The sequence below is a fragment of the Xiphophorus maculatus genome, chromosome 16 (genome assembly GCF_002775205.1).
Source record: "Xiphophorus maculatus strain JP 163 A chromosome 16, X_maculatus-5.0-male, whole genome shotgun sequence".
Taxonomy (NCBI): domain Eukaryota; kingdom Metazoa; phylum Chordata; class Actinopteri; order Cyprinodontiformes; family Poeciliidae; genus Xiphophorus; species Xiphophorus maculatus.
The window spans coordinates 18,994,942-19,120,382 of record NC_036458.1 but is presented as its reverse complement, the minus strand read 5'-3'; the positions used below and the strand labels follow the sequence as shown (position 1 = coordinate 19,120,382).

The 125,441-nt window shown below is 41.6% G+C and overlaps 3 protein-coding genes and 1 long non-coding RNA gene across 6 annotated transcripts; 1 reads left to right on the top strand and 3 right to left on the bottom strand.

The window, feature by feature from the left end:
• Window positions 1–7,386: 7,386 nt before the first annotated feature.
• On the bottom strand, window positions 7,387–14,356 carry LOC111611693. Its single transcript, XR_002754166.1, has 3 exons — window positions 14,193–14,356; window positions 9,645–9,736; window positions 7,387–7,609 (listed from the first exon to the last, which is right to left on the bottom strand). It is a non-coding gene; the product is annotated as an uncharacterized LOC111611693 (long non-coding RNA).
• On the top strand, window positions 13,531–32,519 carry slc29a4 (solute carrier family 29 member 4). Its single transcript, XM_023349417.1, has 11 exons — window positions 13,531–13,781; window positions 16,170–16,549; window positions 21,402–21,533; window positions 21,626–21,739; window positions 22,805–22,933; window positions 25,694–25,768; window positions 25,840–26,108; window positions 28,656–28,776; window positions 28,929–29,116; window positions 30,111–30,351; window positions 31,859–32,519. The coding sequence occupies exons 2-11, from the start codon at window positions 16,294–16,296 to the stop codon at window positions 31,993–31,995; spliced, it is 1,662 nt and encodes a 553-aa protein (XP_023205185.1). The 5' UTR covers window positions 13,531–13,781; window positions 16,170–16,293; the 3' UTR covers window positions 31,996–32,519.
• A 9,538-nt stretch (window positions 32,520–42,057) lies between these two features.
• On the bottom strand, window positions 42,058–106,417 carry tnrc18 (trinucleotide repeat containing 18). Of its 3 annotated transcripts, none has more exons than XM_014471422.2 (30): window positions 106,110–106,417; window positions 103,998–104,357; window positions 83,806–83,946; window positions 80,761–80,865; window positions 78,930–80,597; window positions 74,086–74,173; window positions 72,303–72,532; window positions 70,813–70,959; window positions 69,572–69,759; window positions 69,060–69,459; window positions 67,114–68,022; window positions 66,023–66,168; window positions 65,810–65,937; window positions 65,598–65,711; window positions 65,344–65,515; window positions 64,958–65,270; window positions 64,145–64,360; window positions 60,688–60,885; window positions 58,628–59,076; window positions 57,322–57,450; window positions 56,665–56,806; window positions 56,462–56,579; window positions 55,415–55,490; window positions 55,182–55,290; window positions 54,927–55,043; window positions 54,009–54,152; window positions 50,200–51,917; window positions 49,870–50,106; window positions 49,671–49,745; window positions 42,058–47,186 (listed from the first exon to the last, which is right to left on the bottom strand). In XM_014471422.2, exons 2-30 carry the CDS (start codon window positions 104,203–104,205, stop codon window positions 46,980–46,982), a joined length of 8,892 nt encoding a protein of 2,963 aa, XP_014326908.2. In that variant the 5' UTR covers window positions 104,206–104,357; window positions 106,110–106,417; the 3' UTR covers window positions 42,058–46,979. The 3 variants fall into 3 exon arrangements, with proteins under 3 accessions (XP_014326908.2, XP_023204693.1, XP_023204695.1); XM_023348925.1 differs by having other exon boundaries at window positions 106,157–106,396; XM_023348927.1 differs by having other exon boundaries at window positions 69,572–69,756; window positions 106,157–106,396.
• Window positions 106,418–115,284: 8,867 nt separating this feature from the next.
• actb (actin beta) lies at window positions 115,285–119,171 on the bottom strand. The gene is made up of 6 exons (XM_005806049.2): window positions 119,065–119,171; window positions 117,571–117,700; window positions 117,212–117,451; window positions 116,422–116,860; window positions 116,156–116,337; window positions 115,285–116,066 (listed from the first exon to the last, which is right to left on the bottom strand). The coding sequence occupies exons 2-6, from the start codon at window positions 117,691–117,693 to the stop codon at window positions 115,923–115,925; spliced, it is 1,128 nt and encodes a 375-aa protein (XP_005806106.1). The 5' UTR covers window positions 117,694–117,700; window positions 119,065–119,171; the 3' UTR covers window positions 115,285–115,922.
• Window positions 119,172–125,441: the final 6,270 nt, after the last annotated feature.

Sequence of the window (125,441 nt, the reverse complement as noted above, 5' to 3'; positions counted from 1 at the left end):
AGTTTGAATCAAGGGCATTCATTGGTTTAGGGGTTTTTTTTTTTGTTTTTTTTCAAAACAAAATTGCATTCACAAATTCACTGCAAACAGAGACTGGGATTTACAGGATTTATACGGGACATAGAGCAGCCTAAACAGGCAACAAAACATAGTTTAGTGCTTTGCTCCATTTTCTTTATCACCCTTACTGCAGGAACCCCTTCCCCTCTAAATAACATCATGTTTGATGATAAGTATTTTTACAATAACGACCTGAAGGGTTTACAATGTTGGTGTCTCCTGAGGCTCAATCAGAAGAATAATTTTTCTTATGGCAAAAAAAAAAAACAATCAATGTGGAGCTCAACAGCCTGCAGCACTGATACAAAATGTTCCCTAAGATATAGCTGTGCAGACTGGGGCCTGTTTGCGTGTGTGTATGTGTGTGTGTGTGACAGAGAGAGAGAAAGAGAGAGCAGCAGAGGTAGTGCGGAGCTCCTGTCCCAGCTCAATGCAACCGCTAATCAATAACCTCAGTCCACCCACACACACACGCCCACAGTGAATAGGTGTGTGTGTGTGTGTGAGTCTGAAACGGGCCCTCGTCCAAGAATCACCACTAACCTCTTTGCTTTATTAGACTGGTTTTTCCTGCTTCCCTTTAACGACTTCCATCAGATGGATGGACCCAAGTTCAGGATGAGATAAAGACAGAAAAGGAGCCAAGAACCCCCCCCCCCCCCCACACACACACACACACAAATTAACGATGCTCTGTTTCAATTGTAAATAAAGATTCTAAAATCGTTATTTTATTAATTTTGCATTTCAGATATGTCTTCATAAGCAAAACATGGATTTTATGCATTTAAAGATCCAGACAAATATGTTGGCACCTCTGGCAATGACGCAGCACAATCTCACTCTCAAAAAAATGAGAAAAATCTATCCCTCATTTTTTCCTAAACTTTTCCTTTAACTAATCAATTGTTTTTTTAAATTACAATTAATTGCATCTATTATTGTTACTCCTAAAATATACACATTTTTAATTGTATTTAAATTATCATTTTTCACTTATACAATGCTTTTTTAAGTTGACCTTTGAGGAACCTTTAATTTGTAAATCACAAGTTCCTGTTTCCCAGGGGAAGACATATGATGTGACTCAGAAAATGACCCATGTGTCTGTTGGTGTAATGCACAATCAACAGGATAGTAAATAAATAAATAAAATCACAGCAACACGTGGGCTTCTGGAGTAACTAAGTCTCCATGACGACCATTAGATGCTACTGTTTTCATGCCACCTGGTTGTTTTCTCCTCTCATTACAAACATAAACGTGGCATTGTGTTTCCTATGCTGGGATTTTTACTGGAAACAATGTGGTTAGATGTGACATTCCCCGTGGGTTGACTCTGAAACAGAGGATGAATAATGTGGGGAAAGTACCTAGTTTCTGCTGCTGTAAAGTACGGCTGAGGATCTATGATGCTGCGGGCCTGTTTCCTTTCCAGAGACCCTGGAAATCTGTTTGGTGAATTTGCTGGAAATCATTTAAATACGACGACTTTAAAAACAGAAATTCTGGCGACATCTAACTAAAAACGAGTCACATCAGAGCAGAAGTGGTTCAAGCAAAACAAATCTACGTCCTTTCAACGTCGTCTCAGCCTCCACACCTAAATCCTGCAGAAAACACATAAGAGACAAGATCCATAGAGATTAGATGAAGATGATTAGTCAGAGATCCCTCCCTCTGAAGGCCAACCTTATGAAATATTATAGTAGAAGAAGAGATGCCGTACTTACAAAATGTGGCTGTATAAAGATTTAGAAGCAGAAACCGAACCAGCAGAGATTCAGTTAAAACAATTCCTTTTTATTTCCAGCATGTAACATTTATAAAAATATGTTTTTTTTACTTATTTGGTCAAATTATTATTATGTTATGACAGTAAAAAAAAAGACGCTGCCTTCTCCCAATGCTAACTAGAAACAGCATTCAGTCAGAAGCAACCAATCAGAGGCAGGAGGAGGGTCTTAGCGCTGTCAATCATCCTCATACACTTCCCCTTTCCTCCTGCTACACTACAGCTGGTCCACCACAACATATCCAGCCACGAATGCTAAGGCTAGTTAGCATGGCTACCAATGAGAGCGGATGAACAGTTTTCCTGGAACAGTAAACTTGTTTCTCCATTGGTACATTTAGCAGCGCGAACATGAGCATCATTAACAGCGCTGAGACCGTCCTCCTGGCTCTGATTGGGTGTTTTTGGTCGGCAACAGTCGCTCACGGAGGAGGTGGAGAAAGCCGTTCTTTTCACAGATGATCCGTCTCATGCTAAGCTGTCACAACACGGGGACGGCTTTAAGGAATATGTGAAAATTAGATTTTTGTGAAAGTTACACATTGCAGCTGTAACATCAAATTGTCCTCAAACTGAAGGGTAGATTCATCTCACAGCGCTCTGATTTACCCACAATCCAATCTATTCCCACACCATGAATACACCCCCAACAGCATCCACCCTCCTGGACTCACCCACCCTAACCCGACACAAACGCAGAGAAGAATCCGGCTGGCTGCAAACCCCGACCCGATCCGCCCCGCAGCACAGACTCTAATGAAAAATCCATAAAGGTCAGCAGAGACTCAGTGACACGACCTCGTCCAGTACAGGAACGAGTTCACCTGCACGTTTATTGGTTTTACTTGCCGGAGCGCTCCCATAACGCTCCACTGGACTGCAGAGGAGGCTCAGCTGCAAACCTAACACGCTCAGAAAAGAAAAAAGAAAAAAAAAACAGGAAAGGAAAAGAAAAAGGGCGACGAAGGATTGCTTCTTTTTCTTTCTTTCCATCTCAAGAGGCAGACGCCCTCGAGGTCTGCCACTGAGACGGCTCTTTGAAGCTGATGGAGAGGGACAGAGGGAGAGCGAAACGAGATGGGTGGAAGGGTTTGTGCGGAGATAGAGTCGGTGAAAAGAGAAGACGGGGATGAAAGACGCTGGCAGGAGAGACAAAATGATGGACACTGATTAGGGACAAATGAGAGAAAAGAGGAGTGAATAGAGACGATATCTGCACACTGCTCTCTAATCTGCATTCATCCTTTGTATATTCCCCTTTTCAACAGCCTTTTGTTCTCTTCATTTACCGATTGTGGCCACGAAAATGTCCTTTTCAAATCACCGTCCTTCCCATCCTGTGGTTTGTGCTTCTGTCTGGCGGAAAGACAGGCTTTCAAGGAGACCGGACCGGGCAGGAGGGACGGTTTCTGGGCTGGACACTGGAGGATTTTCTTCATATTGTCAGAGACATGAGGATCAATAGAACAGATACAGGAGCTCGGCAGTCTGCAGAGAGTCCCGGAGGAAACCCAGTATCAGAGCACTGATAACCCCCGTTTCCTGCCCTGACAGAAACTCTGCATCGTGACTCAAACACACAACTCGCTGCTTTTAGGACTCAGCCGCACACACTGAATATCCTTTGCTCTCTTTGTTTGTTTCTCATTAAATGAAGCAGGAGCTGGTTTGGTCCTCTGTGCCAGACTTTCTGTGAGAGGAAAGTTTTCTGTGTAAACAAAGGAAAACTATGGCTGAATATGGAATCGAGTCAAGCAGCAAACCTGAGCTTGAAAGAAGGAAAGAGTGTGAATTTAAGTCAAGTTTATTTGTATAGTACAATTCAGCAACAAGCGAGTTCAAAGTAATGGAAACAGAGCCAGCAAGGCCTGGTGGTGTAGAAGAAACTCAGTAAACATCCATCCATCCGTCAGTCCATCCATCCGTCCGTCCGTCCATCCATCCGTCTGTTCATCCATCCATCCGTCCGTCCGTCCCAGCTATTTCTGTGTTTCAGACATAAATAATAAATTCAGGCTGAGTCTTTTCCTTGCTGCCCAGAACAGATCAGAGCCAAACAAAACAACAGTGTGTATTTACAGTGAGTCTTTTCCAAAAGCTCAGGGCACTCTTCAGCTTTTATGGTCTCTTAGAGCGGCTGTGTGTGTGTGTGTGTGTGTGTGTGTACAAGTATCCCTGTGCTCTCTGCGTTTGTTTCATTAATATTATCATCGTCGTAGTTTCTCAGCGATCATAAAATATTCAGATATAATTTGAACAGATGCATTCGTTTAATTGGGTACACGCAGCAGAACAGATCTTTCTGCTTTGCATCGTCAAAGTGTGTTTGTAGTTACAAAACTGTGTGTTTCCTTCCCTCCTATCAGAGGAGATCCACAACAAAACACTGATTTGACATTTTATTTTGCCCACAATCTAAATGACAATGACAATAACTTCCTCACCTTGATGGACTGTCTGACCCGCCCTACAGTCAAATACTGAATGCTAAATGTAAATAAAGGACAAAGCAGCATCTTGTTATGTGAAGAATTTGTCTGTGGAGCATTTAGTGTGTTTGCTTTCTCTCTGCATGCCTCCCACTCTACCCTATTTACCTCTGTGTTTCTGAAGGCTTTGGGTAAATCTCATTTCTCCCCTTGGTGCCTCCACTCACCTTTACACCTACATTTCGTGGATCCACATCAAAGCTGCACAAACGCTTTGACACCCTTTGAACTTCTTCACATTGGGAATACAGATTTAAATGTGTGTTTTTTGGGCAGGGGATTTAATGTGATAGAATCACAGAAAGGAGTGCATAATAATTTATTGTGCATAAGTGTTTTGCACATTTATATTTTCGTGTACAGCGGGAAATTCCTCTGGGCGTGTTTCAACAAGCTCTACACACAATATTTTGTCTACTTTTCTCGGCAGAAGGCCTCAAACGGTTTGATTGTGATGTCCTATAAAAAGCAAACAAAGGTCGCCTTGTGTCCCCTCTGCGACTTACAGCCAGCTGCAAACAGGATTATAGAAGTCTTCCTTTCTACAACAACTTTCCTCTTGTCCATCTTCTGTAAATACCAGCATTCTGGAGATCATTATTACCAGCTGTGGTGTCAAAAGCTCCTTCCACCTGAGCTGCGAATCTCTGCAGCTCCTCCAAAGTTGAGCTCTGTAGAGGTTTGTCGGAGAACATTGTCATTCTGTTGTTGTCCTGGTTTGATAGTTTGTGCAGCTCGTTGTTAACGCGCCGTCTGAGCAGAACTTGTTTTTTCTTGCATGATGCTCACAGCGCCTATTTACAGTTTACAGTTGCACTTATAGTTTTATTTAGGGACAGCAGGTTAAAGGGGGCTGAATAAACATGCACGCCACACCTTTTAGGTTTCCTTTTGCGCAATTTATATTTGTAATAATAATAAAAAAAAAAATTCATCCAACTTTCCAATTGTGAACCACCTTGTATTACTTTCTCACATGTAATCCCAATAAAACACAATAAAATAATACTTTTGTCTAATATAAAAAAAATAACGTAAAGAGTCAGAATTGACTTTTGATGGTGACCAGCTTAGTTGAATCAGGTTGGGTTAATAAATATTACATATTTGAACCACTACCATCGTGGTTTGAAAATAACAGTTTGAATAACAAGAAACTTTGTGGTAATAGCAAAAATAAAAAAATTAAAATCTCATAAACTATGAAAGCAAATATGTGAAACCAGGATTTGGATTAAAAATGACCCTGAAATGTTAATGTTGTATATTTGTGCTCGCTTTGTCACTGTTGTTAAAATATATCCAGAATGCATTTTTAACCTAAAGAAATGTAATTGTCATTATTTCTACATGGTAGAAATGTCGTTTGTTGTTTTGACGTCAAGCTAAAAACTCGCACCACTATGTCACTGGCTGTTTTTCACTTTAACTTAAAACCCAACTGTTCAAATTGCAGCGATGAACTCTCTGCACTTCTGCGTCACAGTGAGCGTCTGAAGCGGGTTTTTGCCCTGAGCCGGTGTTCAGAGGCTCTGAATCAGGTTTCACTTCTACTTCACCCTGACGTTTCGATCCAATGAGAATGCACGACAATGCACTTTTGAAGTTGGGAGGTCACAGTTTGTAACGAAACGCAGGATTAAACTTGACAACGGCAAGCAGGGAATCAGAGCCCGGCTCTGACAAAGTCCACAACGCTGCTCCGCATTTTCTCTGACAGCCTGTTGGAGTTTTTTTTTTTTTTTTTCTCTCCTCCTTTCCTTTGCTGAAGTACTTTTGCAGAATCTCTCCTGCCTCCTCCATATTTCATATTTCTTCAAATAAAAACTGGGCTGCTGCTTTTCCACCCAGAACAAGCTCTTGTGTTTCCATCCAGTTTGGCACAAACTCCACCTGCTACCTGCAGATGTTTTCCCATCTCCGGCTGATCTCAGCTGGTTTGAACTCTCCGCCTCCTCCTCAAGCTTCACTTCTCTGTTTTCAGCCTTCTCTCCCCATCTGTCTCCATCCCTTCATCCCCCCCACCGCCTCCTCTGCCTCTGTGTTTACACCTGCCTCTTTCCTTTCATCTCTGCCTCTCCTTCCCCCATCCAGTTCCCTATTTCTCTCTCTCTCTGTTTCCTCCTGCATCCCTGTTACAGGGTTAAGCCTGCATTTGTCCCATCTTCTCTTTATTGCTCTAATTTAGTCTTCCTTTCCTAACGCATCTCCCTCTCCAGAGGTGAGCTGTAGTACTATCAGCATGCAGAGTCATGGCGATGTGGCTCTGGCGTCATTGATTGAACCGGGAGCTAAATATAGACACTGTTCAGGCTCAGCATCTTTTTTTTTTTTCTCATACCAGATTCAAAGGAGGGATGGAGGGATATACGTACATTTGCATACAGCTGGGAGCCAGCCAGTGTGATAAAAGAGCAGAATAAATACCGGCTGCTGATCAGTGCTGCAGCCGCAGGGTGTTGCAAAAGGAAAAGAAAAAAAATTGTATAGATAACTCCGTTCGAGGGAAGGAGGCGCAGCAAGGCCTGACCTTTTTACACATTCATATCAGAGAGCGGCTGAGGAAAATATTTATAGGACACACTCTGCTGCACACGGTGCACATCTGCCCGCTCACCCCGGCGAAAATCGGCAGGAACTCGCTCTTTTCTAGACAAACCGCCCCGGGGGCAAAACAGCTACACCACAAACCATCGCTATTCAACAAGGAGCAGAAATCCAGAGCTGGGGCCTTTCTCACTGAGCAGATGCAGACAGGCGACGGGTCAAGAGGAAGAAAGCAAGAAGAAGACAAAGCTGTTTTTGTAATTTAGAGATTGTTTCAAATGGTCAATCAAGAATTGGCTTCTTGAGTAGCATCTGAAACAAACACCTGGTGTACCGTTACGGGGTTTTCAGTCTTTTTACAGACATTGCTGTCATGCTAAAACTTGATGTTCCATTCATGCATGTTTCACCAATGATGTGGTGTTTGGCTTTGCCTTGTCATTTACATGTTAGTATGAACTACTTTGGCTACAGTTCATTTTACCCCCTTTTCAACAGCCTTTTGTTCTCTTCATTTACCGATTGTGGCCACGAAAATGTCCTTTTCACATCACCGTCCTTCCCATCCCGTGGTTTGTGCTTCTGTCTGGCAGAAAGGCAGGATTTCAAGCAGACCGGACCGGGCAGGAGGGACGGTTTCTGGGCTGGACACTGGAGGATTTTCTTCATATTGTCAGAGACATGAGGCTCAATAGAACAGATGCAGGAGCTCGGCAGTCTGCAGAGAGTCCCAGAGGAAACATGCATACTTTCTGATCTGACAACTGTTCATTTAACCTCCTGTACAAAAAAACAAAACAAAACAAAAACCTTCAGATTCAGCTCACGAAATTCCCAACTTTTAATAATCCTGGTTATTCTTTCCTCTTTTCCTGAGTCTTTTGCCTCCAACAAGTTTTCTTCAAGGATTCTTCTAAATGTATTTCCACCCATCTTTCCATCCGTTTTAATCACCTTCCCTGGTTCTTCTTGAGAGAAGCATTCCCACAGCACAGTACAGAGCTGCCACCACAATGTTCTTGGTGAGAATTTTGACTTCTTACCCTCAAACAGGGCATGTTGTTCACAATATGTAAATACTTCACTTCAAGTTAACACATAAAAAATGTGCTTGTTGTGTGTAATTAATTTACTCTAGTAAGGATGACATGATTTTGCCACATGTGAACCGAACGAAATCGTTTCGTTTTGTGCGAACATAACACAATTTAGCTAAGTGAATTAGCACACCGATACCGCTCTTGGCCATAAGGGGGCAGTAATGCAACAATAAAACTGCACGAAAAGAAGAACCAGTTTAAACCGGAACTAATCCGGTTATGTCGCGAGCCTGACACTTTCCGAGTTTAAGAACTGATTGTTCACTAACAATTTATAAGAAAGTTCTACGTAGTATCCCTAATGTCCTCATTCAGTCAGTCAAAAACAATTTACCTAATTTCTTTACTCCAAGACTCCATAAAATTCAAATTGAGCATGTGGACATTAGAGATAATAAATGCAATAACAAGTTTTTGAATCAGTATTCTATAAATATTATGTACCCAGGAAGAACAAAAAGGACAGTTCTCTTACAAAATTTTAAGAAATCTATGATAGTCAAAATTAGGACAAATTATTTGAAATTCCCAATTCCTCCTAAATATAAGGAATTACATTTTAAAATAATACATAACATATATCCTTCAAATGAGTTCTTAAGAGAGAGATTTAAGTTTAATGTTGAGAATTGTGGTTTTTGTAAAACTCAATTGGAAACAACTAAACATTTGTTTTACGAATGTAAAGAAGTATTAAACTTGTGGGATCAACTTCGAAACTTTCTGTCTTCTAAAACAATAAGTGTTGATTTTATTTCCTTACAAAACATTAAATCTGGTTTATCTATCAAAGAAAAAAAAAATAGGAATTTTTAGTCAATGTTCTAATGATTATAACCAAATATTATATCCATAAATGTCGCTATGCAAAATGCTCCCTCTCATTCTCTGCTCTAAAAAATGATCTTTCCTTTTTTAAAAGATGTCTGAGAAAGATGCAGACTTTAAACGCAATTAAAATGTTTGAGTTAATGGAAGAATTTCAGTTAGTAGTCCCCTCTGAATAAGTTATTTTATTATTATTATTATTATTATTATTATTATTATTTTTTATTATTATTATTTTATCTAATTTTATTTTATTTTTTATTTTTTTTTCATTATTTTAATACTTGTTTTAGCCTTGCATCTAATTGGTTTTGTTAGCAGCAGGAGTTGTGACATTAGTTTTTTTCTGTAATGTCTGTTATTGACATGTTGTTTGAGGTTGTTATTGTTATTTTTGCAATAAAAAAAAAACAAAAAACTTTCCGAGTTTAAAAGACCCTTCCGAAGTAAATTTACGTTGTATATCCCAATTTTCTCAAAGTTTTATCGGATCTTTTTTTCTTCCTTTCTTTGTTCCATCTTGTGTATTTTTCCAATTCATTTTCACCTTCCTCTGCTAAACACAGTTGCACACCACATTTTCAGATTTTTTGTTTGTAAAAGCCTTTTGAAACAAACATATTATTTGAAAGTGTGAGTAAGGCCACTCCTCAGCTGCACAGTCTTCATTAAACATCGGCACTTCCTGCCTAAAACAACCAAGATGGCCGACCCGCGCCACAGCTAAACATCTTTTATAGCAGGAAGCAGCGGGTGACAGTTCTGCTCCATCTTCCTCTTACATAAAATCCATCTGAACATTACTTATTCAACTCCTCCACTTACCACAGAATCCAGCCAGTAAAGTAGATGAGGTTTATTAAATCGCCACCGGCTGTTGATTCATTACTATGCCAGCAAGCCTCTCATGTTACTCCCTGCAAATAAATAAAAGAAATAAAAGACGGTTCAGATCCTGAGCTTTAGGAGGCAACATATCAGATACATTTTCTGTTGGAGCGCGTCTGCGATATTTACATTAATAATGCAGAAATGCTGGAACAGTGCCTTGAACCCTCTGGGAGCACATTTGGTTTTGCACAAATTTACGATGGGCAATAAATAAATGATAATTCAGGATTTCTAAATAAAGGAAATAAAGGAAGTCCAGTTCTCTTTTATGCGACGCTGTGTCAGGCAGCGGCCGTAACATCAGCTTTACTGCGACTTTAGCAGATTAAATGTGTCCACAGAACACCTGCTAGCATTTTTATTTGTTTGAAATATACATTTTTTTAATTACTGTTCTTTAGGCATTTGATCACTTCTGCAATACTAAGCCTAGTATCTGAGATATGTAATTGCCATACAATAATTTATGGCCTCTTGGAAACGACAGTAGTTTGTTGCTATAGTTGATGCTGTGATAGACGCCTTGTGTTGTTTGCCACACATATTAAACTTTTAAAACTTTGCAGAAAGTCTTAATCCTCTGGGGGAAACTGACATGTGATAAGCTATTTGAACATCCTGTAAGTGTATTATAATGAATTACTGTATTGAGTTTTCTCCAACACATATTACAAAAATAAAAAATTATGCATTGCCTAGAAATGTGGAGTCTACAATGGGTGATATGGCTCACCACCCAGGGAGTCATTTCACAAAAGGGCGGCAGAACAATTCAGCAGCAGAAATTTTTTTAGGTTTTTTAACACTTATATGAAGCCTGTAACTCATTAAAAGCTTTAGATTCAAGACCAAATGAATGGATTATTAAGTTGTTTTTCTAAATGATTTGTGAATCTTTGATAACCTTTAGTTCAGAAACTGAAATACTCAGGTTACTGAAACCTGACTATGGGTTCAGTTGAAAAATACCAAACACAGATTATTTGAAACACATTTGGAGATTTATGAAACTTTTAGCTTCTGTACCACCTTAGATTCAGATGAAAAAATAAATCTTACTAGAATCGGATCAATCGTTTCTGTAAACCCGGCTGCGTTTTTCATGCTGTTGGTCTCGCAAACTTTCTACTCAAACCACCTTGAAATAAATATGTAACTGAACCACCTCCAATAATCCCGTTATGTACAAGTTGTATTTTTTAAGTAGCATTTCAAACATTAAAGCTGTTCGAAGAAAGTGAATGATGTTTTGGCGCAAACTAACTGCACTCTGCAACTAAGGTCCTGGCAGCAAACAATATAAACCAATCTGGATACACAAGATAGAATCCAATAAATACCTTTTGCATAATTTTCAATTCATTTGTAGTCTGCAAAATCTCTTTATGGTTTGGTTTTATTCTAGTTTGCAAAGCACAGCACATGACAAGAATGAAGAACTATTAACAGAATCCTACACTAGCAAAAACAATCATTTCTGCACAAACACACGCAAACGATCTTTTCAAAAGATCAGCCGCTGTCCGGGTCATTTCTCAGAAGAGCGAATTCAGCACTTTGACTAAACCTGCTCCGTTTCTCCAGAGCCTCGGACTTGTCGCTGTATGCACGGGTGCAGATCTGCTGCGCTTTGCAGACAGCACACGTACACCTGACAAGACAGCCAAGCAGCCATTTAGCTAATTCCCGTCAGGCTTGGCTCCTCTGTGGCAACAGCGGTGGGTGGGAAATATAATGGAAGCCCTGCCAACAACAAAGCATTAGCATATTGAACTGAACTGATAAAACTGTCAGTCACACGGCGGTGACGGTGCCAGCATTGTGTTGGTGAGGCTGGCAGCACAGCGCTTGTAACTCATAACTAAAAAAAAAAAAATGGCGACAGAAAACCGATGAAATGGCCAGACAAGAAAACGAGGCGAAATCCTACAACACTGCAACTAATGGCTTGAGCTTCTGAGAGTTAGGTGTGATTTTTTGTTTAAGATGGTACACTGTAAACTAAAAACAACAACAAAACAAAACAAAACAAAAACCATCCCTAATTTACGGTAAAATACCGTCAGCTGCGGTTGCCAGAATCTTACCGTCAAATCCGATATTTTACCGTAAATTAGAGTGTAGAGTACATGAGAAAAATTTAGATTTGTTGAGAACTTTTTTTTTTAATTGACCGAGATGACGACATGACATTTTCAAAACACCAGTGTTGAACCTCAACTATGCCGACCCATATGTGAGCAAATGTAAAGTAGAACTAACTTGAAACAATTAAATTAATTTGTAATTGTGAATTGAAATAAAAATAAACCTTTATGTATGTCAAACAGGTAAAATAACAAAGAAAAGACCAAAAAATAAATAAGAAAACGAAAAGACCATCCAGCATAAAAACAAAATTTTCATATCCAGTTTGAGGAGGAGTAGGAAGAAGTCAAAGCTTATTAAATCCTTTATGCCCAAATATGTCCCACATTTTGTTTTTAATTTTTTTTCCATATATGTGTAATACTGCATATGTTGTCAATATCACGTTTTACTATTTTAAATTATTGACTATTTTCCAAGTTAAAGGTTTTTAAGTTAGTATAACATTGACAAAACATAAGCAACATGTCAATATCCCTTTGAGATCCTCCCCAAAGTTAAAAAAAGAAGAAATCCAGGAGAGCAGAAGCGTCACATTGAAACCAAAACAACTTGAATTCTGTGTCTCTTCTCTCTTCTTTCAGATTCTGGAAACTTGATGGAAATTTTTTTTCAATATAAAAAGAAGGTTTTGACCCAAATCACAACCTGGTCCAGTCATTTCGCTCTTAACTCAGGTAAGACTCTGAATGATGACATAATGAATGTCTCTGTGTGTTTTCACTGACTCCAGCTGCACACCCTTTTCTACCAAAGTTTTTCCTTCCACTCAACTTTCCATTACGATGCACCAGGTGCATAGTAATGCACAAAGGGGAACCAGCTTGGTTTTCCCTTTGTGGCTTACACGTGATCATGTAGGTAATAACATGTATAGTTGTAGCGTTTCAGGAAACTGAATTGTGGCTTTTCCTCAACTCTCTGCAGGGCCGGATTAGAAGGATACGTGGCCCTGGGCTAGAACCAGTTTTTGTGTCCTGTCCCAAAAAATAAAAAGAAAAGAGAATATTACTCATGCAAATTTAAAACTTCCTATGTGAGATGACTAAACAGATGTACTACGACTGCAGAAATTTCAAATGTGTGATTATTGTTTACATTTGTAAAAATGTAACCATGTTAAAACTCCACACTTCTTTGGGATAATCATGAGTTTTATATTTAAAATTAAGGTGTGATGTTTTATATAAAGCATGCCTTCATGACAAAAAACATCCTGAGTCTTTGGTCACCCCGCTTAGCTTTTTCTCAAGTCTGGCAGACTGTAAAAAATAAATAAATAAACAATCAAAATGAACAGAATGAACCCGATCTGTATGAAGTTAATTCATGTAAACTTCAGTTCTGGAATGAAGTTAGTGATAACAATCCGCTTTTCATTAAATGCTCTACCGACACGCGGCTGTCCTGTATGTTTTAGTTTAAGCAGACGGCTCCAGGCAGGAGGGATTTTGTGAGTCTCTCACATTCAAAGCCCAAATAAACCGGATTGCAGTGAGCATGAAACAACTTGTTAGACATGAATTAGGATGTATTCATCTCCGACTCCAACAGCGCTCTCCTAAAGATTACAAAAACACGAACAGCCAGAGGAGACTCACCCCCTCCTTCCTCTTCCTCCTCTTCCTCCTCCTCCTCCTCCTCCTCCTCCTCCTCTCCCTCCCTTCCCTCATCCTTCCATCCATCCGCGCTTCCTTTCTTTCTCCTCTCCCGCTGGATGGTGCGTTAGGAGCGCGTGTAGGAAGGCACCGGGACTCTCCTTTCTTCTTCTTCTTCTCGGATGGAGACGGGCTGAGCTGAGCAGGGTCCAGGTCCAGTTCCCCGACCGGCGCAGTCCACCTCCAGCATCCCGCTGGAAGCTCCTCTCTCCGTGGAAAAGCCGCTGCTGAGAGCCGGGGGGAAGCAGCAGGAAGGGGAGACGCGGTAGGTTTAGGGGGCCCCGCTAATGATAATAACCTGTTGTTGGTGTTTTTGTTTTCTGTGCGCGAGAGAAAAAACGCGGCGCAAATACAGAGAGAGGCACATAAAAGCGACCCGGACACTGTAGTGGGCTTGGTTTTTATGTTTTTTTTTAAATTATCATTATTACAGGAAGAAGTTAATTTTATCCGCTGGGTGATATATATCATCTAGTATTGTGTTCCTCCTACCCTTTTTGGTTAATTGTAAATTCAATTTATCTTTTTTTTTTTTACGCACGAGAAAAACGCGCGAGCCGCTGTGAAAGTCCACATATTTCATCTCAAAGCACATCCCAGTTTATACAGAATCAGATTATTACCCCCCCTGTTTACATCCACAACAGAGGCTGCAGCATAAATAGCATTGACTTACTGCAATTCAATTACGGACGCAGGCTGGAGGCTTTTGATTCAGCCGTGAGGGGGTCGCGAGCGCCGCCCTTCGTCCGGACACGGTAACTGTGCAGAACATGGCTTTGACACACCGGGGTTCGCTGGCTGGGCTTTTGTTTTTGTCACCCATCAGCTGCATCAGCTGCGCTCTCTCGCCCGCAGCCAGGTGGCGTGTCTACGGAGATCATCACCTACTGACGTCATCCCACGTTCTTTTCTTTCTTTGAGGTTTAAAATAGGATTCGGGACAAATGAATCCTACTTGTTTCACGGTGAGAAGCGGAAGTGAAATCACACCTGCAGGGTCATGCCAGGTGAGCCGGCGGGTGGTGATGTGAGAAGAATTAGGCTCTGCAAGCTAATTCTTGTTAGCTCCAGCATTTTTCAATTTTTTTTTTTGCAATGTAAGGAAAGCGGCTGGTTTAGCTTTGAGCAATAAGATAATCCTTCAAAATGTCCGGTTAACCTGAGAGAGTGAAGCTTCACCTGCTGTCAGGGAGGTTTTAAATGTGGCTTTCTGCTCAGGGGGGCAAACCACAGGGGGTTACCATGACAATTACCTGTCACCTCCACACATAGTAAACTTTTAGTTTTCTATTTTCTATTTACCTATTTTACCCAGTCACGAATGCACACCTCCTTTGTTGCGTACAACAAAAAATGATCTCAGAAAAGCAAGAGCGGCTGGCGGCGCTGACGTTAGCATCTGAAGGAATTATTTGGTTATTTCTGTCTTTTTAAGGAGTCTTAGCTAAATTGGACCATACCAGCTGAAAGTTGTATACATTTACACTGGAGGAGACCACAACTGAATTATTCTACACTGAAGGTTGTTTAAAACACAATTTGATGCTTGTGGAGTCTAGTTATGAAAACATGCATATCACATTTTAATGCTTTCATGTCACCAGGTCCATTTTGGAGTGAAATAATCTCAAAAAGCAGAATGTGTGAAGTCCTCATACACATAGTTATATAATAAAATATGTTTTACTGTTTGTGTTTGAAACATATTGTGATATGTCTTCAACTGGAAAGTGTCCAATCACTCAAGTCCCACCACTGCCTCCTGAAATGAATAAAAGTACTACATTTAAGCAATAATTGGTGAGCTGTATGTTACAGTTGAAATGTTTTTTAATAAGAAATGACAATGCTGCAAAAATTACAATTAAAAAAATTGATAATTATTAAATTGATCATTCTGGATTTGGACAGAAACCTTCATCAGTTATCATGAAGGTGAATGAAATAAAAATACAAATGCAATACTTCATATTTAAAGGACTACAAGTCATTTTGCAAGGCGTTATATTAAATATTGAAATATTTCACTTCCTGAACAATTTGAAAGAAGGTTTGTTTTTTTAGTTTGACCAAGGTAGTCAACCTGTTGTTTTTGTCAGTTTCAGTTTCTTTATTATTTATTTTACGTTGTCTGTTCAACTCCTAAATGCACCGACTGAACAAATTAGAGGTGTTTTTGCACGTTTGACCAAGCTTGTGAAGATATTGGTGTATTTAATTGTGCTGTACTGGTGCAGAGTTATCAAATACAATTTGTGATTTATTACATTTATGTCTGCTATTAACAAAAAGAAACATTTTAAGTAAATTCAGCTCAATACTGAACCTCTGATATCTGTATCGGTATCGGAAGTGGATCGGTGCATCCCTCGGTTAAACTGAGATGAACTAAATCATTAGTTTATTTATTCTCTTTCGTTTACTGTTTCATTTCCCGCCTCACCTTCCCAGTCTTCCTGCCACCCGTTCACTGTCACGTTCTCATTGAGCATGCCTCTCACGCATCAACACACACAGAAGCAAACTGTGTTTTTAATGATTCACTCAAGTTATTTTCAGCAAAGCTCTGACAGATCATTCGTTCCAGCCTGCCTCCTCGTTCCTCCTTGTTTTCCTATTTTGACCCTCCTGTTGCTTCTTCTCCCTGCAGATCCTCCATCATCCAAAGGCCTCCTGCGTCTCTTCCAGGGGCGTGTCGCTGGGGATCGTGTTCGCGCCATGCTGGTGTAGACCGCTCGGTGCCGGAGGAGTCTTCTGTAGCGCGCCGCATCTCCATGCATTCTTCAAGGCTGGAGCCGGGCTCGGCGGGAGCGGAGCGCCGCAGGCCCGCGCCGGCCCAGACGCCCGACGACTGGGACGGGTGGAGGGATCGAGGGATCGCCGGGTGGAGGGACGCGGGGAGGGAAGGGTGGCGGGAGGGCAGGGAGAGCGGCGTGGTGCAGAGCTACAGCTTCGATTCGTACCAGCTGGAGGAGGAGGAGATCAGTAAGGATGCCCCAGAGCGAGGAGTGCTGGCTCTGTCTGAGCCTGGTGAGCACTTCTGTCTCTCTTTCTCTCTCTCTCTGTGTGTGTGTGTGTGTGTGTGTGTGTGTTCTGTACTATTTATAAAAAGACAGCAGAGGAACAAAGTGGATTTAATGTAGTAGTATATCAGGAGTTGGAGGTGCAGGATATTAGAAATGTGAAAGAACAGCGTGTAACTCACTGCTGAAGGCGCTGCTGTAAATCGTGGACTGGACGGCTTTAATTATGACCATTTCTTGGAGATTACATCCCCATTGATCTGGTACCGAAATGAAAACACATCCACTGGGGCTCCCATATTTGAGCTGTAGGTATTCCCTTGCTGTAATAACAGATCATTTCCTCCTCGTTGCATGAAATTACATCAGGAAGTTAGTTTTTGAAAGGTCTTTTTTCTTATTCTTGTCTGAAATAAGTCAGCAGGTCCAGGTAGCGGTGAAGGAGAACATCTTGGAGAGCAGCATGTTTTGTGTAAAACAAGCAGGGCAGTCCTGTTAACACATAATTGCTTTGTTGCTCGGTTACACAGGTTACAAAGGCCATGCTAATTAGATCATGAGTGAACAAGGGCACACACATCGAGGGCGGTGGGTGGATCTGCTTCTTGTTTCCTGTGTCTGTACAACACAGCTTTAAAAATGGAAAACTATGCAATGATTAGAATTAAAAATATATATAAATATTCTCTGGTAAATACATTTTTGAACTACAAAATTTTAGACTGGCTAATAATAACACTGGTTGGATAGTGATGAAAGGATTTCCACAGTTTAAAGAAAAAACACACTTAGGTAAAATATTGTTAATTCAGGTTTTGTTTGGGTCGATGACATCACAAGAGGCTGAGGAATCAAGCTAATGAGCTTGGAATCAGGTGGACGAGCAACTTTTGACGGATCCTGACAAATATGATCTGCATTTGAGTTGTATGGGGTTTAGTCTGTTTCCATGGTTTTTTTGGGAGCAGGTTTCGCTTGCAAATATGATGCAAAAGTTTATCTGCAGCATTTTTAAAAAGAGACGACATGAAATTAAAGAGGAAAACTTTTAATTTCCTCTTAGCTGGAATAACCTTTTTATCCCTTCATGTCACCAGGTGCATATGCATGTTGATGGCTTTTTTTTAAAAATAAAGTAATTTTTATCCAAATTATAAAACAAGTTACAAAAAAATAACAAAGCAAATAGAAAACCTGACCATGACAAGATGTTCTAAGTTTGACTGACTGTGCCAAAGTAGAAGCTTTAAAAACTTTACATCCTAATTTTTATTCTACACAAAAGTGGAGGAAATGTTCAGTGAGCACATTCATTTTCGCACTGTTTCAACAATCTGACGCCAAACGGCCTCCTACATGCATGGCTCTCCAGTTAGAAAGTCCCAGAAAGCTTGAATAGCTAATTGGCAAGGCACCAATTCAAAATGTTATTGAGCTGTCAGACTTTAAACACGAGTGCATCCGTTTTTATGATTAATTGCGACTGGGGATGTTTCAAAGGTGACGAGGTGAGCGTCACGGCGGAGGACTGAGAGTTTCAACCAGCCAGTGTTTCTTTCAGGAATAATTGGTTCTGGATGGTTTTTATTGGCGGTAGGTGTAAGAGTGAGGAGTGATAAAACCTGTCTGTGTTTAGTAGCCATTGAGAATCACTTCAGCCTACTTTGAGAATCTAAACCATCAAACTTAAGATAGATGTTGCTCTGACATTTTTGTAGTCTTGTCCTGCAGCTCAATAAATCGTTGTAAATAGAAACATTCAAAACCCTCGAATCACTTTAGTAAATGGGCATAATTCTACATCCTGTGTGTGGTTTCCCATTTCTCCCAAGGACCATGTCGCCAGGGCATTTTATATGAGCCGTTGTTGGAAAAACATCTACAGTGAAAGGAAGCAGCTAAAAGTCTCTCTCTTCTACTTGTAATCTATCCAAGTTTTACTTGCGCTACAAAAACATAGGTTTTTAAATGTTCTATAATTAGTCACACCCTTCAAACTACAGATGTTTCTCACAACAAAATGGTTGGTTGTAAAAAGACACTGCCAGTTAATCTTGCTCGTGTCGTAGATGGAAGGGAAGAAAAATATCAATATACAGAACAATCCATCATTCATTTAGCTAGTACACTTGGAAAAAACAACTTGAAACTGCCGCTAAGCCCATGCAGGGGAAATGTTTGGACAGATTGGTTATAATAATGTAATTTGAGGACCTCAGTAGATAGATCTAATGGACAGACAAGCATAAAAAAAAAATTAAAGTATACGCTGGGAACTTGTATGCGCTTAAACAACACTTGAGTTGCCTTAAAAGGTCTGTCTGCTGACTTGTTTGTTGTCTTTCACTGCATTCTGGTCTCATTTCTCAGAATCTGGGAGAAGAAAGTTTTGAGCTGAGATGGTTTTTGATGGGTGAGGAGAAATGCATTTTCATGAATCTCTTGTTTTCCGCAGAGGATCTTCCGGAAAAAGTACGCATTCAGCTCACTCTTCTCTTTTTTCTTATTGCCACAAAGCTGCAACGCATTCAATAGATTCCTGGTTTTTCACTTTACAACATTTCAGAGTTGTGAGTTACAGGTCCAGATGGGCCTTCATTACCTATGTATGGCATCATGGCATTTCTGTTTTGGAGAGATGTAACTCCTAAGGCTCTTTTTATGTTAGCTGTCAAAATGACATATTTGCACTGAAAAACAATGGAAAGGCTGATTATATTTTAAGATTTTAACGGTTTCTGGCTCCAAAATACAAAGAAGTTGTCTACAAAATAAATTCAGGCATAAAAGGTGTCAAATATTGTGGATCTGAGAGAAAGTTATCCTCCATCATCAGATCAATGGCTGTTACCTCGTCCCGGAGTCGTCTCTTTCAAAAGTGAGAACTCCTTTCCCTCCTCAGCCTGTTGTTAAATCTACTCCCTTCCAAATCATTCAAAGCTGGTTAAAGTGAGCTTACAGGATTAGAGAAGGATTATGAGCACTTCCATAAAGATCCTGCACATCACACGTTATCCACGAAACCGATTCTGCTGCAAAACAGTCTTCAAATGAACCCACTCGGACAGCTGGTTCCCGATCAACAACACCCCCAACTCCACCCCCGATCCGTCTCTTATCAATAACAGGAGCACAGATTTCCTGTGCAACAGTTGCTCCGTCTGCGGCAGCAACATCCTTCATCCTCATTAGCTCCTCTGAACGTTGCCTTCATTGGCTCCAGTCCTAATTTGCAGTGGCTCTCAGTAGTGTGCACAGCCCTGATATAATGGCTGTGATAAATCATCCTAAAAACTTTTTCCATCTCATAATATCTCATTTTTCCTGTGTCCGTTTGGAAACTAACAAAATAAAAAGTGCTCTTTCTTAGACTTTGTTTAGTTGGTACCAAGATTAAGGGAAATAAAATCTGCTTTATTTCATTTCCCAACTGTGCCATCAAACAAACAGCCAAAGAAAAAAAAATTATCTGAGGAAAAATGACCCCAGATTATGATACTGTCACCACTATGCTCCACCATGGGGGAATGGTGGTACTCTGATGATGTGCATTTTTGCTTCTGTAACCAAAAAGCTAAACTTTGCTCTTACTAAATCCATAGCACATCCTCTTATGAGGCAACCAGTGCTTGGCAGAAATCCCTGCAACTCCTTCAGGGTTCCCTAAACACATACTCTGATAACTTTCTGTTTTGTCTTTTCATTCTTCTTGGAGAAATGTCAAGTTTTTGTCCCATATTTTTTTCCAGGAAATGATGGCTTCACTGTGCCATTGTTTATATGTGGATTTTTTTTACCCTGTTCCTGACTGACGTCTTTGTACGAGGAAATCCTGTAATCCTGCATTATGTAACAATGTGAAATAATTGGGCTTCAAAATGCAATAAATAAAGCATCTCAAAACTGCGTTACATAATAACCTTTGCAAAATGTAATAAAATCCTCGACGGCATTTTGTAATACTGTTTACCGCATTATGTAATAACCTTAGTACAAAATGATTTGGTAGTTCTTTTGTAGACATGATAATGTAATAGTGTGACTGCAAAAACACAAAATCCTTTTTAATCTAGTACTAATACTATAACGCTAATACTAAATACTAATACTAGTGCAAATATGTTCATACACTTGAAATTAGACAAAACTAACAAGTAACTTTTCAGACAGATATAGGAGCTTGTTTTACATCAACAATTCTTGAATATTGATGAAAAGTACTAGCTATTTCACTTATAATAAGACATTCCCCCAAGTTATAAGTGAAAAAAATCTACCAGTAGAACTAGTTTTAAAAAAAAAATCAATATTCAAGACTTATTTACTCAAAAGAAGCTCCTGTATCTGCCTGAAAAGTTACTTGCTAGTTTTGTCTTATTTCAAGTGCAATGAGACATTTGCGCTAGAAACTAAACCAAAAAAACTTTGTAAGGTTTTGTGGTTTTTTGCAGTGCAACCCCTGTTTGTGTTCATCCTAGTCCATAATAACTTATAATGAAGATCCTATGCACTTAAATCTGTGAAACTTTGTAAATGCCGACCTTTTGGTCATTTAGTAGCTTTTTCAGACTCAGAACCAGAAACTTTGATTTTAAGGCATGTAAATATATCTTTTGTTGTTACTGTTAGCATTAAAAAAGATAAGTAAATGATCTCTTTAATGCAAATTGAACAGATCCAAAAACATTTCCAAGACTTAAATATCCACACAGCAAAAAAACCATCCAGGCGTGGTTTGGTCTCTAGCTAAAGATGATTTGTTAGTTCAATGTCTTTTGAACAAAAATCTAAATTTTCAGCACCATGGAGAGAGTAGCCTTAATTTTCTAACCCTTGACTCTCCTGTTTTCCCTCGTCAGACTTTGAGCAGCCGATCCCCGATGACCGTTACCATGGCATCTACTTTGCAATGCTGCTGGCTGGAGTGGGTTTCCTGCTGCCATACAACAGCTTCATCACCGACGTCGACTACCTGCATCACAAGTTTCAGGGTATTAATGTGCATGAGGCAGTGCGTGCAAATGCACAAACAAGCCCTCTGCACCCCCACCCTCAGGAGCTCCACCTTTTTCGTGTGTTTCAGGAACGTCCATAGTGTTTGACATGAGTCTGACGTACATAGTGGTCGCTCTGCTGGCTGTGATCCTCAACAATGTGCTGGTGGAGAGGCTCAGCATGCACACCAGGATTACTGTGGGTAAGTCCAAACCTGATCCAGGACTGAAGAACTTATCACGACATAAGTGTTTCATATCAGTCCATGTCAATAATTATTAATTAGTTTTTTGTTTTAAATATCTGAAATGCTGCCAAACTGGTGACCTTTTCTGTTTTATCCACAATTTTCACTTTGCACTGTTGTTTAATTGTAATTAGTTATCAGACACTGTGGAGAAACATGAAACTGCTGCTGCGCAAATTACTCAAGCAGGTCGTTGCTAGGTAACCAGAGAGTGAGTGAGTTAGTTGATGCCACCAACTTTGCTTAGCTCGCTGCGCCGTTTAGGTTGAATGGCTCTCTTCTTCTGCCTATGTCTCCCAGAATGCTGTGTGGTTCTCGATCAGAGTTCAGTAAATATGCTATATGCCGAATATTGAATATTCTGTTGATATTGATCATGTGTCTATTGCTATATGTGTTGTTATTGAATTATTGTGCAGCCCAACCTTTAACTGAGAGTAGCTCTAAAAATATAATAATGTTTGCTATCTTTCCAAGCATTTAAAATCCTAACTAGCAAAGTGCTATCTCAAATACAGCTCCCTTAAAATTTTAAAAAGTATGCAAAAGTAACCATTGAAATGTCTTTAAAACAACTCCATATTTATGATGTGCGTAGGTTCAATTTATGACTGTGATTTTGGAGATAAGCACAGCAATGTAAAGGCTCCTCAGTAGCAGAAATGAAAGGAAAAGCATCCTTTCAGCAGGAATGAAAAAAGTAAAGTTCTTTAAAAAAAAAAATATCTCTGAGGAGGATTTTGGTCTCTCTGCTGTTTTTCACTGTGTGAGTGCGAGAGTTCACCGCTGCACTCTCTGTACCTTAAAATAGCTCTGCCTGCACCCCGGGGGAACAACTTTTGAAATGTTTCGTCTGCTCAGGAGATTTTCTGTGTGGTTAATAAATTCGTAGCTCTGCTATTAGACTTTACATCGAGCAAAGGCGATAATGTTCCTCAAGATGTCCTTGTCATATATACTGTATGTGTATATCTACATGTCACAGACCAGATGAATTAAATTATCACTGTAACTCTGCAGGATACATCTTGGCGTTGGGGCCGCTCATCTTTGTCAGCGTGTTTGATGTCTGGTTGGAAAAATTCACCACCAAGCAGGCTTACGTCATCAACCTGTTGTCAGTGGGAGTGGTGGCCTTCGGATGCACAGGTAAGCTATTTCTAACTTTAAACAGCTGCTAAACTGACCTAACTGAAAAGCACAGATGGTACAAATTTAATGCAGTTTCACTAAGACAAATGTAAGGATGGTTGAAAATGTAAAAAACAAGTGTTTCCAACGAAGGCACTAAAAAAAGCGAGTCACGAGGAAGCAAATAAAAAGAGCAAACAGGAGAATCCGACAAGGATCGAAAGGCAACATTGTAACGTAAATACTTAGGGAAGCAAAGACAAACACAATACAGCTCCGGTAGTTAGAAGACTAAATCGTAGAGGATGGGAGAGCAGAAAGCAAGACTGACTGAGAGAAACAGATTCTGGAAGTAAAACACCCATATTTAGATCCAGTTTAAGTTGAAATAAATAATCAAATCTGTTCAATTGTATACACAAGCTTAAATCTGTGTATACAATTAGTTGTAAGTATATCACAGTTCAGTCAAGATCAGTTTGTCCTTCTAGCTGGTAAAACGTGTTCAGTTTAAGGAAGCCAACCGACTGTATTAAGACATTGTGCAACATAATCCTCCTGAGCATGCATGTGACCGCAGTGGAAAGTAACAACTCCTTTTTAACAAGCGGGAACAGAAGACAGCTGTTCCTGCTTGTCTAGCAGAAGACAGCTCAGAGTTAACAAGCACCGGTCGCAATCGACTCAGGGGTTAAGAAAAGATCAGATGTACAACAACAAAAAGAAAAATGAAACAAGAAGGACTGATGTAGGAGATTTATGTTGAAGAAAACTGATGTTTTAATTAGGGTTGCACCGATTTATTGGCCAGTCGATTTATCGGTGCCGATTTCCTTAATTTTGGAAGATCGGTGATCTGCCAATTTTTACATGTGAAGCCGATCTTATCAACATGGGCAAAGGTCTAAAAATCAACCACTGTGCTTTTTGTTTCTTCCATGAGAGAGATTTGACCGACAAACCGGCCGACCAGGTCATGTCCGCACATTTACACTTAACAACAGTCACCCCATTTGTTGCCAATTCAGCAACTTTCTTGATATATTGAGCAACATTTCAGACAAAAAAATGGTATCGGCCAAAATCGGAATCAGCAAGTTAGGCTTTTTAAAAGATCGGTAATCACTGATCAGCCAGAAAACTGCAATCGGTGCACCCCTAGTTTTAATGGCTGTAGCAGCTCATTAGTGGCTTCATCTAGTAGAATTACCAGGGTTTTCGACCTCCCCCCTGAAGTCCCGAAAGAGGGTCAAAAGACCCTGAGTGTTTTGACCCTGAACTCAGGGCCTTTGACCCTGAACTCAGGGCCCTGAGGCCAGTAATGACCTTATTTACAGAACCAAAGCGCCTGTTCACACCTGCTTATAAGATGCTAGCTAAAATCCTTCAGGTCAGTCGACCCGTCTCTGGGCTCCAAAGGTAGAAATGTTAAATGACCCTTCTCTGGTAATGCTAGTTCTAGGAGAGAAACACAAGAAGACAGATAAGCTCTGAAGCAGTAGTCCATACTATGCAATAAAAGATTGCCCAGATTGTTCACAAAGAGAGAGAACCTGAAGTTATTGGCAGCTAAACACGGACATGCAAGGCCAAGTCTACCATCTATGATGAGAAATAACAAAGAGAGAACATGAAACTAATTTCAGCATTAAACACGTATAAAGCAAAATTGGAGAGTAGAAGGAAAAAGCAGCAGAGTGTTCAGTATGAGTTCCAGCAGCCTAAATCTTTAGAAACATAATTAGATAGATAGTTGCAGTTGATGAGCTTTATGAAAAAGGTGAAGCTTTTGCCTAAAAGTAGGCAGGAGTTAGTTCCACGGGAGACAAGCATGACACCTGAATTATCTGCCTCCCATTCTACTTTTAGAAACTCTAATAACCAGCAGTAAACCTGGTGGAGTCTGAAAGCAAAGAACCGTGTTGGGAACCAGTCAGATCTTTGATTTAAGATGGCGCTTGATTAGTAAGACGCAAGACAAATACCTTTAAATACTATTCTGAATTTAACAAAGAGCCAATGAGGAGAAGCTAAAACTGAAAAAATATAACTTAACTTTTGTCAGAGCACTCCCTGAAATAACTAAAGATTTTTGGGCTTGAGGTAACTGAGGCATTGACAAGGCTTTATCCGTCTCTCTTGGAAAAGTTTTTTAAAATTTTGCTTGAAAAAATTCAATTTTAGTAACTTATCGGATGTAAATAAGAGAGGTTTTTTGCTGTATCACATTTCTCTATAAAATACATTTTCATGCAAATAATGACAAAACCAGAGAACAATTTTCTGTTTTTAACTGACCTGTTAGTAATTTTCTAAGACGTTTATAAAGTTCATAACTTTAGGAATAAAACAGCAACATCAGGTTTTCTCCAAGTCCTGATAGACAAAGTTTCACTCTTTCTAACTCTTTTTTATTACCTGTCAGCTGTAATAGAAACAGCTGTGGTTAAGTAATCACACTGAGCTAACAGATGTAAATGTCTAAAACTGGACAGAATGTAATTATATGGATATTTGTGTTAGAGGATGACGAAGATGAGTTCTACCAGATGAATCTTTGGAACGATTAACACAAAACTAGAAGGATATGCTTAGATGTTGATGTCTTTCTGACTCTAACACGGTCTGTTTTATTGATCTGGTCACAGTCTAATTCCTGGAAATATTCTCCTAAAGTTGTCTACAGAGGTCCAGGAAGGAGACTGACTCCATAAATTGTGTTGTCGCAGCGTTCGGTCTTCGTTTGCACTGATAACCGCTTCCCTCTCGCTCTCCCAGTGCAGCAGTCCAGTTTCTATGGTTACATGGGGATGCTGCCCAAGAGGTATACTCAAGGGGTGATGACTGGGGAAAGTAAGTACGCTCACAAAGAAATGTAATACTTCCACACGCGTACGTTCTCTGACCGTGGCCAAACGTTTCAGGCACGGCCGGAGTGATCATCTCGCTGTCTCGCATCTTCACCAAGCTGCTGATCCCTGACGAGAAGAAGAACACCCTGATCTTCTTCCTGATCTCCATCAGCATGGAGATGCTGTGCTTTCTGCTGCACCTCGTCGTCCGACGCTCGCGGTTCGTCCGCCACTACACCGGCCACGCCCAGGGCAAAGGTCAAGTCAAATGTCACGACCCACGGGATGCCGGAACTGGATACAGGGTCCATCACGACGTCACCGCAGAGGAAGTGATATTTGTACGTTTTCCTAGCTGTTTCCCCCGACAACAGCGCCGTAAAAATGTTTTGATTTAACTTCAACCTTTGCTTCATTTCATCCACTAATTTGAATTTAATTAGGATTTTATTTAGATACATCAACACGTAACAGGAATTATTCTGAAGTGGAGGGAAAATAATGAAAGGCTATGACAAAATGTTGTACAAATATTGATTTGAGCAGTGTGTTGCATATTCTCACTCAGCCATTACTTTGGAGACTCGCCCTTCAGTCCAGTTAAAACAGTAAATCCTTTGGGGACGTGCAACTGCCAGCTTTGAAGAGATGGTCTGTAAATATACATTTTCACGCCCTGTTGAAGATTCTCAACTGGATTTAGATCTGGACTTTGACTGGTCCGTTCTAACGCATGATCATGCTTTGACCTAAATCATTCCATCGCAGCTCTGGCTGTACGTTTACAGCAGTTCTGCTGGAAGGTGACGCTACGCCCTGACCTGACGTTTTCCACAGGTTTTACATATCACTTTGCATGGAGGTCATAAAGTTGCATTTTGGTCTCATCTTACCAGAGATCCTTCTTCCACATGTTTGTTGTTTGCTTCACATTTCTTTCTTTGAACAATGGCTTTCACCTTGACTCTGAGTAGTTAAGCTGTGGGTCGCTTATTGTTTTCCTGGTAAAGCCTTGCAATTTGGGTTTACAGGAATGTCTCATGTTTGCACCTGTATCATAGTGTAGGTATTCATAAGTGTTTATTGAGCTTTTCTAAAGTTAGACTCCTGTTTTCTAACCTAGCAGCTTTCTCCCTGATCTGTCTGCTGTGTTCAAGCTTGTCTCAGTCTGAAGTGGCGCTAACGCCCTGAAAACGTTGAAAATGCACTTTATGCTTTCACCGTAGCATAAAAGTTTCAGAAATCTTAAATTATGTTTAAAGAATAATCCAGATGAATAAGCATGTCTGATTTTAAATGTAAAAACTCTTTTAAAAAAACTGAGATAATCCTTTAATTTAGGACCAAATTTTATTGGGCTAATCAGCCAATTATGGTGTAAGGTGTAAGTTATTATTTTTTTTTTTGCAGTATCTCCTTTGTGAACACCGCAGGGGGCGTCGTTTCCTATTGGCTGGACAAATAATAAATAGGAACTCATTTTATCTACAATCACAGATATTCTGTGCACAGACACTCCACACTTTTCAGATGATTTTTTGTCAATTGTTTTTTTTTAAATAATTTTCCTTATTTTGTCGCCCTGATGCAGTTATTCATGTTGACACCAAATCCCAGTTGAACACTGAAGTTTGTGAAAATGTTCAAACGGGCACTTCGGAGTTTAAATTCTGCGTGGAGCAGCAGCTACTCTCCCTAGTGTTGCCATTCCACATTTTGATAATAAAACCCTGCACAAATGTCACAACAGTAAGTTATTTCAGGAGGAGACGTCAGGAACTTGAACTATGCTGCTGCGTCCTTGTTGGCATCTGAGGGGAGACTTTTCCTATCAGACCGGGTTTAAAAATGCAGAGTTATTCATGGGCTGCTGTTTTTTTTGGCTGCCATTCAAAAAGACAAACCTTTGAGTCAAAAAGAGAGAGAAAAAACGAGAGAGCTATGTTATTAGGATGCGATATGAAGGACAGAACGTGACGTGGGTTGATGAGGGAAAACAGGGGTGAAGGGAAAAGAGGCTTAGGCCTTCTGAATAAAGGATCCATGTTGATTAGAGTAAGAGACGGAAAAGACTTATCTTTCTGAAAATGTCTGCAGAGGAAAGGGGGGAAGATAAGGTGAGCAGAAAGGGCAAGAGAGCAGAAGAGAAGTCGAGATGATAAAATGGGGGGTAAAAAAAGGAAAAAATGAAGGAGGAGAAGCTGAATTCATTTTGTAGAGACATTTAAAGCAGAACCAGATTTCTGTGTTTTAATCCCTGCATGCCACTAAGCCTGTGTCAGGCATCTAAGAAAACCCCCTGGTGTTACACTGTAGTGTGTGTGTGTGTGTGTTTGTGTGTGTGATCGGGCTGCGTTTCTGTGTCCTGAAACTGTTGACGAGGGAAACGATGGGCTGTGCATTATGGGACAATCAGGAGTACCGGTACTTTTTGGCGTGCATGTCTTTTTAATCAGCTAATGGATCCGTCTGTGTGTGTGTGTGTGTGTGTGGGTGTGTGTGTGTGTGTGTGTGTGTAATTTAGGAAACCAAAGAAAGAAGCCTGTAGGTGTGTGTGTGTGTGTGTGTGTGTGTGTGTGTGGCTGCTAATTTGCAGTCCAGTCTGAAGACTTTCCGACATCATTAGATCAACTTGCACTCACAGCTGTCTTCTCTAATAGTCGCTGCCATAAAAAGCTGATTTCATGCTTCCAAAAAGCCATTACTAATTAAAAAACTGAAAGAAAAAAATAAATAAAAACTTCATTGACTCACAGGGAATGATTTTAGTCCAGTGATCTGGCTACATCTAGTGTCTGGTTACAGAAGTGAGCAGCAGATTTTTTTATTGGATGATTTCAATGTTTTCTGAATGTTTTTTATGAAAGCGTTGCCGTTCGTCTCCACAGGGAAACGGAGGAACGGCGCCGTCCTCCGCAGAAGAAGGCCATGAGGATTTTGTGGGCGGGACTTACGTGAGATTCGACGCCCCGAAAGCCAAGATCAGGAAGAGCTGGCCCGGCGTACGAGGTACTTCCTGTTTTAATCTCCTCACTTTTCAATTAACCCATGACCTCCGGTTGGATTTGTGCAGAGCTTTACAAGAGAACCTTGACTCATCTTTTCTTAAAAATTACTTAGTTAATTAAATGTGTGTGTGTGTGTGTGTGTTCCCCTGCCAGACATGATTCTGCATCGTTACGTGGTGTCGCGTGTGATCTGGGCCTACATGCTGTCCATAGCCGTGACCTACAGCATCACCCTGTGCCTGTTCCCCGGCCTGGAGTCAGAGATCAGGAACAAAGCCTTAGGGGAATGGCTGCCCATCCTCATCATGGCCACATTCAACATGTCCGACTTTGTCGGGAAGGTCAGCAGACTTTTTAGCTTTATGAAACTGTAATTCCCCTTGCAGATTTAGTGGACTGATTTTAACTCTGCTAAGGAAATGAGACAAAATCTCTTAAAAGATAATAATATAATATAAGAGGAGCGAATATTTGGGAAGTTGTTTTTTTCCCCACATTATATTAAAAAATTTTATGTTGAATATTACTAATGGTCCTCTCAATACACGGTGGCAAAACTCTTTATTGGATTACAGCTGTTAGTTATTTTGGGATTTTTCTTCTAGCCTTCTTGCCATCACCAGAAGATAGAGGGGTCCAAACCTTTTGCTATAAGTGCCAAAAATCCTTAAGGTGAAAGCAGAAACTTTTATAACATCTACAAAAAGCAACTTTGTGCCTTTTTAATTTTATCTGCTCAATAGTACACTGGAAAAATTAACATTTTATTGAAAACAAAATAGTCGTTTCATTTGTAGAAAACTGATCAGGAAATCATTGTTAATACATAAAAGCATCAAAAGACTCTTGCAAACTTGCATTAGTATGTGACAGGTTAATCGTTTCCATTTTTTTATTTGTTGTTATTTGGGCTGCAATATTTACTCCAAAATTATGATCGCAAAAACCTCATTGGTAACTGGAAATGATTTTTTTTTACACCTGGTGTTTTTTGGAGAAGATGTTGTAGAAAATGTTGCCCTACAAGATGAAAATTAATCCATCTGCATCAACCAATTATGCTCACAGGTCCAAAATGCATTTTCCTCACAACCGTGGCTCCATTTGTAGAGAAATAAACAGATTTCCCAACAGTATAAGATTTATTCCAGAACACTTTAGCAATTTGTTTAAAAAAACAGCAACTTCTAAAATGACTTGGGGAAAAGTTGGATGTCAGAATTTAGTGATCAGAACAAAATTTCATTTCTCTCGGTTCATTCAGATTAATTTGTTCTTTTACCAAATGTTCCTACAGCCTTGCTTAAATTTTCCTCCTCTCTCTTTCTCTCTCAGATCCTGGCGGCGCTGCCGTACGATTGGTCCGGGGGCCGCCTGCTCTTCTTCTCCTGTCTGAGGGTGGTCTTCATCCCTCTGTTTGTGATGTGTGTGTACCCGGTGAGCGCGCCCATGCTGTCCCACCCTGCCTGGCCGTGTCTCTTCTCCCTCCTCATGGGAGTCACCAACGGCTACTTTGGGTCCGTGCCGATGATCCAGGCGGCTGGGAAAGTACCGCCTGAGCAGAGGGAGCTGGCAGGTGAGCAGACGAGTGGGCTGCCCTTTCGGCCTTCATTTGGTCAGAGAAAATCAACAGATTTCTCTCTGTTTCTTTAGTGATGCATGTCATCTTGCATTGCTCTGAAGTAGTTTTAATCAAAAACCTTCAAGATCAGATTAAAGAAAACACAGAACTTGTGTTCAGACCTGTGAACTCTTTGTGAGAGTTTCATATTTTTCGTTCCATAACAGTAAAACAAAGTAAATAGTCTGTGGCAGAAATGTCACAAAGCGTCACATTTTCGTTTGAGTGAAGCTGTGTCTGGTTTTTGCCTGCTGCAGCACCAAATGTATTCTGAAACTAAAAATAAGTTAAAGCAACACAGGCCCACAAAGGTTGACGTTTCTGGCAGAAGTGTTGTGTTTAAGTTACTCCAAGTTCAATATGCCTAAAATGGATGTGCATTGTGGCACTACCAAAGTCTTCCTTATTTCTGCTCTTGGGGATTCAGCCAATCGGTGCCAATCAAAATAAATGCCACTCCTGGTTTGGCTGCTTTGCAAACGGCAGCCAGTAACGTTTCAGCTAGCATTGTGACTAGACATTTCAGCTTCCCAAACCTCACTTTTAAAAAAATATTTTAGATAAGGTCTGCAGAAAAAAATTCTGTGAATAATTTGAAGTTACATTCCACAGACAAATCCACCAATACTGAGCAGCGACTGGGCCGAGGTCAGCCAGTTCGATCTTTAGCAAGATTCCTCTGATATGAACCCATGAACGCTTTACACGTTTTATTTTGAATTTCTTCACAATGCTGCTCTGAGTTTCTGCAATCATAACCTTTAAAAACCTTTTGTGCGTTCTAATTTCACATCTGAAAGTCTTCTTAATTACAAAGTGATTCCATTGAATAAATGTTTTCTTAGGATGCCCGCTCTTTAAGTAAAACAAAACTAGATGTTTGGCCTCCTGGAGCATCATCATTTTATTATTTTGCTTTTTTGTCAGTTTATAATAAACCAAAATATAAAGTTTGGCACAAACCTTTTCATTTGTTTTATTAGTTTCTCTCTCTCTCCTTTTGTTGCCATCAATATGTTTTTACTGCTTGTTATTTATATTTTATTGCTTAATTTTTTGGTGCTCACCAAAGACCGTTTTAATGATTATATGTTTTGCATTGTACTTTATATAAAACGTATAGTCCCATGCCAAATGAATAGCATCAAAGTTTAGGTATTTTTATGAACATAAGCAAGACTGAAAGAGTTAAAATTCTGAAGTCAGTGTATTTTTTAGGAGGAGCAACATGAAGCCAGTGATGAAGTGACAGTAAGCCAACAATGCATCAATTCATGTAGGTCTACTTGTTAATGTATTGTAATTTGCATGAATAGAAGAGTTTTTCTGAAGTGGACAGGACACCAAGGGGCTCATGTCCTTGTATAACTGACCCGGTCCGGCCTGCATCTACCCTGGTTTCCTCTCCTGTCTGGTGGCTCTCCAGTAATTTCCTGTTCTGTGTTTCTGTTTCTGCCTGCAGGAAACACAATGACAGTTTCCTACATGACGGGTCTAATGGTGGGTTCCTCTGTGGCGTACGCAACGTACAGCTTCACCCCGACGGCGGCAGGAGCGCGCCTCCCCACACACGCACCTTTCAACGCGACAGGGTACTGAATGTCCACATAGACCAAAGCACACACACACACACACACACACACACATAATTATATATCTACCCATGTGCAGCAGACGCAAGCATTTAAAGTTGTAGCAACATTTTCATCCTGTGTGGTGAAGTTTCTAAGAGCAGAGTTGGAGCTGCGCCCCCCCGCCAGCAGCTGGCTGAGGCCGACGCGCCTGACCTTGGAGAATCGCTCAGCGAAATTACTGCCTGCATGAGAACGAACAGATCGTCTGACATTTGTAAGGTGTGAAGGCGAGTCGTGTTTCACTGCGAGGAGCGGAGCGCCGTTCGTGTCGAACGAGTTGCACTCGTCGTTTCTGACGATGTCCCAGAGCTGCTCAGAGTTCAGAGGAAGGTCGAGGGAGTCGGGGAGGTCATTCAGAGGTCATCAGAATAACCCTTTCAGCAGCGGAAGAAATATCGATGGTGAAATAACCGCAAAAACACAAAATCTTGCCGAGTATTTTTGTCTAATTTCTAGTGCAAATATAAATAAGACAGAACTGTGTTACAGGTAACTTTTCAGCAAGAACAGATCTTGTTTTAAGTCAATAATTTCTTAATATTGCTGAAAAATATTTAGGATTGTTGTTCCATTGGAAGATTATAGGTGAAGTAATCTGCCAGTCGAACAATACATTTTTCCCCTTATTATAAGTTCAAATGTCTTGTTCCACTGGCAGATTATTTCACTTATAACTCATAACTTTTCAGCAATTTTAAGAAATTATTGACTTAAAACAAGCTCCTATTTAGCTTATTTACCATTTGCATGGTAAAACTGTGTGTTTTTGCTGTGTATTTATCCCTACTAGACTGACCTTAAAGCATAATTTGCCCCTGTTTTATAGTAATATCAATGATCAGAGATGTTGACATTACAATGCGGTTTATATCAGCATAAATTAGAGAATATTTCTACCGACAACTCTTTCGGTCTCCATAGTTTTATCTAACAGCTAAACCTCCCTGGTTCTATTAAGTGAAGGTCTTTCATGTAAGTTGTCAGTATGTTGCCCAAAATCATTCACAATATATAATTTTTTCATTTATTCTTGAGGGTTTAAGACTGATGAACAAGACAGAAATGATAAAATATTAATATTTTTAACTAATTTATGTTAATGTGCTGCTTTTATTTGTTTTCATATTGACTCTCAAGCACTAGTTTACCTCAATAAAGCTGAACAATAAGTGTATTTGAGAATAAAAATAAATATATATATATATATACACATTTAACATTCCGTATTTCTACAACTGGACATATTTTAAAGCATAAAAAAGACAGAAAAGTCTGTACATGTCTATACACTAGCATGCCAGCAGCCTGATTCTTTTCTGTAGCTGTTATTGTAACTGAGCAAGATGGACGGCTCTCATTAGCAACAGCGTCTTCTCCTGAAGAAGACGCAGGAGAAAAACATAAATTCCTTTGTGTAAGAAGCCTTGAGATGAACCCAACAGCGGTCACATAACCTCACTGTAATCAGCTGAAATTATAGAAAAATCCAACCTTTTAATTATAGAGCATTTATTCAGTAGGTTAGTGGCTGGATGAGATCGGATCGGGACTTGATTCGATCTCTGATGTTGGCGATATGTTTTGGCACCAGAACCCGGTGAGTAGGACGTTAAAGGAGAGAAATAGTCTCAAAGGTTCACTGTTTGTTAAAATATGGATTTTAAGGCTTTTACATTTGTTTTTGTGGGGATGTAATGAATGTGGCCGGCCCCACATGGGTCATCGTTTACACCCTGCAAGAAAAATCAATCCATTCTAGTTTTACAGATGATTTCACATATTCTTTGGTGCCACATTGAAACATTTAGATCAGTAAGCTGGAACATTTTGGGCTTAAATGTTTACGATGTTTACCTTTTGCATTTCTGCTTTTATTCATTCCTTTTAACAAGCTACAAGTCTGGTCTATTAAAATAAACATTTTGTTCTCTTCTAACTGAAGGATACATAAATCTGTTATTGTCTTCCTGAGCTGATGTTTGAGACCTCCGACTCTGAAAGTGATCTGTGGTTATCATCAATATAAAAATGAGGGAAACAAGGAGTGTGAGAAAAAAAATCAGTTGGTGCCAAATGTTTGCCTGAGTATAAAGCTCTTACTATACAACAGGAAATGCACTCAATACAGAATATAGTTTTTGTTTCATCAAATGTAAATTTGAATTTAGAATTGATTTTTAGGATCTGAGTGTGTGCAGCTTCAAGTGCACTGTGTTACCTACACTAATAACTGAGCTTTTTGAGGAAATGTTTGTAGCCGTTTGGGAGATAACCTCATTACTCTGCGTGCGCGCGCGCGCGCGTGTGTGTGTGTGTGTGTGTGTGTGTGTGTGTGTGTGTGTGTGTCCTGCTGTTAAGAGAGCATCACATTTCCCTAGACGTCTCTGGGCTGCAAGTTTGAAGGTGTCTTTACTTGTTCTTTGTGAGATGTGTTGGTAAAGGACATGAAAAGTCTGTTTTGCACATGAGGAAAAAATAAAAATTGAGTGTGAGGGAAAATCCCTTTTTGTTGTAAATGTATTTTTACAAAGACCTTAAGCTGATTTAACAGCTTAAAGCAACAGTTCTGGGACTTTGAATGAGGGATGTCTTGCTTGGAGATGGATAAAATCATATTTCTGTTTGTAAACCAAGAAGGAAATTGAGAATTTCATAAATATAGTGCAACATGATCAATTTTAAAGGTGCCGGACAGAAAAACCTTTCACTTTTGGTCAGCAGCGATTATCTTTTTTTTCTTTTTTTTTTTTTTTTTAAAGGCCATATTTGAGATACTATTGAATGGACAACATTAATTTAAAAAATCCCCTTTTAGAATAATTGGATTAATCATTAATAGATACCCAAGAATGATATGTGAAGCTTCAGTTAAAATTGTTTTGGTTTTCATAGCAACTCTTAAGTCAGGACACATGCAAACTGAAACTGAACATCCAGAATGAATTACAAATTCTCTGGCTGGATTGTACCAACAGTGGTTGAAATGTGACATTGTTCCACATGGAGCGCAATGGTCACCAAAGAAGAAAGAGTTATTACCAAATCTCCAATTTGTTAGATTTATATGGCAGTTTTGTCAGTGTGGACTAGACAGCTGTAGCTTGAAAACCTAGCAAACTGGCATTCTACCCTGATATGTAAAATTGAGAATGCCGTTTTCCTGCAAGCTCAGCTTTCATTTAATTTACCAAAATGGCAAATAACCATTTGAGACAAAATATCAAATAAAAAACCTGAAATTCTGCCAGGTTTCAGATAGACATTGTTCCAATTCTGACCTGCCACAACTGATACTTATGTTAGCAAGCTATCAGAGATTATTTAGATCATAGAATGTAATAATGGAACTATGTGACAGCCTCACACATAACCAATCTCTTCATTATTGTGATGGTTTAATTGCAGTATGATGATGTAGTAATCAAAATGGCATTCTGAGGACTCAAGCTAAGTCCATCTACAATTTTCTCGCACCAGAATATCTCTGGCTATTAAACACTACTTCCAGCTAATACTGTACATGTGATGACTGGGACAAAGTCAAAACACTAAGATGTAATCTGCCAATTATTTGAATCAGATATTCATAGTAGCAGCAGCTAACTGAACGTGTGAACGTTCAGAATAAATATTTACATCAAAGTCATTGATTTTGCTGACAATTTGTAAGTAAAACCCACAGGAATACCAGGCATTTTCTGACATGAGAAACTTTATGCTCACAAACAACATCTCGGTAGTCTTTCTGCAGAATCTACCGGAGCTGTTTCTGCAATATGTTCTCATCCTTCAACTTTAGATTATTTCTTATTTTAAAGCCAAGATTCCAATAGGGTATGCTATGATGGCTCACTGGGGAAGGTAAGGGTGCTCACTCAATCATTTTTGTGGTGCCATTAAGAAGTCACATAAAATGTTGATGTTTTTCAATTAGATTTTTTTGTCAAGAATGCAATCTTTTTTCTGTACATTGCATCAGGCACGTCATATGTCAGTTCTTTTCCATTTTAAGGGGTGTAGCTCCAAATGCTCTTTCTTGTGTTAGTTAAGTGTATTTTAAAAGTACTTGTGTGTTTTGAAAAATAATGGAAAAAATGTGCTTTATTTTTTTATACTTTTAAGATTTTTAGGTTTCCTGGCTGTGAAACATATTGATGATACTTGGCCTTTAATCTCATCCATGATTTTAATTTTCTCACCTGGAACAGACAGTTTCAGCAGAACATGTGACTGCACACTGTGAGAAATTGTGTAAAAAGGATGGATTGTAAATAATGTACAAAGATGGACTGTAACATATTTGAGAGATAATATTTGTGACAAAGAATAATTTAAGAATTTGACAAATTCTCTGTAAAGAGTAAATAAAAAGAATGTGCCAAGTACCAATTTGACCTGTTTACTAGTGCCATATTTGCATGAAGTATGTCTAAACAGTGGTTTTATTGTAAACCAAAACATTCACAAACTAACAATTGTTTGCTTACAGAAAATTACATGAATGTGGATAAACATTTTATGTGTTCAACTCATGTTTTCTGTTATTCAGTGCCCAAAATGAGACAATGCGAGCCATAAAACTCAACAAAATTGTGTTTTTTTCCCCTTGAGTCATTGTACAAGAAACTCAACATGAGCTGTTTTATTTTATGCTGGTTGATTCTGGATTGTCCCCCCCAAAAAAGTGTTTATGCTTAAAATTGTACCATCAGTGACGCCTAATAAAACCTGTTTACATCTCTGTCTGCTTCTGTGTGTGGATGTTAATTCAGCTGCCTAAAGGAAGTTAATGGGACAGAGAATATGTCTGCTGAAAATGGATGACTTACATAAAAATCCTGCTTTAAATGACTTAAACAATTTATCAATAACTAATGATTTAATGGTAAAACCAAAATTTGCATGTAATGTATTTTTGAAGGATAAATTTCAGTTTTTATTTTATTAGGTCTTCCATTGTTCTCGTTGTTTATTGTGCATTTAGTCGGTGGCAAGGTCCACAGTTGATATAGACAGCTAAGATACAGATGGGTTCAGGTTACAGTAATAATTATATGATTGTCTGTATTAAATGCAACATTAAACAACTGAAACAATTAAATGTGACTTTAATGTCTACTGAAATATTTTTTTATTGATTTTGAAATTAATTGATTTATTTGAATGAAATAAATGACACATTAATATAATTTTCAAGTTAAGTTACAAGTTTATTTTGCTATCGCATATATAAATACTAGTTTTATAAATGATTATTGACTTTTGATGCTTTTAGTACTGAATGTAAGGAATGAAATCTGCCTTTTCCTATTCTCTACAGCAGAGGGAGCTGCAGTTCTGAAAACAAAAAGTGCCTGAGCAAAACAAAAATATTTCAAGGACTTTGAGAGAGGCAGAATAAAAGAAGTTCAATCAAATGAAATTCTCGTTCCAAAAGCTTTCATCTATGATGAAAGCGAAATGGAAAACAAAAAACACAAAAGTCCCCCATTCCTTGCCTGGAAAGATAAATTACATCTACTTTAACATCTGCTCCAAATGTTGCAGTGCTGCTACTCTATGTTAGTGTGTGTAACTATGAATGTCTGTGTGCGCAGGCGTGTATGAGGGTTGCGTCTGTGCGTGTGTTTGTGTGCACATGTGCTAATTTTGGATGATGCTGCAGGCAAAGATAGACAGAAAAGATGATGGAATATCTGATCATTAGTCCTGCTCCATGCAGTCTAGGTATGAAGAAAGGAGAAGGAAAACAAGATGGAAGATGTAGGAAGGAAACACAATGTGAAGAGACTGAAATGGGGAAAAAATGGCTTTGGTTCTTGATGTCCACTTTGGATTGCAGTGTTTATCTGGATCTGACAATAAAACAGCTTTGATTGCAGCTTATCCTGCAGTGTGCTTGAGCTTAATTATAAACATGAGGTTAATCTTTCTGATCTATAACAGCCTATGTTAGAATGATCAAACTGGACTAAGAGATATCATCAGCATCATCCTCCTGTGTGAATGTGCTCCTTCACATTAATTAAATGCATTTTTATTGGTGTGAATAAGCAACAAATTGCACGTTCACATCACTTCCCAGTTTCTGTGGTGCGGATTAAACAAGGAAGTGGAAGACTTTTTTATTTTATTTTTAATATTTGAATCCTCTGTACTGATCATCATTCTTGATTTTGGTCATCATTGCTGACCTAAAGCAGGAAAAAGTTAATCTGGTTCAATGAAAGACATTGGAGGAAAAAAGGTTATTTGGCTTTTAGTGGAGTATAAGTAAATATTATAACTATGATCTTCACAAAATAGTTGTAATTACCTCACTGTGTCATCTCAGATCTTTTTAAGCTCACATAGTTACTTTTATCTGCACTCAGCAGCAAAACACATCAGCCTGACAAAATGCACAGACTCTTAGGCAAAACCCAGGGGGTAAATGCTCATGAAGCACCTGCCTTTGCTCCAAATATGAGCATAATAACAAATGAGAGCGAGCCAGCGTGCTAATGCTTTTAGGAGCTCATCTCTTATGTGGGTTTTGGTGCCTGGACAGTTAGAGGACACAGTTAGCAGAGGTCTCAGAGCCCGTCCTCATTATTCTCAGAATAAATTATGCTCTCACTCTGTAATTAGCAGGGGGCCGGTGGTCTTCGGCTGAATTCAGCTGTCAGGTATTCAGCGGGCATCACTACGTCCTCACAGCCACAATGGGATTTCATTCACTGTTTCTCTGGCCTAAATATCCACAACAGCTGCTTTGTGGTTGTGTGTGTGTGTGTGTGTGTGTGTGTGTGTGTGTGTGTGTGTGTGTGTGTGTGTGTGTGTGTACTTGTTTCTGTGATCTTTTGGGATCTTTTCTAGTATGATTTTCCAACCTGCTGAGGACCGACGGAGCCTATAGTGTCCAAAGCCTAATTCCAAGTGTTAGACAAAAATAAACATGATTGGAAGTCAATACAAATATTTATTTCAAATACAAATTTGAGTGTGTGTGTGGGAGAAAGAGAAAGAGAGAGAGAGAGATCCCTGAAATACAAAGACTATGATGTTTCATTCATTACGTTGTCAGCATGAATAATAGAAAGCTAATTGATATGCACCACCTCATCCACTGGAGCATGCATGCTTCCATCAGGGATCACAGTCTGAACTAATATTTGTATGGCTTAGCAGTCATTTCACTTTCAAATTCTTCGAAAAGCTGCAGTGATGGCTGAGAGGGACAGATCGCATGGCAGGAAAAAGTAAGTATACATGTTTTCAGTACCTGACCGCAGCAGGCAGTGTGACACAGAGGGAGGTGTAAAGTACATACTGAAGTCCAAGAAACTGACTTTAATATGTATATATATACTGTATATATATGCAAGTTCCTTCCAGATGACTGAGCACTGAGTGTCTGTATGTGATCTTTAGGACAATAACTCCTTTAAGAAAATGTTGGAAATTCTGTTTCAGCCCTGGATGGTGAAATGATCTGTATAAAGAAAAAACAAGACTGGTACATTGAGCCCAAAGTAACACACCCTGTTCTCACACATCAAAAGGGGAATTATATAGCTTCATGGTATTAGTTTATTCCAATACCATAAACTAGTCAAACTAAATTGTGCATTTATAGCAGCCTAATATAAAGGAGACAAGATTTGATCTACCACAAAATTTACTTCATTCCTCACCTTTAAATCCATCTAAAATACATACTTAGATATGGAAACACAAGCAACTAAAGGGCACACAGAGTATAGTTTTCTAATTTATGAATCTTCACTTTCAGGATTTGCTGTGAAGCAGAAAGTAATACGGTTCTCTCTGGTCTGATTAAATAGGTTTATATGACCGAGTTGTAACCAGACAATCATTTTATGCATAAAAACGACCAAAATTCAGACCTCATGCACAGAATAAAAACATTGAGTTTTTTTGGTTTGTTTTTGTTCTCTCATACATATGCTAAAAACTTGAATCTTTCTCACACACTTGGCTTATCTTTAATGCATGGTATCAGACCTCTGAGTTTAGCTGAGCGTTACTTGATCCCCCAGGAAATGTCCACAGGAATTTAAGAAGAAAGGAGAATGAAAGAAGCTGAGAAGGAGGAAAGTGTGTTTTTCTGACAAAAAAAGAACTGAAGGATAAACACAGCTCTGAAAACTGTGAACAATGTGCCTTTCAGATTACTCTGTATGCATTTAAATGGCCTCCAACTTGAGATACCTCAGGAAACTGAGAGACAGGTACTTTCTTGCCTAGTTATTGTGCACATGTATAATATTGTGAACTGGTTCCCTCACCGATTCATGCTTCTTTCAGATAGTCAAACTAAAGAAAACCTAGGTACAAAAAAATCAAATGGCCATTACCTGTCTCTTAGGAAACAGGTAATGCAGGAAGTGTATGTACCTGTTTCCTGAGAGACAGGTACAGGTACATACACAAACACGCACATCTGAAGGAATTAAGAAAACGTGCTCAAATACACATGTATACTCCCACAAACACACGCATTCTCCAAATTGAGGCTTCTGTGTGTAGGATGTTCTGCAGTCTCAGCCAATAGAGCGCTTCTGCTCATGTGATGTCGTCCAATCAGAGTATGGCAGGCTGACACACCCTCAGGAGGATGTGTGGAACGATGCTGAGGCATGATGCAGGCAGAGAGTGTGTGTGTCGGAGCAGGCTCCCAGTAGACTCGGATGTTATGCTGATGGTGAGCCTTTCAAGGAAACTGAGAGGTGTCCAAACCCCTGACTGTTGCAGGAGCACATCTTCAGTTCATGTCAGCACAGATTTAATTACACAGGATCACACAAAACATCCAAAGACAAACACTCTTGGGAACGCTCAGAACAGTCAGAGGTGGAAAACTGGTCTCTCACAGCGAGTTGTGCAGCTCTGCAAAGTGGGCTGAACTTCCCTCCATTTTATCACAGCCCGCAGCTTCATTATTGGACTGCCAAAATGGAGGTTTGATGGAGACCACTACAGATTAAAGGAGCAGTCCATGAAACAGGGGACAAACAAGGAGAGCTGCTTTTTCTGGTGGAACTGCTGGAAATAGGGTAATTCAGGGTTCCCCAAAACATTTGTAATTTTGACATTAGAATGTTTTTGCCTGTTGTTTCAGATTTTTAAAGAAGATCTGTATCTCAAACTCAAATGATTAACCTTTAAGACCTTAATGTGCCTCTCAGAGTCCTGTTTTTGGAGCACATTGCTGTGGCTTTGAGCTCAATAGTTCAAACACTCCAGTCTGACAGGTGGCAATATTACACAAATTAGTCTACCTTTTCATACGAGAAAGAAAGACATATTGTTTCTCATGAAGAATTTTGCAGCATCCCATTTTTTATGGGTATTTGGTTGCAGCATTCTTCCCTATGGAACGCTCTATTCGCTGAAGTCAGAATTTTAAGAGTCCAAGATTAATAAATGAAAACACACCTTAAGCTTTAAATTCCAACTTCAAAAGTATGTTTTTAATCACAAATCTTAATAGCAATTAAAGTGTTTCACATAGATAAGGTTGGCTTTGATAGTTTATCAAGAAATTTAATGGCCATTTGATTTTTTTGTACCTGGGTTGTCTTTAGTTTGACTATATGAAACAAGCATGAATCAGTAAGGGAACCAGTTCACGATATTATACATGTGCACAATAACTAGGCAAGAAAGTTTTTTGACCATATCATAAATTTTAGACATTTTCTAACTCTAAACTGGATAGACTTGAATGTTTAATGAATTTAATCATAGCAAGTGATGTACATCTGTGTAATGGAGGGTGTGGCCTAATTAGTTGAGTATCCTATATGTAAAATTATTCTGCAGATTATTGTCTTTTGGTAAAATATAAACAAAATATCTAAAATATGAAGTTCAAGATATTGAAAACAGGTAACCAACGTGTTGCTTGATTAAGACAACCGAGGATAAATTGGCTAAAGTGGAACCATTTCAGGTTACATATTGACAAAAATAAATATATAAACAGAACATGATGAATAACTCACAGAAGACAAAAAATACATACAGTTCCATCTGTTTATTGATTAACTATAAAATATTTACTTACTAAAACAATTTCAAAGAAACACTGATAAACGTGGTTGCTGTCTGTAAAAAAACAAACAAGGAAAACAAAAACAGTTCCTTACACATTTAGTACAGGGTGACAGAATATATGTAGCTTCAGATTTCTCTAAAATGTATTCTTTTTCATTTTTACAAGATTAGACAAAGTATATTCTGATAGTTTTCTTCCCTCGACAGCGAAGGATAATTTACAAAACTTAGATGTTTTTTTTTCCTTTGTGTATATTCTCAAAATAATCTTTTCTCTGTAACAGGACAATAACGATACTGAAGGAACAGCAGACGAAGAACCAGCCTCCAGTCCACCTCTCTCTCTTTCTCTCTCTCATATACTATTGTTTGCTTGCTCTTCCATTTCTCTCTCTCTCTCTCTCTCTCTAGCAGCTAGCTCCTGGTGCCCGTCAGCAGTATTGCTTGAGAGGCGTGGATGATTGTTCAGATAGGGGAAGCAAGAAGGCGGGAAATGAACAACAAAACAAACGTTTAAAAAAGAAAAGCACAGCAAAAATAATAATTAGATTTTAAAAAATTACTAAGACATAATAACGACAACATATACAAAAATCAGGCTCTTAAAACGTATGGAACAAAACAAAATAAAGCGTAGTGGAGAGTAAAAGTGTGTAAGTGTCGGACCCTGTTTAGGCCGGAGACTGGGCTTTGGATGGAGATAAGGGGGCGAAAAGTAATATTGGAAGGCAGTAACACACACCTGTACAAGGGGCTTTCGGGGTGTGTAGGTGTGTGTTATCAAGAGATAAGACTGTGATGTCTTATCAACCTCCTTACACACACAAGACATACAGAAAAAAGTGCTTTAGCAGCTCCAGGGATAAACAAACATTCATAAACGGGCACTTTAAACATGTTCACTCTGCAAACGGCGGCACGACCCGTGGATCCGCAATACTCCGATACCACGGCCGCGATCCAGCCGCACCGCCTGTCGCTCAAACGGACATAAGAGCAGCATAATCAGGAAAATGGGGGACTTTAGCAGATAATTATTTTAGCTAGTAAAAAAAAAAAAACAGCAAATAGAGTCACTCTGTACCTGGTTGAAACTATTTTAAATACGAATAGATTAGCAGCACATTTTAAGAAAAAAATACCTTTTCTGGGAGAGGCTGTCGTGTCTGGATTATCCATCAAAGCACACTGAAATGCTTCATTTAACAGAAAGATGCCACAACGGCACACGGGTTCTTCTGAACATTCTGCACCCGGCGATGGCAGGCAAAAACAGACCAATGTAGAGGACAAAACCAGAAGGTCTCCAGATAAGAGTAGAAAATATTAACACCTATTGAATATCAACAAGACAGTCTTCAAACTCTGCCGAAGGGCAGAGATAAAAGCAAAGAGGAGGCATGGGTCGGTTCACGGTAACAAGGTAGCTTTACAAAAGTCTTTAAAAAGTTACGGTTCAATTCCGTTAACGTTTCCTGGCATCCAGTTCCTATGGGTTAAAGTTATTTTTTTTATTAGAAGAAAAGTGCTGGTGTGACTGGGAGTACTGAACACTGCCAGTCAGCTGGCTGAAATAAGGCTGCAACGCATATTTGGCAGGTTGGAAATATTTCCAGTCACTAAAAATACATTTAGTCGTTATGTGGAAACTAAAGGAGAACAATCTATGCACTGCCGGTCAGCTGGCCGCAAAGGAAATGGGCGCACTTCTCTCTTGCTAACTGGAACCAGTTCTCGCTTATGTTATAAATAAACGGGTTAAAACATTATGCTATTACATTTTTATATCGATTATTTCAACCGTTGTACTTTCACTAAAGTTGATCATACCGTGATTTACCGGGCAAAGAGGGAGCAACGCAGCTATATACAGTAAAATGCCATATATTTTACAGACACATCTGACAGCCTTTAGAAAACGGTATAATAAAGAAGGCGAAAAAGACTGGGATAAAATTGACTATTCCTCTGGACCTGAAGACATTGTGGATCAAGAAGGGAGACAAAAAAACAACAACACATTGTTGGCAAAACATTGTTATAAGGCCTGGGAAAGTAAGGCGGCGTATAGCACTCACGATCCTGAGCATGACATTCAACAGTCTTACTGAAAAAAAAAAAAAAAAACAGGAGGGAAAAAAAATTACACTTTAATGAGGCACATAGAAAAATAAAACACAGAACCAGCAACCAGAATGTGTTACGATGGACGTGGCTGCACTTGTTTTTCCATTTACCTGGGTAAAGAGAGGGGTGACCGGTGGGAGTAAATACTTGAGGAAGACACAATACAAGACTCAGAGTCTCCTTATTCAAAGTGCACTCATGTGGAAATGGTGATTGTTTGGAGGGAAGCGTGCGATTAGAGACGGCGGAGAAACTTTCCCACAAACCAGCAGAAGCTGAATCGTTAAAAAAAAGGAAAGAAAGAGAAAGAAAACACTAAACATAGGGCACTTGAAGGTTGCAGACAAAATAAGGGAATGAAGGAAGCCTGGCTGTGGAAAATGAGTGTTTAAAATTGAGTTATGCTGATCGAATCAGTTTCGACAGCTGCACGGTGAAAATCAGCGCCATGACCTTGAAGAATCTTGGACTGACTGCAGTGTTTATAACCATTAAAGAAAAATATTCCCACCGACTGGGATTCCTGATCCCAATGTTCCCACACACAGATTGAGATCAGGTCATCCCTTTTTCCTCCATTCACCTGCACCTTGTAGGCATTGGCTGGTTACCAGTACCATGGAGGCCATATTGGTTTTGGTCATTTCATGATAAACAAGAAATTTTTTAAAAAGGCAACATTTTTAGATTTTTGTGTTAAAATACAAAATATTACATTAAATTTTGGTGGGGGTAGGAGGGGGTTGCAACAAATATTCAGATTTAAATGTGATTTCATTTCAGTTCATTATCCTAACAAACATTTTGAATAATTTGCAAAGAGAAATAAAATGAGCATATTTTTGAGATTCAGGTACACATCATTGAATAAATTAGAATAGGCGTTCCGATGAGGCTCGGTTTTCAGGTTAAAACTACATTTTGAAAATAACCTTCAAGCGGGTATAAAAAAATACTTTTCATTGTTCACATTTCTGTATTAAAATGCTTTTTATTAGTTTGATTTAATATTCTAATCTAAGATTTTAATCGGCTTTAGGTAGAAAATGATCTCATCAGAAATAAATAGTTGAAAACATAAGTCTAATTTATCTATAAAATGTGTCATGTACTGATGGATTTATAAACTTTATTGAATATGACTACATTTCTCTCTTTTGTGGTGAAAAATGTAAGAAAAGAAAAACGTTCGAGGGCAGAGGAGAAACTTACAGAAAGTTTGTAAGTCATGCTACGTTTGGCAAGCTGCCGCTGTAAAGCAGCAGACTGCAGGCTAGCGACCCAAACAGTCCAACTTATTAAACAACTAATATCAGCTTCTTAAACTTGTGCTACTCTACAAATAACTAAACGGGATGCAAGAATATTTAAAAAGCTAAATTTCAGAGATTGCTCATTCTATATTTTGGTTTAGTATTAAAATCAAAGTAATAAATGTCACAGAGAATTACAAGTTCATATGTTATACTATTTATATTATACTATTGACACCAATTTTGTCTGATTTGAAGTAGGTGGGGGGGCCGACTTCACTCAGGTTATAATATTTTAGAAACAGCAGGAATAAATGCTACTTCTGCTTTAAATAAAATCGATTATATTGTGTTTTACAATTTTTTGCTAAATAAAGTGAAACCTTGTTTTTTTTTTTATCTACTCAAGGTTAAACAAGGAGATTCTGATACCAACCCATGCCTACTGATTCATAGAAGTGCAGAAACGCGATGCTGAACGTGGGTGTAAAATGGGCAAATGTGACAGAAGATCCTCAGACTGCAGCTGGTTTCCTTTCATAGTGTGTTTCAGTGTGGATTTGTACACATGTACAAAGAGAAACCCCCAAAAGAAAACAGGAAAAAAAAGAGAAGTGCTTTCAAAGATGCATCTCTTCCTCTCCTTAGCCTGAGTTAACGAGGGAGTCAAATTTCAACAGCGCAGGGACGCTTCGCCCTGAGTTCCGATTGTCAGGAGGACGGCGGGGGATAAATATTAGGAAACGAGACTTTTAAGTGTTTCTAAGTGCTTTCTGTTGGATTGCGATGGTAGGAGTCTACCTCTCATCTCTCTGTGCATTTCTTTCTTTGCGTCTGTCGCTCCTGCTGTTCTGTACACACATTTATATGACTGTAACAGGACTGTAACATCACCACGGGAACATCATGATCACAACATCACACCAGCTTTACCCCACCACCCATACTAGGGCGAACAGGCATGTGCCCCCCTCCTGTTTCATCATTCACAGTTCGTTAAAGCTTCTTTACTGTTTACCTCTTCAGAAAAAAAGTACTCTGACATAAATCTATCACACGAAAATAAAACACCTAGATTTTCCTCTAGATACCTGCGTCTCTTACATAGGGGGAAGTATTTACATTGTGTTTGTACACGTGTGAGCATACACACGTGTTTCTGCAGGGGAGATATTTACACGCAATAGGAAGTATTCATGCCTTTGTCCCCCATGAACAGAGTGGGATAACGACGTCTGTGTGTGCAAATGCTTCAGGAGATCGGTCCTTTTTTTTAATACTGTCTGTAGTGTTTCTCATCTCCATAGTCAGAGCTGTCTTCGACAGTCTCTTTTTGTTGAAGTATAACATGGTGTGGGAGCGGTTCAGTTCATGGAGTCACGGTTCCAATTCAGAAAAAAACAAAACAAAACAAAAAAAAAAAACCCCATTAACATCAGTGATCAGACCGCAGATTGGGCCGAACTCCCCATGAGGTCGCGTCGTGATTTGGTTTTCAGTAGCTCGTCTAGCAGATGACCGGAACGCCGTCCGTGTTGAAGATCATTCCGGTCGTGGGTTCATAGGTGCCGGCCAGGTAGTAGAGGTCCTCGCTGTCGGCGTAGCGGCGGGTGTGGACCATCTGCTCGTACTCCTCCACGCTCACCACCAAACACTTGTGGCTGATGGTCTGCACGTCGTTCTCGTCGCTGTGAGACGACTGGTACAGGGCGCGCTGCGACAGACACAGGTTTTAATGAGGAGCGATTTCCATGTTACTGTAAAAATATTTGGCATTTAGGCATTAGTCTCATGCAGAGGAGTGCAGACAATAGGAAAGATTTTCCAAAAGGCTTTAAAGTAAAGTTAGCAGTTATGGCAGCACTATAATCACCGACCAAAAAATGCGTCCTTTAGCTTAATTAATTTTTAAACAAATTAACTTTTCTGTATAGATTTTTTTTCATTTGATCATTATCGATTTACTTGTAGAGTGCACCAGATTTTTATTAAAAATGTCTTAGAAAAGCAACAAGTTTACAATTTGGAAGTGAAACAAGTCCAAACTTTAAATAATTAAACTTGTTGTTGCTAGGTAACCACAACTTAATCAAGAAGGATGCTGCTAGGTAACCAAAGAGTTACCTAGCAGTGACTTAGTCGATGCCACCAACCTTGCTTAGCCGGCCATGACAGGTTTGGCGGCTAAAGCCTTTCCTCTGCCTACATCTCCCAGAATGCTGTGCGGTTTTGTATTGGAGTTCAGTGAAATTATTGAACATTCTATCAGATGTTATATTTATTGACATTAATCAATGTGTCTATTGCAATATTATTGCTTTATTGTTCAGTCCTTGTAGGATCAATTGGTATGAATGTTTGAACTGAATTGATTTTTTGTAAAAGCCTCAAAACGACATTTGTTGTGAATTGATGCTGCATAAATAAAACTAAATTGAATTTGAGTTTTTCTTTCCAAAAAGCCTTTTCTGTTTTCTGTAGAGGTTAGCAATTTTCACAAGTTTATGTCTTTGATGCTTCACTACCAGCTGTTTTAAACTATAAACTTAACTTCATTACTAAGAACTATGGGTTTATGAGTAAGTTTGAGTGAGTAATTTTATTTTTATTTTTATTTTTTGTTTTTGAATTCCAGGGCATGTCTGGTCTGTCCTATTTTGAAGCTCGACTAGGAGATACAGGCTCGGTGTCACAGTCTAACTATGGAACACCATGGAAACAGAAAACAATGAATTATTGATTAGAAATTCACAGAAACTTTGATCAACTCTGAACAAATAAAATGAAAAACCAATTAAAAAGTCAATAAAATTTTATTTCAACAGTTTGCTAAAGATACCAATATGTGCTTTACTGGTAATTACAATGTGAGATTATGCCATATTTATTTAAAGGCTTCCATACATGTTTATGTTTCATGGAAAACATGATTAAAATGATTAAGTCAGAATTTTAGCTCTTGTAGTTTAATCTAATCAGTTTTGCAGAGTCAGCTGTTTGCTCTTCTACAGGAGGAAATATTGAGTACAAGCTACTTATTTTGACAAACTAATAGTCTGCCTTTGAGAATCTTGGTCTAAAAATAAATGTATCTGTTGCAGCAAACAATATTTGTCTACAGACGAAGAAGAATAAGGAGAAAAACCATCAACCTGCATTGTGAATTACATGAACAAATGGTGACATCAAAAAGAACATGCAAGCCTTGCTGCCCTTAGTGTGCTGTTGTTGTTGGCTGATAGACAGGAAACAATCTTGACAAGGAAGCTGTCAACTCAAACAATGAAAAAGATTACAAAGCTGCTTGAAGGCAGAGGCAGAACACAGCCAGATGTGTCTAGCCTTCAGGACAACTACAGACGAAATGTAGAGGTTGGCGAAGGAGAACACGTAGGTCGATAAAGAAAAATATCAAAGTATCAGAACTGAAGACTAAAGGAAAAAATGCCTGGCAGTGCAGTAACAAATGGAAAACATACATAGCCAAACATAAACCAATCTCTACAGAGAAGCAGTCATGGGTGGTGAATGATCGGATGAAATAGATCAAAAGCAAGTTTGCCGAGTATAGACGCATTTCGCCAACGAACACAGAGCTTTTATACAAACTTTTATAGAATATTTAAATTTACAACCAGCTGATTATTTGCCTTGTTCTGAACCCAACTGTGAGTTCAAGCCGCAACCACGGCATTTAAAAACCTTTTTATTGAACTCTTCCTCTGTCAACAGTTTCTTTGTCCACTCTCTGCTTTTAAATCACCTTCATGTCGTTGGAGCAAGCAACGTTCAACAAGCGCGGACTATTTCAAAACACGCGTCTTGCAACAGATCTGTGTTTTTTCTGAACATTTAACCGTTTGTCACACTTCACAATAATGGTTGCAATGAAAGAAAGACTACATTGGCTGCTGCTGCTTTCTGTTTGCCTCTGTGTTGTCAGTGTGCTCACATATCCACATCTCCCGTGGGAGAAATGCTCAGAGAGCAGCTGAAACACTAGTCATTAGCATTCATGATGTTCGATGTTTAAAAAAAACGCTAGAAATAAAACCTTCCATGCATTTTGAATGCTGTAGCCTTACAACTTCTACCTGTTGAGTATCTATCACACGTCGAGTTCCTCCTTTGCCTTCTTCAACAATAAATGTATGTGGGATACAACAGCAAGAGATAGTTGGATTTGCGTTCCTCTCACCTCCATGAAGTCTTTCCTCTGGATGGAAGAGTGCAGAGCCGCTGGTAAAGACTGACCGCACATCTGATCCCAGTTCTACGATGAAAACAAAGTCGTGTGCTTTAAAAAACGAAGCCCTTCTCAATAAATCTGACCAATAACACCACTGGTTTGAATTGTGCTATGGAACAAAATGTAACTTCTTCTTATAAGGTCTGACCTTCTTATCGGTGAGTTTCTTGCCAGGGTTCGTCTCCTCTGGATGGTAGAACCAGTTGACCCGGACCACCATGTTGCTGCCCCAGGACTCCCACATGCTCTGAATGCGGCCGATGAAAGGCAAGTTGGGCCGCCCGGCGGACAGGAACACGGCGCAGTCCCCGATGCGGATCGTCTCTCGGCCACGCATGATGGCCTTGTAGAAGAGCTTCTTGGCTTTCCCCTTCATGCCGCGTCTCTGGAGAACGACAGAAGGAGGGGAAAAATGTGACTTTGGGTTCGTTTTTTAAAATTTTTATTTCATAATTTCTCAAAGTTTTGTCCTTCTCACCTGAGTGGGTTTCCCGAACCACTTCCAGAGCTGTCTGGCTGGGAGGAAAGCAGAGATCTTGGGTCTGTTCTCCACACTGGGCAGCCTCTGACGTTTAGCCAGCTCCTTCGTCGTGGGCAGGTGGACCCCCTCTCTCCTCTTGGGCCTCCCCGCCTTTCCCTCTCCCCCGCTTGGCTTCGGTTTCGGCGGACGGCCCCTCTGTCCGGAGCCCTTCCCGGTGGCGGGCTTTGTCGGTTTACTGGGAGCCGGAGTGGCTGAGACCGGAGGACTCGATGGGGAGGGAGAGTCTGAGTGAGCAGATAACTCTTCCTCCTCCATTTTGATTTCCACCTCTTCTTTCACCTCCTCCTCTTTGATGTTGTCTTTAGGTTTGTCCTGTGTAGGAGTTTTCTGGAGGGGTCCAGGCGGCGGTGTAGGGGTCCTCTCCTCATCTGAGCTGCAGGACGAGTCATCAGTCGACGACGAAGACGACGAGGACGACGAAGAAGAAGATGAAGAGGAGGAGCCAGAGCAGGACGAAGAAGAGGACGAGCAGCTAGAGGTGCATTTCTTCTTCTTCTTCACCTTCCCATTTTCCCCTTCTTCCTCCGACTCGGAGCTGCTGCTACTCTGAGACTCCTCCTTCATCTTCCTCTCCTCCCTCTTCCTCTCCTTTTGTTCCTCTTTTTTAGCCTTCTCTTCTCTAGCGTCCACCTCCTGTCCTCTACCTCCACTTCCCCGACTCTCCAGCTGGTCCTTAGCCAGGACTGAGGTCTTGTAGGCAGACTCCCTCTCAGGCAGACTGGTCGCCCTCTCCGGGCCTCTTGTCTTTGCCTTCAGAAGCTTCTGGTTGGCCGAGGAAGTGGCGATAGGGGCGTGGTCACGCCTGATGTCGCGTCCCTCTAGCAACATCAAAGCCTTGGTCTTTTTGGTTTTCGGGGAAGTGACACCTTCGTGGTCCAGCTTGACGAGGGGCTCTGCGGACAAGGACTTCCTCTGTCCGGAGATGGGCTTGGGCCTGGACATGGGTCTGGAGGACATCTGGTCTGAAGATGATGGGATCTTCAGTTTGGGTTTGGGTGTGCCAGCTGGTGTCAGTGACGCCGACGATGGTCTGGGGGTCAGTGACGAACTGGGTTTGCCAGTCGGCAGCCTGGAGATGGGGCTGGGGATCAGTCCGGAGCCGAGGCCGGATCTGTTCTGATGATCCGATTTCATTTTGGATGAGGAGACGGCGGCGGGTCTGGGTGTGGACGTAGCCGCGGGTTTGGGTGCAGAGGAGGAAACGGTGATCGAATGCCTCGGCACAGGCCTGCTGGCGGTGGGACTGATGGAGCTGCTGCTCTCTCTGTCTCGCCGCTGGTTGGTGTAAGAGGTCAAATTGGGCTCGCTGTACAGATCCACGGTCAGAACCTTCCCATACGTGGAAGGATAGAGAGAAGAGGGGAGGACCCGGGACGGCTTGGAAACGGGAGACTGGGCCAAGCCACTCTTCCGGGACACCGGACTGGGGAGAGTGGGGCTGCTCGCGGAGGAAGCACCGGAGTTCTTCCGGTCGGGTTTGGCTGGCGTGGCCATGGTCGGTCGGGACGCAGGGCGGGGCTTTTCTTGAGCAGTTTTCTGGACAGAGGAGGTTCTGTCCTGGGCCGGTTTTGCTGGAGCTGGAGGTCTGTCGGCGGACTGGGTGGAGGGGGGTAGAGGATCAGCTTTCTCCCGACCTTCTTGATTTATGGAGGCGTCTGAGAAGTGGAAAGGAAACGGGGATTTTCGATTTTCTTTTTCTTTCAGCAAAACACTGATTTTTATGACATTAGCGCCAGATTATGAGATTCTTTTTTTTTTTTTTGAAGTTTTGAGAGTTAAAGTTATAATATTATCAGGATAAAGACACAAAAATACCAGTAGAAAGTTGTAAAATTGCAGGAACTGATCACTTGATGTTCATGTGTTAAAAGATAAAGTATGTCCCATTTGCAACTGATACCAAAGTATAACTTCACAAGATGCTCAACGTTCCTCATTTTAGTCTTTTATTATTTTTCGTTTAGGAGTCATCATAGAATTGCGTCTTCATTCTACTATTATTATCAGTTTATTCTCATTTTTTTGACTGCACTGTCATACAACATTTTTCTCATATTATTATGACTTTTTGGATAGTATGAGTTTTTTTCTTGTATTTACGGATTTAATGATTTAATTCTCATAATTTGGTGACCTTCTTGTATTAATTTTTTATCAACTTTTCTCATAATATTAGGACTTAATTCTCGCATAAATCTTCCCTTGCAATATTATGACTTCTCATATTATTGCGACTTTTCCTTGTACCATTGTGATGACTTCATTTATTCTCATAATATGACTTGTACAACTTTTTTCTTGCATTTTGACTTTTTTCCTCCTAATAACTTTTCATTTTCATTTTTCTTTTCTTAGCCTGGCCGTAATACTACGTCATTTATTTTATAGTGTTCTGCAGACATACTGTATCTGCATGTTGTAATGCATATTTGAGAAGTGGAAGGAAAAGGCAGCAGGTTTTTAAAATTAATTTACAAGTACAAATCTGTAATATTGCCCCTTCGCCATTACGAGCTAATCCTTGTTGCTCTAATCCAGAAACACATAGAAATAACACTGCAATTTGTGGTTGTGATGTGTTAAAATGTGAAAAAGCTGAACAGCGCTGTCTCTTGGATGTGCTGACATTTTCATTCTGTGGCATCATGAGTTGTTTTTTTTTTTTTTCCCCCCAACAGTTCAGGGAGGACAAATCAGCAAGAAACCATCTCTAAAATGAAAACATTACACTGCAGAAGTGCTTACCCGGCTAAATAACAACCAGGGTCAGCAAATTTGTACACGCAATGTGTCGCCAGATTACAGGTCCTGGTTTAGACTTTGAGCCTCACACAACAACAACGCGAGAATAAAGTGAAATCAGACAGACGGGCTAAAATATGGGACGTCTGACACTCACGATTCATATTGGCTCCAGCTAGCGACAAATGGCTTAAATTGACAGTGAGAGTTTTCTATTGTTTTGTTTTATATATACAAAATAACAGAGTTGTGAATGGGTAAATAAGGCGCTTCAGTGGGTGGTCCAGAATCCAAAACAACATGTCTGGTTCTTGTTTCGTGGAGTTCGTGTACTGACTTCAGTGTGTGAACAGATGGCTGGACATCGATTGTTAATTTTGGCCCAGTTTTACTCCTAGGATCAACACAGATATGTTAAAAAGTGACAAACATTCGCTGATGTTAATGCAGATATACGGCATCTTCACTTTTTTGAATCGTTTCACTACACTAACATTTGATATGGCGTTTGGGGAGAATTCAAGAGCAATATAATGGAGAATTATTCACACTAGAAGAGGCGATGTCACACTTTCAGTAAGTAAAAGGCCATTTTAAGAGAAAAAGAAAACGATTGAATTAACACTCAAAACCTGCTTTAGCATCTTATAAACCCCCAAAACAACCTTTCTTTCTATGCGTCTTCCTACTTCATTTTGTTTTAAACGCCTCACTGATTTTCTTTAATCAGTAACAACATCCACACTGAAGAGCGTTGTCAGCGTGACCTGATGAGAATGAGTTATGGTATGTCCACCAACCAAATTTCTGAGGAAAAAACCAGTAAAGGCCAATCAAGCTGAAAACATTTAAGTCAAACATCAGTGATTTTAAGCTCGTCTCCTCCTCCCTCCTATTAACATTCATAAGAAATACTAATGCTAAACATTGTTTGGTAGCGACCATTTACTCTCTCGGTGGCCTCGCTGTCTATGCTACATGTGACATCACGGAGCAGGTTTTACCTGGTTTGGGTTTTGGCTTGCGGCCCGGTTTCCCTTTGATCCTGGGTGTGGTCTCCTCTGGCTTTGCTCCCGCCTCCTTGCTGCATTTGCGCACTCTCCTCCTGGACGGGCCGGCCACAAGCAGCGCAGGGGACGGCTCTGCGCCTGCGAAAGAACAAAACAAACAAAAAAAAATAGAGATTTTTCCTTCCGACTCCAAAAATACAAACTGTGCCCTCCTTATATTTAAACAGAAACTTTAACTGTTTACAAGAACAAACAAAAACAATCATGCCAAGTATTTTTGGTCTGGTTTCTAGTGCAAATATGCAAGTACACCTAACTTTGAAATTACTTTTCAGCAAGAAATAGGAGATTGATTTAAGTAAATAGTTCCATAATGTCGAGCTCCCCTGACATTATTTCACTTACACATTGGGAAAAGTGTCTTTGTAAGATTTTGTGTTTTAGCAGTGAACAGCTAGAGTTTCAATCTACAAAATCTACAAACTCCTGACTCCTGACTGATATGTTTGGCTGTTTTGGGAAATATTGTTCTATCACGAAAACATGCTGGAAGCAACTTGCTTTGAAAATGTAAGACAGAGACTCAGCCTCTGATGTGCAGAAACCAACAACAGAGATGTACCCAAATGTTTCAGTATTATCTTATGAACTCCATTTCCCTCCTTCTATTTATTTAAAAATCTCAGGAAGGGTGCGGCTTTGAGAAAAACACATGCAGACACAAGCAGAAAGACCAGAGTTGCATTTAAATATCTGGGTATTGAGTGATATCTACTGGCAAATGAAAGTAAAATCAACATCTGAGAGCAAAAATGCTGCGAGAGACAAGTTTGTTTGAGCTCATGGAGCATATTTGTGATGCCTGCTGATGGTTTCCTTGATGAGGAAGAAGCTGTCTGTGTGTTTGCTCACAGTGGATCTTGTAGTCCGGCGGCAGCAGCCTGATGTGGGAGAGCGGGATGCGTCCTGTGTCGCCGTCGTCAAACTCGACTGTGATCAGATCGTCGTTCTCGTCGATGTCTGAGCTTCCTGTTTGGGAGGAATGATGATAAAAAGAAAAAAAAAAACGTTAAAGCGTCTTCTGAACAGCAATCACTGCCGCCATGTTTAATATAGGAGCATCAACTATTGCATGTAGAGGAAATGCCGGGTGTGCCGCAGTCGCACCGTTGACGACGGTTCCTGGGTAAAGGCAGCGGTACTGCTGGCTCCAGTAGGCGGCGATCCGGGTGCCCTCTGGGAGGTAACGCACGGACGGAGGCTTTACGTCGATTATCTGGAATTGCGTGAGATTTCAACACTGATTTTTCCCATTTGTTCAACACCTTTCATGTCTCCACCTCCTCAAGGCGGCGTGGAGGAGCAGACGGACGTACGTGAGAGCGCTGCGGTTTACTCACAGCTTCCTGCAGCAGTTGCTCCAAGCAGTAGATGTGCGGTCGGTTGCCTCGCTCCCCCTCCACCACCACGCTGTAACTGCAGACAGGGGGAGAGGAAAAAAGAAGGAAAGGGGTCGGAGGTGTTGGGGTAGCTGTGCAGTGGCTGTGGATTTTAATTATTTAATTGGACTTTGTATCTTTATCTCGGTACCGACTCCCCTGATGGGTACCAGGTCGGGTTTTTTTTGTTTTTTTAAACTGCCGCCTTGTTACTTCAACTTGGACTGAAAAGCGGTGAAAGGCAGAAGCTTCCACCGTAAGAAGTGAATCTAAAGTTATCTAAAAGAAAATTAAATAGAAGAAAAAATCCTGATTTAAGTTAAATTAAAAAGGGTATATGGTGCTTTGCGAAAAATATTTACTCGCCTTGCACATGTTTTTATGTCACAACCAAAATAAAATCTGAATTTTATTGGCATTTTAAGTGACAGGCCAACATAAAGTTGTGCATAATTTTAAAGGGAATGGTTTTGAGATTTTTACAAACAGAAATCTGAAAAGTGTGGTGTGCATTTTCCCCCCCCAGCTCCCATTTACTCTTGCACCTTTAAAGAAACACCAGCGTGTATTGGAGCAGTCACATAATTAATGGAGTTCATCAAATTAAACACATCATCCCCGTGGTGAAACATGGCAGTGGCAGCATTATGCTGTGGGGATATAATCATTTAGAACGGCCTAGTCAAATTCAAGACCTACTGAGAATGTGTTGTGAAAGCTGAAATTATTGACTTGCAGGTGAAACTGCAAATAAACACAACACTGGTGAGATTTTTATCTGTACTTTTAGTGTTGACTACCCAAAATCTTTCACAAAATATCCACAAAAATACTGCAATCAGCGAGTTTACAGAAATTTCGTTCTGTATACACCCAGTGCATGCAAAATGACAATAAAGTCAGTCTAAGTCTAAGTTAATGGGATAAAGAGCAGAAGGGTTCAACAGGTACGCCAGGTAGCGCGTGTTCAGCTTTATCTGTAGGTTCAGAGCCTTCAGCTGTGCTCACATGTCAGGGGAGTGTACGGTGTTGACGTGTCCTGCGTAGAGAAGCTGGTCGTCCATCGGGATCAGAACTCTGAGTCCGTCCACCAGGGAGTCCTTATCCAACACGCACTGCACTGGAGCTGAACACGACAACACAGAGCAGCCGTTAGCGCGCTTCTTCTCTCAGTCCTGCAGCGGACGGTGTGTGCTTGGGCGGATGCCGACCGGGTGTGGACGACCTCTCGGAGACGCTGCTGTTTCGTGGCGGGAGGAGCTCGTCTTCGCTGAAGCTGCTGTCCTGGTTTGGCTCGAAGTCTTCGTCCGCCGCCATGCTCTCCATCAGCCGGCTCACGGCGCCCCTGGACGGCTACGAGGAGACCCCGGTGATTCGTTAGCATTTAGAAAAACTCACAGACAATGCTTAAGAAGGGCAACTGTTTCAGCTCAGGACAAAATAGCCTACGTCAAGCACTAGGCTATTTTGATCAAATTACAATCTGAATGCACTGTAAAAACAGAAAATCTTACCAGGTATGTTTGGCCCAGTTTCCAGAGCAAATATCCAAGTACATTTGAATAAACAAAACTAGCTTACTAGCTTAACATTTCATCAAGAAATAGGGGCTTGTTTTAAATCAATAATTCCTGATCGCTAAAAAAAATACTAGCTATAAGTGAACTAAACTGCCAGTGGAACTAACACTTTTTCATCAATATTACAAAAATGTTGACTTAAAAAAAGTCTCTTACATCTTGCTGAAATGTTACTGCTAAGCTAGTTTTTCAAGTGTACTAAGATATTTGCAGTACAAATTAGACCAAAAACACTTGGCAAGATTTATATTTTTGCAGTGTAGCAACAAATTTCCCCCCCTTACTGACCTCTCTTGCTTTGGTTTTGCCTTTAGATTGGCTTTTATGTGCCGGGCTTAGAGGCGCTGGCCCATCAGAGACCGGACTGCACAAAGTGGACGGGCTGACTGGCACAGAAGGGTCCTTCTGCTTCTTTTTCTGTTTGAAGGGAGGAAACGTAAAGAAATGAGGAATGTGTATGAATGAAAAACAGCAGCTAGCGTCTTCTGGACAGATTTCCATCTTAACACACAGACTGAGGGTGTAAAGTTCCCAGACTGCCTGCAGTTGTCTTCTCTCTCGTCAACAACACGACACAGATAGCAGGAGAGAGCTGAAGCGCAGAGAAACCCTGCTGGCAAGAAAAGGACGCAGAGTTTGAGGATGGAGGGAAGGAGCATCGGAAATAGATGGGGAAGATGATGGAGAAGAGGACTTGTTTTATTCAGCGAGGTGTTTTCACACCTGATAGTCCGGTAGACTCGATTCGATTGGGGAACAAAGTTGCAACGTTTTCTACGTTTTCAGCTGCTGCGGTTTGCTTTCTCGCTGAACGGGCTCAAACGATCCAAACTCTTTAAAAACCTGTTTCCCTCCTCACCTGTGGCGGCGCTGCAGCCAGAACCACTGAAGAAAACAACATGAAACCCTCTGAAGAAGACACAAGCGCAACTTCCTTCTTCACAAAATGTAAACAAAAAATGGAGTAGCATCAGATTTTAGCGGTGGTAAGAGTTCATTTTTGTTGTTGAAAAAAAGACTAGAAGTCATTTCTCCCGCTGGTGCTAGACACACGCGTTGTATTTACCCAGAATGCCATGCATTATAGTCTGTCTCCAACCCTGATGTGCATCAAAAAAGTGATCTTTGAAGTGAATTCTGATGGGGTTCGAATGAATTTGTGGATGGTGACTACAATGCGGAGCATTCTGGGTAAAAATATCCAAAACAAACATAGGAGTCTAGCGCTAGCGGGAGAAACGGCTTGTGATCTTTTACCAAAGACAAAAGAGAAATCCTTCAACCACTAAAATCTGATGCTACTCCATTGTTTTTGTGTACATTTTGTGAAAAAGGAAGCTACTCTCTTCTTCAGAGGTTTTTGTGCCGCTTCCTTCAGTTGTTCTGGGTGCAGCGCCACCAGAGGCGAGGCGCTGAAGAGGATTTTCTAATAGTTTGACTCGTTTGACACAGTGCGGCGTAAAGGTGAATCGCACCAGCTGAAAATGCTGAAAATTAAATTTTGTTCCCAAATTGAACTTATTCCACTGGACTAAAAACAGCCATACAAGCTTTCCTGCACCAATTTACAGCTGTTGAGAAACAACTGACGTACTTTTATCATGTCTTTTCCCTCTCCTACTGCTGGAGGGGTTTTCGGTTTGGAGGACGGCTTCGGGGTGAGAGGCGGAGCGGAGGCGGAGGACGAGGAGCTCTGACTGGTGGAGGAAGACGTCGACACGGACATCTGACTGGCGTCGTGGAGGAAGATCCGCTCGCTGCGCCGCCGGTTCCAGCCCTCGTCCTCGCTGAAGCCCCCGACGCCGGCGGAGAGGTCGAAGCTGAATCTCCGCGGAGATCGAGGCGAGGGGCGGGCTTTCGTCAGAGGCTTTCGCTTGACCGGCAGTGCTTCGTCTCGCTTGGTGGGGCTGGGCTGGTCGCCTCGGCGGGTCGCCGGCGGCAGGTGGGGGAGCTCGGGGGCGGAGCGCCGCCCGTGCAGGAGGGAGGGGAACTTCCTCTGCCTCAAGTCCGAGCCGGAATCGGACCACTCACACTCGGGTGAACCTGACAGAGAAAATGTGATGCAAAGCATTCTCAGTTGGTTTTAGGTCTGGACTTTGACTGGGCCATTCTTTGACCTGTACATTTCAAATAGAGCTTTGCTTCCGTGTTTAGAAATGGGCAAAAATGAACTAATCAGAGGCCATAAAATGTATTAAATTTAAAATGAAAAATGTTTTACCTGCTGAACAATATTTTTTATGAAATCTATAAATTCTTTAAGATCCAAAACATAAAAAGGAGTTTCTTTTTAAAAGAAACACGGACAACCAAAATTATTTCAAGGGCCACACTTTGGACATCCCAACTCTAGCAGGTTGTCCTTCAGGATTATCCTGTATTCACCACATTAACTTTCTTGTTCATAACCACAACATCCTTTTTCTTCCATCTTAAATTACTTAAATTAAAAGGAACGCCCAGAGAACCATTTTTGCCTTTGGTCCAGCAAAGCAAAATTTGTTCAAAGCCACAAAAACAACATGGAACAAATTAGCTTATTGGTCTCTATATCTATGTTTCTATATCTATGTTTCAGTTTTTAGTTTTGAAAATGTAAAACGTTGTTACATAAGGATGCACAATATATTGGCAGTAATATTGGTATCGGCCGCTATTAATCATTGTTTAACATATCGGCATTGGCCTAATAAATAAAAACTTGCCAGAATATTAATAACCAATATTTATTTTCATCTTGCTGCTGTTTATTTATGAGGGGGAAGGGGAGAAAGTTTGACATGTGAAAGTGTTAGAGAAGCAGCAAAGGATTGTGGGTAGTTTAAAGCAGAGAACCAGTAGTGAAGTCAGCAATGTGATTGCTTTTTTCAAGTTGTCTAAAGCAGTGGTTCTCAAACTATTATCAGTGATGTACCCCCTTAAAAATATATTTTTAGTCAAGTACCCCCTGACACGGGCAAAACATTTTTGGAATAAAAAAGAGGTACAGTGCTGTAAATACTGAATATAAAATTCAGTGCATGAACACATTTATATTTTATTGAACTTTTTACAAAATAATTTTTCCCAAGACTTATTATGAGGAGCCTACTGATTTTTTAAAGACATTTTGAAAAGCTTCACGTACCCCCTGCAGTACCTCCACGTACCCCCAGGGGTACGCGTACCCCCATTTGAGAACCACTGGTCTAAACAGTAGTCATATGTAACGTTTACGGTATCGGTAAATATTAGTTATCTGCCTTAACGGCGATATTAATTTCGGATATCGAGATTGGCCCAAATGTTCTCATCGGTGCGTCCATACTCTTACATAAAGAGATTGAATATATTTTCTTCACTGGAACATAAATTTTTTAATGGAAAATTGTGTCAATAAAGCACACAGTTTGGAAGTAAAAACCTTATTCCATTATTTGTGCATGTACTGCATTAAAAAAGTCTTGTAAAACTGCTTAAGCTAGAAGATTTTTTGATTTTTTAGGTCAAAGTTTTTAGAAGCCACCGGTCTAGTACATAAAATCCCCCCAAAACACACAGAAGTTTACAATTTTTAACGGTACAATAAATTTGAAAGAAATCATCCAATTAGAAATGATGATCTAGAACTTATCCGAGTCAGAACTCAGATAATCTGCGTGCGTTTGGGATTACCCAGCATGCTCTGCCTGCTGCTGCAGTGTTTCCCGTCATGGAGGAGGCTCAACGGGGGCGGGCTGACGGGGAGGGCGCTGGCCGCAAACCTGGCCAGCAGACCCAGTCCGCTCTCCTCACAGCCACCATCATCATCATCCTCGTCGCCGTCATCATCGTCCGAATCCGACTCGTCCTCTTCTTCATCCTCTGAGGTCTCTGTGTGGGAGAGAGAAAGCTTTGAGCACGGGCATGGAGACGGCTGGCAGCATCCGTCTGGGATTCATCTCTCACTTAGTGTTGTTTTTAATGCCTGCGAAACGCAGAGAATATAAAAATACAAAACTAAACTAAGTGGGATCTCAAGAACAATGCATCTATGCAGTCACACACACATACACACACTCCTGGAGGTGAAGATACAAGGTCCAAACCCACTGCAGCCTCCCTTCACGCCGCAAAGCTGCACAGAAACACGGAGCAGCTGAGCTTGGAGAAAAACCGCGACCATGCACGAGGTGTGAGCAACACAACCAGACACACATCTGCAGAGACTGGGGGGTGTGAAGGGTTGGAGGTGAGTCGAAAGCCCGGCCTTGGAGATTTTGTATTAATGGAGCGAGAGGGTGAAGGAGGAAAACATTAAAACCTTCTGTTTTTTTTAAAGTCTGACAAACCCGGCAGAGCACAGAGAGAGGCAGAGATGGACACACACTGTGGCATTCTGCTGGTTAGGCTGTGTGTTGCTGGAAGTTAGCGGTTAGGTCCAGAGCAGCAGATGAGCAGGAGGAGCTTCTCCTCAGGGGTTAGAGTGTTAACAGTGAGGGTGGATGCACAGTACACAAAGGCTTAATGTTGCATTATTATCACAGAGTAGGCTGGGAAAACTGAACAGGATTTTTCTTTCCTTTTTTTTTTCCAACAACAGTTTAAAATGAAACACTTTGAAATCTACTCATACTCCCTGAATGCACCTTTCGCACATTTTCCCCCGTTACAACCACAAACATCAAACTACTTTATTGAGATTTTATGTGACAAACCGCCATACAGTGTCCCAAGCTTTAAAAGTCTTAATCTAAATATGTACAGTATTTGTTAGTTATGGTCTGTCAAATCATAGTCATAATGAAACCATTGCTGAATGAATTTAATTTGTCATGTGCTAATTCCTCTGGTCACATAAAACCAAAACAGAACATCTTGGCCTTCATGTAAGATTTTGTGTAACAGCGCACATCACTGAGCACACCATCGCCATGGTGAGGCATGGTGGTGATTGTATCATGCTGTGGGGATGCTTTACTCAGCATGGACTAGTTGGTGTTGGTGTGAAGATGGAAGGTTACACTATCAAGCAGGACAATAACCATAAACATAGAACCAGAGTTATATTGCAGTTCACAGCATGTTTGGATTGGACCAGTCAAAGTCCAGACCTGAGTGTAATTGAAAATGTGGTTCAAGGGTTAAACATTGCTCCATCCAATTTGACTGAGGGGTTGAGCTATTACGCAAAGAAAAAGGGTGCAAATGTCAGACACTGGTAGCTGCAGTGAACTGTAGCTTTACAAAATAAAAGACCCAAAAGGCAGAGCTAGACAATTTTTAGATGTTGATTTGTAAAAGAGAGAGAAAACATTCAACTTCAGTTTTGCATTACAACATATTAGGGCCATGGTGTAAAAAAAAAAACAAACTAAAGTTGCACTAATAAAATATTATGAGAATAAAATAGTATTACGAGAATAAAGTCGTAATAATACGAGAATAAAAATTTTGAGAATAAAAAGTCTTATTACAATTTTCTACATTTTTCTTGGCGCGGCTAAGAAAATGTCCCACATCATGATGCTTCCCCCACCATGTATCACTGAGTATAATGTGATCAGGTTGATTTGAAGTGTTGGTTTTCAGCCACTCACTTTTTGTGTGTCGAAATTGAATTTCAGTCCGTTAGGAGCTACTTTGTATTGCTCTATAAATTTACATACCAATACGTTGAATTTTGTGGTTGCAACAGGACGAAATGTAAATTTTAAAAAAAGTCAAGCGGTATGACTTTTTTTGGTAACTACATTATTTTCCAGGAAATAGCCCAATTTTGCTGTACTGTGAATCCACGGTGTGTTAACGGCAGCAGACAGGTGTTCGCAACAAGCAGGCACTGAGAGGACAGCCCTGTGAGGCCCCTGGTAATATACTCCTTTGTGATTTGAGCCTCCATGGTTACCGTCCACCGTTCCCGAAACGCCTCTCCTTTAAACTTTTAAGCCAACAAGAGTCGGCGGTGGGGAAGTGTGGGGAAGTAACCATGGCTAGCTTTGGAGAGCTTCAAATTTGAAAGAAAATAAACAAAAAAAAACCCAACAAAACAAGATAAAAGTTAATGTTCTGTGAATGTAGCTCAATTTCCTCACGTTTCATGTTAGTGTTCAATAAATAAAATAAATGAAAAACAAAATGGAGGGAGGGGCACTTCCTACTTACAGAGCAGGCGACAGGGGTGTGGCCTCAGGCAGGGCGGGGCAGGGCGGGGCAGCGACGGGAGCGCGGCCTAGCCTTAGCGCAGACTAGCTTTAAAAGCAAAGCCTTAGCCACAGCGTAGGGTCGCCGTAGCGAGGTAGTGTAGGCTGTAGGCCGCGCTAGTCCTGGCCAAGCCTCTGTAAAGTCGCAGCGGCGGCAGCACAAGCACATGGAACAGGCTGAGAGACACTCAAAGCATCATGGGAAGGGAAATAAAGTGGGGGGCGGAGGGTCAAGGATGAGAGGGGGCAGTGAGAGGACAGAGCAAGATGTCTGAGAGAGAGCAGGGAAAAGGGTTATTTGAAGGTTTAGTAGACACACAGGAGAAGCTCGATTGTCCAAATATCCCTCAAATCTCAACCCTGTCACATCACCTGGAAACATTTCGCAGAAACTACCACTAATCTGCCTGGCATATGGTGATAAAAACAAACCCAGGAATTAAGCTAGCGCTACGCTCAACTTCCTGACGTGCTCTCCAAACGTATCTGGGAGAAGCGAAGGGATATTTGACAAACGGAGCCTGCTAACGGATGTGTGAGGTGCAGTGGCAGCTGGACAGGCTGACAGAAACAGACACAACAAGATGAAACGGACACAAGGACCACAGCACTTTGCAATCTGTACCAATCAAATCAACACCTTTAATAAAGCTTAGAAATACCAAACTTGCGATACAAGCTTTGTGTGGGAGAGATCTCACAATTCACATGATTTGTACAAATGCTACAAAAGAAAACACTTCAGGCAATAAAAAATCTCCATAGAAATAGGTAAACTCTTCAGAAAAAAACTAAACTAAGAAAGAAAAAAAAATTTTTTGCAGGAAAAAGCCAGCAGCAAGAGAGGTAGGGATGGTGAAGCTAACGCACAGTCTGACAGGAGCTAGCTTAGCCTCACAGACACACAACCGCCTGAATCGGCAGTGAAGCTGGAAGATTTGGTCAGTAACCTTGGTCGAAGGAGTCGTCGTCGGAGGAGCTGAGGCCCGCCTCCTCCAGCAGCAGGGATAAGTGCTTGTGTTTCTTCCTCAACGATTTCTGGGTGGGCAGCAGGGAGGTCGGCGACGCCGCCGAGCGCCTCTTTCTGGACGAGCCGTCGTGGGGACGCGTCCCCGAGTGAGGAAGCCAGCCCCCTCGAGAAGAGACAAGCTCCTCTGAGTCTGAATCTGGTGCAGAGAGAGTGCGGTTAATGATCCGTGAGGCCGAGAAGGTAAAAAAATAAATAAATAAAGTCACACGTAAAGGCTGCTGGATTAAAAACACGTCGCTTGGATGTAGGACTGTACAGGGACTGACCTACAAAACGCTCAATAAGAAGACTTGATAAAGTCAATTGAAACTAGATATTAACCTCATCAAGTCAATTTTTTATTGTGTGTTGCCTGTGTTGGCAGGGATGGATCTAGAATAATAAAGGCCCCGGAGCTGGAGCCAGTTTGGTGCCCTATTCTGGAAAAAAAAAAATTATAGAACATTAATAGGTAGGCCTACATATTGTTCAGTTTAAAATGTCCATATTGGTCTCAAAAGGATCATTTTAAAATACGAGCGTATTTTCAACTGATAAATATTTGTAAAACATGCTGAGTTTTCTTTGGGCCCTGGGCTACTGCCGTTCAATCATCATCAGTCTCCCAGTAAATCCACTGAAGTTTGTGTCTGCAGCGTGAGAAAACGTGCCATTCCAGCGGTATTAGACACAGGCATCTCTGCAGAAGACATTTTGTGATTGAACCACATACGCTTCCTCTCCGGATACTCACTGTTGGAGCAGCTGCTGATCTCCGATCTCACGGGAGAAAACATGGACTTCTTCTGACCTTTCACCTTTTGGACGGTCTCGGCAGCTGAAGCTTTGGCGGCCATCTTGAGCTTCCCGGCTTTGACGGAGGAGTGAGCGCCTCGCTCCTTCAGCCCGCTTTCGGAGCATCGGTCCTTTGACTTGTCTGACCTGGAGCCGGGGGTGAGCTTACGAGGGCCGCTGAGGGAGCCGAGCTGCGAGAGCGACAGCGCCCTGTCGAGGTCGGAGGCCAGCTGCTCCTGCTCATACAGGTGACCGCGCTTCGCTTTCATGGCCTACAAAAGCCACCAGACAGGTCACTAACCAGAACAACGCTCTGCAGACTCTGCTGAATCTCGGGTGACCTACCTCTAGAACGTGAGCGCTGGACGACTCCTGGTCATTCCAGCTCTTCTTCTTTTTCTTCTTCTTCTTCTCTCCTCCAGTTCCGGTTTCCGTGTCGTCTCTGGACAGTCGGAACCTCTTTCTCTGTCCTTCCCCGGCTTCAGAGTCCTCAGAGTATTGCACTGTTCGACCCACCCTGGCAGACAGATACACGCTTTCAAGCATGCAGCAAAATGGTTTAACTGAGTGACATTTTTTAAAAAAGCGAACCCCCTCACTTTCCAGGCCTGCTGTCCTGTTTGGTAGGTGTGGGCAGATGTTTCCTTTTTCTGGGTCTTCCTCTGCCACGCCTGGTCAGACTCCTCCTCTCGTCCTCCTGCTGCTGCCTCTCTCTGACGTTGACCAGAAGAAAGTTAGATCTAAGTCACAGCGGAGGGTGTCAAGCACCGTGATTAATTCATCTTGAGGTTCTCTTAGCGTAAGCGCTGACCTCTTGTCCCTGCGCCGCTGCAGTTTGCTCATCTCCCTTTGCTTCTCCTTGTACGTCTTCTGCAACTCGGCCAGGCGGACACGGTATTCCACCTCGACGGCGTCCAACATGTCCACCTTACTGTACAGCTGCACCGAAACACAAGAAGCAAACATGAGGGTCCCGCCGCCGAGGCTTCGCTGACCGACACGCATTCCTGATTCTTCGTCTTACCGGCTCTTCCTTCCTCTGCCTCCAGCTGTACTTCTTGTCGGGGTCCAGAGTTCTTGGCAGATCGATGTGGGACTGCTTTTCTATCGCCTCCAGTAAAACGTGTCTGCTCGCTTCAAGAAGACAGTCCAGACCGTCTAATGTGAGATCTGGGAGGAAAAAGCGCACAACGTTGGAATATTAGAGGAAGAGAAGAAGAAACCTAACAGAATGACGTTGAGATGCACCGATCAGGTTTCTTCCTGGACGACTTAAAACATGTTCAAATACATAATTTAAACCAGGTTCCACAGGTTTCACCAAATAAAATGTAAAACTTTTTAAGTCCATTATGGATGAAATTTAAGACCTGTATCATGACAAAATGTACAAAAGAAAATCGCATACTTTATACAGCATTGCCAAGCTTTTATGCCCAGAATGACACATCATTGTATGGGTTGGAAACAAATGTGAGCTGGTGCTGGCAAAGACAAATATCGTTCAGCCAAAAAATGTACACTTACTAATGATAGACTCAAAGAAGCTAGCTAGCTTGCAAGTTTATGTTGGCAGCTAATTAGCGACAACCTGAAACGCATCGAGTCCCAGAATGTAACGAAGACGTCTGCGTGTGACTCAAGATTTTACCTGACAGGAAAGTCTAACAAATAACAAACTATATAGAATATATGAGATTAAACAGTTGTGCCACATGAAAATTTAAGACCTGTGACTAATGCATTTAAGGCCAATTTACATATATTCTAATGAATTTAATGCATTTCAAGGCCTTATGAATTTAAAGCGTTTAAAGACACCTTGTAAATATTTTGACTTTTTATATTATTGTTATTCCAGCAAGTTTAATAAATTGTGGGCTCAAAAGGTTTGATTTTATCCGTTAAATTGTTTTATATTAGCAAAATAACAATCATTTTTATTTAAAATAAAACTACAACTTTCAATTTCAACAACAGTTAGTTCATTTGGTCTCATTGCCAACATAAAGCAGTTTTTAAAGTATTTGAACTGCCAATCAAGTGAAATCCTCTGATTTCTAGCGGAATGATTAGTGTGTCTCCAGAATGAGTGTGTCGATAGCGACCGCTTACCTTGTGCGTGGAAAACAAGCTCCGCTTCGTTTTGAGCCATCTGGCTGAGGAGGGCCATGCCTTCCAGAGCCACCATCTCCAGAGCTGCGGCGCTGCTGCAGGCGGAAGCAAAAGTGGGTTCGTCCACCTGGCCTTCGCGCGTCAGAGTGGGTGGGGTTCTGGGCCGGGCTTGGGCCAACTCGCTGGCCGTCAGCAGGGCCAGCATGCCCCCCATGGGGTCCTCTGAGCGGATGAGCAGCGGGAGCGGGGAGCCGAGGATGGGAGGCTCACGGGTACTTTCCTCCAGGCAAGGAGGGTAGGAGTCGGATGCGTCGTCGGGCGGAACCTGTTCACACACGGCCGTCTGGTCCAACGACACACACATCTGAGGCGCTTCTTGACTGTCTGACTCTGCAGAGATGGATTGGCGATACGGTGCCAGCTCTGCTTCCTGGATAAGTTCAGGTTTGGGCTCGTCTTCTGCAGGAGCAGAGGGCGGGGCCTTCACCGCCTGACAGGCGTTGGACGATGTTTCTGCCTTAATCTCACCGTCGTTCTTCTCTTCCTTCCCCACTTCTCGCTGGTTTTCACCTGGTGGAATCAAAGGACTGGGAGTTTTTGGGGCTTGCCCGTCCACCTCGTCGTCCTCGGTGGCCCGGTCGGTGGTGCGGCTCAGATCCGGCTGAGGGTGCTCCTCGCAGGGTTCCCGTTTAAGGAAAGACCCCGCCTTCGGGGGCTCCAGGCGCTGGGGCTTGATCTCTGCATCCAAAACCCTGAAATCGTGGTGAGATGAAGCTAAAGGATCAGGAGCAGCGGGAGAGCAGGATCGATGTGCCTCCGGGTTTTCAGCTGCCGATGCCGGGACGTGATAAGGCGGGAAGGATCCGAACGGCACAGTGATGGATTGGTAAGCGTAACCTGGAGGCAGATCTGTAACAGAGGCAAAGCAAAACACAATCGCATCATCAGCGCATACAGACCTGAGAACTTTTCACATTGTGGTTGTGAAACTACAGTTCTGGCCAGAAGGTTATGAACATTTAAAGATACAGTACATATTTTATTTGATGCATCTGAATTCATTTTTCTATGGAGTTTTAGAAAGTAGATGGGAGAGCCCATTCTTCACATTTATTGTAGATTATTTTGAATCCCCGTTAGTGTCAAAGTTATACACGCAGGCAGATTACGCCCACAGCTGATCATTTCGATCATTTCTGATGATTCATCGATTGTTTTGACAATTTAAAAATTCCACGAAATGATTCAAGTAAACAATTAAATTCCTTTGTTGGATAAGAAAATAAACATTTTAATGTCTAACGTAGCATTCCTTTAGCGTACCTTTGATTATTTGTGTCAAAGTTTGTCTCTGCAACTAAATAAATCCTTCTAACATCAATATGTCAGAGCTTTAATTTCAGCCTGTTCTGTCAACGACAAACCAGTTTGGGTTATGGCTGACAAGATTAATCAGATTAATCGTGACAAATCTCTTATTGAGTTATTGTCAAGTAATTTAGCAATCGATTAATCGTTAACTGGAGTTAAAATAACCTCAAAAGGCTATTTGAAAGCAATGATCAACCTGAGTTTAGATGTTATTCACCGAGGTGTGTCCAGGTTTCAGCTGTTTGACCCAAACTGGTTAAATCTTAAATTGTGGCATTCAGACTTTCATGGCATTTATATGAGTTTTCTCCTTGAGATCCAAAATCTCATTTACTAGAGAGACCGGTTTTGGTAAAACAAGCAAAACTACCAACAGCAACAAAACAAGCAGCCAAGAAATTTGACTTAAATTATATAATAAGAATAAGAACTAAAAACAAAAGCAAGTTTCACAAGAAGATTTCTCCTTTTGTCTTAGAAGAAATCTAAATTGTCCCCCAGGAGTCAAAGTCATCCAACATTGTCGCCTGTTCCCTAATATCTGGCAGCCATATTTCAGTGGTGAAGGTGCTTACCAGAATAGATGTCTTCAAAGGGTGTAGAGGTCGACTTTTTCCTTTGCTCCCTCACTCCCGCCTCCCCCTCCTCCTGTTTGGGCCGCCGCGGCGAGGACGGGGGCGGAGAGGCCGAGCGTGGAGACGTCGGGTGAGGCAGGAGCTTCGGTGCGTGAGACAGGACTCTGTGTCCTCCCTCCTCCGACTTCAGGGTGGTCACCGGGGCGGGGGTCGGAGGCAGAGGGGTGAGGGAGGACGTGGACGGCGTCGGAGATCGGGAGGGAGGAGGGGGCTTGCGAGGATGCAGCACAGGTGAGGGCGACGGCGAGGATATGGAGGAGGGTCGGGTTTTCGGGTCGGTGTTCCGCTTGTCGACTTTGTCTTCGATCTCTGGGCGGTGCTCACTGGCCTTCAGGCGCTCCTGGGACAGAGCAGAGGAGATATTTCTGACATGTGTGTGTGTGTCGTCGCGGACTTCGCTTTGGTGTGCAAAGACGCACAGCTTCCTGCAAGTAGACACACGCTGCACTTACGACGAGCTGCGCGTTCCTCTGCAGCTCCAGGACCTGCGCCGTGTGCTGCTGGATCATGAACAGCTCCTGCTGCCGCAGCATCTGATGCTGGGAGAGCAGCTGCAGCTGCGCCGCGTGCTGCAGCGAACTGCTCGGCCCGTACACGCTCGACCACATCGGGGCTCCGCGCTCCAGCACGTCGCCTCCTGCTGCGCCACGGAGAAACACGGCAGACTTTGAGAAGTTCGTTTGCTGTTGACTTTAGAGACATTTGCATGAATGCTGCAAGCTACGCGGGTAAGACAATCTGCTGAAGGAGCTTAACCGACGTTTTTGTTCAATAAGTGTATAAATAAAGAAAATGCAGTGATCTATTCAGGACTTCCTGGAGAACCTGCTCTGATTTGTGTTCTCTCTCTAGAAAACCATATTGAGTTTTCTTGTTCAGCTCAAATCAAGACACATTTAAAAAACTAAATAGATAAAGAAGATACATTTTCCAACTTTTTGGTGGAAAAGACTTGTTTAAGAGTGTTGAACCTGGGGAGGAATACGTTGTAGCAAAGACAGAAAGAGAAAAGGAAGGCAGAAAGAAAGTAAGGAAAGATGGACACAAAAAGGAAAGAAGGGAGAAGTAAAAAGAAAGAAGACCAAGGATAGAAGGGAGTTTAGCCACAAGAGAGAAAGGAGGGAAAAGAGATAATAAATATACAGAGGAATGAACTTCTCCATAAAGAAGAGAGGACACAGAGGAGAAAATAACATTTAGACGACGGAATATTAAATAAAGCCTGGAAATAAACGTTTTTCCTTGCTCACTTTTTCCTATCCATACGAAGCCCTTGAAAATCCTAAAATCAAGCCCCATAATTTGCCAGATTTCACAGGAACCACAAGTTCTCCTTGAAAAGATCACAAGATGTTTGAACGCCTCCTGCTTTCATCTCTAAGGATAACTTTTTCATAAAAATCTTAAACTTCTTAAAAAGTATAAAACTGATCAATATGTAAAGCCAAACATTTCCTGAACGACTTCAATATTTGCACATTTAAATGGTAGAAGTATGAACCTGTGGGAAATCTAACAGTCTTTTATGGGAAATTTGTTTTGTTTTGCCCCAGGAGGAAAAACCTTCTTGTTTCCAGCGCGTCTCGGCGCTCGCCCGTCAAATCTGAGAAGCCGCCGGCGTGTTGTGCAATCGCGCTTTCCTGCGACCTCATATGCTGGAACGCTCTCGGAGATGGGGCGGCAGCTTTCGTACCGTAATGCGGCAGGTGTTCAGTGGAAATGACGATTAGCTGGCCAGACTGCGGATCCCTGGTAAACTGGTAGGGAGGAGGCATGGAGCCCGGCAGAGAGGGCGGGTAGCCCGGGGGGAGGGTCTGGTGGAGCGGGGAGGGACCCAGGCCTGAATGAGAGAAGAAGAAGAAACAAAACAAACTGAATTTAAAGAACTGAGCGAGTATTTTTATATTTTTTTTTCTCCACACTGAGACACATGTTGTTTTTAGCCCTCCGCGTCTAGACAGAACTGCCCCCCCCCTGAGGGAGCTCTGGGCGAGCATGTGTCTCTCTGTTTAGTGTTATCAGATGGTGAATGAACGCTTACATAAGTAAGTGGCTGCGCGTCCTGGTGCTGTTATTTCAGGACGACGAGCGGAGGAGCAGCGAGTCTGGAATGTCCAGAAAAGATCAGGAATGTCTCAGGCTACAAACCCCCCCAAAAAACACACCCATAGCGCCTGCTGATGGACAGACCGCCTGACCGCAGGACAACGCCCCCCTCCTCCCATGCACCAATCAGAGGCAGCCATGTTGTGAGCGTGGAGAGCACGTTTTGGACCATAATGACAGGCTCGGGGTTCGCACGCTTCTCCCACAGGAAGATTAAAAAAAAGCTTTTCAAGCATCTTCAAGGCGCATTTTCAAAATTTGGAGATAACAACACAAATGAGCTTAAAAGTTTTAATTCACCGTTATATGATGTCATTTATTATTAATAATGTTAATTCAAATAAAAGTAATTTTTATGTTTTGAAATGTCTCTCACACAGTTTTTTACACCTGATTGGTTCGAGAACATTCATTCATTTAACGTTGTTTAACATAAAAAAATATAACTGAACCTTTATTTCAATTACAAAAGATCAATAAGTCACTGAGCCATTAGGAATAATAAACATCCACTACATTGAAACAGTCCAAACAAATCATGTTGAGGTAAATGAGCTTCCTGCTTAAACACAATATGCAAAAAAAAGTTACACATAGAATCTGTAAAAAATGTTCTTGCTACGTTTTTTGGCATTTAGCAAATAGAAATGAGTTTTGCTCATTTTAACTGGCCTGAAACAGGAAAAGCTGAGTCTGATTTAACTTCAGACAGTGAGAAAAAACTGTGTCATTTTATAAGGTGTATGAAAATGTGCGGTTTTATCCAAATTTAGTCTTTTAATTTAACTTTACTACCAAACTGTGCAGTTTGAAAATCAAGCACTTTCCAAACCTTGAAAACACCTCATTGAAATTCAAACATTTTGAAGGATTTTAATCTCCCATATGAATGATGGGGATGAAAATTCAACATGCTTCCATACTTTCCAAGGCCGCATAACGACCCAGACAACATCTACATTAAATCAAAATCGGATTACAGCTCAACGCTCGTTTTGATTTCAATGCTAAGGAGCCACAGGACATCTGAAGGTTTGGAAAATGTTGTTGCAACAGTTGGCAAATTGCATCACATACCGTATGGAGAGCCGGAGAGCCAGACCGGAGGGGCTCCGGGCCGGGGCATCCAGGGGTGAGAGGTCAGGGTTGAGGGGTCGGGAGGCCACCGCCCTGCCCCTGCGAGAGCAGCCCCTCCTGTGACCATGAGGTTGGGGGTCATGAGGCTGGGCGTCATCATGCTAGGTGTCAGGCCGCCGGACAGCGGGCCGGGGCCCATCTGAGTGAACTCGGGGTGATTCTTGGACTCTCTGAGTGAAGGATCAAGGACAGGACGCGGACCGCTCGTTAGTGGCTGCAGCAATGTGCTGACTCTGCTTTAAAGTCTGCATATTGTGGAACAATACAACCACCGACTACACTTTATTTCATCGGGACTTTATGCGACAGCAACGCAAAGAGGTTTATAGCAGGATACAGACCTAAACTGGACATGTTGTAGATGCAAAACGCAATCGTTGGCGAAAACTAAACACTGAACAATTTCCCTGCGTCTAACACTCCATGATGAAGCATGGTGGTGGCAGCATCCATAAGGCTCTATTAACTGATGAATCGCATCAACATTCTGGGGATTTATAAAGAGTAATTTTACTTACAGAGTCTTCATAATCCATTTTGGTTGTGTGAGGTTTCTATCTCTGTGTTTTATTCTGAACTTTCAAAACGTCTTCCTGTTCCAGTGTAGAGTGTTTTTTTTTACAAAATTAAAGTTTACTGGTTTTTGAGAGGATGAACATTTATTACTATGCCATAATCAATAAGTAAAATGGTCTCAAATTGAGAATAGCGTCGCTACAATTTCTTAGACAATTTGTCATCCAAATTTGTTATTGTATGTAGTTAACTACAGCGAGGTCAGGGAGAAAAACAAATGGAGAAACTGGGGTTGATAATCATGTTGTGATGAAAGAATACTCGGGTGCTCAGGAATATTCAACCTTCACGGCCTGAAGAGATTATTTTTTCACTCTGGCCGGCCAAATAAAACTTGTTCAGAGCTGAAAATGTCACACAGATTTTTGAAAAGACGACAACATTTTTGTGTCGTTTGTTGTCGTTTTTAAAGAGCCGCCTTTTTTAAGGATTCAAAACAAAGATAAACATAAAATTTAGCAAAAAAAAAAAGGATACATCTTTGTTTTTTTGTGGAATTAAAAAAGCAAAGAATCACATTCTCAAGCAGATTCCAAACTAATGATAAGAAAACCAGATCCAAACCCATTTTATTTGTACTTTTAATGTCATTCTTTGTGAAAATTCAATACAAATATTGTAGGAATGAACAGAAAAACTGCTAAAAACCAGAGTTTGTTATTATATCTAAACTTAGAAACAATATCTGGTTCTTTTGCACTTTTAGCCACAGTTACTTAGACCCATTATGGAAGGCTGAAAGTGGTTCTTTGGGAGCTGGTCTAGTCAAAGTATAAACCTAAATCCAACTGAAAAACTTTAGTAAAACTTGGAAAATTAAGATTTGCAGATTTTTGCAGCTGTGTTGCAAAGAATAAAGGAAAAAATCCTCAAAATTCTGCAGCTGTAAATGGACTGCAATGTAGACACAGGGAAGAACTCCACATGTTTTAAATCATTATTTCTATTAAAGTAAAACAACATATTTTCTTTACAACTTGACAAACATGCACTACTTTAAGTTGATTCATCACATAAAGTCCTAATGAAACACATTGAAGCTGGTGGAAGTTATGAGAAAACGGAGAAACGAAAAGGTCACGGACTGTAAACACGGCAGAATTTATGTCGGAGTGAATAACAATAACCAAGAGCTGCGCTTCCTCACCTGATGACTTTCTCTTGCTCTCGCTCCAGCCGGCCGGCCAGCAGTCGGTCATCGTGGTGGCGAGCGCGCTCTTCCCCTCGATCCTCGTCTGCACACAGAAACCTCGTTTTACCACAATGTGCGTACAATTAAATTACGGCAAGAAAAAGCAGACGTGGAAAAAGCGTGTGTGACAGAGAGAGGGAGGGAAAGAGAAGGGAGCGGCGGCGAGGACAAGGTAACACCAGCTAGATAATAGGGTGCGCGACACCGCCTGTCAAAACAAGATGAGGAGCTGAAAACACAGCGGCGGGTGCGTGAGCGCTGAAAAAAACCGCATGCACACGACAGAAAAAAAAGTCCAGAGTGACAGTTTCTGCTCGTCCAGTCAGCTCTCATCGATTAATAGTGAACGAACGGCCACAAGAGAAGTGTGAGCATGCCACCACCGCCTCATTACTGCATTAACACACTGAGAGGCCCAAAAGCCTTCTGACTGTCAGAGGGGGGAAAACTGACAGCAGCTCAACCAGGCTGTGCAAAATAAACACGAGGCTCTCCAAGCCGAATCCCCCCTGAAGCCCCCTGAAGCCCCCTCCATCTCATCAGACTGGAGGTCCCCGGGCAGCAGAGGGGCTTAATGTGCTGCTGGACCCTTCAGCTCTGCTCCATGTGTGTGTGTGTGTGTGTGTGTGTGTGTGTGTGTGTGTGTGTGTGTGTGTGTGTGGGTGGGTGTGTGTGTGAAGCCTCCAAAGGGACAGAGTACTTTAACAATCCCCTATATGCTCTGGAGGAAAGGCTTCGGTTACCAAGGCTACAGAGAGCCGTCCCACATGCTGGACAGGAAGACAGGAATGAGCGATGCTCCCTCCATCTAAGAGCCCAATAAATAAATATAATAAAAAAATAACGTTTATCATGAATTTACAGAATGTCTATGATGACAAGACTTTAAATATCAGCTGTTAAAAAACTGGAAGGAAGATAAAGGAAGGAAAAAAGATTAGATGGAAGTAAGAAAAGAAAGCAGACAGCATTGCAAGGAAGGAAAGAAAGGGCACAAAGAAGGATAAAAGAAATAGAAGAGAGAATGAAGGAAAGAAAGTAAAAAAAAAGGACAGTAGGACTCAAGTAAAGAAAAAGGAGATAAGTAAGAAAGGAATAAATGACCAGAGGGATGAAGGAAGAAAGGAAAAACAGCATGAAAAGGAAAGAAAAGAAACAATGGAAAGAGGAATTACGAAGGAAGAAAAGTAGTGAAGACACGAGGAAGAAAGAAAACAACAAGCAAAGATAAAAGTGATAAAAAAATGAAATAAATTAAAATAGTATGGAGTCATGGGAGGAAAGAAAAGCAGGCAGATAAAGTAAACAAAAGCACAAAGAATGGAAGAAAGAACAGAAGGAAGAAAGGATAAAATTAAATACATATGAAATGAAGGATCAGTGGAGGAAGGAATGGAGAGTGTAAGATAGAAGTCATGTAGGAAAAGAAAGGACCAAAGTAAGAAAGGAATAAAAGACACAAGGGATGAAGAGAGAAAGACACTGGTAAGAAAGAAAGGAATTGCAAAAGAATAAAAGTAATAAGAACAGAAGGAATTAAAAGTGTACTTAAAGAAGGATGGATGATGGAAGAACAAGTTTAGAGTCACTTTCTGTAATCAGGAGCAGCAGCGGGTCAGTGGATGAAGTTGTAGTATTAAAATACTAAAGTTGTCAATTTCACCTTCAATGTGTCGCCCCTGAGCAAGGCACTTAACCCCAGGTGACCTGCCAACCTGCATATCGGTGGATAAATGATTACAGGTTTGTGACTCTAACCAGCAGTATGACTAGAACAGCATTCACAGTAGGAGTAAAGTCAGGAACAAAAACAGTTTTATTCCTGGAGAGAAATATTCAACATATTACTAAATCAAGTCCAAACTCTGATCATAAATCAGAACCTGATTGGTCCAGCTCTAATATATGTATATGAGTTTTCTTAATTTAGCGCTTGTGTTACCAAACAGACTACATTTGGAAACTGGAAATGTGTCAACAAAATCTCAAAAGTGTGAAGTTCGTTGAAGTTGAGTGAATTACGCAGCATGATTTGGTTTTTAAGAGGCATTTTAAAAATGATACAAGCAACACCTGCTGCTGGCCTGATGACTCTGCATACATGACATTTTGATGAGGCACCCTGATGTTTATGTATAGGGATTTAGCGACGCCTCGTCACATTTCCCAAGAGTCCAGATAAGGCCCGGCTGCAGGGATGTAGGAAACGCCGGGAATGTCGGCCGAGCCCCGGTGACCCATCTGTGATGTTAGATCCTGATATTCCCTTTATTATTATTTTTCTCCATCTGCACAGCCATTGATTCTTTTTACTAGTCTTTTGCATCTACTGCCTGTTTAAATGTAAGAATCTACACAGCAAAAAACACATCATCTTACTTAATGAGACAAAACAAACTTACAAGTAACTTTTCAGCAAGAATTAGGAGGTTGTTTTAACTCAATAATTCATAAATATTGATAAAAATGTACTACTTCCACTGGCAGATTATTTCAGTTATAACATGGGAAAATGTCTTGTTGTAATTAAAGTAATCTGCCAGTGGGACTAGCACGTTTTGATCAATATTTATGAATCATTGACTTAAAACAAGCCCTTATGTTTAGCTAAAAAATTACTTTTTAAGTTATTTGTCTTATTTCAAATGCACTTAAGATATTTGCAATGGAAACTAGACTAAAACTAAACACTTTTTTGTGTTTTTGCAGTACAGGATTAAGACTTCTTCCATCAGGAAAACATCATCAGATTATTGGACCAATATTATAATCACAAATATCTTGGTATATACTGAATTTCCTACTTAACATCAAAGCTGCACAAATTATCACATAACTCTCACTATGGTAAAAAAAATAAATAAAATAAAAGTAATATCACTGTAGCTGAACATTGATTGGATGTCATATTTGCTAGGATATAATATCAACAGTACATTTGACTATATGGATTGGTTTTGCTGGATGAATGAGTAGGCAGAGATGCTTACACACTGATGAAATCAATCATTTTATGCAGAATAAAGTGTTTATAAATATTCTGCTGGAGCCAAAAATCTAAATTTTAACTTTTTTTTTTCCACCAGAGAGCCTATGAAGTGTTCCTCAAGATGAAGGAAGCCTAGGCATGACAATAAATACCAGCAAACATTTATAGTTACTGCTACACACACACTCAGAGTTACTTAAGATTGATCCATTGCTTAGCAACACAACCAGGGTCTTATTGTAATTCAGAACCTGCTTGTAGCTTTCCACTGCACACAGGAGTGACAAGTTTAACGCAGAGGGGGAAGAGTGGAGTATGGGTAGCCAAAGAAAACAGCAGAGAAAGTGAAGGGGGCCTGAGGTGGGAAGAGGAGAGAGCACCTCTACAAAAACCTCTTTAGAAAGGAGGGAAGGGTGGAGACGCAACCCGAAAGAAAAGAGCTAAAGACAGAGGGAGAGGCGCTGAATAGCAGGAGGACAGAAGGAGCCCTGAGCGGAGGCTGAAACCAGGACAAAGACAAGACACTGAGCAGGAACCTTAGAGCTGAGTGAGTCCAAGAATAGCATGTTTTACAGCAGGAGGGCCGACAGGTTCACACAAACGGGTCAGGAGACGAGCAGAGAAATGAACTAGTGACCAGAACCGGGGCAATTTTCAGGGAGATCAGCTGATTTAGAAACGCCCAAAAACCTCTCCACACACAACCTGTTGCAATAAAAGGTAAATAAAGATTTAAGAAGCCGTTCAGATGGACTCTATAGGTAGTGGTGACATGTCTGGTGTTTATTTAGGCTGCGGGAGAGCGAGAGAGAGAGCTGCACTTCCTGCTTCCTAAGGATAACAGGAAGACTGAATGCATTACAGCTGAGGAGGCACAGATGTGATCATTTGGGCCAATATTGATATCTTAAGGTCACATCCATGGCTTCACCATTGCTTCTCTGCTTCAGGTAAACTACCCACAATCCTTTGCATCACTTTCACATGGCCAAATAAATACCACAAGACAATTCTTGTCCCTTTCCCCTCCAAAAACAAACAGCAACAAGCTGGAAACAAGCATCAGTTATTAATACTGGCCCAGTTTTATTTATTGGACTAATACCAATATGTAAAAAAAATTTACTAATATCGGCCGATATCGATATAAGTGTTGATATACCATGCATCCCTAACTAAAGAAAAGTCTAGAAACTAAAGAGTAAAGCTTAAAATGTCCATGACATTATTTTGTTTTTGCCTTAAAATAGTAGAACCCTGTTTAACAACAACTGCTCCCAGACACACCTGGTGTGACGTCGCCCCTAGTCCTAATATAAAAGTCACCGTTGACGAAACTGGAAGGAAACAAGAAATAATATTGAGTTCTGTTCTTATATTAAAGCTCTTAAAGAGAAAACAGAATCAGGTCAAATGTGTATGAACAGGAGAGTCAAAGCAAATCACATGACTGTGATCGATTCACCTGTATCTGCAACAGGATTATTAATATTTTACAAAGGTTTACGACATAGGTCACAGTGCAAGACCTGAATGGCTAAAAAAATCAAATAGCTGCAGAGGAAACGTGACCTTTCTACAATAAGGAAATGAATCTTCCATTATTCTCCAAAAGTGAAGTGAGGAATCATCTCGACCCGGTTCAGGTAGTGATGCGGAGCACGATTCTGACAGAAACCACACAGGAGTGGAAAGCAGAAGCCAGCGAAGACTTCGATTTCACTCTAAGATTACTTTTTTGACCAGTCTGCAATAAATAAAGGAAGCAGCAGAGAGTTTAAACTAGTTCCAGCTGAATAAAAGGCATTACCTTTGATAGCTGTTTGCAGCAGGGGTCTCTGTGTGTCGGAGCCTCCGCTGGTTTGCTTACTGGAGCTCCCGCTGTCTCTCTGCCGTGCCACAGCAACGGCGATCCCGACAGGAGGGTGTCGCACCTCGCCCTCCCCCTCTCTGCTGAAGGAGCGGGCGCTGTCCGGCCGCTCCTGTTCCCTCTTCAGCTGAGGAGGGACCCTCAGCGCTCGTTCCTTGTCCCGCTCCCTTTCTTTTTCCCTCTCGGCACCCGTCACGATGTTCCCCAGACCGCCGAAAGGCCCCCTCCCGTCGATGATGTGCCTGGAAGACGTGGGCCCATCGGCGGCAAAGTTCCCGCTGTATTTAATCAAACTCTGCATGGCCGAAACCTCCGCCGAGTCCGGGTGTTCTCCGCCGGCGGACGCTGCAGGCCGAAAAAGCCCCGACTGGTCCAGGTAGCGCCTCTGGCTGCCATCCTCGGCCGCGCGCCCATGTCCATGCGTTTGTGGCGAGTGACTGTGGGAGGACTGCGAGCTGCTGGGTCGATGCGACGAGTGAGGGGAACCGGACTTCTGCGTCTGCGACGGCTGGCTGTGGGGAGCGGAGAGATTGTGACCGTGCTGGGCCGCCAAAGCGGCCATGTGATTGGTGGCGTAGTGGGCCGACGGGGTCATGGCGTTCCACTTAGACTCTGACCCGATGCCGACTCTGAGCGAGTGTTTGGATAGGTCCCTGGTTTCTGGACTGAAGCGGGATCGGCCTGAGGAGAAAGATGCGTCCTGGCTTCGTTTACTGAGAGAACCGTTGGAGCAAATGACGGAACCTTCCTCTCTTTGATTGTTCGTTTCGCTTGACTGGGAGAGCCGAGGATGCTCCATGAGGCTTTTCTCATGAAACCTGTAGCTCTCCCTGTCTCTGTCCCTGTCTCGTTCAAGCTCTCTGTCTCTGTGTTTGTTGTCCCGGGCCTGTGAGGCGATCTGGATGGGCCCTACCCGCTCGTCGTAAACCTCCACAGAAGGCACATACGTAGGCGCGCTGACTCGCTGCTCTCTGGGTGTGAGGAGGTGGGGAAGACCGGCGCCGGGCTGCTGTAACGGAGGGGGGAGGACGTAGGAGGCGTGCAGGGTCCCGGCCGCCGTGGCCACAGACTCGTTCCTCCGCTGCCGCTCGGAAAGAGAGGTGGAGTTGTTGGAGTTGGAGTTCTGGCAGTGGTGGGGTCGAGAAGCGCCCTCCTCTTCCCGACCCCTTCGGTCTTTCTCAGAACCGAGGAACCGACCCTCACTGAGAGGGAAGGAGGGTTGTGGAGGCGACAGTCTGGATCGGGTTTCCACCGCCAAAGGGTGGGAGGAGTGTAACTTTTGCTGGTGAGGATGGAAGGACCAACCGTCCCTCTCCCTGTCTCTGTCCGTCTCATGGTCCTTTTCTCGGTCCCGATCTCTGCTCGCCTTGCGGTCGTCCTCGCCTCGCGTCTCCTGCGTCAGATCCACCACGCTGTGCGGCCGTGACTCTTCGCGCAGCCGCTCCCTCTCCCTCTCCTTGTCCCGCTCTCTCTCTGTCCGATACGTCCTGTCCCTGACCCCATCCCGGGACGTCCTCTGGGGAGGCGTGGAGCTGGAAGGAGTGGCCAAGGACGCAGATGGAGGGTGCAGAGGTGATTGGCTCAGTGAGGACGTCAGGAAGTATCCATCTGAACAAAAAACAAACCCAAAGTTTTGTTTGCACAGGTTATTTCAGAGATTGAGCACTGCAGAAAAAACGCCATCAGAGGACGGCAAAAGTAATCACATCATGAAGACAAACAATTTTGGGCGTGATTGTCTCCATGATTGCGGCTGTAAGGGGTTACTGACCTTTGTGAGGATCATAGAGAGGATGTTGGGAGAGCGAGGACGTCTCCAGGCGGCCCAGAGACAAGTAGGGACTGGAGTAAAGGCTGCTTGGGAGGGGAGGGTAGCCTGGCGGGGACAAAAAGAGAAACATCACCAGTAACAAAAAGAGAAACACCACTAACTGCTTCAAAATGTAATTATTTAGGCTTTTCTCAAGTAAAAAAAGAGTCAAGATGTTAAATTTGGTGCAGGTTCACTTTTAAATAACTTCAAGTGTTAAAGTGTGGGAGTTGTGTTTTACTGTTAGAAACCAGGGTGGATTCTACCAATTGGCTTTAAAATGTTCTTATATCTTCTCCCCTTTAAACTAATAATCTCAAACCTTGAATCTTTAGCAAGGCATAGGACAGGACGGCTTCAGTCAGTCAGATGTTATTAGCCATGTTTATCAATCTCATCCTGATATCTATTAGAAGTTTAATAAAAATTCAGAACATTCTGAAGTGTCAAACGTTACGCCGATGATCTATTACTATTTGTTTCCAACCTCCAAGAGAAATCAAGCTCAGTAGAAAGTGTCTTTTTAGAACTGTAGTGTTTGGGGTGTAGTTTTTTTATTGTTAAAATAATAATAATAATAATAAAAAGATTTAAATGAAAATATTTAGAGGAAAAAGCAAAACAGATCTATAAAGGTGCAAAGCCCAGTCTCCAGGATTATTATACAAAATAAAACATGTCTCAGACTGGAGAAAAATTAGGAATTCGGACATGACAGAGATGTTAAATGAATTTTCCAAATAATCTGATTTAATATTCTTAAAAAAAGAAATTATTCCAGCTGATGGCGTAGTCATCTGGTCCTGGGTCACTTCAGGTTGTCGAGCCAAAGTCTGCCCAGTGGGCAGCTGCTGCTCTCAGAGACTAGATCTTAATTTAGATCCCCGCCTTGGAAACTTCTAAACCCTCCCCCACAGTATCTATATAAAAAAAAAACAATGAGTAACAATACCAAGGGAAGGAACTAATAAAAGATCAAAGTTTAATGTTAAAAATGGATCAGCGAAATAACAGCGAGAATGCTTTGTTAACGAGACACAAACGTTAACGGAAAATAGACACAAGGGTGTGGCGTTCTCCATTTGAAAACTGTTAATACTCTCGCACAAAGCACCGGAAATAAAAAAAACTAAACAAACCTGTCCGCCTACATGGAAAACTCAATGGAGAAGAGCGGTGGGATTGTTATGGGATAGAAGAAAGGAGCTGCAAAGCGGGCACTCGAAAAAGGCACGGTGGTTTAAGAGTGGAGCTATGCAGGAGGAGTTTCTCGTAAAGTTTCCCTTAACCAAAGATAACAGCTGCACACGAAGACTTACAGCCCTGGCGTAGCATCCCTGGCTGGAAATGTCTGCAGCTTTTGAAAACATTAGCTGCTCTTACAGTCAGACATCGGGTATTAGAAATCTCTCTCAGTCTGAGACGGATGTCTTTCATATCAAAGACATATCAAAAATATCAAGAGAGTTATGTGGCTTTTGTAGCCTTTGGGCAGAACTGAGTTCCTTTAGCTTCAAATAGCAAAGCATCAATTAGAGCTAAACTTAGATCAAGTGTCCAAGTCCAGTCATTCATGCGATATCTCCTCCTCCTTTGTCAGAATATAAAGTCAAACAGCCTCTCGGTTGCAGTGTTCACCATCCTGTGAACATTCACAAATTTTAACCACAAACTTCAACGTATTTTATTGGGATCTGAACACAAAGTAGCCGTTATTTAAGAGCAGGAAAAAGAGCACTGCTACGTCCATCATCTGAAAACGGGAAGAGCGTGGGACAGTGGCAAACCTTCTAAGACATGGCCGCCCAACGAAAGAAGAGTTTTTAAACCAAATCTGGTTTGGAGAATCAAATCTGGAACAGACTTCAAGATACCGAAACGCTGAGTTTCCTTTAAGAGTTGCATTCGATCAGCAGTACGTGGAACGTGGATCAACTTATTTGATGTATATTTGCTTGGTGATTTTGAAGATGGGATTTGGCGAAATGTGACGTTTAATGCTTGTTTCATCATTGGTTATTGTATCATGACAGAAGGTTTTTGCACTGTAACAGAAACAAACTATGTTTTTTAAATGTAGTTACAAAATATCCTGGCATGGTACCAATTCATTTATGTATCTCAAACCTTGATCTGTGATTGTTTGGTTTTATCATAAAAGGTGTAGCAGGGCAGGAGATTTAAAAAAACCCATAAAAATATAAGCTTCCTTTATGGAGGTCAGAGTTATTACTGTTACTGCAGGAAGCTTAAGGTCGACCAGTGAGTTACAATCACAGATGTAATCACTAGCTGGTTCCTTACCCTTGGCAAGTCCTTGGATTAGAGAAAGTAGCTAAAAAAAAAGTCTAAAGTCTATAAAAAAACCTAATCACACAGCTTCCAATCTGAATCGCTGAACGGGTTTTTGTGCCTCTAAGGTGATGCAATCAGTTTTAAAGGAAATCTTAACTGGAATCCGTTTGTCCTTTTTTCTCTACGCTGCCAGCATGCGGTGTCAGATGCCTTTCCTCCTATCTGACCTTCTACCCAGATGCGACGCGATAAGAAGTCACAAAAAAGGCACAAGGGAACGAAGAGAGACGCAAGATTTAATCACTCGCCGAGCAGTCCTGAACAAAGACACTCGGAAAGAAAGAGAGCACCGAGAAAGATGTCACTGAAAAGTGGGGCAGCAGTGCTGGAAAGAGGCGGACTGAGACGCGCCGAGCAGGACGAAGGAGAAAAAGATAGATTACAGTAACAGAGGTTGGGCGAAAGAAAGGGAAGGACTGGTTGAGGACAGAGGGAGAGAGACGCATTTAGGACGGAGCTGAGAGTGGAGCCGCCGGCCGTGACACAGAAATGGAACGGGACCCTGCTGGTGGGAGCAGAAGCAGAAGAAGAACGGGCCTTCTGGGGATTGAGCTCCAGCAAAAAAAAGTCCTGAAACCGTGGCAACGCTGGTGCCTTTGAATTATGGGCAGACAGCGGATAGAAAAGCCGGAGTTTCGTCGGGTTATTTACCTTCGTGAGCGTGCGACGCCCAAAGCTGTGCCATCTGCAGACTGCTGGGATTGGCCGACCTGTAGGCGGGGTCAGAGGTCAACGAGGACGGGCCTGGGTAACCTGACAGAAAGGGGCTGGAGCCTGTTGGGAAGGCCTCACCTGCGAGAAAGCACAGAGACTCTCAGTCACCCAGAAAAACCACCAGAACCAAAGTTTAAAAAAAAACAAAAAAACACACAACATGAATGGATTTTTACTCTTGTGCTTTTATGTCCGGGTTTAGGAAGCTCAATCAATACGCGCCGATGTTTCTATGCTGTAATCACATTATTACAGAACCGCCATCCGCTCCATCTCAACAACACAGACAGGCTGGCTGAACACGACGGGGACGGTTCACGTAGCTGCAGGCTGAAAACCACAACAGGAGCGGAGGCGAGCGGGGGAATGTCTCTCCCAGGGACCGGCTGATTTACACCATCAAATAAAGATGCCGCACGGCGACAGCTAGCATGGACTTGGATTTTTATCACAATATTTCACGGCACTATTGCGATAACGCTAAAAATGACAATGTAAAACTATTTGTTACTTCTTGTTTAGGCAACAGGCTAATTCATAGCGGCACAAACACAAATATTGCTCTCGAAAAATATTCTCATTTGAAATGTGACTCAAAGCGCGCATAGTAACTACATTTAATCAAACTTGTTTTTATTTATTGAAGCTCTCATGGAACAATAGTAAAAAAAAAAATAGTAATTTCTGATACCGCCATCTGTTTTTTTTAAACATTACTCAAATTAAACATGAATTGAAATTAATCGAGGAAACGAGAAATAAAAATTCTCGGCAACACTTCATTTGACGGGGTGTGCATAAGACTGACATGGCACTGTCATAAACATAAACAGCAACTTTGCATTACAAGTGTCATTATTTACTCAATAACACTTCATAATAAAATTAATTATGAATCTCTGTAAGCAAAACTGTCTTTCAAAAAAGGGGATAGTTGAGATCAAAGCACCAGACTTGAAGACCAGTTCTGGTAGAAAAAAACGATAAACCAAGAAACTGAAAGTCACTGAGTTTCTTGTCATTTATTATACGATTAATTGATTTATTGTTTATTGTAGGCGTATGTATGTCATGGGAATTTTAGAGAAAAACCCCAAAGTAGCACATATTTGTAAACCACGTGATTAAAACCGGAAACATCAGAAGGAGGGTAATCTGATGAGATGAGACCAAAACGGAACGTTCTGGCCTACATGCAAAACGGTACGAGTGTGAAACGTCTCTACTGTGAAGCACAGTGGTGGCAGCATCATGCCAGCTGGATGCTTTTCTTCTTCATGGAAAGACGGATGGAAATCACTCAGAAATTGGGCTGAACAATAAATCAGTAATAATGTACATAGCTGTAGATACATGATCAATATCGTACGACGGCGTATTAGGACCACTGTAGAAAGGAGAAGTACATTTCCGCCAAAAAGGTTTTGAGATGTCTAAAATTTTTGAGAATTTCAAAGTCAAGAGTTTTTGATTTTTTCAAATTCAGAAATTTCCTTGCTTTCTAGATGGAAATTGTCTCAGATTTCATGGCGGGAGATTTATTCCTCCTCTTCTTTTTCTGTCTACAATGGCAAGAATAAGCCGCCATATTATCAACAGACACCATGTTCGATAGTGTTCAATAAATTCACTGAACTCCGATCCAGAACCGCACAGAATTCTGGGACATGTAGGCAGAGGAAAGGCCACATCGCCCGGTCCTAATCAGAGACGGCTGGAGCTGCAGTGGCCATTAAAGGCCCTAGAAATCACGTGCGGTCTGATCAAAGCAAGGCGCGCCATCAAAGCCAGTTCCTCCACAGAGTCCTCGTAAAACAATCCCATATCTGAACATGATACAGCTATCGATTGTTTTTATTTGACTCTGCCCTTTCTGTGTTTGCAATCTCACCAAGAACACGAACGCACACCCACACCCACACACACACACACACACCCTCTGAATCATTACTGCCTGCTTTGGTCCTCTGAGGAGTTTCATGGTTCAGCCAACCCCCACCATCACCACCAGCATGACCATCATCCTCCTCGTCCTCGCCCATTACTGCACCGCCATTACTCTGATAAACCTAACCATGTGTGTAGGGGGTGGCAGGGAAAGGGACAGAATGTGTGTGTGTGTGTTTCTGTATGACTCCGGTGGGAATCTCAGAGATATGCCGAGTTCCCCCTGCATCTAAATCAGTACATTAAAGGTGCAGTCTGTCAGCGCCTGTGCACTCTCTCACACACACACTCCGCATTTCAAATCAATACCAAATGCAGCTTTCCAATTAATCACTGAGCTGTGTATATATATATATATATATATATATATATATATATACACTCAGCCTTTATTCTCTGCTCTGAACACACTGCGTAGGTGGAACCTTCCACACCGGGCTTATTACATAGAGATTTATTAAGGTCTCACCGTGTTTGCATGGATGTGTGTGTGTCTGTGGGCGTGGGTTTGTGCTCCATGTGTTTAAGGGCAACATTGTGTTTTGTGGTTACAGTGGCTTGGTGAATGATCCCACATGTGCTCTCTCTCTCTCTCTCTCTCTGTGTGTGTGTGTGGATTGGTGGCCCTTCGAGTCCAGTTATGTGAATGTACAGGGCCGGATTTACAAGGATGCGGGCCCCTGGGCTGGAGCGAGTTTTGTCCTCTAAAGAAAAATTATTTTACTAATGAAAACGACATGACATTAAGGCCTGAAAAAAAAAAGTTTTTTTTCATACCAGATATCCTTGCTTTCTTTTCTAAAGAAGAATTTACAGATGACAGAAAATATTGTCAAAAAGTGAGTTGTACAATGGAGTATTGGAGCCAGACTACAATTTGTTTTTAATTGTTTAATTACAAGAATGTAGCAACAATATTAGCAGATTAAAGACTCGATTTTACCAGAGGAACAACTTAATGGAATAAGGAATAAAGATTTCTAGACTTTTCAAGATCAGATGTGAGCAGCTTATTCTTTGATTCTTGGAAATAGTCGGTCGTTTGATCGATTGTTTCAAAGTCCTGCTACTAATTACTCATTTTAATTTTTATTGTACATTTTGGAGTCCTCATAGAATTACTATCCCATTCTCCTAATACTACAACTTTATTCTGGTAATATGCAAACGTTATTTTCATGTCATTTCAACTTTGTTGTACGATTGTATATGAAGAAGTCTAAATATTCTTAATATTAAGACTTTATTCTCAATTTAAACATAACATTTTATTCTCATAAAACATAGCCAGGCCCCAATATTAAATTGACCTTTAAAATTAAAATATACAGAAGCTGTAAACTTGACCAAGAAGATGGCGGCCTTACGCAGACTGACACTGGCGAAAAAACAATCCAATTTAAAAGAAAATAAATGTTCAAAAACAAAAAAATGTTATTAATTGATAAAACCAATTATCGCCCAGTCTTAAGTCTTATACAAAAACAGGTATGAATTGATGTGTGGCAGGTTTAATACTTCATGTCCAACAGCTTCATGTTGTTTCCAAAAGAAATCGACTATCTCTTAATTATTTTCAACTACCTGAATATTGTTTGTCTTCATAGAAATCCCCAGAATATGATTACAACTCACTTGAGTGATATATAAAGCACAATTCTTGCAGAACACACATTTATTAAAAGAAAAGAATAAAAAAAGAGATAAAAAATGGGCACCCCCCCCAAAGAAATAATAATAATCGGCGCCCTGGGCTGCTGCCTGATCCGGTGAATAAACCCCCCCAAAAATCTGACTGAATTCAACAACACAACAGATCCATTCAGAGAGACTCAAGTGGCTCATAAATTTGACAATCAGGTCACCAGCAGCAGCTGAGGTTGAATTTAACCGAACAGTCAGCGCCCGGCGATGTTATCAGCCCACTGTTCTCTCTGTGGAGCTAATTTCGTTTAAGGTCATTTCAATCCAAAGCCGGGAAAGCAGGTTCTGCCGGAAACATCAAGAGCTGCGACAAAGAGGTGATTACGAGACATTGGTGTTCTGAATGCCAGCGTGACTCGTTGTTCATCACTCAGCCCGGCTCACGACGTGGTGGCAACACAATTAGGAAATTGAGTTATGTAAATATGCCAAGAATTATTAAAGTCATAAATCTATGCTTTGTAGAGGAATTTACCTGTCAACACATAATCAGTGCCTTGCAAGATTAGCCACACTCCATTTAATAATACAGATCTGATTTGTTCCTTTTTTTTTTTTTTTTTTCTTTCTTTTTCTTTTTTTTAAACAACTTGGAGTTATTTGACATCCCCAAACTCTGACACTTGAACTCTGACCCCAAATCCCAGAGGAGTGGAAAAGCAAACTTCATGAACGCAGAGCAGAACCAAAGGTTTTCTAACCATTCAGCCAGATAGAAAACTAAAGAGGAGCGTCAAAAACAAATGAGGTGGATTAGCAGTGCCTGCGAACAAATGAAGGTGTTGTTGCTGTGAAATATTGCCTCTGCTGCCTGGAAATTGCGCTGTTAGCATGTCATGGTAGTCATCAGGCAACTTCAGATTCATTGCAGGGCTGACAACAGCGTCAACATCCACGACGACTCTTTGAAAATACTTTTATGATATTAAATATGACATTTAATTTTTGCTTTGGCAGAAATTAAGGATTTTTGAGTTTCATCCACACACTGCAACCAGAAATTAAGTTAATTTACTTTCATTATTTTTGATAGAACAACACAAATGTGTGCATAATTCAGGGTTCACACACCTTTTTATTTTAAAATAAATACTTCAACAGATTTTCTAGGTACAAGTAAAGTATCTAGTTGTGTTTAATCATCCGTGAGTTTCTGTAAAATAAAGTACCAAGATGAAGCTAAGATCTGAACAAGCACTGCAGGCAGGGGGCACCAGCTAATTTTTCTGCAAGATGCATCAGCTCTTCTTACGAAGCGGACACTAAGATTAGTCAGGCCTGGATTATATAATCCTAAAGTAAACGGAGATTCTTTAGAGGGAGTTTTATCTGCCTTTATTCTGTTTGTAGACGTTCCAACATGAAGAGGAGCTTTACTGTACCGACTAAATCAGACCCGGTTTCAAACTCTGAACTACGAAAAGAGGCGAAACGAGCCTTTTAAGTTTTATAATGAGCGTTCATCTGCGAGTTCTTTCTCTCAGTAACTCAAACCAAACAGATCTATAAGGGGAAAAAATCAGGATCCGATTTGACTGATTTGAGGAATAATAGAATATTAAATTAAATGCTGTTTAGAGAGCAATTCTTTTTCTTTAACATATTTTAGACGACAGAATTTATTCACTGTCATGGAAAAAAAAACAATTTCCAAGCACTGTTCAGGTGAAATCACTCAATCAGGTTTATTCATGTGTTGTGCACAACACAGAGAGCTTGTAGGACAATCAATGATGAAGCAGGCCTGGATGCAAAGCTCTCCCAGGCAGCGACTACATGTAGGTTTTATACAAGGATAAGGAATGAAAAACAAAGGGGGAGACGTTCTGGTTCTGATGCAGCTTTGGAAAACAAACTTCCAACCTCGTACATGTAACCCAAATAGTTCTTTTGGTGAGAGTTGACAAACACTTCATATGACACGACTAGCAGATGTGACCTTATTGTCATCTTTTCCATCACATTCACATAGGATGATTTTTTTACACAGCTATCTCTTGGAAACTGATTTTTTTTAAATTCCAAACTTTTCCATTTTTCGACATTGTGAAGGAACGGCAATATCTTTCAGAGTTTCCTCCAGTGAATTATAAGCCTGGCGGGCCACCAGGCTTTACTTGTGCCCCCACCAGGTTAAGCTCTGGTGGGGTCTTTTTAAAATGTTTTAATTTTTAATACTTTATAGTTGGTGTTCAGCTGTTAATCTTCCAATAACACATAATTATCAAGTGATATTTTCAAATTTTCTGTCAGCTTTAAACATTTTTTAACTCAAAAACACGACGGGCCGCTGGATGAATGACTGCCGTAGCACCCAACCGCCGGGCTTAGCAGGTTTTCTGGGGAAAGCCTTGTCTTTACTTTCTAATAAAAAAAATAAAAGAGCTTCCTCGAATATACTTAAGGAAAGAATAAAATATTGCAAGCTTATCGTCTTCCTTTGATAAAAAGCTGGTTTATTTGCAGAATGCAGGTACTGAAGCCTATAAGTCGCCCAGTATTTCATTGAAGGGTGTCAGAAGAAAAAGGGGCCATATATATATATATATATATATATATATATATATATATATATATACTGTATATGTTCACATAAAATCCCAATCAAGTACATTAAGTTCTGTGTTAGTAATACAAGAAAGGGCGGCTCTCCTTCCACATGGGGCAGGTATCCCGTGAAATTGATGTTATTCCGTCTAATTATTCTCACTTTCTAATTGCTACCTGGTATGTTTAGGGAGTTGTACTCATAAACATCCCTCCGAGGAAGCCGAACAGAATTCATTTACAACCTCCACATGTTAAAAGTTGTATTAATGTCAGCAGCTTTCTCTTCAACAAAACACGTTGGAGGAGCAGATGCCTCACCAGAGCGTGGATCAATCTCAGCTACCTGGAGGCTGTTTTTTCCTCCCATATGAGCGAAGCATGCAGGCACATACACAACTTCCTACAGGAAAACATAAAAAAAAATATATATATGTATCCATTTTCCCTTCCTGAATGGTGTAAGGGAGGGGAAAGGTGGGAAGGGGCGGAACGAGGCAAACATTTACCCTCCTTGTTCCAGGAACAACATCCAAATGTAAGCCGAGAGGGAAATGTTTTGGAATGACCCTTTCATTTCTCTCCTCTCTCCCTTTTCCTTCCTTCCCCTCCCACTGCCTCGCCACACACACTCACACTGCATTTGGCTCGCGGTTCAAACGACAGCTAGTTTACCACACTGGAGCGAGTTGCCAAGAGATGCGCTCTCTGACTCCAGAGTTCATTTTCAGATCCTCGTCGAAAGCAAATAAGAAAGAAACAAAGAAAGAAAAAGCATCAGCATCAGAGGAAAGGATGGAAGTCGATTCTTATTGAGACGGATAAGAAGCGCTAGCTAGCACGCCCACATGGAAGGAAAATGTAAAAATCCAGAAAAAAACCCAAAGAGAGATCCTCGATCAGCAAATCAATACGAGATGTACCGAAACGCGATCCAAAAAAGAAACGACAACGCTGGGAAACGTCCAGAAGCAAACAAAATGTGAGAGAGAAATCTCTGGGATAAAAGTCTACCACACACACACACACACACCACAAACACCTACACAGACTCTGTGAACCCATCTGTTATCCATCAGTGGTATTTGGAGCGGGTTTAGCTGAGAGGGGATCTCTATTGATCTCTGGGTTTTATTCCCGGCAAACAACCGTAAAAAGTCTGCTGTTGTATCCATCTCTGGTGCAACTAACCAGGAAACCGATAGCCGTTCATCACAACTGAGAAACACGCCGCCTGAGACACACTGGGTAAACTGGTAGGACTTTTTTTCCCCCTTTTGTGTTCTGAGATTCGTCCAAAAATCTGTTTTCGTTCCTGTGGTTAGAAGTTCGGGATAAAGGCTAATTATTTCAGATATTTCCTCTTAAAACAAAACGGCAAGATGAAGCTTCCCCTCCTTTCGTCGTGCTGCAGCCGCAAACGTCACAGGATTGAGTTGGAGTTTTTAATGCAGTAGGCCTACAAATAATGCCAGTGTATATAGTTTCAAACTGGAGGAAAACTGTTTTAGTAGCACAGGATCGGGAAAAATGTAGCGTTAGCACTCCTGAGTCAGAATGTTTGCAGAAGCATCTTTTTTTTCTTTTTCTTGATGTTACGTCTGGAAGTTTTATGACTCACGTCTCGACCGGCCTCGCACACCCAGACGCTCTTTATTCTCTCAGAAATGTCTCGGGCTCAGGCAGACCGACGGGAAAGGTTTGGTGCACGCCAGTTTGAGTCTCCCCACGGTTCGGTCTCTGCAAATTCACCCATCTGGGGACCTTTTCTGAGGAACGCGACTCCAAATTATTCACGGAAAACCGGCATAGTTGCAGATTTTTTTTGTAGCGAGTAAGTCAAACATTTGAAAGAAGGTTCAGCTTGGGAAGCTGGAATATAGGAACAATGATACTTTACACTTTGGCATTTGCAAAGCAGCCAATCCAGGAGAGCCATTTATCTTCCTTGGCATTGATTGGTTGCAAAAGAGGAGCTAAAGACGATTGTAGTTTCCATTGTGCGTATTGATGCATATTAATTCAGTAGTTATGTGTTTTTAGAGGAAGTTTCACATATTCAAGGATTTCAGCTATTTGTAGTTTTTGTGGTCCCAAACCTCCATGAATACCAGGGATATTGTCAAACTGCAACTGTCATCATTAAATTGCAACAGCAAAAGATTATTTTGATGCAAAGTTTGATATAATGTAGAGCTGCTTATTAAATCGATTTTAGCAATTAATCAAATTTCTTGTTCTTAAAGATTACATTTTTAGGAACATGTGGATTTTTTAAATTTGTTTTCCACCAATGAACTCTGAGTTTCTACAGTTCAGAGTGATGTCAGCACGCCCAAAGCCAACCGTCCTGTTTGACATGCGGGTTTCACAGCTTCTTTGTGTTTGGACTTTGAATTCAGGTCGAATCTCAAAATAGACTGTTGAAATAAGTCAGTTTTTGAAAATATTTTTATTTCTGTTCGACAAAATAAAAGAAGGAAAAAATGTATGAAACCAGAAATCAAATTAAACCAAATATATACACTTTTAAGCCGTATCGCCCAGACCTACAAGGAATTTTTATTTTAATACATTCTGACTCTGTATATAAGAAATAGAGATGCACAATCTATTAATATCTGTATTGGTACCGATATTGAAAAAATTCTATGCTTTGAGAGACGTCATAATTTATTATACACTATATCTGGAATTCCTAATTGCACTTTCTGAACTATTTGAAAGAAAGTTTGTTGCAGTTTATTTGTACATTTGACCAAGACAGTCAACCTGTTGTTTACGTCAGTTTTGTTATTATTTATTTTACATTAGCTGTTCTACTCCTAACTGCACTGAACAAATTAAAGTTATTGTTTTTACATGCTTGACTAAGCTGGTCAAACTATTAGTGTATTTAAGTGAGCTGTACTGGTGCAGAGTTATCAAATTAATGTGTAATTCATTACATTTATGTCTGTTTAAAAAAAGAAGAAACGTTGTTAGTCATTTCAGTAATATTTTTCTATATCAGATTTGTATCAGCCAATACTAAACCTCGGATATCGGTATCGGAAGTGAAAAAAGTGGATCAGCATATCCCTAGTTCTTTTTTTTAAGCCGTGTCGTCCAAACCTAGAGGGATATTTCATTTCAATACATTCCGACTCGATATGCGAGGAATAGATTCAGCTGCCCCAGATATACTTTTAGTGGTTGAGATACCACTTCATGAGTCGTGACCAAGACCAAAACCTGGAGCAGCAGTGAGACAAAGTCCAAGCCAAAACCAATGAGTCACCGTTTAACACCACTGACCTACAACAAAGGTCAAGACCAACCAGATCATCCAGTTAGGCTCACTGTTACAACATTTCCACGCTCTTCTAGAGGAGACCAAGACAACTCTGAAGCCTGCATACCTGAGCTGCAGGCTAACTCACTCAAACAAACATCCACATTGGGAACAGTTTCCTCTCTTCTTTTTTTCTGTCCCCTCTCCTCAAGGGGACGCAGCTGGCGACGTTCAAATGATTCAATAATTAAATCGGATGCATTTAAATGCAGCCGGAACCCGCATCAAGCTTGAAACCGCAACGCTGTTGTGTCATGGAAATGAGAAAAAGGGAAAGAAAAGAAAAAGAATCACTGTTGATGTAATTAGTCGCAATTTTAATCAAGAGTGTAGAAGCATGTGTTCTTGATATTGGGCAGAGAAAAAGAGCGACTAAGCTGGGATTCAACAGTTATGAAATCTAATGCTTCTGAATGTTTTTTGTTATAAAATCTAAATGTTACTTGGTTCAACTGCAACATCTGTGGCAACTCACAGCACAACCCAGGAGGATTTATCCACAGCGAAAGGCCAAAAGCCTGTGGAAATAGAACAAATCCTTCTGGATGGAAGAGGTGAAAATGGGGCATTTCACGAGATTTAAAGAGATGAAGTGAAAACAGGGAGACAGAGCAGCATAAATACTAGAAGAATGGACTTTCTGCTGCCGCTGCTCTCTGGAAGACACATTTCATAACTCCCTCCACCCTTTCCCTCTGACTCATTTCAGAGCTTCATATGTTCAAAACATAAACATTATTGTGTTAACACACACAAGGCATTCATTTGCATTCCCCAAGTGTCCATGGTGTTGTTGTGTGATGAAAATAGCATTTCCAGGAATTATGCCACACCACACTTTACCTACCAAATACTAGCTGTTTTGTGTTGCAACATAAACTTCAAACGAAACGTAGATTACAAAAGGAGTGCTGTATGTGTGAAAGCACGAAGGAGAAGCCAGATACGAGTGGAAGGTTTACGAAAGCGTGCAGCAGCACAGGAGGAAAGAGGAAGATATTTTGGGATATTTTGTTGAACATATTCACAGACCAAGAAGGATTTTCATATTAAATATAAAATGTAGATTTTATTTGTGCAGTTTTGGCATAATTACTTCTCTGAGTACGTTTGTCTTTCAGCAAATGGCCATTTTTTGAGCCTGCATACTCCAGGTAATGATTAATCGATTACTAAGTCAGTTGACAGCTATTTCAATAATCAACTAATCGCGATGAACTGTTTCAGGCCCATTTTATTTTAGCAATAAAACATGTTTACATTTCACAGGACCACAGGCACAGATACTCTTCAGCGTTTCAAGCTCTCTTCTGAAAATAATCAATTACAAGAAGGCGTTTTTCCAGAAGTCTGAGTTTGCTATGAATGGGAAATGGAGAAAAAGCATGGGTGTTACTAATAACATTATCACTGGCTCAGTGAGGCACGAGTGTGTGACAGCGGTGCAGCACAACCGGGGAAATGGGACTGAACCGCCCAAAATCCAGCCGGACAAAAAGCCAACGTACAGTTCCCTGCAGCTCCGATGTTCTCAGGATGGATGGATGCTCAGTGGCAAAAAAAAACAACGTGTCACAGTAAATGACACATACAGCTAGGCGGCGACGCGGATAAACACACATTTTTATAAAAGTAAAGAAAGTGGGGCTGACTTTAAAGAACTTGTAAAAACCAGACATCTGCCTTTTCTGAGTCAAAATATGACGATTTCACACAGACATGTAAAAGAAAATATAATTTTAGATTTTATAAAAGGTTTTCTGTAAAAGTAACGTCTTGATCATTTCATTCAAAATATCTAAATAGAACATTTTTACTTAATGCGCAGATTTTATGAGATATATGGTAGTTTCCAGGTGCTCATTAGGTGGAATATGAACATTTTCGCTGCTTTGCTTTGTAATTTAGCGGGACTATCTGCTCAGGTAAAGTCTACACACAGCAAGCAGCTCACCAGCTACCAGATCATGCCAAGAACAACTCTCTTCAGTAACTCTGTGACTGAGGGAAGATTCACTGCTCACCGATTTTCGGTGTTTAGAAACGACGATACAGGAAACTATTTTCTATGACATGCAGGCAGTTTATTCAGGCTGCCAGAAAGTGAGAGAGAGCAAGACGTGCAGCAGATAAGAAGAAGAATTTTTTTCTGTTTTGTTTTTATCTGAGCTTCTGGTCCCGGTCGGTAACAGACATGGTGGTTTAGAAAATGTTGGAAGCCGTTTGGAAATCTCTATCTCCATCTCTAACGAACACACACGAAGGATGATGTGTTTGTAATGATAATCCTAATATGAGAAGCTCAAGACAGTTTACAATGTCAGCTGCTTTACATACGACAATGTAAATAATGATCGCTCATGACAGGAAGACTAGAAGATACTTTGAATCCATATTTAACATCTTTTAACATCATAATAGGGACAACTTACTATTGGTTTGTTTATTATTATCTGGAAAATATTTACTGTGATTTATTGACATAGCACTATTATTCTTGAAAATGTTACTTTTGCTGTTTGAACTAATTTCCCTACTTCTTATTCTATGAGAGAATCAGTAAAATAAATATAAAAAACTGAAGTATTATTAAGCACAATTATTGCAAGCTTAGACATACAATAGCAATACTTAACCTAAAGGGTGTGTGGAAGAAACTGTATTTTTAGAGCAGCTTTTGTGTTTATAAAACTTTTTGATATGCAGTGATATTTTCACAGAAATACATTTCGTGGTCTCCTTGCCGTATCAACAAATATTGTGATATTTAGGTCACCACTGGCAGTTCCGGCGCCGTAGTTTCTAAAGAGAAACTGAAATGATCTAAAATCAGAACAAGCTGGTTTACAAACAGAGATCAGATCTCTTTAAGAACAAGTTAACATAACCTTTAAACCCGACTAGAACCTATGGCTGCATATTTATTGTATTGATTACCGTTTATTGTGATACATTTCTTATAAGAATTCTGATTTATCGTCACAATAATATCAATTAACAATGTTTAAGAAAAAAAATAAAAACAGTCCGTATTGCCAGGATTGTTCACTTTTACCTCTTTGTTTTTACTACTGCTTCAAAATCTAAATAAATGTGAAAATATGATTAAATGCAGTTCAAGTTTATCCCTAAAGAAGACCATTACAAATGGGAATGTTTTCAAGAGCAGTATTTGTTAGTGGGGTTGTAATTGCTGTGTCATGCAGTCACAGTCATACCTAAACAAAGAAGTAATAAATAGTTCTAATCGTGAAGTTTTATCATTATCATAATAGTACCACAAAGTATCACAATAAAACTTTAAGTACCTTAATATCAGTAACTGACTTGTTCCTAGTGTCGGCACGAAAAACAACACGCACAATATCAAAACCTCAAAGTGAACATTACATTTAAACTAAAGCATTGGTCCGTTTTGTCGTGTTGCCAAACTTTCCTCCGTCTCCTACAGCTTGAGTCGATTTCATCGGAAGAAGAGCATGCGTTCAGCAGTGACTGGGTGTTTCTTTAAAGTCACCCTGCATTTACCCGAGCTTTATATGGCTTATGGAGCGGAGTCATGTAGCCAAACAGACAGACAGCGCAGTGTGTGACCTTTGTGTGTTTGAGGCTGTTGTTTGCTTTAAAAGGGAGGGGTCTGGCCCAGTGAATGACTTAGCTAATGCTTTGGGTATTTCAACATGCCATGGCTTGCTTGTTCTCTCTCTCACACACACACACACACACCATCCAATCACTCTTATGTTTGACAGGTGTGTGTTTGACTGTGTGTGTGTGTGACAGAGAAAAGAGTGTAGTTTGTCTGTGTGTGACAGGTTTATTGTAGCGGGGCAGCGCTGCCTTGTGCATTCTCTTAAGGAGGCTGGTTTTTCTCCTGAAGGATTCAATTAATCTGAGCTAGGACGTGTCCGAGCCACATCCTCCAACACACACACACACACACACACACTCAGAGGTCTGTGCTTTGAATACATATAAGCACACACGGTCATCACATTAATTCAAACAGAAACACTAAGCGAGCACTGGAGAAGACAAACTGGTACAGAAATCAGTCGTCTGCCCTGTGAACTCCATGAATTACAACAAGCATGTGCTCTTTCTCTGTGTGTGTGTGTGTGTGTGTGTGTGTGTGTGTGTGTGTGTGTGTGTGTGTGTGTGTGGTGGGGGGAGTCGTAGGGAAATAGATTGAGAGACCAGCAGAAGGGTTACCACATTTACCTAACTATATGAATGCTTTGCGGCCAAGATAAATCTCCTGCTTTCTTTCAAGAGTCCCAGGGGAAAACCCCCGGCCGTAACCGCACTAAGCAGAATCACATGTCCCTACGTACACACGCCCACCCGCACACACACACACATTTTACACTCACGTACACACAAGCAGCAAGCTCAGCTCGTAACCTTCGAAGAAGACGAAAACACAGACTTCCACCTTAGACACTGTGCCCATTTAATTCCCCTTCCACATTAGTCTCCAGCTGTTTTCATTCCCCTGTGAAAGCAGCACCACAGCTACATGCGTCTTAGTCCCACTCTTTTTCTCTACAGTAGAAACACACCAAACTGAGCCGCAACACATCTGGAGGTAAGCTACATGATTCTGCCCAACAATCACTAATGGTGTTTTCTGTGTGAAACGGTACAAACAACTTTGAAGAACCTGTTCCTCGCCTCGCCTGTGGTGGCGCTCCACTAAGAACCACAGCAGGAAGCAACAAAAAAAACCTCTGAAGAAGACATGAGCGCAACATCCTTCTTCACAAAATGTTAACGGAAATGGAGTAGCGTCACATTTTATTAGTAGTAGTAGGATTTCCATTTATAAAATTTCCCCCGCTAGTTTTGGTTGCATTTACCCAGAATGCCCTGCAATATAGTACACTTCCTGTTTTTGGAGTGGTCTCCAGTCCTCTTGGCATTTTATACGCACTTACACTACAGCAGAGTTCGTTTCAACCAAACCGAGACCTAGGTTTTTAGTCGGACTGAAGTTCGCATTTTTTGGGCAGCATAAGAGTTCGATCGTGCATTCACACCACCCAAAACGAAGCGGACTTTCTACGACAATCAAACTAGATTTCAATTAAAGTGGACTAAACAGAGCTAGTGTGAATGCACTCCAAGTTTCTCTTGAAGCTACAGCCAAGAAATAGTAAAGTAGCACTGCTTCAGACTGAAGTGATCTGAAAAGAAATGTTCTCACACTTGCTTTAAACGGTGAAAAAGTTCTAACCTAAATATTTAATCTGAACACCGAGGAGCATAAATTCCTGATGCTGTGAGGCACTCTGCTGCGCCGCTTCACTGATCAGAGAAATGAAACCATCTCCTGGCTCCTCTCCTCACATTTACATTTCGTTGTGTCTCAGTGTCTCTAGAGGGACGATAACTACAGGAAGAGGACAGATGGCCGCAATCTGGAGACAGAAACGCCGGCAGAAGAAGGACCAATTAAAGTCATTTTATGTTCGTAAACACAAGCTTCTCCTGATCAAGTTCAGCGTAAAAAACAGAATCAGCTGTGCAACAACAGGAATTTGTTCAAAAGTAAGTCTTCATGGGCGTGCTGTGGTGGCGCGGGGGGTTAGCACGCCCCACGTTTGGAGGCCTTGGTCCTCGGCACGGACGTCGCGGGTTCGACTCCCGGTCCCGACGACCTTTGCCGCATGTCTTCCCCCCTCTCCTCACCCTCCTTCCTGTCTGCCTACTGTACAAAAAATACGAGCCACTAGCGCCGCAAAAACTCTTCGGAGAAAAAAAGTGGGAAAAAAAAAAAAAAAAGTAAGTCTTCATAAGACCCCCTTCGTTGATTGGGTTGCACCAGCAACTATGCAGAACAGTAACTGGGGTTTTAACCCAAGTAAGGCTTGCCTCGTTACATTTTCAACGTCTGAATGTGGTTCATTCAGGCTGAATAAGAGCGAGAGAGAGCGAGACTTCCAGCAGAAACCAGGAAGGCTGGATTCGTCACTGCCAGGTCTGATTCTTTTCAGCTTTCAACTTCAGTCCCTCATAAAAATGTTAGGTTTAAAAAAAAGATTATACATAACAGAACCCCAGAGTTAAATGACCCACAATCTTCAGGGATACATTAAGGATCCCACACACTTCATTCGAAGTGCCAAAATTGTGTCTTTTTTTTTTTGCATGATGAACTCGATGGCCAGGTCCTGGTCAAACCATTTCGACAGAGCTCTACGTGAACTGCTGCGTGATTGGTCAGTGGTTAGTTGCCTAGATGACTTTGTCTGAGATATTTGTAAAACCCTGTTAAGTAATAACTTCTGTCACATGAAGTGAAGTGATGCTCTGAGGAGTGATGTAGACTCCTCAGAGCAGGAGGGATAGACTTTTTTGTGCAGAGAAGTAGCACGAGCAAAAGCTGACGTGAAGCTACATGTGACTGCAGAAGTAAATACGGATGCTACACCTTGTCAACACATTCGGCTCGATTAACAAGTGGTTGGGCACTCAGAGCAGGCTGCTGCCGCGCTCCTTTCATCCATTTTTACTATTGATCTCGGCGCTTTCCGCCTCCTCTTTTGCAGAACTGCGAGTCTGTCACAGAAACGAGCAAAGAGTTCGATGACCAGTCGGACGGAGGTTGCTTGGGAAAACATCAAATATGAATCCCATTTAGGGCAACATATGGATCTGGCCGGGGTCTGACTTGAATAAATGCATAAAAATAAGAAAAACCCATTTTAAAAAATTGATCTGGGTCACACGTGCACAGAAAAGTCGGACTCGGGCGTGAACGTAGAAAAGTCTTAAAAGTAAAATCCACGAGTTTCTAATCTAGCAGATCAGACCTTTTATTACTCCATTTTACCACCTCTGGTCTCCATAACGACAAAAGATTACACAGCCTATTATTACTGATGTGGCTTGAAGTGCTAGTCTCATTTTTATCTCTTTCATCTGTTTGTGTTGTACAAAAGCAAATCAGTTCTACCTAAAACAGAAACATAGCACTCAAAATGAGTTTCTTGTTTTACACAGCAATCTGTTTATGTGTTAATCACATTAGCAGTGTTATATGTTGAGCAAAAATAGAACTGAACTGATGTTTTTGTCCCCTTATTTAAATATTTTAAAGAAAAATAGGCCAGACCAATAACTAGATTGTGTTTTTATTTGTATAAGTTGATCTAACTGTTGTTTTCTTACATGTTGAGAGTTCATTTTTTTCCAGTTTTCCTCCAAAATGATTTATGAATAACATCTGAGTGCAACGATTAAAACTCCATTAATACTCATTAAACTGTATGGGATGAATAGGATTCGCTGAAAACTAATACACAGCTGAACCATGCATTCCAATGTGCTGCTCGGATCAATTATGTCATCAGAGAAAACATTCTCGCTTTTAGTTAAACAAGAACTATTCAGGAGTGAGTCGAAATGGAAGATGTAAACAGTCGACTCTTGTCGAGATCTCGGCTCTAAATTTGGAAAAGAAAAAAAAAAAAAAGTCATGTCAACTTCTGTGAAAGCCGCGTAAACGAAAACAGCAAGAGAAATCCCTCGACTGCTCCCACTACATGTCGATCTGAGGAACAGCAGCTCATTTTGCTTTTGCTGGCTAATTATTATGTAATAAGCCTGCATAGTGTGATTATAAACCAGGAAGAGAGATTTCTATCCCATTTTTTTGGTTATTGTAATGTGTGGGGATTTGACAGAGAGCAGCGCTATAAAGCTAAATGACCCGTGTCGTACAGCGGTCTGGTTGTGGGGGGGAGTGAGAAGGTCACCGTGTGGGCAGAACAAAATATATCCCACTTAAAAACGAGTGCTACAACTACCAATACGGACTGGACCGGTGGCTGGGTCAATTCCCCTCCCCACCGTACCCCCCAGTCCGCCCCCGCCTATACACCGCCCTGGGCTGCGCGTCGAGCTCGTTCTGCAAAAGCACAGTCTGCACACACACCACAAGCAGTTTTCAGCTCGTTTCGGAGCCACAGGAGAGGAAAACGGAGAACGTCGCGTCATCCGAACCGAAAGAGTTTTTAAATAGACACGCCGTTTTGTGTCGTTCAGGCACACGTTGGCTTCAAGGGCTTGCAAAAAAGGAAAAAAAATCCCATTCATCTAAAGCCTGCAAGAAAACCCCCGCTCTGGTACTTCTCCCTGCAACAATGCGTCCATCAATCATTGCAACACCCCTCACTGTGAGCTGATTTCATCTCTGACACCTTTTCTTGTTTGCGTGTGTGTGTGTGTGTATAGAGTGTGTGGGCTTTGTCGGAGTGTCAAATTAATGCTTCATCAGAGCCGTGCCATTCGAGCCCTGACTTTACTGGAACTTCACTCCTTCACTCTCGCTCCAAAGTCATCCCATATCTGGAAGAAAACATCCGGGGTCGGGGTTCACGATGCCAGGAAAACACGCAGCTGTCATGTTATTGTTGAGTAGCACAAACGACTGTCGTATATCCAAAACTCTTGAGCTGTAAGACCACTAACAAATATATCAGGACTTGTGAAAAAAGCATGTGGTTTTTGCACCCACTGATGTCACCGTGTGACTCCACGCGGTTTTAGTTTGGGGTCATTTCATTGAATTAGAAAACAGAAACTGCTATTTTCTCGCTCTGCAGAAGCTACAGAACGTCAAGAGGATAGAAGTTTGTCTGGGTTGGTGTTGGATTCTCCTGGTATAACCTTGAGTAAAAGTACCGCAGTACGGTGGTCTAATTGTGTATCGTTTATCATTTATTGTGATAAATCTCAAATTCCGATTCCTCGTCTTCGTGATAAATTCCAATAAATGACGATTAGATACTGTCCAGATTGTTCGTTTTGCTATTTTTCTCCACTGTTTGTTAAATGAGAATATCGATGAATATCAACAAATTTGAAAATGTGATTAAATGCAGTTACCGTGTGCGGCTTAGAGACACAAATCACACTTATTATCGTATTACAAATGGGAATGTCTCCCAAGTGTTTATGTTTGTGGGGCAATGATTGCCAAAAAAACTGTAAATATACCGAAAAACAGTTCTTATTGTTGCTTTTATTGTTAGCTCCACAAAACATCATGATAATCTTTAAGTCCAGTTTGCGCACCCAAGTACTGGTTTCTATTTAAAAGTAGAAAAGCTATAATTACTCTTACAGCTGCTAAAACAATTTTACTATTAACAAAACTAGGTTCTCCACAAAAATTATACCATCTTCATTCCTAGATGGGTAAATTTAAGGTGAATGTGTTTAATGAAGTATATTGCCACTTGAAATATTTCCAAACAGCTAATCTGTCTTTCAGCCAGTTGACCAGCAGTGCACAGCAAAAAAGCGCTGTGCTAGCCGTTCCTCTGGGATCTCATTAAACAATATCTAAACTGTAGAAACAAGAGAAGCGGCAATCAAACCCAACTCTGGGTTCTGGCTTTGTTTAAAGGCTGACCGGCCAACTCAGATTTGGGGGAAATGTTGTTCGGTTTTCTTAAGAGCTATAAAACATTAACGTAATAAAGAAAAAAAAAAGAAGTCAATTCCTCCCTGGTACTTTGAGCAAAATCAAAGCTCATGTTGATGTCGATCAGCTGCTATGGCTTAAAAATCCTAGCAGGTGAAAACATTTTGATCTCTGCAGAAAACCAGCTGCAAGTAACTTAGTCAGGATTTTCATTTTCCATCCAATGTCCTTTCCATTTGCCCAACATGTATACAGTTACAGGACAGCCAGCTCACTTCCACTATGCATCACAATACTGTGCGCAAACGTGCACTGCCTTTCCTTTTTTTAAAAGCTTGAGAGACCAATAATGAAAGTAAGAGGAAAATCACCAGCTATACGTCAACTGCATGTGATGTACACACATACACCTGCATGATGGCAGTCACTGTATCTCTGCTTCTCTATTTTTGTTCAAATATCCCCCTGGGAGTTTAGAGCAGCAGAGAGAGAGAGAGAAAAGGAGAGAGAGGGATGTCCAACAGGGGAGGAAAAAACGATGCACAAAAACAAGAAACAGCAGCCATGTGACAAATGGTCCATCACTGGAGGCTTTTTACTCCAAATACGGAACCACCGTCGTTCTTCCCTCACACAAAACACTCAAGCCATTTCGGTCCCCACGGTAAACAGCGCTCTGTCATCCCTCTCTATAAGGTCACACAACTTCCACCATTCCCACTCTCTGCGTTTGCTCTCCCAGCACCAACAGCGAAATGATCCGCATCCCATCAACAGCCCATTGCCACCTAAACCCGCACGGCGCTGCTACAAACCAACACGAGCACACACCAAAAAATATATTAAAAGCACACACACACACACACACACACACACACACACACACCTATCTGTGCCCGAAAGGATGACGGACGCTTTGCTTGTGCTGAAAACTGCCAAGTAATTTTCCGCTGCAGAGGCTGACAAATCCTTGACATGAGCTGTTTACATCTAAAACTTGCACGAGCGTGCATCTAACCGAAATCTACATTTATGCATCTCACCGAAAGCCACAAAACTGCAGATTTCCCTTCTTGTTGCGCAGTCAACATGTTACGTCTATAGCGGTTTCAAAAGTCAACCTTCTCCGTGTAAAAAAAAAACAACAAAAAACTGAGCACTTACTGTGGTGTGAATGCAGGTTAATGGCCGATGAGAGAAATTTCCCGGAGTGGAGAGGCGGCGGGTGGCTCGCGCCCAAGTGGCCGGGCGAGGAAGGGATCCTCCCGGCCGCCGCCGCTGCTCCGAGTCGGTGAGGCTCCATGGCGAGCCCCGCCAACAGCGGCGGGGGGACGTGGACGGATCGAGGAGGACCGAAATCTCTGCCATCCATTATCCGCAGATGGGAAAGTTGTTGCAGAAAAATGCGTCCGTTCGGATAGGTCCCGGAAAATCAGAAATAATAATAATAAAAGCCAATTCTGGCTATAACAGTGTCTTTAGTTTCCCAGGCGATTCGGACTCCTTCTCAGCCATACTGCTGACCTATATATATATATAGAAAAAAAAAAAAAAAACACGACAAGATAAACATCACTCGATGCAGAATCCTACAGCAGACCAAAACTATGCTTTAGTTTCGGGATTTCTCTCTTTTCCAGCGACAAGGCGGCCCGTACCCAGCGATGACGCAGTTTATAAAAACACTTCAAAAACTACATTCGCGATAAAAGCCGCACTCGAGCGAGGACCGAACGAGCTGCCCCCGGTTGTATACGAGCCGCAGATTAACACAGGAGTCAAACTTAACGTGTATAATTTAATGTCTCAATGCCTGAACACCTCCTCCTCCGCCGCCGCCGCCGCCGCCCCCCTCCAGCCCCGCCGCACACCGAGCCATGCAAGCCGCCCTGGAGCTCTGCAGGAGCGGCCAGCTGCTCTGCGCTCGCCGCGAAAACGCCACCGGATCCCCGCTACAGAAACGTGAAACGCTCCTCTCTTTTTTATTTTTTTTATTTTATTTTTTGAAACAAATGATCTAGTTCACATACATCCGACCGTCCAGATGCCTTCACGGCTCTCTTGGAGAGGGGTGGGGGAACGTAAACCAATAGTCTGTCCATAAATACTAAAGGGCGCATCAAATATAAATTTCAAACGGTTTAAAAATAAATAAGGTTGGGGAAAAAAAAAAAAGAGCATGCATCATTAAACAGCAAGGGGTTAGCGGTGTTTTGTTGCCCACGCATGTAAATTTAGTACGGTGTTGCTTGACCAGTGGACGTGGGTGCTGGCCAGAACCGAACTAGATTGAACATCTACCACCTGAAATGTGACTGAATCTTCACATTAGCAGCACTTTGTTATTTTATTTACAGTCTGGAGCATCGCACCGACGGTGATGAGGCAGTTCGAAGAAGTAAAATGTTTGGGGTTTTTTTTGTTTTTTTTTTTAACCGAATCTTGATTGGACATTATTTCCTTATATTACAGAAATCTGCATTAGTCTATAATAATAATAATAATAATAATGAAAAAACTCGATTATAAAAAGTTAGTTAGCAAGAAGCTGCGACGTTGATCCAAACAATGTGCTGGAATGGTCTCGTCGTTTTAATCACTAATGTGAGAAGAAGAAGAAAAGAAGAAGGAACTAATTGGAAGTTATAATTAAAAATCTATTTCAAAAACGAACCTAAATTCACCTTCAAAGGCTGCAGGAAAACACAATTACACCAGCGACTCGTGATATCCAGGCGGGCGGGATCAGAAGAGAGCCTCGCTCGGAAGGAGAATAAGAAAAAAAAAACAATAACCCTTATTATTATTTTTTGTCCTTTTTATGAAAACATACTAGACAAACGTTGCCTTTAATGCATCTGAAAAGGAGTTACAGTGTTTCCAACTTGGGTTTGAACCCCTGCGGCACGACGGCGGCGGCGGCCGCAGCAGCGGCGGCGGCGGCGGGCGGAGGACCTCGGCGTTTCAGCCACGTTTCAAACTTTTCTCGCTTCCATTAAAGACGCAGAGAAACTTTCTCGGAGGAAACGTCTTGAAAGCGACGGAGTAAAGCAAACATGTCGAGCGCAGAAAGAAACGCAGAACCTCCGCGCCCTTTTGCTCGCCTTTTCTTTTTTTTTTTTTTTTAACAACCTAAATTCGGTTTTAAAACACCCACGCCAGTTTTTCTGTTTGTTTTTGGGTGTTTTTTTGCTGGAAAAAGAAAAGCCGAAAAACTAAAAACTTAAAAAAAAAAAAAAAGAAGAAGAAGAAAAAAAAAACACTCCGAGCGCTTACTTCTGCGGAGAGAAATGTCGCGGAAGAGAGCTTTAGTAAATGCAAACCTTTCTCAAAATTCATCCAGGCTGCTGGAAAAACTGGAGTAGTCCATTACAGGCTGGTCCGAAGGTAAACTGGGGGGATCACTCGGGGGGGAGAGAAAGCCCCTGACGCGTCCTCCTCGGCAATGAAACGCAGCATTGTTTCACAAGCCCCGCCCACCTCCTTCACTACCACACAAACCGAGTACGTTTCAAATAGCCGCTCTCTGATTGGCTGGGCGGCCTGTCAATCAACGTCCCTGGCGCATTGAAAGAAAAAAAAAAAAAAAAAAAAAAACGCACTCTGGCCGCTCGCCAGCACTACAAAACCAATTATGGAGCAAGGAGGCAGAGCAGTTTCAAGGTCCCCTCTCCCTTCAAGACTGAGCGATCAAAACAAGGAGAGGGACTAGTTTTCAGAGGGGAGGGAGGTGTGTTCAGCTATGGAGGGCGGTGGGGAGGCTTCACAGTGGACCTCAGTGCTCATCAGGAGGAGAGAGTGAATAATTAATGATTAACCCGAGTAATGAATGACTTTCTTTGCTTTTTCATTTCCTTTTAGAAGGAATCGGATCGACATGAGGGTTTATCTTTAGCTTGTCAAGCGTTCTCTCGTAAACGCAGCGTTCTGGGCAATTTTAACATTCAGTACTGATGACCACACCTAAAACATTTCCTGCCCCCACCTGCTAACAGTGATGGTCTATGATACAGGATGTGGAGCTCTTCACCCAGGGTGTCCTTGCTTCATGGGGTGGCACCAATGCTGCAAAACAAAGTGATCTTTCTTTATGTCTACTGTAGAAAAAACAAGTGTGCGCAGTGGGTGGTTCATAGGTTTGTGATGCTAAAGTTCAGTGCTAATCTAAAGAGCTATTTCGCTGTAATCAAGGAATTTGAAATCATTGATTACCTGTAGGGCTGCACAGTGGCGTAGTTGGTAGAGCTGTTGCCTTGGGTTCGATTCCCGGCCCGGGGTCTTTCTGCACGGAGTTTGCATGTTCTCCCTGTGCATGCGTGGGTTCTCTCCGGGTTCTCCGGCTTCCTCCCACAGCCCCAAAACATGACTGTCAGGTAAATTGGTCTCTCTAAATGAGTGTGTGTGTGTGTATATGGTTTTTTGTCCTGTCTGTTGCCCTGCGACAGACTGGCGACCTGTCCAGGGTGACCCCCGCCTCTCTCCCTGAACGTTAGCTGGAGATAGACACCAGCAACCCTCCTGACCCCACTAGGGACAAGGCTGTTAGAAAATGGATGGATGGATGATTACTTGTATTACAGAATTGATCCAGACCAAAAGCAGAACCGTTAATGTTTAAATTAAACTTTGAGATCCTTTCAAACTTAGCATTTTTGACAACAGGGCAACCTTACATTTAGAAAATTGTAAAATTCATACCATCTTTCATCTAAGTTTTTATTTCAGGCTACAAGAGGTCGCTTATTATCCCACTCCTTCATTTTGTACCTTTATTTGATGTTCTGCATCGGTGGAGTTCCTAACCTTTGAGGCTTCTGACCCATAAAATGATAGCAAACGGATTCATGACCCAAACTACTGGTTGAGTACATGCATTTCTGCCAACACAATAAACCATGGACATAGTAATCATCAACAACTAATCCATTGGTTTTGTCTGTTAATAAATGGTCTTTTTTATCTCTTTAATCATAGAAATAAGCATCACCATGATTATTTGCATTGCTTAATTTCCGTTGAGGATCTCATAACCCCGTTATCGTTGATCCACGACCCCAAGTCAGGTTGCGAACCCAACTTTAGGATTCAGTGTTTTACATTTTCTGGTACAAAATATAGTCATCTGGGACATTACAGCCAATTGGCACTCAGCATTGTATTGTTTCTGCTGTATTTTATGAGATGGAAAAGGGTCTAAAATGGGAACAGAACCAAAACAGAGTGAAATAACCATCCAGATCTTGTCTGTACTTGACCATCTGCAGTGGTCGTTGGGTAAAAGTCCATCACAGAGAGGACAAACAACGGTGCACACACATATCCATACCTGAAGGTATTTTAAAGATATTCATCAACCTTACAGTCATGGTTTTGGATTGTGCAAGAGGAAAACATGCAAACTGCACACAGCGAGACCCACGGCCAGGATTCGAACCCAGAACCAAACATCAGGGCCACCAAATGAATAATACATGACAGGTTAGCATTTTTCTTACTATTCAGCTCAATTATATTTTCTCTTTTTTACATTTAAAGTGCATAAAATAGTTTGTTTACAGATATAAAACGGAAGTAGGAAGTGGTGTCATTTTCCATCTGGCCCCTAATTTGAAAACTTTCTAGGAAATTCCCTGTTGGCAAGATCTCCAATAAACCACAGTTGTGGCTTGGTGGTGAGAACAGCACAGCATAAAGTCGGAGAAGATGGCTGCATGGGGTAAATTAGCGGAAACTATTGTTTTACCCTTTCTTTCTAAGTTGTTCACTATGATGCTCAGTCTTTAACCTTACATCAGGAAAAAAAAAACATAAACGAAGACAACGAGACATCTTATTGTGGGAATCGTGGTGGTATCTTCCATGAAGTCACATCTCTCAGCGTGGAATAAACCCCGTCTTTGGGTATGTAAATGTGAAAAGCCCCGCAGGCTGTAGGTGACACAAGGCTGGGCGTCCAACTTGAGCGGGAACAAACACACGGGACATTTGCATAAGAAGAGGAGTAAAAGTGCTGTAGCCTGCTCATTTAGTAGTGTTATATTAAAATTCGTGGTGGGGCAGAAAGGGGGGCAGGTAGCCTTGGGTGCTGAACTCCCCCCAACATGACCTCACTGTCGACCGCGCGGTCAGGGAAGATTTTGTTAACCATAAGTTTCCTTTGAGCTTCACCACGCTGCGTTACAAAATGTTGATTAGATTGAGAGAGAGAGAGAGAGAGAGAGAGAGAGAGAGAGAGAGAGAGAGAGAGAGAGAGAGAGAGAGAGAGAGAGAGAGAGAGAGAGAGAGAGAGAGAGAGAGAGAGAGAGAGAGAGAGAGAGAGAGAGAGAGAGAGAGAGAGAGAGAGAGAGAGAGAGAGAGAAATGGAGCGGTTTCAAGTTGCCCGTACCTCTCTTCTGCCCGCCCCTCCTCCTCCTCCAGCCGGCCGGTTTCAAGGCGACCCGCCGATAGAGGCTTCTATCGGCTTCGGCGCACCGCAGAGAGAGTCGCCGGAGAGAAGCCGCGGAGGACGCCGCCTTCACAGCCGCTTTCTCACGGCGAAAACGAGCGCTGCTGGTGCGGCTCCGAGCGAGCGGAGCACCGACACCGTCACTGCTCACCCCGCTGACCTGTCCGCTCGCTGCCTGCCCTCGGGACCCGGGGAGGGAATTACCAGGCGGGGATCAGAGTGATGTCCCGGTCCGGCCGGAGGGGCGGTGCAAGCCGGCCTTTGTTCTCCAAATCGCCCCGACTGGGAATTCAAACAACGCCTTCAAATTAGCGCCCCAATGTTGCTCTCTTTTCACCCCATGCGAGAGAGGGAGGCAGGTTTCGTCCTCTTTTTGTTGTTGTTGCTGCTTCGCTTTTTTGTTTTCTTCGTTCATGTGAAATATGGCGGCGTCCACTGGGCTCTGAGGTGGGCGGCTGTAGATTTAAACTGGCGGTCTTTATAACACTTTCAGTAAAACTTCTCATTCATCATTCAGTAAAGAGCGATAGCAGAAAACCTCCGTAGAGGACAGTGAGAAAAGGCGAACTTTCTACAGAGACATCACGTTGAATCAGAATATCACCTAAAAGCCCATTTATGTAACTCAGTTATAAAAGGGAACATTCTGGAATATTTAAATTCAAATTCAGCTTTTCAAATTCGCTTTTTCATTAAAATACATAAGTGTGATCAAATAAATTGTTTTATTGCAGAAATAAAATATTATGCACATGATGGTCAGCAGACTGCTCGCTTCCCATAACAGCCCACTGATAAAGAAGCTGAAGAAATATTGAGGGAAAGTTGAGTGGATGGAAAAACTCTGGGGCACAACTTGTGGAATCTTGGGAGGATTCTGAAACAAAGCTATTCAGTAGGCTATATTTCTGTATTAAAGTGTATTTTTTTTATTATTATTATCATTTCAAATTTTCTAATCAACTGAAATTGGGGTTTGCATTAGCTGTAAGCTACCTAAATAAATCCCAGAAATACATGCAAACATGCCACTGTGTACAATATAAATCTGTGTTTGAGTTCAATTTTTTTAACGGTATTTTTGATTTATTGAGATACGCCTGCTAGATGCACATTTATTGTGTTTACAAGTATTTATACACATATGTACATGCTTCAAATTCTTTTAAAGCTCAGAGGTTAAATCTAGCCGAGTGTCATAATTATTGAATATTTTTTTCAAAAAAAGACATTCAGAGAATTGAAAGTTTTGTTGTTTTTAACCTTCGTTGTCTTTTTGCACACTTTTGCTTATTTTTTTAAGAATAATTCTCAGCCCTAATACGTGAAATATTCCAGGAGAGCGCTTCCTCGTTCTGGTTATGCTACTCGGATGACAATAAACTGATTTGATTTGCATCTGTCACTAAGATAATCTAATAATAATAATTTAAAAAACCCTGCTTATCAGCCCATGGGAACACACACGTCTGCAGAAATCATTGCCTGTAAAGTCATTTCATTTGAGCTTGTGAAGTGTAATTTCACCATGTTGCTTAGGGTGTAAAGTACAAAAGCTGGGGTTTATCACTCAATATGCACACAATAAAAGTCACTGATAAACTCATTGACATCATGGTTTATATCCACTCAAATGTTGTTTTGTCTTTTATGTACGTACAATGTAGTTAACAGCTTAACTACATAATCGGGTCCTAAAACAAACCAGTTAGCGCCTAAAAGCTGCTGAGTTATGCATTCCTTTAACTTGACTCCATCAGAACTGTTTTCCTCGTGCTAACCGGAAGGCAGCAGGCCACTGTTTGGGTTAATTGTGTCCTACCACCTGGAGAACCGGGGATGTGATTTGATTTGGCAGTCAGACTCCCATAAGTCTAAACTGTTTAGAGAATATGGCAGATTGCTGTCAGCTGTAGAAAACCGTTCCATCAGTGTTGGGAACCTCCCTGAACGCCTTCCCCATCCAAACTTTCCATCGATCTTGGAGAAATTTCCAGCTTTCACGTTTGCTTTCACGTGCTTTGGTACTTGCGTAACAATGTCAAATTGTTTTGTATCCTTCCCCTGACTAATACCTTTGGGCAATAAGAACTTTTCCACCCTTAATTTCTCGCGCAAAAGTCAGAGAAATCTTCCTAACCCAGCCCGAATCTATTTCCCGATTAATTAAATCTAGTAAACTAAGAGTGAAATTAAAATAGTCACCTAACAAAAATCGCGCATCCGCTCTGAGGCGTTTTTGAGATTCAAGGTATGAGTGTAGAGCGCCTGCCTGCCCTCAGGGCTAAATTATTCGCCAAGCCACATCTCATGCACTGCACCAACATCAATGCATATTTGTGATTTAAAAAAACAACTAACTACACTGTCATGTTTTCAAAAGCCTAAAGAAAGCAAATATGCATTATTAAAAAAACCTGAGCATTGCAGCTGACACCGTGTGACTCACCAACCCCGCCCCCAATGTACACACACACACCCCCACACACACACGTAGAGACATGGCATATCTGCCAATCATCAAACGGGGTTTTCATGACGGACCACTTGTGAGGAGAAGAGGGGGGGTGTAAGCGTTCTGCTGGAGGACAAGCAGCTGGCGTCAGATAGGCCTGCAACCGCATGCAAAGCATTCAGATGACAAGACTGCTGAGAAAATCTTCGTTTGCCCCCCAAACTCTGACCACAGCATGTTGTCACTTGTGGTTTCAGCCTTATAGGTTTTATAGCTTATTAGCTAAAAAAAAAAAAGGAAAGGAAAAAAACCAGAGTAATTCTCACGCATGTCTGGTTAAAATGTGTGAAAAGCTTTAAATGCAATTTTGATGTAAACACTACTAAGCAGAATTATTCCTACTCCTGATAGCCCCCCCCTTCTTTTAGACCACTGTTTCACTTTTTATAAAGCTGATCCGAACTTGAAAGCGCCAAATTTCTCTTTGCCGCTCCTCAAAAATCATACAGACGAGAGAGCTCACAGCTCAAGTAAGTTAGGCGAGTGTTATAAGTAAGAAAATGGCTGCAAAACCTGCCTGTGCATAACTAGGATTAGAGCAATAATTCAAAACATCTGGAACAGTGACAAACAAGGACACGAGAAGGATGGTCCAAAAAAAAAAAAAGAAAAATCAATTAAAAAATTAAAAGGGAAGCTACTCTTATTACATAACCTGTATGGATATAACCCTGGGTCCTATTTTCATGCTCAACGGTTGCCAGTAAATACGTTACTGTATTTACAAATGAATAAATGCTCCCAAATTAAATGTTTAGAGTGTTTCCTACATTTCTCTGTGATCGCGTCACTGCCATAAAAGACAAATTTACTTTGACCTTTCCCAGCGATGCCAATAAATTTAGTCACCGTCTGCACGCCTCCAGCGCCGCCGCGCATGCAATCATGCAGCACGATTAACGCTGGAGCTGAAAATGTATCTATAAAAGCTGACGCAAATTTTGCCGTGCAGCTTTCTCTGTCATGAAAAACACATTCTTGGTTTGTGTGTGTGTGTGTGTGTGTGTGTGTGTGCAGGTGTTGTTGATTGGTGCGGGTTCGACAGAGCTTGCAGTGCACAGGATGTGCTTTTTTTTTTTTTTTTTTTTGGTGTGTTGCTCCTGACTCATGCAGCCTGAGAACCCGTGGCCTTGTTTCTTTTTTTTCTTTTTCCTGAGAAAAGCCATCAAGACTCAACACAAGCAGAAAGGAGCAGTGATGCAGCAGAAGCTTCCTGCTGGGTAACAGTTCAGCTGGGCTGTGTCAGAGCCATAAAACCCCGCAAGAGGCTTTTTTTTATGGACGCGCTGCAGCCGACCCCGGCGTTTGTTCTGGGACCGGAGGAGACTCCTTGGAGAAACCTGGCTTGAACCGGGATCCGTGGGAAAACAAAGCAGACACACGTACCACTACCACTCCGTCAAAATAAGACAGTGACTTGTAAAGGTATTTAAAGGCCTTGAGCTACACCACAAAGCTCAATTAATGTTACTGGGATTTTGTGTAATGTAAACGTAAGTAAAGTCACGTTTAAATAATAAACAATACATTTTGTCAAATGTCAAGCAAAATACACGCCACAGACGTTCCAGTTGTTATGGAAAAAAAGCCAGCTCTAAATAGGCCTCGATTTAAAGGAAGTCAGTGTTTCGACTGTTTTGCAGTTTTCTGGAGGTTTGTTCTGGGTTAGTGGAGTATAGAAGATAAATGCTGCTTCTCTTGCGCTTTCAAATATTTAAAAGTTTACATGAACAGAAAAACGTCAAATTGGACTTTCCACGGCCGCCTTTAAGATCTTTATTCCACTGTTTCACAAAGTAAAGAGTTGTGGCGATTTGCTCAATCAATGGTCACCATCTTGACAGATTCTCCCACCTGAGCTGTGGATCTCCTCCAGAGTCACCATTAGCCTCTTATCCGCTTCTCCGATTAAAGTTCTTGTTTGGTATCAGTTTAGGTGGAGAGCCACGACTTGGCAGGTTTGCAGTTGCCACAAACTGTTTTCCAGATATTAATTGGAAGATTTGAGAGTTCAAAGCATAAATATTGTTTTATTACCAAACCCTGCTTTAAACTTCTCCACAACTTTACTGCTGAGCCGCACGCTATCTGCATTGGTCTTGATGACTAATGTTCCCCAATGTCCTCCATAGGGATCCCAACATAACACGTGAAATGTGAAAATGTTCTAGGAATGTGAATACTTTTGCAACTTTGTGTAGTTGAAGTCATCCACTCTTAGTGTGAGTGTCACCCTCTGCTGGATGTGGATTAGAAAACAAGATCTGCGGTATTTTAAGTGTGATTTATTACTCTCCTTTGGCCTCCTTATGTCAGCCCTCCAGCTGCCTTTCACCCACTTTTCCTGTAAGGCAGATAAAATGGATCAACACCTCCACCTGTCGGAGAAACGACAGAACTACACGCTGTGATTGTCAGGAAGCAGAGGAATGCAAGAGCTCGCTGATTATTTTTGCAGCTTTTTAGTCTCCTCTATTAAAGCGGATCCAACATGGCCGCTTTAATAGAGGCGCACAGTCAGACCACCAGACCTCTGGTGTCATTTCGTGCGTCGTTGACGTACACCTGCGCACGAAAGCAGACAAGAGGGGGAAAATGGAGCAAAGCTAGGCTAATTTACATGAAAATGTGCGCGCACCCCCTCTCTCCAGCAGGCATTGTTTGCGGGGCAGCAGTCGGTGTTTTGCTGGCGCTGCAGTAAAATATCAGAGAGAAGCAGCCTCAGCAGAAACAGTGGAGCTGCGGTGGGACGGAGGGAAGAGGAGGCGGGGATAAATCTTAGATATTAGCCACGCTTCTGTTTATAGCGGTGCGAATTTAAATAACTTCCGTGTCCACTCATCCAACTGGGACAAACCGAACAGGGGAAGCGCATAATTTGATGCCATCCACGGAAACGGATGCGCAGAACAAGTGTGAGCAACCACTAACTTCAGCATCCATCTTTCGTCTCTGAGGTTTAAAGTGGAGATGTTTAAGATGTGTAAATGGGAACAGAAAGTTCGCATTTGTAACTTTTTACTGAGCTTTAATTCGCGCACAAGGTCTTAGAAAGCAGAGTTCCACAAAAAATAAGTTTTGCTGCCATCTAGTGTCCAAACATGCCCATTTCAGCTAGGTTGGGAGGATTTGTAGCAGAGGTATAAAGTGATAAAACTGGGATTGATCACAGGTTTAGACAAGAATTTAGTGCATGTACTGATTGCTTGGTTAAAGTTTTATTTTTTTTAAAAGTCAGATTTAATGACCAATCAAATTGGTAAACCCTGAAAAATAGTTTACATTTCAGTAGGACCTCACTTTACAAGAGCCACTTGAGTTTAGTTTGAAAGTTTTTGTACAAGGAAATATTTTGCTACATTTCAGTTGCTTCACTAGGTATTTTTGCATAATAGTGCTGCTTTCTCATGGCAGATATGCTAGCAATTCAATTTGACCAACTTAAGACTAAAGTAAAAGAACTACAGACCCAGAAGAAGACAGTCAAGACATTATGTTGGAACACATGTGCACTTTATTGGGATTGTTTAGTCAGTGTACAGGTTGGCCCCACCGGTCTGGTACCCCATATTACCGTCACTTTGAGACCCCTTACCCCACCACCCCAGAGATGAAACCTCCAATGGGGAAGAAGGTCACAATTGGGTTTTGCATAACAAAAAAAATTAAACAGGACCAAAATCATTTTAAGGCTGAAAAGTACAAAAACCCAGACATAAATTTACATACAAGCGATACTACCAACCATGTTTAAGTATGCGCCAACCACTGGGCAGCCTTCACAGAGGCAAATACGTGTCTGAACAATGCAGTTAACATTTGGAATCATGTGTCTGAACAACGCATTTAAACATTTGGAATGACAAAATGTACATTTTTTTTAAGCCCCCCAGAGACAACTGCAGAACCTTAGGGGTTTCCTTCAAACCTAGCCAAAAACCTAAACATTACCGTCTCCTTCATCGTTCCAGTTTTTTTTAAATCCTGAGTCAAGCGCCAAAAATAACTGAAGCCATGCCAATGAGTTGTCGTCTAGGCTCTGCGCCTGAGTGTGTATGAGAAATGTGGTTGTTCTGCACAGAGCTGAAGTTGTTGGGTGTTTGGGGAACGGGGAGGAGGAACAGTCTGTTTAGAAGCATTTGCGGTGGACGATGGAGGGGCCAGACTCATCGTACTCCTGCTTGCTGATCCACATCTGCTGGAAGGTGGACAGGGAGGCCAGGATGGAGCCTCCGATCCAGACAGAGTATTTACGCTCTGGTGGGGCAATGATCTACAGGAACACAAGGTAGCAGGTATTAAGACACCATATTCCTACTGCATTGTGGCAGAAGACAATCAGAACCTGTGGAACCAACTCACCTTGATCTTCATGGTGGATGGGGCCAGGGCTGTGATCTCCTTCTGCATCCTGTCAGCGATGCCAGGGTACATGGTGGTACCTCCAGACAGCACGGTGTTTGCGTACAGGTCCTTACGGATGTCGACGTCGCACTTCATGATGCTGTTGTAGGTGGTCTCATGGATTCCGCAGGACTCCATACCTGTGAGCAGAGTTATCCGTTAGCAAGTGGTGTACAACACATTTGCTCTTCAATCAGAAGATGGTTTAAAGTTGGCAAACATACCGAGGAAGGAAGGCTGGAAGAGGGCCTCTGGGCAACGGAACCTCTCATTGCCGATGGTGATGACCTGTCCGTCAGGGAGCTCGTAGCTCTTCTCCAGGGATGAAGAGGAGGCAGCAGTACCCATCTCCTGCTCGAAGTCCAGGGCGACATAGCACAGCTTCTCCTTGATGTCACGCACGATTTCCCTCTCAGCTGTGGTGGTGAAGGAGTAGCCACGCTCTGTCAGGATCTTCATGAGGTAGTCTGTGAGGTCGCGGCCGGCCAAATCCAGACGCAAGATGGCATGGGGCAGGGCGTAGCCCTCATAGATGGGCACTGTGTGGGTCACACCATCACCGGAGTCCATGACGATACCAGTGGTACGACCAGAAGCGTACAGGGACAGCACGGCCTGGATGGCAACGTACATGGCGGGGGTGTTGAAGGTCTCAAACATGATCTGCAAGGACAGAAAGAAACCCATTAGCACACTCACATGACCCCTCAGGACTTTGTGGCCACTGCATTCACTACATGCAATAGAGTGAGCTTCAGACTGAAGTTAGTAGAACAAGTGCAGAAACTACATTCCTTCACACTTGTGCATATCAGACTTAAAATACTGAGCCACCAGCTCTGCTAAATCTTAGTCACAAGTGCAAATAAAAGCACACAGGAGACCTGCTGATGACAGATCATCTTATAGTAGAGAGATCCTAGAGGAGGAGGAAGGAGGAAGTGAGAATGGAGAAGGAACCTGAAGAGGTATTGGGCAACTTTCAAGTTCAACTGAATGAAAGCAACCATGTACCTGGGTCATCTTCTCCCTGTTGGCTTTGGGGTTCAGAGGGGCCTCTGTGAGCAGGACGGGGTGCTCCTCAGGGGCAACTCTCAGCTCGTTGTAGAAGGTGTGATGCCAGATCTTCTCCATGTCATCCCAGTTGGTCACAATACCGTGCTCGATGGGGTACTTCAGGGTCAGGATACCTCTCTTGCTCTGGGCTTCATCACCTACATAGCTGTCCTTCTGGCCCATACCAACCATCACGCCCTGAAACACAGCAATTTTAAATTTAGATTAAATTGTATACTTTATAGGATACAATTTCTTAAACTCGATACCTTTAGTCATAACTGAAACTTTAATCTACTAAAGTGTTCATCACTAACCTGATGCCTTGGGCGACCAACGATGGATGGGAAGACAGCACGAGGGGCGTCGTCTCCGGCGAATCCGGCTTTGCACATACCGGATCCGTTGTCAACAACCAGTGCGGCGATTTCATCTTCCATGGCTGAACTGTAAAGGAGCAGCAAACAAACCCCGTCAACTCAGCCACTCGGAACCAGTTGGTCTGCAGTCACAAGTCTCACTTCCTGTTCCTGACTGCAGTGCGCCAAGGCGACCACTAGGTGGAGCTCCCAACCCACATTCCGACCAGTCAGACAAAAGGAAGTGCTGCTGCATTCTGTTGTTACCATATAAGGACATGGTTCGGTTTTGAGCCGCTTTGCGGCTACCGGCAGTGTGGCACGCGGCCAGAATACGACAAGAAAAAAAAAAAAAAGTCGACATTAGGAGACCCGGCTCAGTGAGACCACTCCCTCCGGTTCACTAAAGTTACACTTCAATCTCCCCCCACCCCTCTCCCATTGTGGCTCAATACCCCCCACCCCGGTCAGAAATATTTGCTTCAATATCACTGCGTCATAGTTCGGACCGACTATTCAGCCAGGCCGTCTGGCTCACCCATATGAAAGTTTAAATAAATAAAAATAAATAAATAAATACCGCAAGGGAATTTTATGATTACGACTGAAAAAAAAAAGAGAGAAAAAAAAACTGTTGCATAATAAACTTCTGACTTTATTTGCCACAAGGGCACGGCTAATTCACCATTTCCTGAAAGCCACACCTTTACTAGCTCAGAGTGATTAGTCATTCGCCATTTCCTTCCCTTCATCTTTAACTGTCAAAGCAACAATTTTAACGGTTCAAGTCATCGCTTAACTTGGGTCTTAAATTTGAATTTGGACCAGCGGCGTTAACTTAAACTTTACTTCAGGAATTGACTGAAAGTTGTAAAATTATTTTAAAATCATCAAGTTATATTTAATGCGCCCGAGAAGCGGCCGTTAATGATTGAAGTCTGAAGGGCGTGTTAGCATGATGTGGCTAAGCTCTTATGCTAAAGTAGGTCACACCCCGCTAGATCAGGCGCACAAAGGGAGCAGCCCTGATCCAGACAAGCCCAGATCAGAAGTGTTAAACCACCACAGAAATACATTTTATGCTACAGCTCATGTTAACCACTTACACAAAGCCCACCGCAAGTAGCAATACCATATCAGGAGTCATTATAAGCCACAAGCCGGTAACAATTAAAGCATCCACGAAGCACTAATTTTCCACGTTTTCTAGCCGTAAAAGCCTCCATATCCGAGGTTCAGCAACAAAGGCAGATAAAAGTGGTTTATATATTGCTAGTTGTACAATTGCAGACGGTTTTGAGAGACTAGACAAAGAACCTCGTGGTCAGTATCACATATTGCCGAAAAAAAATTAAACAAATCCCACCCAATTATACAAAACTATCCGCAATGTTTACATTTTAAAGCGTTCTAAAATTAGAATGATGTTAAATTCAATTTCTGTCGGCTTACCTTTGGGTGTGGGGGGGCTTTTCGCTTTAAGGGAACCGGTTTCAGGCAAATGATATCCCGCACGAGCTGCGTGTGTGACGGCGCCGAGAGTGAATCCGTTAGCTCTGGGCGCTCTGTATTTATACCACGCCAGCTGTCCGGCTCTAGCCATAAAAGGTAAACTTTCGGAATGGCGCTCCTGATTGGTCGAGCGTCATGCATTGAGGCACGTCGCGTGCGCGCTTTTGCCTGTGCGCGGAGGGCTGTGCTCGCGATGTGAGACGAGAGGGAGGCGATAGTAGCAAAGGATTGGAGAAAATAAAAGGGAAGGGATTGCTGTGGTGAGGCCTAGAAGGTCTAATCCCGTGTTGTAATGTTCTATACACATTTATATGCATGTGTAGAGCTAGATATAAGTCAAATAAATGATTCACGCACCTGTTCTTAGCAGTTAGACAAGTATTTCAGTGACAATTAATGGAGCAAAGCATAAAAGGGCTCCTCCCCATAAAGGCAGCAAAGGCCTAAGACTTGCATCTGAAACCATGTCTCACTCCCATTTCCCTTCAAGTAATAAATTCACTTTATTTAATAATCTCAGATATAACTTTAACTGGATTTGATGCTGACGCAGCTGTTTAATTTACGTGCTCTGTGGATCCCAAACCATACAATATTAGGTCAAACGCACAGGTCACACTGCAGACGCAGGGGTAAGATGGACTGAATGGGGAATGACCACTCTGTCTTTGGTGACACCCTTTAAATTTGTGAATCAATCATTTCTAGAGTGGATTGACCTTAAGGATCCCTTTGCTGTGCCACCGCCCTTTCAGTGACTGGAATGCAATAAATTGATGAAGGCGTGCCATCAAAGAAGGGAGAAACAGTTTCCGTGCACTTGTAATAAATGTATCTCTAACGTGTATCAACTTGTTCACTGGCATGTAGGAGAGAGCACAGCTCATCAATGCTGACAAGTTTTAGTTTCATTATTTAGAACTTTTGTAGTTTTCGTGACGTGAACGTTTGGATCGCATATTGTTTGACGATCTTCAAACCTTTAAACAAAACAGTGTGTCAAATGACCAAGTGGCCATTTAAAGCACACTGAGACATGTAGCAGCTCCTCTTCCTCCTGCACCACTTCCCCTTCCTCTTTTCGTTGTAATAATCACTCTTGCTCTTTGGCTCTGAGCTTCTCTTCCTGGATCTCATTCATACAGTTTAGTTGACTTTAAATGGACATCGACTTTTATCCTCCCATTTCCACGCTGTGTTAGCTCTGTGTGACACAAAAACTGATAACTTTCCTCCAGAACTGCACGCTAGATCACCGTCAATCATCACTTTTACAACTTAAAAGGTGTTTTCAGACAATTTATTATGCTCATGCATACTTAAATGCTCTTTTGACATAACAAAACAGTTATGTTGCGTTAGAGTTTGGACTCAGGAGGTTTTTCCTTCAGGAAAACGACGACTGTTTTGGCGATCAAAGGTCTGCAGGTCCCACTTACTGATTTACAGGGCTGTGGTAATGCTGTGCTTCTGTGATGGGGAGGAGGCAGAATAGGTGGGTCCCATTTACAAGGTGAACAGATTGGAGAATAAAGCTGAGAGCAGCGCCTGTCCTCGCTGATGCTACAGTCACACAAACTGGGATTGGCTGGGAAATATTTCATCCTGCCTCCGTGTTTTCACACGTGTATACGTCCGCATGTCTGAACGTATGGACGAGTCATCCGGTCATTTAAAACCATGCCATGACAAAGCCCATTCATGCAGACGCAGAGTTAGTTTCTGTCATCAGGAATCTTAGGTAGGCAGGGCTTTAAGGTGTGTTTACGTGTGGACTGATTTATGGTTGTAAGTGTGAGGTCTCTGGTTAAGTACTATGTTGTCAACACTCTTCACTGGGAATCTGCGCTTGCCAAGTGCTTGGAATACTGTCCTGGAAAGACACCCGCTCATGTATCACAACAGTGTATGTGTAGGGGTGTGTGTGTGTGTGTGTGTGTGTTTGTGCTTACACCCTGGCTGCCAGCTAAATGCAGACTTGCTGAACCCGGACCTCACTGCCAAGGTTCTTTCTGCATCTAAAATAAGCTTTTATAAAATAAGCTTGATGAGGAGCTTCACATATGGCCAGAGTAACTTAAAACAAATTTGTTTTAAATTTGTTTTTTGCAGAATTTCTAAAATGCTTTATTTATTGATTTATTGATTTATTTATTTCTCTTCCCCACAGCATGGTGCTGCACCATGTGTAACGGTAAAGATGTTTTCAACTGAAAACACTTGAAATAAATTCACCTTTTACCCGTGCAGCATAATCTCATATTTAAAAAATGTGGGAAAATCAAACCTTTCTGTTCCAGGAGGTTTATTGCCTGAGTTTTTGAGTGAAATTGTGACAAATATATTTTAAAAAATAATTATTTTTCCTCAAACCAATGCACTTTTGAATGTAACTTGATTTTTGTGAAAGTGATCACTGTGGCAGCACTTCCTTTTTCTGTGATATCAATACAACTTCTATAATCTGACACTTTGCTTGCCTCTCTCCAAACAAAGAGACCATACCATTTGAACACAGGGCTGATGTGTTGGATTTTCATAAGCTAAAAACAAAGCTACAGAAAACTTCCCTCAAACCCGCTCATATCTCCTGTCAGGGGAATGATTCTGATGTTTACAACCACCAGATCAGTGACAAACAAGGCTGAATGTAGTATATTTATGAGGTTGATACGTATTTAAGGGGTTTTACGCATGTCTAACATGGAGGTTGTTTGAGCTTGTGTCGCTTCTGCACGGTAAATTCCATGATGAGACCTTAAAGCGTCACGTTCTTGTTTGTGGGGCCTTCGCATGTCAAGGCAACGTTGCAAAACCAACCAATGTTGGTAAAACATTGGTTGCAGTTCACATGACCCTAATATATCACCTCTTTTTTACTTCATGCAAAACTCTGGGGCTAATTGCTGGCATTTTTTTTATTTTTATTGCTTGTTCTTGAACTTTATTTTTGGCCGCGTGTTTCATACTTGGAGGCAAACGTGGTCTTCATTACAGCTTCAACGTTCAGGATTTACTCAGACATTTAATCATTTTTTTAATTCAAAGCTAGTCCGAGACATTCCTGGTGAGAAGCGTACAAGCTAGCTGCTACCAGCTTCCTAATAGATAAAAGCTTTTTAATCATCTTTTCATCTCAACTTATTATTTATTAAAAAGTTCAAATTAAACCATATTAGAACCATAATTCACACCGGAGTTCAAATTAATAATGTTTATTGAAAAACTTAAAGGTTCTCTACTGACTAGGCTAGCTTACTGGGCTAGCTAATGTGAACAACATCTTTTATTTGGAAGAACTCACAGTACAGACACATGTTGGGAGTGCTTTGTGTCAGATCACGATAATGAGGCACAAACTTGGAGAAGTGCCAGTGGAGTATGCTAATAGGGCAGCTAATTCTGCTTTTAAAAGGATGTCAGTGATTTCAGCAATTTGTCACCTCGTAACCTAAAGCTTTGTGGTTTTGTTTCGTACCGAGTTATTTAGGTATTCAAAAGAACTGTTATAGAATATTTTGTGCCCACCTTGCCTCAGTTTGCATCTGCTTTTAGGTTCATTTGTACCTGCTTTGACAGAGTTAAAGCATTGTTTTATCAGCTTCTCTTACTCTACTGTAAGGAAATGCAGTTACATGACTCTAGTAAATAATATCTACCGTGAAGAGGTCAATTTTTGGTCAGAATCTCTCGTAAGCTGCTCCATAAGTAGATCAGTACCACAGTCAGTGAAAACGCATTGTGATTCAAAGTCTTCAGAAAATTATTAAATTAAACAACATATAAGATTTGAGCGTGTTCAAGATGACGTCTTGCCATTGCGTTAAAATGCAAGGATATAAAATATAAGTATGGAAAGGAAGGAGGACAGAGTGAAACGTCAAATTCAAACGTGGATCTGAAAAGGCAAAAGAGCAAATTCACCCAGAGCCCTTTGAAAACACGGGGCGGCCACGATTGTTTTCTTTTTGGGAAAAAAAACAAGGTGGGGAAGTTTTCCCAAATTGAAAATCTGACTTCCAGCGAATTTGTTTTTGAGTTGACCTCTTGAAAACTTTGAACCATCAACTCTTCAAGTCAAAGAGGCCGCAACAAGAAGCTCGTTATATTTGTCATGTGGTCAAGTTGGTAACGCCAGCCAACTTTATTTACGTTATTGAAATAAAACAGCATGTGATCTCTGTTTTACTCTAGCCGACTGAAGTCGCCCAAAGCGATTAGACTGGGTGATCTCATGCTTTAAGAGTTGTGGCAAGTGGGTTTTAAAACTTTTTTTTTTTGGTGCAGACAGCAGCCCAGATCAATGGTAACAATGAAAGAGCATTGCAGTGGTTTACACACACTCTTACAAACTGATCCCCTACAAGTTCATGACTGATTTTACCAGAGGCCTAAAGCTGCTGTGACAGGCACGTGTGATGTCAACCACTTAGGTTTTTTGTTCTTTCACTCATTATTAGTAAACCAACCAGTGGGCTGATGGTTATATAGTTCAGAAGAAACTGCCTGCTCTACAGACTTGCCGCTCCCTGTGATAATACAAACGCCATCCCACCACGGCTTCCTGCTCCTCAAACAGGCAAAGATGGCGCAAATGTCCTTTATTTTATTTCTAGTCTAATGAGGTCGTCCTCCAACAAATGACTCAAACTAGCCTGATTTCCGCCGCGTTTGTTTGTGGCGTTTGCATCTTCTTTTCTGTCACGTGTAACCTGGCAAATTCATTCACGGACTTAAACGTTCTTTTTTTTCTATTCAAATGTTCAAGTATTTCATGTGACAAACCAACACAAAGTAGTTTTATTCATTTATAAGAATAGCACCATATGCCAAAAATAGCATATGGATGTCATTCTTAGCATATGGATGCAAAGAATAGCATCCATATGCTAAGAATAGCATATGGATGCCATATGCTATTCTTGTATATATATATATATATATATATACATCTAGCAGCCATATTTGCCATATTTGAACATCTAGCAGCCATATTTGCAGTAACATGGGGTTCTGAAGTGTACTGAACCAAAGAGGCTCAGATACATGCCACACTTTTCAGGATTTAATTTGCAATAGAGCAAATAAACAAAACACCAAAAACAAACAACAGTATTTGTTGAGTTCCTTTTCACAGTCCCAATAAAACACAATATTAAATTGAAGGAGCATGAATGCTTTGGTAAGGGACAGCATCATCTGGCTGACTGGTTGCTATTTTTCAAGGAGGGGACATTGAGTTTTATGGGGGATGGTCCGGGGGAAACTCTGAAAAAGAGACCTGCTGTAGATGAAATTGGGGGTGGGGAACGTGGACTTGACTGGGCTACTATTTCTTTTGCACACACGCAGACACACTCTTTGCAACATCTACCACTTCCAGTCTTCCTGGTAGTGGAGCGCAGCTTAATGCAGAACGCATTAGCAGCAATTAGCCCTGAGAGAGGGTGATGGCTGATGCCAGGAGACGGCTGGGAAGCAGAGTAAGACGGAGAGACGAGAGCTAAAATCCATAAAGTAGGATCTGGGTGGTGTGTTGTGGAAGTAAAATAGAAGAAAAGAGGCAGATAACAAGAAATGTTTAATGCCCTCGTGTTTTGTTACCCACTGCATAGCCGAACATGGGGCGTGTGCGCTCTGCGTGAAACGTCTGGACACAGCTGCATTATGATGCATGCCAGATGCTCAATTAGATCAGCTGTATCAGTAAAAGAGGTTAGAGGAACTCTTTATTTTGGAACAGTTTTGCGTTTAATGAGAGCCAGTGGGGTTGACCAGCATGTTAGAACAGTCTCTTTTCTTTCTCATCGTGGCTGCCAGGCTTTTCTTTCCCTGTCCTTCTCCTCTCCCTGTGCCTCCTGATGAAAAGTGACCAGTCGAGCGGTTGTTTGCCATCTGTGACCGCTCATAGTTTCAGAGGGGGGAAGCCCTTCTCCGCGTTCACCCCCTCCTCCCCTGCGACACTGCCAATAGATTGTCCGTCTGCTGCGTCATTGATCCGCAGGTCACCGTGGTGACGGCCTGACTCCAAGGAACGGGCTAGTTACCAGCTGTGTTTTAATATATACGTGTGGGTGTGTGTGTGTGTGTGTTGTGCCTGCCAGCTGGCCAGTTTGTTTGCCTGGACTGGATTAGCTTCCCATTTACAGCCCAAATTAATTCCCAGCACCCCTCACCCACCTCTCTCTTTCTCTCTCTCTCTGCAAATAGACAGATTCACCCAAACAAACTGTTTTCTGACCACACCCTAATCTACAAAAGTACTTTATTAAAACCTTAAAGACATGGGTTGGTTATTAGTGATGGAGTATATGAAG

What these genes read in the sequence shown, in the direction of transcription:
- slc29a4 (XM_023349417.1), top strand. Translation starts at nt 16,294, where the DNA reads ATGCATTCTTCAAGGCTGGAGCCGGGCTCGGCGGGAGCGGAGCGCCGC. An exon ending in GCTGGCTCTGTCTGAGCCTG is followed by an intron (nt 16,550 to 21,401) that starts GTGAGCACTTCT and finishes TTCCCTCGTCAG; the next exon opens with ACTTTGAGCAGCCGATCCCC. An exon ending in GCACACCAGGATTACTGTGG is followed by an intron (nt 21,740 to 22,804) that starts GTAAGTCCAAAC and finishes GTAACTCTGCAG; the next exon opens with GATACATCTTGGCGTTGGGG.
- tnrc18 (XM_014471422.2), bottom strand. Translation starts at nt 104,205, where the DNA reads ATGGATGGCAGAGATTTCGGTCCTCCTCGATCCGTCCACGTCCCCCCG. An exon ending in CGACGACTCCTTCGACCAAG is followed by an intron (nt 60,886 to 64,144) that starts GTTACTGACCAA and finishes TCTCCCACACAG; the next exon opens with AGACCTCAGAGGATGAAGAA. An exon ending in CAGCAGGCAGAGCATGCTGG is followed by an intron (nt 59,077 to 60,687) that starts GTAATCCCAAAC and finishes TTTCTCTGTCAG; the next exon opens with GTTCACCCGAGTGTGAGTGG.
- actb (XM_005806049.2), bottom strand. Translation starts at nt 117,693, where the DNA reads ATGGAAGATGAAATCGCCGCACTGGTTGTTGACAACGGATCCGGTATG. An exon ending in TTGGTCGCCCAAGGCATCAG is followed by an intron (nt 117,452 to 117,570) that starts GTTAGTGATGAA and finishes GCTGTGTTTCAG; the next exon opens with GGCGTGATGGTTGGTATGGG. An exon ending in CTTCCAGCCTTCCTTCCTCG is followed by an intron (nt 116,338 to 116,421) that starts GTATGTTTGCCA and finishes CTCTGCTCACAG; the next exon opens with GTATGGAGTCCTGCGGAATC.